At 41.0% G+C, this 144,179-nt stretch overlaps 1 pseudogene; it reads right to left on the bottom strand.

Annotated features, from left to right (window-relative positions):
• Positions 1-42,857: 42,857 nt before the first annotated feature.
• LOC120022142 lies at positions 42,858-141,909 on the bottom strand (annotated as a pseudogene).
• Positions 141,910-144,179: the final 2,270 nt, after the last annotated feature.

Raw genomic sequence — 144,179 nt, 5'->3', positions numbered from 1 at the left:
TCAAGCTAGACACCCCATTCCACCTTCCACTGCCTGTTGACATCTAGTGGAAGGCGTATGCAGTGCATGCATATCCATAAATATAAGGCAATTCAATAGGCAGGCCCTGGAACAGAGCATCGTTTTCAGATTTCTCACTTCCTGACTGGAAGTTTGCTGCAAAATGAGTTCTGTTTTACTCAAAGATATAATTCAAACAGTTTTAGAAACTTGAGAGTGTTTTCTATCCAATAGTAATAATAATATGCATATTGTACGATCTAGAATAGAGTACGAGGCAGTTTAATTTGGGCACAATTTTTTCCAAAGTGGAAACAGCGCCCCCATGTTGACAAGAAGTTAAAGAACATGATTAAAGACTCATGGTATATTGTAGCAACACACAGGAACTCAAGTCCTTTTGTTCACCTGACCGAGAATTCATCACAATCAAATGCCGACCGTATTATCTCCCAAGAGAATTCTCTTTGGTTATTGTCACAGCCGTGTATAACCCCCCCTCAAGCCGATACCACGATGGCCTTCAAGGAACTTCACTGGACTTTATGAAAACTGGAAACCATATATCCTGAGGCTGCATCTATTGTAGCTGGGGATTTTAACAAAGCAAATTTTAGAACAAGCTAAAACACTGGACCAGTTACTCTAACTTTCGTGATGCATACAAGACACTCCCATGCTTTCTTTTTTGGAAAATCTGACCATGACTCCATTTTGCTCCTCCCTTCCTATAAGCAGAAATTCAAACAGGAAGTACGTGTGCTAAGGACTATTCAATGCTGGTCTGACCAATCAGAATCAATGCTTCAAGATTGTTTTGATCACGTGGACTGGGATATGTTCCTGGTAGCCTCAGAGAATAATATTGATGTATACACTGATTCGTTGAGTCAGTTTATAAGGAAGTGTATAAGAGATGTTGTACCCACTGTGACTATTTAAACCTACCCTAACCAGAAACCGTGGATAGATGGTGGCATTCCCGCAAAACTGAAAGCGCGAACCACCACTTTTAACCATGGAAAGGTGACTGGGAATATGGCTGAATACAAACAGTGTAGTTATTCCCTCTGCAAGGCAATCAAAGAAGCAAAATGTAAGTATAGAGCCAAAGTGGAGTCGCAATTCAACGGCTCAGACACAAGACGTATGTGGCAGAGTCTATAGACAATCACGAACTACAAAAGGAAAACCAGCCACGTCACGGACACCGACGTCTTGCTTCCAGATTAACTAAATACATTTTTGCCGCTTTTAGCATAATACAGTGCCACCAACACGGACCGCTAACAAGGACTGTGGGCTCTCTTTCTCTGTGGCCGACGTGAGAAAGACATTTAAACGTGTTAACCCTCGCAAGGCTGCCGGCCAAGACGGCATCTCTAGCTGCGTCCTCAGAGCATGGGCAGACCAGCTGGCTGGTTTGTTTACGGACATATTCAATCTGTCCCTATCCCAGTCTGCTGTCCCCACATGCTTCAAGATGGCCAACATTGTTCCTGTACCCAAGAATGCAAAGGTAACTGAACTAAATGACTATCGCCCCGTAGCACTCACTTTTGTCATCATGAAGTGCTTTGAGAGACTAGTCAAGGATCATATCACCTGCACCTTACCTGTTATCCTAGACCCATTTCAATTTGCTTACCTCCCAAATAGGTCCACAGTCGATGCAATCGCCATCACACTGCAAACTGCCCTATCCCATCTGGACAAGAAGAATACCTATGTAAGAATGCTGTTACTTTACTATAGCTCAGCATTTAACACCAAAACCTCCAAGCTCATCATTAAGCTTGAGGCCCTGGGTCTTGTCGGTGTAGGTTCCTTGTCAATCATTGGCTTATTGGTGAAATCAGCAGTCAGACAATATCTTCTTTAAATACATCAATTAAACCTTTATTAACGCAATTGCAGACAGAAGTTGACAATGGAAACACAGCATGTATGTTTCAGAGTAAGTTCTGCAACCAACCAAAGGGCGCAGCTGATTATATACATGTGATCACTCCCTGGTGTTGTGATCACCTACGTCAATGTATATATGCAGCAATAAGCTGAGGTTACCTTAAAAGGTAACCTAGTACAGTAGCTTCTCTGAATTCATTAGCATCCACTGTCACACAAGATAAAAATGTCAAAACCAGACAGTGGCCATTTCTTTATCTAGTTTCGGTCTGACTCACACCTAGCCTGCAAGCACACTCTCGCAACAGCTAGTGCTTAACCGCAAAAACTAATATAGATAGCTTGTGCAAAGTATAGTGGCAGAGTTCAGACACATAGCAACAGAACAATAGTGAGACAAGCATATGAATCTTTAGGTCCTCTTAATCAATAATGCGGAGGGTCTTTGGGACCCTACCCCTTACAGTCTCAACCCCGCCCTTGCAATTGGGTCATGGACTTCCTGACGGGCCGCCCCCAGGTGGTGAATGTAGGAAACAACATCTCCACTTCGCTGATTCTCAACACTGTTGCTCAACCCCCTCAGGTAATCCCTGTTCACCCATGACTGCCCTCCAGGACACCTACAGCACCCGATGTCACAGGAAGGCCAAAAAGATCATCAAGGACAACAACCACCCGAGCCACTGCCTGTTCACCCACTATCATCCAGAAGATGAGGTTGATGCATCAAAGCTTGGACCGAGAGATAGAAGCTGTTTTTCAATCTCAAGGCCAGACTGAACTTCTTAACTTCTTAGCGCTAGGGGTCAGATTATTATTTTTATTTTTTTAAATAACGTGCCCAAAGTCAACGGACATTTTCTCTGGCCCAGATCGTAGAATATGCATATAATTTACAGATTAGGATAGAAAACACTCCAAAGTTTCCAAAACTGTCAAAATATTGTCTGTGAGTATAACAATACTTATTCTGCAAGCGAAAACCTGAGAAAATGTAACCCGGAAGTGATATTTAAAAAAATTGCCTGTCTAACCTCCATTTAAAGGGGTATCAACCAGATTTTCCAATGGCTTCCTCAGGCTGTGACCAGGCTTTAGACATAGTTTCAGGCTTTTATTTTGAAAAATTAGCGAGTTTTTTCAAAAGTAGTCAGGTGTCCTCTGAATATTTCCTGTGCGCGAAAGAGGGGCACCCCATTTTCCTTTTGTCTCTTAATGAATAGGTTATGGTCCGGGTGAAATATTATCGATTATGTTTGTTAAAAACAACCTGAGGATTGATTATAAAAAACATTTGACATGTTTCTACGACCATTACGGATACTTTTTGGAATTTGTCGAACGGAACACGGCTTTGGTTTTCTCAACATAATGCGCAACCCAAATCGCGTTTTTTTGTGATAAAAGTAATATTTATCGAACAAAAATAATATTTGTTGTGTAACTGGGAGTCTCGTGAGTGGAAACATCCGAAGATTATCAAAGGTAAGCGATTAATTTTATTGCTTTTCTGACTTTCGTGACCAAGCTAATATAAGGATAGCTGTTGTAGCATTGAAAGCTACACTCACAAAAGCTTGGATTTCTTTCGCTGTAAAATATATTTTCAAAATCTGACACGATAGGTGGATTAACAACAAGCTAAGCTGTGTTTTGGTATATTTCACTTGTGATTCCATGATTATAAATATTTTTTGTAATATTTATGCATTTGGCGCCTTCAATTCAGCGGTTGTTTAGGGAAATGATCCCGTAAAGGAATCCGTAGCGCAGAGAAGTTAACTTGTCAATATGGGGGCCCAAATTAAACTGCCTCGTACTCTATTCTAGATCGTACAATATGCATATTATTATTACTATTGGATAGAAAACTCTCAAGTTTCTAAAACCGTTTGAATTATATCTGTGAGTAAAACAGAACTCATTTTGCAGCAAACTTCCTGACAGGAAGTGAAAAATCTGAAATCGAGGCTCTGTTCCAGGGCTTTCCTATTCAATTGCCTGAAATCTATGGATATACATGCACTTTATACGCCTTCCACTAGATGTCAACAGGCAGTGGGAGGTGGAATGGGGTGTCTAGCTTGATCTGAGGTCGAACAAGAGCTCTTGGAATGACGTGTCTGGAAATTTCATTTTCTTCGAAGGCGCGAGAAGGAACCCCAGATTGCCTTCTGAAAAGCTTTCGGTATACACGGCTAATATCTCCGGCTTTGATTTTATTTGATACATGTGATAATATCATCGTAAAGTATGTTTTTTCAAACGAGTATAATCAGATTATTCAACGTTTATCGGGAGTTTTGCGTTGTTTGCGTCGAGAGAAGATGGACATGTTCGCGCCACTTGGCTAGCTATGGTTGCTAATTCGACAGGAGAAGAGGACATTCTAAAACCAAACAACGATGTATTCTGGACAAAGGACTCCTTGTACAATATTCTGATGGAAGCTCAGCAAAAGTAGGAACCATTTATGATGTTATTTCGTATTTCTGTGGAAAATGTTTAGTACTATTTTTTGCCCTTTATGCGGGCGCTGTCTCGCTATAACGTAAGCTGTTTGTTATGGTAAAGTTATTTTTTAAAATCTAACACGGCGATTGCATTAAGAACTAGTGTATCTTTCATTTGCTGTCCAACATGTATTTTTTAGTAAAGTTTATGATGAGTTCTTTGGTCAGATTAGGTGAGTGTCAGAAATATATCCGGACTTTCTGGGAAAAAGTTGCTACATTTTCACAATGTATAACCACGGTTTGCAGCTCTAAATAGGCACATTTTCGAACAAAACATAAGTGTATTGTATAACCTGATGTTATAAGACTGTCATCTGATGAAGTTGGTCAAGGTTAGTGATTTATTTAATATTTATTGCTGGTTTTTGCGAATGCTATCTTTGCGGTGAATAAATGCGGTTGTGTGTTTGGCTATTGTGGTAAGCTAATATAATGCTATATTGTGTTTTCGCTGTAAAACACTTAAAAAATCGGAAATATTGGCTGGATTCACAAGATGTTTATCTTTCATTTGCTGTACACCATGTATTTTTCATAAATGTTTTATGATGAGTATTTAGGTATTTCACGTTGCTCTCTGTAATTATTCTAGCTGCTTGGTGATATTTTTGATTGTAGCTGCAATGTAAAACTATGATTTATACCTCAAATATGCAAATTTTTTGAACACAACATAAATGTATTGTGTAACATGTTATAAGACTGTCATCTGATGAAGTTGTTTCTTGGTTAGTGACTAATTATATCTCTATTTGGTCGGTTTTGTGATAACTACCTATGCGGTAAAAAAATGGTGAAAATATGCAGTTGAGTCTTTTGCTATTGTGGTTAGCTAATAGAAATACATATTGTGTTTTCGCTGTAAAACATTTAAAAAATCGGAAATGATGGCTGGATTCACAAGATGTGTATCTTTCATTTGCTGTATTGGACTTGTGATTTCATGATATTTATATGCTAGTATTTACTTGTGGCACTATGCTAGGCTATGCTAGTCAGCTTTTTTACTGATGAGGATGCTCCCGGATCAGGGATGGTGATGAAGTAGAGGTTAAGGATCGGCGTTCCGTCAACGGGACAGTTGTAAATCATGCACCGCGTTATGTCAAGATCGCAGATTTTAGAGAAACAACACATGCCGGTACATATAAGGGTCTTATATCAGCTGAAAGCGTAAATTCTTGTTAATATAACTGCACTGTCCAATTTACAGTAGTTATTACTGCGAAAAAATGCCATGCTATTGTTTGATGAGAGCTCCTAACACCACAACACTTTTCAACGAGATAGGTTTGATAAATTCACATCTGAAGGTGAAATGTGTACTTACATTCTGAAATCTTGCTCTGATTTATGATCCAAAGGGTCCCAGAGATAACATAAAATCCTTTTTCATATCCTAAAAGGTCCATATAGCACGCACCATCGATTTTGTATTTCCACTCGTTCAATTTGCAAAGAAAGGAATCTGTGAAAATCTCACCCTAAACTTTGTTTGAACGAGTCAAATCACGTTCATATCTATTCCTCAGAGATCCTAGAAGGTAACAAGACTTCACTATTTCATTGGCGTAGTATATCCTATAGGACACCATATTTGGTCAGAGAGCGACGCCTTCATGGCACGCCGATGACGCGGGCGGCCTTCACTTGAACGGAAACCATGTACAGTATATGTCATAAAATGTAGGTACTAACCTTGTGCCTTTTCATTTTGGACAAAAATTCTAAAGATTTTCAGAGTTATGAAGTTATGAAAACTGGTTGTTTGGCAAATGTTGAACTTATAATATGCCTACCTATACTTGGAAAGCCAAATCAAAGTCCAAGTATACAGATTTGATGATATTCTTGCAGAACATTTTTATATGAATGGGAATGTCTCCTTCCCGATTTGCCCAAATGTCCTTGGGGACTTCACACTAAAAGTCTTGTAGGTCAGTCATTCTTACCGCTTATCCCCACGGTAAGCACGAGGAGATGGCTCAGGTCTCCAACCTGACTCAGCCAATCTCCTCGTGTGCCTCCCCTCCCCCAAAAATTTGGGGGCTGCCTCTCGGGCTTCCGTGCTAGCCGTGTTTCCTTGTAATGCTGGGCCCCTTTACTCGCTGCCTCCACCTTCCTCGATGCTTCCACCTGCTCCCACGGCAGGCAATCCTTTCCGGCCAGGATCTCCTCCCATGTCCAGGATCCTTTGCCGTCCAGGATGTCCTCCCATGTCCAGTCCTCCTGAAAACGCTGCTCCCCCTTACCACGCTGCTTGGTCCTTTGGTGGTGGGTAGTTCTGTCACGGCCGTCAAAAGAAGTGGACCAAAGTGCAGCGTGGTGAGCGTACATTTTCCTTTTATTAGAATGTCGCCAACAAAACAAGAAACGAAAGAACAACCGTGAAGCTTACAGGGCATAATGCCACTAACAAAGATAACTACCCACACTAAAAGGAGGGAAAAGGGCTACCTAAGTATGATTCCCAATCAGAGACAACGATAGACAGCTGTCCCTGATTGAGAACCATACCCGGCCAAAACATAGAAATAAAGACACATAGAAAACAAAGCATAGAATGCCCACCCCAAATCACACCCTGATCAAACCAAACTAGAGACATAAAAAAGCTCTCTAAGGTCAGGGCGTGACACTGCCCCTACCCTGTGTTGTGACTATCTTAGTGCGATGACGATAATTTTTTATCAAATCAATTAACTATGATGAATTATTATGATGATTCAATGAATCATGTAACAATTAAGTAATTTGAGATCTTGGGTCCCACCGAAAAAGTTTGTTTATTGAGTTACCGTTTCCCGAATTAACTCAAGAATATCAGAATATATCGTTACCATATTAGTGATCCATTAAAATGTATTACATCATATCAGTCATATTCTGAATGTTATTGACTTCAAAGCAGCACGAACCCTAGTCTGCATGATGATTCAGCGATACAGAAATTTGCTTAATTATTTATTTACTAACTCACTCAATAATCACACAGAATTACACGTTGATTACTAACATAATGCAATGCAAAGTCCCTAGTAGACTAACCCAATATGACGGCTTGGTACACAATGAAAAGGAAGGGGCATGTAAGGAGAGGGAGAGACAGAGAGAGTCTGCTCATGGGAATGTGAATACTTTGCAAATGAACAACTGCTTATTCGAAAAGAATTGCAATGTATATATATTTACGCTTGCATGTCTTTGTCGTCTCTCTCTGTTGAAATTGCCCGGTCCATCTATGGAGAGTCAGTTTGACAGAAGTCTCTCGTTGTCCACAAGAGGTCACCATGTCCTTTGTAGTCGTAGCTTCTTGGTCTCAGAGTGTCTGTTAGAACGGGTCCTCCAGAGGTGTACCACGCAGTGTTCAGATAAGCTTGATAGAATAGATCCTTTAGAGGTATCTATGGTGGTGAAAGGAAATTGTTCTTTATCTCTCGTCTTCAGTCGAGTTTCCTAGACTACATTATAGTCTTGCCTTCACATGCCAAGAGTCTGAGGGTCTTACCATTTTCTGGTCTTGTAGTTTTTAAACCATTTGTCACTTTCAGCTCGCGCTGTACGTTGGCTGGTCTCAATGGTTGATTATTCAGGGTACAGCAAGAACCACTCTACACACCAGTAGCAACCCGGCATGTTTTGGTCCCTATTTAAATGGAAAGCTTTTCAACGTGTAGCCACCGCTCCACATTTTCTTGTCTAATGTAAATTTCATTAAGAGTCCTTTTATAAGCACTCTGGGAAAAGGGGCGTTCCATCCTTTTGGCATGATTTCTGTGCTCACGTGGGCGTGGTTACTGACTGGGTAAAACTTTACATGAAAAACAATTATCTCATTTAGAAGGCTAAAATCACATTTAACCTTCTCAGAAATAGTTTCATATTTAATCATATACGTTTTACAACATGTAGATGTAACTCTGACATATACATTGGGAAAACTCTTAAAGTTACAATGTTTCCGTTATAACGTCTTTAATGATATCACCAAACAATAAATTATCTGACAATTCCCTCCCTCCCATTTCCCACATTCTTTGTGTTCAGAATATTGTTTCATTATCCACTTTTGTATGTTGTAGTTTTGGCGGGAAGAATATCCTTGAAACAATCGGGTTCTTTCCACTGAATACTGCCTGGCCAGGGAGAGACAGTTCCTGCAAGGTATTTACAACCGTCATAAAACTGGCCAACTCCCCCAGGAGAGGGGGGGTCTTGAAACCTTTGGTTAGCCGGCACCTTTGATCTCTATCCAGGAGGGCAAGCCATGACACCTGCATATGTGGGATAAAGTGGAAAGTCCTCACCATCCGGGACGCCAACTCACAACCTTCTGCACCATAACACAATGTACTCAAGAAGCACCATCAATACTACTAACCAAGGAATTTCTGAATTCGGGGTGAGATTACTTAGGTACAGTATAGGCCACAGGTGGCCGGTGGTACATTCATTGGGGAGGATGGGCTCTTAGTAAAGTCTGGAATGGAATCAATGGAATGGTATTGAACACATCAAACACATGGATTCCAAGTGTTTGATACGATTCCATTTACTCCATTCCAGCCATTATGATGAGCCCTCCTCCCCTCAACAACCTGTTGTGGTACAGGCAGTACAGGTGACAGTACTTCAGTATAGACAGTACAGCAAGGCAGTAGCAATGCATCCTCTACACATGAAATCTTCAATGTAGTCTACAACAGTAACTATAGTGCTCGCTAGGTCTCGTATTATAGACCCTGCTTGAATATATACTCCCACTTAGCCTCAATATCCATCTGACCACCGGCATACAGTATTATGAGGTTTAGCCATCAGTGGGTTGGACATCATTGGATTACAGTGCCCTGTTAAAGTCCATTTACCCCATCTGCTTCTGTTCTGTCTCTAGCCATTATTGATCCCCTTGTTGTTTGTCTTTTATAGCCAGGGAATGTATGTTGCTCCTGTCTGGTTCCCTGTACAAGCATGAGGGATTTGCACTGCCACTGATTCAGTGACGTGCGGTCAGGGTAGGCAGTGTACGCAGTGCCTACCCTGTGAAAATGAATGAAAATAAATACAATAATATCAATAATAATTGTGTTTTTTCTGCATGATCAAAATATAAGGGATGGAAGATCAACACCTGATCTTAGGGACCTACAGTTGAAGTCGGAAGTTTACATACACTTAGGTTGGAGTCATTAAAACTCAATTTTCAACCACTCCACAAATTTCTTTCAACCACTCCACAAACTATAGTTTTGCCAAGTCTGTTACGACATCTACTTTGTGCAAGACACAAGTAATTTATCCAACAATTGTTTACAGATAGAGTGAATTATACGTGAAATAATCTATCACAATTCCAGTGGGTCAGAAGTTTACATAGACTAAGTTGACTGTGCCTTTAAACAGCTTGGAAAATTCCAGAAAATTATGTCACGGTCTTAGAAGCTTCTGATAGGATAATTGACATCCTTTGAGTCAATTGGAGGTGTACCTATGAATGTATTTTAAGGCCTACCTTCAAACTCAATGCCTCTTTGCTTGACATCATGGGAAAATCAAAAGGAATCAGCCAAGACCTCCGAAAAAAATGGTAGACCTACACAAGTCTGGTTCATCCTTGGGAGCAATTTCCAAACGCCTGAAGGTTCATCTGTACAAACAATAGTACGCAAGTATAAACACCATGGGACCACAAAGCCATCATACCGCTCAGGAAGGAGGCGCGTTCTGTCTCCTAGAGATGAATGTACTTTGGTGCGAAAAGTGCAAATCAATCCCAGAACAACAGCAAAGGACCTTGTGAAGATGCTGGAGGAAACCGGTACAAAAGTATCTATATCCCCAGTAAAATGAGTCCTATATTGACATATCCTGAAAGGTCGCTCAGCAAGGAAGAAGCCACTGCTCCAAAACCGCCATAAAAAAAGCCAAACCATAGTTGCAACTGTACATGGGGACAAAGATAGTACTTTTGGGAGAAATGTCCTCTGGCCTGATGAAACAAAAATAGAACTGTTTGGTCATAATGACCATTGTTATGTTTGGAGGAAAAAGGGGGATGCTTGCAAACTGAAGAGCACCATCCCAACCCGTTAAGCACAGGGGTGGCAGCATCATGTTGTGGGGGTGCTTTGCTGCAGGAGGGACTGGTGCACTTCACAAAACAGATGGCATCATGACGAGGGAAAATTATGTGGAGATATTGAAGCAACATCTCAAGACATCAGTCAGGAAGTTAAAGCTTGGTTGCAAATGGGTCTTCCAAATGGACAATGACCACAAGCATACTTCCAAAGTTGTGGTAAAATGGCTTAAGGACAGCGAAGTCACAGTATTGGAGTGGCCATCACAAAGTCCTGACCTCAATCCCATAGAACATTTGTGGGCAGAACTGAAAAAGCATGTGTGTGCAAGAAGGCCTACAACCCTGACTCAGTTACACCAGCTCTGTCAGCAGGAATGGGCCAAAATTCACCCAACTTATTGTGGGAAGCTTGTGGAAAGCTACCCGAAATGTTTGACCCAAGTTAAACAGTTTAATGACAATGCTACCAAGTACTAATTGAGTGTATGTTAACTTATGACTGGGAATGTGATGAAAGAAATAAAAGCTGAAATAAATCATTCTCTCTTATTATTCTGACATTTCACATTCTTAAAATAAAGGGGTGATCCTAACTGACCTAAGAGAGGGGATTTTTACTTGGATTAAATGTCAGGAATTGTGAAAAACTGAGTTTAAATGTATTTGGCTAAGGTGTGTGTAAACTTCCAACTTCAACTGTACATCAAAGGAAGGGGCAAAAAAGTAACATTATATTTTCAATCTGAGTGGTATCAACAGAAAGTCTGGCTCTGTGGCTGCGCTGCTGGCAGCCAACTCTCATGCTCTCCCTGCCTGCTGTTCTCCACCAGCGACAGCGTGTGGACAAGAGCTGGTTACTGCGACTTGAGCAAATTGCCTACAGCACTCAACAAGCGTTAGAAATCTGTGTCTCACATCCAAAGCCAGATGGCTCTTAAGTCATTTGGCAGCTCACGGATAGATCTGCCATTGAATGAACAATGGAGATTGAACATCAGTATGTAAGCACAATGCAAAGGTAAAAGAGAATAATGATGTTTTGAAAAACCTTGCTCATTTTTGCTACATAATGCTACCTAGGTAAACAGGAGTTGGCATTTCGTGGCAACGATGAGTGCCAGATCATCAAACAGGCCCAGGGGTATCTATGTGAAACTATTACATGCATTTGCTGAAATTAACAGTTACAAAGCCATTTAGAGACCCGCGTGTTTGCTTTTTGCCCATGGCCTATGATGGAATTTTCAATGAAACTTACATGCTATTCCGTGATCTGCAGAACAAGGTGATGGATATGGACTTCTGTCATAGCGGTATCAGTGACACAATGAAAGCACTGGAACGGCAGTGACAAGACTGATAGTTTTTATGAGCAAATCGAGCAGAAATGCAGTGAACTGGGCCTGGCAGAAAGCGAAACTGGTAAACAGCCGATTGGGGGGGATGGGGGCTCAATAGAAAGTGCCAACCTGGCCTCAGACTTCCCCGCACGTCACTGCACTGTTTCAACACCTCACTGAGAATAATGGAATATTCAATAGACATTTTCTTAGTGAGCGTTTCTAATAACAGAATATTTAAAGATCTAGTAACAGCAAGAGAGGTGGCACTACGGTAAAGAAAGGTACTTTTACTTTTGGGATCACAGGAAATCTTAGTCATCTACGGATCATTGACATGTATTTAATTTCTTTGAAAAACAAAATATTGTTGAAATAAATTGGGATTCTGTAAAGACATTCTTTGGTGAATACATCCTTTTTTAAAAAATGTATATTTTTCTCATCTTTTCTTACTTTTTAACTCTGCGTTATTGGGAAAGGGCTTGTACTGTAAATAAGCATTTCACGGTAGTCTACACCTGTTCTATTTGGTGCATGTGACAAATACAATTTGATTTGATTTGATTTACTCTTATTTTGTTGTAAGATAGTATTCTTGCAAGGGTCTCTCCATTGTCTCTGCTGCTTTTACAGTTGTCCTTTGTGTGACTATATATATCAGGAATAATGTTTGAGTTGCTCCTTACTGCTTCCCTCTTTGCAGATGTACCTTTAGCATTTCTGACCGTGCTTTAGCTAAAGCCTTGGCCTTGTAACAGGAATCTAATACAAGTCTTTAGGCCACAGGCAATGTAACTCATCATGTAATCTCATGCACCAGACACTTCCTCCCAAAAATGGTTTTTGTTAATCTCATAGAAAGGTCAGGAGAAAGTCCCAAAACCAATAGAATTTTGGGGGGAAATCCAGATGGTCATTGGCTCAATCAATCATCTCTGACAAAACCTTCCCGTATTGTTAACCCGAACTCTGTTATTTAATGTAAAATGTAGCTAGCTGCTTGAGTCCATACTGTCATGTATTATATAAATTAGTTTTCCCCATAAGTGCAACACCGATTTGAATTTGTATAGCCAGCAGGGCTGTCTCTTACATTAACTGAAAGATAACTTCTAGATAGCTAACTATCATTTAGCCCCCCCGATTTGGGAAAGTTTTTCTAGCACACCACACGTGTCTGGTTCCCGAGCCATGCCTCTCAGTTGTGTGATTCCCTAAGATCAAATAATGACAAATACTTTACTTTTTTGTCTTTAGTGTTCTAGGTTTATATGCACCGTGGGCAATCAAAGCCTGGGGAAGATGTTACTAATCATAAATAAATCGTTGTTTCATCGAACCACGTCCGTTACACCAACCCGCTACATGATTTGATATGCTGGAGGGGGGGGGGGGGTATTTTTTTAACAAGAATCAATGGTTTATATGATGCGGCAAGGCTTATTCTCACCATTTCTCTTTCAACACTCTCTCTCTCCTTCTCTCACTTTAATTTGCAAGTTCTCTCCATCACCGCAAGAGGCTTTTTTTCCCTGTTCTCTCGAAAAGGGCACTTAGATACCAACGTGGTGGCAGAGAAGAGAGCGCTTCAGACTGTCCGTGCTGCAGCTGCTAGGACTGCTGCTCATAGGGGATCATATATTTTCGAAAAACACAAGTCGGATAAAGAGGAACAGTCTCTCCCAACTTGCTACCCGAGTCTGCTTTGACATTTTCCCACGTAGAAAGGTAGGAACATAATGTTTGGTCTACTTTTGCATTTATTTTGGACATTTATAAACCGGCTGTAAGAGCAACTTCAGTACGAGCTCTTTTCCTTCCTCAATGTCGGTAGTCAAGGGAAAAGAGGGGAACTAAAATTCTAAATTGGAGAGTTTCCTGTCCTGTCGACCGACCAGAGAACGCCTTGCCAGTTATCATTGATATCATCTCATTAGTTAAGCGCTATTAACGATGCAATTAAATCAAAGGTTGAACTTGTTGCTATTTGCTACACTGACGAAGGCGGATAAATATCTCAAGTGAAATATTGACCGTGCATAATGTTCTGTCTCCATTATCTAAATCATCGGTTTACAGTGAACTTGTTCGCTGCTTGTTTAAAACAGAATTCTGTCTGAAGATATTCTCAAATATGTATATGTCTAAATAAAAAAGAGTAATGTGTTGCGCAATATGTATAGGCTATTTGTTCTCGAGCTCAATGATTGCGCATGGATTTCTGGGGAATAAAAGTCAAATAGAAAATAGTTCAAATGCCACTTTACTTTGGGAAATGAGCTAGGGCATTGAGACAAAATCACTACTGCATAGTAGTCCTACGGTAGCTTATGCGATTACATTATTGTATAGATTGGTAGCCTCTCGACTTCAAACCCAATAGGATATGCACTGCAGCTTTTTATTTGCGCCAGGTAAGGGGAGAGAACGAAATTAAACACACTTTATGGAGCGACTGTTAGTTCACAGCATATGTGTTATTGTCTAGAAATGATTTTGAATTGGAATTGTTTGTGGGCGAATTTCTCACATCCTGAAAACGAGTGGAGTTGACACTTGATGCGCGGACTCCTGTGTGCATGGAAATTGGACGTGTGCATTAGGCTACCCGTTGCATGGCCACATACAGTATCAAGGCTACCCGTCAAAGCAGCATATTCACAACTTATTATTATTATTATTATTTTAGTAGTAGTGGTAGTAGTGAGTATACCTCCAGTTATAATGTGATGGAATATTTTATGTCTAAAACAACACATCTCGGTTATTTGCTATCTGCGTTTCTTTGTTTGAAATTTCACTCAAAACTGGGACAATTTTTATTAGTTAGACTATATCTTATGGTTTACCATGTGACTCTTCTATAGCGTACATCAGAGGATGTTTTATATAGACCTTCTCAGTCATACATTGTGAGTTTTATATACAATTCTTGCCAAGTGTATCCAACATATGCTGTATAACTCTGGATATTTAGAAATCAATCAAGAAAGCATTGACTGAATCCTGAATCCTTTCATAATCTGTAGGCCTACACCACAATTCCATTGTTCCATGAATGTGCTTACATATCCTTCAGAAAGGTACTGTGTTGTAAGGAGATGTATTGTATCAACCACTCAAGAGCTGGTCATTCAGACTCATAATGTTTAGGACCTAATTTGCAATGTTTTGCATTTTCCTTGGGGTAAATCTTGATTTGTCTCGGAATGTATCAACTGACTCTATCAACTAGTTTTCACAGACTCTTATTTCTGATGCAAGTCAAGTACTGGTTGCTTGGTGTGTGCAGCCCAATTATTTATTATCTTGCATTGTTCTTGACCAAACCATTTATTGTACAGCTTAACATTGATCGTGAATAGGCCCCTTTACCCTTACTCTCCCAATGAAATACAGCCTGCTTCCAATAAGGGGGACCAGCATAGAGGTATAAGAGTCTGATTTGTGATAGGAAGGGGGGGGGGGCTTGGAACGTTTTAAATCGGGTTATTAGTGTCTGACCTTGCTGGAGGTCAGAAGTGTCTGAGTTGAATCCTTGAGAGCTTTTGGGGGCTGCTAGTTCTCACTTTTAGGCTACCACTCAGCCAGAACTTTCTCTCACCATCCAATCAATGGCTGTATTAATACAATTAGATGGTGATCCACAACAATAATCAGCAGACTCTCAAAGGGCTTAGGGATCGCCCTTGAACCCATATTGACCTAGGTGGTGAATCGGTTTTAGCAGGGAGCGGGACATATATACAGTGCCTTCGGAAAGTATTCAGACCCCTTGACTTTTTCCCTATTTTGTTACATTACAGCCTTATTCTATTTTTTTTTTTAAATCATCAATCTACACACAATACCCCATAATCACAAAGCAAAAAAAAATTGGGGGAAAATGTTGAGAATGTATTAAAAATAAAAAACAGAAATACATTATTTACATAAGTATTCAGACCCTTTGCTATGAGACTCGAAATTGAGCTCAGGTGCATCCTGTTTCCATTGATCATCCTTGAGATGTTTCTACAACTTGATTGGAGTCCACCTGTGGTAAATTAATTTAATTGGACATGATTTGGAAAGGTACACACCTGTCTATATAAGGTCCCACAGTTGACAGTGCATATCAGAGCAAAAACCGAGCCATGAGGTCGAAGTAATTGTCCACAGAGCGCCGAGACAGGATTGTGTCGATGTACAGAAGGGTAACAAAATACTTCTGCATTGAGGACCCCAAGAACACAGTGGCCTTCATCATTCTTAAATGGAAGAAGTTTGGAACCACCAAGACTTTTCCTAAAGCTGGCCTCCCGGCCAAACTGAGCAATCGGGGGAGAAGGGCCTTGGTCAGGGAGGTGACCAAGAACCCGATGGTCACTCTGACAGAGCTCTAGAGTTCCTCTGTGGAGATGGGAGATCCTTTCAGAAGGACAACCATCTCTGCAGCACTCCACCAATCAGGCCATTATGGCAGAGTGACCAGACAGAAGCCGCTCCTCAGTAAAAGACACATGACAGCCCGCTTGGAGTTTGCCAAAAGGCACCTAAAGACTCTCAGACCACGAGAAACAAGATTCTCTGGTCTGATGAGACCAAGATTGAACTCTTTGGCCTGTATGCTAAGCATCACGTCTGGAGGAAACCTGGCAACATCCCTATGGTGAAGCATGGTGGTGGTAGCCTCATGCTGTGTGGATGTTTTTCAATGGCAGGGACTGCGGGACTAGTCAGGATCGAGGCAAAGATGAAGAGAGCAAAGTAAAAAGAGATCCTTGATGAAAACCTGCTCCAGATCGCTCAGTACCTCCGACTGGGGCGAAGGTTCACCTTCCAACAGGACAACAAGCACACAGCCAAGACAACTCAGGGACAAGTCTCTGAATGTCCTTGAGTGGCCTAGCCAGAGCCCAGACTTGAACCCGATCTAACATTTCTGGAGAGACCTGAAAATAGCTGTGCAGCAACGCTCCCCATCCAACCTAACAGAGTTTAAGATGATCTGCAGAGAAGAAGGGGAGAAACTCCCCAAATACAGTTTGTGCCAAGCTTGGCGTCATACCCAAGAAGACTCGAGGCTGTAATCGCTGCCGAAGGTTCTTCAACAAAGTACCGAGTAAAGGGTTTGAAGACTTATGTAAATGTTATATATTTTTTTTAAATCACAAAAATCTGCAAAAATGTCTAAAAAACTGTTTTTGCTTTATCATTATGGGATATTGTGTGTAGGTTGATGAGGGGAAAAAACGATTTAAACAGTTTTATAATAAGGCTGTAACGTAACAAAATTTGGAAAAAGTCAATGGGTCTGAATACTATATATATTTTTTAATCCAGTCGGATTAAATAACACTCCAAACTAGAGGTGGACCGATTATGATTTTTCAACGCCGATACCGATTATTGGAGGACCAAAAAATCCGGTACTGATTAATCGGCCGATTTTTACATATACATTTGTAATAATGACAATCACAACAATACTGAATGAACACTTTTATTTTAACTTAATATAATACATAAATAAAAATCTATTTAGTCTCAAATAAATAATGAAACATGTTCCATTTGGTTTAAATAATGCAAAAACCCAGTGTTGGAGAAGAAAGTAAAAGTGCAATATGTGGCATGTAAAAAAGCTAACTTTAAAGTTCCTTGCTCAGAACATGAGAACATATGAAAGCTGGTGGTTCCTTTTAACATGAGTCTTCAATATTCCCAGTTAAGAAATGTTAGGTTGTAGTTATTATAGGAGTTATAGGACTATTTCTCTCTATACCATTTGTATTCCATATACCTTTGACTATTGGATGTTCTTATAGGCACTATAGTATTGCCAGCCTAATCTCTGGAGTTGATAGGCTTGAAGTCATAAACAGAGCTGTGCTTCAAGCATTGCGAAGAGCTGCTGGCACACGCAGGAAAGTGCTGTTTCAATGAATGCTTACGAGCTTGCTGCTGCTTACCACCGCTCAGTCAGACTGCTCTATCAAATCATAGACTTAATTATAATATAATATACACACAGATTTACGAGCCTTAGGTCATTAATATGGTCAAATCCGGAAACTATTATTTCGAAAACAAAGCGTTTATTCTTTCAGTGAAAACGGAACCGTTACGTATTTTATCGAATGGGTGGCATACATAAGTCTAAATATTGCTGTTACATTGCAGAATCTTCAATGTTATGTCATAATTCTGTAAAATTCGGGCAAATTAATTACGGTCTTTGTTAGGAAGAAATGGTCTTCACACAGTTCGCAACGAGCCAGGCGGCCAAAATGCTGCATATACACTGAGTCTGCTTGCACAGAACGCAAGGGAAGTGACACATTTTCCCTAGTTAATATGGCTTGCTAACATGAATTTCTTTTAACTAAATATGCAGGTTTAAAAAAATATATACTTGTGAATTTTTTTAAAGAAAGGCATTGATGCTTATGGTTAGGTACATTGGTGCAACGACAGTGCTTTTTTTGAGAATGCGCTTGTTAACCTCTCTGGGATATTCGGGACGGTAGCGTCCCACCTCGCCAACAGCCAGTAAAATTGCAGGGCGCCAAATTCAAAACAACAGAAATCCCATAATTAAAATTCCTCAAACATACAAGTATTTTACACCATTTTAAAAATAAACTTGTTGTAAATCCAGCCACAGTGTCCGATTTCAAAAAGGCTTTACGACGAAAGCACACCAAACGATTATGTTAGGTCAGCACCCAGTCACAGAAAAACACATCCATTTTTCCAGCCAGAGGAGTCACAAAAAGCAGAAAGAGATCAAATTAATCACTAACCTTTGATGATCTTCATCAGATGACACTCATAGGACTTCATGTTACACAATACATGTATGTTTTGTTCGATAAAGTTCATATTTATATCCAAAAATCTCAATTTACATTGGCGCGTTATGTTCAGTAGTTCCAAAACATCCAGTGATTTTGCAGAGCCACATCAATTTACAGAAATACTCATAATAAACATTGCTAAAAGATACAATTGTTATGCATGGAATTATAGATACACTTCTCCTTAATGCAACCGCTGTGTCAGATTTCAAAAAGCACACCATTCAATAATCTGAGTTGGGCGCTCAGACACAAAAACAAGCCATACAGATACCCGCCATGTTGTGGAGTCAACAGAAGTCTGAAATAGCATTATAAATATTCACTTACCTTTGATGATCGTCATTAGAATGCACCTCCAGGAATCCCAGTTCCACAATAAATGTTTGTTTTGTTCGATAAAGTCCATAATTTATGTCCAAATACCTCCTTTTTGTTTGCGCGTTTAGTACACAAATCCAAACTCAGGAGGCGCGGGCAAGTCCAGGCGAAAGTTCAGACGAAAAGTCATATTACAGTTCGTAGATATATGTCAAACGAAGTATAGAATCAATCTTTAGGATGTTTTATCATGTTTCAACTGAAGAATTCCTTTGTCTTTAGAAATGCAATGGAGCAGCTAACTCAGCTAACTCTCACGGGAGCGCGCGAGACTGAGCTCGTGGCACTCTGCTGACCCCTGACTCAAACAGCTCTCATTCCCCCCTCCTTCACAGTAGAAGCATCAAACAAGGTTCTAAGGACTGTTGACATCTAGTGGAAGCCTTTGGAAGTGCAATATGACCACATAGACACTGTATATTCGATAGGCAATGACTTGAAAAACTAGAAACCTCAGATTTCCCACTTCCTGGTTGGATTTTTTTCTCAGGTTTTTTCCCACCATATGAGTTCTGTTATACTCACAGACATCCTTCAAACCGTTTTAGAAACTTCAGAGTGTTTTCTATCCAAATCTACTAATTATATGCATATTCTAGCTTTTAGGACTGAGTAGCAGGCAGTTTATTCTGGACACCTTTTTATCCAAGCTACTCAATACTGCCCTCCAGTCCCAAAGAAGTTAAATCCTCACCCGTTTGGCGAAGAAGGCTGTGATTCGATGATAAATTAACAGGCACCGCATTGATTATTTGCAATGCAGGACAAGCTAGTTAAACTAGTAATATCATCAACCATGTGTAGTTAACTGGTGATTATGTTAAGATTGATTGATTTTTATAAGATAAGTTTAATGCTAGATAGCACCTTACCTTGGCCCCTTGCTGCACTCGCGTAACAGGTGGTCAGCCTCCCACGCAGTCTCCTCGTGGAGTGCAATATAATCGGCCATAATCGGCGTCCAAAAATGTCGATTACCGATTGTTATGAAAACTTGAAATCGTCCCTAATTATTTGGCCATGCCGATTAATTGGTCAACCTCTACACCAAACAGCCTGCCCGACCGCTCGGAGAATTCCACATTGTCCTAAATCACATTGTTTCCTCGATTTGTATCACATTCCAATGATAAAGCTGGGGGGGACAATATATCATTTCAGAATGTTTGGGGGCGGGAGGGGCATGTGAATGTTGCGTGCCTGGGTTTTAGTAACTATAGGTAACACTTTACAACGAGGGTGCACGAAGGGGTGTTTTTTAAGAACGGCTCAATATTAAGAGGACATGAATATTGCTTCATTGTGTATGCATGTAGTGTCTTTTCACTTCAATGCATGTTTACCGCATGCTAATAACTCATGTTTACCTCATGGTAAACAATACATGTTTGTCCCAAATCTCAGTGTTGCGAAGTTTACTTCAAGCTGTGTCTGCTATTCAAAGCTATTAGTATTCCAAGCACATAGTTTTAGCCAAGATTCTTAATTGATAGAATCACATACCGGTAACTTGGGAAGTAGGAAGAATCAGTGGCGATTTTAGCATGTAAATCTTGGTGGGGCAAACTCCCCCCCAAATATTTTGATGCATGCCAGCATAGCCACTACACAGCACAACACAACACTAAGCAATATATTAATTGCACTGTAACGGTGCCCACAAACTGTTGTGGTTTGTATAAAGCTGTCACAACAGCAGAGCTTTCTTTTTAGCACCATGGAGTGAATCTGTACCACTGCTACACCTGGCTACCAGTGGAGCCTTTTCTGGCATGTATAACAGTTAATTCAGCCTCATTTTCTTCCTTTAAAAAAAACAAGTCAGCTGATATGGCTGACTTGCTTAAACAAATGTGGTTTCTACTGACAATTGAGCTGTACAAACTATGTCACAAGGGGACGACGAACGGACAAGAGTCAATCTGTAATTTTTATTAAGACATTAATGAGTGAGCTAGGGCAGACTTAGTCAATATAACTATTTGTTCAGCAATTCAGAACATGTGCCGTTCTTACAGTATTCGCCATGTACCCCAAGTCTGAACCGTAGGATAAATAAAGGGGGCTTATAAGCAGACAATGAGAGCTCTTACAATATTCAATGATTACATTTCTCTTAAACAGGTGTCATGACGTTGGCCTGTTGGGGGAGGTTTATGACCCCCATAAATACCTTTCCCCTTTTCTCTCTCTCTACTCTACAGAGGGACTCTGGAAAGCCTTTGTTAACATAGAGAGTCTGGTAACATCAAAAGGTGGGAAACGGAACCATATTTCGGTAATCCAACCAGTTGAAAATATGCGTTGGTACTTAATGAATAGGATGTTAGATCCGTTGTTGTTTGAGACATTATAACTGATGATAGGATGACAAACTGTATCTTGGAAAGTCTACACATTCTAGTTATCAGATTCACATGGAATTGTCGTGCAATTTAAATGTTTAAATATGAAACTATTTGTGAAAAGATTAAATGTAATTTTAGCTTCTAAATGAGAGAAGTGGTTTTCATGAGTGAACTATGCTCAACTCAGTGGCCCCGCCCATGTGCACAGACATTGGTTGTATACTATGAAACACGCCTTCTCTCCCAACCCTATATAAGCCCCTTTACGAAAGCGTAACTTTCTGTTCCAAGGACGTGAGGACTTGCGGTCCCTGCGTTAAAAGGACAAGATCACCAACAGAACTAAGCCAACCTCAGCGTGAGCTCTGGTTGAACGACAAGAACCTAACGAAATTAGCATCGAATTTCACCGTGAAGATGACGATCAACACGCCGAAAGGATGAATTTCGACTATACCAGCCAGAATATAGCATGAGCTTAAAGTATGGCAACTTGGTATGAACTTTGAACTCTTATTCACTAAAGAAGTGATACCACCTAGCCGTTGCGTTAGCAACAGCAGCAGTAAACATGGGCTTGGAGAGGATGGACAGAGTATCCATTCTACCACGCTCCAGTTCACCACTAGACATTCTTCAGAGGACAAGAGATCCATGCTGGACAACCCGGCCTTCTATCTACGACCAATCTACCGAAGCGCAGCTCAGAGTAAATATTTATTGCATTTTCCTTTTTCAAATGGGCAGTTATTTAGAATGCATAAGATACTGTATTTACAATAGCATAGCTTCTCCCTTTGTTACTCAGTCTTCCCGCTCTTTCACTCAAACCAAACCCCCTTTCTTTGTGTAACCAGCCGTCATATATGTTCCGTCCACTAGGGACGTTTTCCTTTATGACAATTAGTATTCAATGTATGATCCATTCTGTGTAGATGAAATTCTGTGTGATTATTTAGGTATTTAGTAAATAAACAATTAAACCAAATTTTGTATTGCTGATTCAACTTGTTAGCCAGTGTTCGTGAAGATAACCAAGAATTTACAACTTTCAGATGAGACTGAATAAGGTGACGATTAAATATTGACTGCTAATGAGGTAAAAGATTACCAGGTCTTTAACCCTTTCACACGTACCATCACACGGGTGTGATCGTTCTACAGTGGTCCCTGAAGCGTACGATCACACCCGTGTGATTAGAACACTCATTTAGAACGCTCGTTTAGAACGGCCAGTTTCGAATGACGCAACAATCAGCGTTTGAGTTGGCCACACTTTTTTCAGAAACTATTTACACAAACACAGTCCTTACAAAGTTATGTCCAGAATGTGAGCAGTTTATTTTTGGATTCAATGTTCAGATATTCACAGAAGAATATATAGCATAACACAATCATCCTAACCGGAAAAATGTAGGCTACATTTGTCCTAGCGCTAACTGAGGAAAGATTGACCCAACACACGCAGTCATATTTTCTAACTCTCGGCTGACAAACTACAATATGAATTAGCTAATAGCAATTACTATGTATAATTAATCACATCACGGGTGAGCTCACCATTGATCGAAATAATTAGGTAAAGCACTTTTTAGAAATCGAAAGTAATCCGACGATTAGTTTCAGCGCGCACCCATGCATTTTTTCCTCACAGAAACCGAAGACAATAAGAGAAGACAAGATGAGTTTGGTCTGTTTATAGTATGCATGTTGAAGGGGTGTGTCATCTACCGTCGTTCACATCCCACCATTCATTTCCGGAAGTCCTCAAAAAATGAGTGAACTCTTACTCACCTCATTTTGTTATAACATCTTTGGTCAAACAGACGATTACGTGAACCCAGAATGCATTGAATGTCAACAAACATGGCTACACAGCTGGAATTAGCTTAGCTCATCATAATCAGTACAACCTTCAAAAAAGTATTTTACACACATAATATGTGCCCATTACAATCTGTGCAAGAATCGGAATGCATGATTTGTCACCTAGATTTGAAAACATGTGAATGAAACCGTAAATACACAAATAATTGCCACACAAAACATTTTCTGATAGTGATTTATTGATACAAGTGGCGCGTGCCGGCAGTCAACCACGTACCCTCTCACTGTAAACCATTCAGTGTTGTTGTTTATGTAGGTAGCTAGTGAGCTAAGCTGAAGCATTAGCAATGTCTTTCAAAAGGAGACAACAAACAAATGTGGAAATTCTGGAGATTTTTTTAAAATTCTGACAATGAGTCAGAGTATGAAAGTCAGGAATCAGATTCTGACAGTGAGGGAGGAGCTGCCCCCCAACCTTGTAGCCATTGAGAACCCTGAATCTGAATTTCCCTTGTCCACTGACGAAGTCCCAGGTCCCTTTGAAGATGCTGGTGGTGATGGAGGCATACCAACAGTGGATGAAGTACAGGAGTTCTGTGGTAGCTGGAAGGCCACCAGTCATTTCACCCCTCCTGGCCCTGCTGTTTGCTTTGGCGAGTCCCAGTCTGGAGTGCAACGCCCCTTGCCATTTCCAACTGAGGCAGAGTGCTTCAAGTTGTTTCTGACAGAGGAGCTGGTGGGAGACATAGTGGAGACCAATCGCTATGCCTTGGAGCTACAGGATAAGAGAGAGCCAGGAGTGGGGGACAACCACAATTAGTGAAATGTATACATTCCTGGTGACAGTAAAGACTGCTTTCTAGTTCTGCTGCTATGACTGCATTTCATCAACGCTACTACCATCCTAAATGACCCGTTATACAAAATAAGAAATGTTAACAGCTGGCAGTAAAGTGGCATGACAAACGAGACGTCCATGTCCTCTCCACTGTCCATACAGCAACCATGTCGGCCACAGGGAAGGTGGACCACCTGACGGGAGAGAGAAACAAACGTCCATGTCCTCTCCACTGTCCATACAGCAACCATGTCGGCCACAGGGAAGGTGGACCACCTGACGGGAGAGAGAAACAAACCAGACAGAGAAACATCAAACCAGACTGCGTGCTTGACTATTACCTCAAAATGGGGGCAGTGGATAAGGCTGACATGATAAACAGCTTTGTGGAATGCACTCAGAAAACGACCAAGTGGTATAAGATATTTTTCCAGGGTAGCGTCAAAATACAACATGCCAATACTTCTGACGCATTTAGCATTGTTTTACAGAACTAATAGAATAATGTAACTAGCTACATAAGCACGATTGAATATAACACCATAAAAGGTGAGTAACATGAGTAACGTTACCTAGCGTGTCCGCGGTTATAAGGAATATACACAAATATATTATGCTCCATTCACACAGTGAGCTACAGTAGAAACGGTATAACACGACACAATAACGTAATTAGGCACTTACTTTGATAGAAACGCAGTCTTGATTTGAAGATGGGTCTCTGTAGTGACGCTTCTAGCACTGAGACGCTGTGCCACTTGGGAGTCATAAGGCCAGGGTAGCTTTGAAATACAACACATGCTAATACTTCCCTGACGCAATTAGCATTGTTTTCCAGAGCTAATAGGAGAATGTAGCTAGATACCTAAGCATTGAGTATAACACCATAAATGTTATGAAATGAGTAACGTTACATCGCGTGTCCGCGGTTATAAGGAATATACACAAAAACATGATGTTACAGTAGAAACGACATAACACGACATGCAGAAACTATTATAACGTATTAAGGCACTTTGATAGAAACGCACACATTTCCAAAGGTATTATTGGTAACGAAAACAACTTTGATTTCGATGCAGGCGACAGGTGGAAAATATGAACACGTGTATGCAGGACGGCAGATGAGTAAATGTCCTGCACAAACAATTGAGAAGTGTTTGGGGAATTTTGTCCGGGTCAGAAATATTAATTGGTCCGCAAAAGTAAAAATGACTACTTTTATGTGAATGAATGAGGCGGAACACACCTCATTTCAAACTGTTATTAGAAAATAAAAAACTTGTTAGAAAATAATTTAAAATTGACAAATAAAACAGGCTGCGTGCTTTGGTTTGAGGGCAGCGCCGTATTAAATGTACTGTTACATAACAATCACATTCTTGAATGGAGAGAACGTTCTAACATCACGTGCATAAAAAAACTCACGCTGGGGCGACCGTTAGAAATATTTGGAACTCACGCATGAAAGGGTTAAGAGTTATTCGGAAGATAACAGCTCTATAAACATTCTTTCTTGGTGCCCCGACTTTCTAGTTAATTACATTTACATGATTGGCTTAATCAGGTAATATTAATTACAGAGAAATTATTTTATAGAATAGCATGTCATATTTCTTAATCCGGCATAGCCAAAGACACGACACAGGCTATAGGCTACATGTGCACCACCAAGTCAGAACAGTAGGCTAAATTATGAGGAGGAAAGGGACAACATTTTTAAGGTGAGGCACATGGGCTACTAACAGCTTACTACTCAACATACACTTAGTTTTACTTTTTTGGCTACAGTATACACATCTCTTTATTCCAACTTGTGTCATGTTTATGTCCAATGGCCGATAATTTATCTTCGTAAGACAAGGATTGAAAAGGATTTGCCAGTAGATTGTCGACTAGATTCATGATAACTGCTAGCTTGCTAGCTAAGATTTTGAAAGTATGATGTTGACAATCAAAGATACGGTAGATAGATCAGATAGATCAGTCCAATCAAAGATACGGTAGATATAATGAGTTGAATGCGTTTTATCTGTGGCCAATGACCTTGAGCCTTCTTGGGTGGGCACTTCTAATGTAACTCTATGGCAGCACCCAAGGGGCTCTACCCGTCGATTTTCGAGCTCTATCCGCAGATTTTGCGGTGATGTAGTGTCCCCATTAGTGACAGAACACTAGGCCAATTACAGAACATTACCAACCCCTGCGCTCCGTATTTTCCGCTGGCTGCCCCATCACCACAGAAAGCACTGAGCTAGGCTGAAACACCTGCATTTTGGAGCTGCCTTACTCAATTAAACAAAAAAGAGGACATGTTTGTATAAGGCTTTATTAACAAAATTTTTTTACACTGTTTGCAAACTGATATGTGACACGTATTAATGCCAAAATAACATGCAAAACAGGCAACAAGCTAAACAGATGGGGCTCTCACCTGCCCTGAATTCCGGGTTGCCACTGGGAAGAATGTATACAGCTCACTTGTCATGGTATTATCTAGATATTAAATTAGATTCTTTCCAATATCAGTAGTGACTGTACGAGGATAAAACAGGTGACATCATAATGTGGTGTATAAGGTGCGTATAATGCGATACAGTATGTGCGTGCAATGGGCTCCCAAGTCGAGACAAATTGATGTTTTCTATTACATCTGACACTATCATATTCTATTATAGCTTAGGACTGCTGTAAGCAGTATGTACATTTCAAGGGTCAAAATGAAACCGTTATTGATTTATTGTTATTTATGTACCTCCCCTGAATGCATATCTGGCTTCTCTGGGGGCAGCCTCCTAGCCGATCGTAGACACCCCCCCAACCCTGGGATAAATTGTTGCGATGAAGCAGTCCACCATTGTGGGACATTGATTACCATTTACCAATCATGGGTATAAACCTCGGCCAGTGGAGGAGGGAGGTGGGGAGATGAAAGGAAGGAAAGGGGGGAGGGGGCTGATTGATGTAGCCGCTGGGGTTGTAAAGATGACAGACGGGTTACAAACGAGAGAATCTTTATGACTCCCGGAGTGGAGACTATTAGGTTGTTCAGTTGATCTGGGCTCCGTGCATTGGTTAGTTCATCTTCAGTACTCCACACTGCTCCACACCTGCTCCAGTGTCTCTGGACCGGGACCAGTGGGTGGTTGGCTCGTATACTTCACGCTCTCTGGGTTATAGCCTTACGCCTCAATCACACTGATAGTGTCATTGCATTTTGGTACACCAGAAGTACATTCATTTCCAGTGGGATGCTGCGTTTGTCTTGCAGCATTGCATTGCAAGGGCAGTTGCGTTGTAGAACGTATGAGTCAAACTGTAGGCGTAGACGGATTGACAGAAATGGTAGCAGAAAATGAACGTTGAACTTTTGTTACACACATATCCAGATGATGCTGCGGACCATTATGCTCAATAACACTATCGGTGTGATCGAGGCGTTAGGAACCAGGCTCGTCTGCCAGGAAGTTATGGTGGCTTTCGCTTCCGGGTTGTTTAGAGGAATCTGACACAGATGGGGTGTGACTAAAGGAGCACGACTGACATGCCATCCCATAACCCTGACATTTACTGTAACCTTAACCTTTTAACACAACCCCTATAGTCCCCCAGTTCCCTAGGCACTTGTTGATCTGGAAGGATTAGATAGGCAAAACAATATGCCTATCACAGGTAAAGGTGGAGCTGCAGTATTACCAGCTTGCTTGTATCTATCCAATACGTTCAAAGATTTTATATCATTTGTGGGGTGATTCCTCAAATGTGCATGTTTTGAAATCAACATTTTGACGTCCATTTTGTTGTCGTTTATCCTATTGACATATAACCAAATAAAACACATACTGGTCATATTACATTTACATTGCTAGCCCCAGTCGTTTAGTAAGATGTGCTGAATTTTCATAGTCAGAACATAATTGTAATGAAGGAATGTAATGGCGCAAACGGGCAACTTTGCATCTTGGTAATAGCAGCACTTAGACCCACCTGATTCTCTCTGAAGTGCTCATAAGTGCTAGAATGATGCTGAAAGCATAAACAAAATAACATGATTTTGCCATTGTGTTTATTCTGATCGTTTCAATAGGATGTCGTGTGAATTTTCTATGATTATCACCAAGCTGGGTGTTTCCAGAGCAATTTAGCTTTTGTGGAGGACATTTGGCATTTGTCAGAGAGAGCAGCAGACTGAAAATTGACGCTTTGCTTCTCTCACTTTGCTAGTATTTTCATCTGCAACTGTTTATGATAAAGAAGGCTTAGGACAAAAGTGTTCCAGTGTCTAAGTGTCATAAAAAGTGGTATCTGTTTGATATGATTATCTGATTTCAGGGTGAGTTAATAAATCAAAGGCCTGTTAGCTTTACTTAGGAAAGCAATTACAAATTGCAGTGATTCGTTTGCGTCCCAATGTCTGAATTCAGGCACATGAAAATCAAGTACCATAGTTTCATAAGATCGAAAAGCCTCGCCCCCCCCCCGTAAGCCCCCCTGGTACAAAACTGCAGAAAGTTTCACATTTTAAGTTTATGAATTATGCATTGGTGGCACATTCTGGGATGGTCATACATTCGATTTCAACAGTAGTGGTGGGTTCATAGGACCCCCAGGTATGCACAGATTCACACATTCTGAGGTGGTCATACAGTCCATTCAGCCTGGGGTTTGCCTATCCACAGATAGTGGAAAGATAAAGGAGAAGGCTTGCTGTTAGGCTGAGACCCTCCTCTGGTACTAAGGCCAGAGCCTTGGGCCTATGCTAGCCTAGTGCTGTGCCACTAGAGCGAGAGTCACGCCTGCTCTGGCCTCTGGTTGCCTATGTAGACTGTCTGGGTAGCTGCTGGTCAAATCGCATCCATCTCCAACTCCAGTCCTCTCTGGCCTGACCACTGAAGCACTGCTTGCGCCGCGAATACAGCAGGAAGTCTCTTTTAGAATGACCATTTTTCAGAGTTTTCATCACAGACCAGAGAGACAACGGCTAGGATGCATGGTGTGTTTTGAAGAAGATGGAGATAGAAACTTCTCGGGAGATATGTTTGGAGCATCTCAGCCTAGAACGCTACAAACCAGAACCTAGCTCTCACGGTGTTTTTTTTGTCTAACTTGGCTTGGAACCTTTCTTCAGCAAGGCAATGCATTTCTGTTTCTATGTCTATAGTATTATTTGCCGAGCTGATTGTTGCTGCTCGCTCTAAGGGCATGATACATGATCAATGGCTCTTATCACAGATTACAGACAAGAATCAATCAATGCCGTACTAACAGACTTGATCACACCACCTAAAGTTGCCAAGTCCCCCACTCAGTGGGGTAATGGATAGTATAGAATTATTACACAATTGATTGCACAGTACAATGTTGTTATTTATAAAGGCAATGTTGAAGTCCAGTGCGGTTGACCAGCTCGACAGATACAGTGATGTTTCAGCTTTCAGGCTAGAACTTGTCTCTCTCATAGAGCTTTACTGTATATCAGATCTTTATACAGCCCCCGTGGTCCTCATACCTCTAGCACTCTCTCGCTCTCTTTGTCTCTCTCTTTTCTTCTATCACTTTCTCTTTCCCCTGTCTCCCTCTCTTTCTGTCTCTGAAAGAGAGTTATTTTTGTCTCCTGTAACAACCGGCAACATTTGCCCTGCCCAGGGTCTGCCCAGCTCCGACCATCGTTTTTCTACCTAATGACCGTTAAGGTGTCATATTGAGTCATGGTCATGACATATGGAGGTTTAGACAAAAGCACAATTTGTGAGGAGTTTTGCTCTGGCCCTACACAAATGCATTGCTTTCCCCCATTCAATCTCAGAAGTCTATTCAAAAAGAAAGCCCCACAGCACATTGAGTTGCAATTTTTTGATGATGGTTGTGTTGTGATACTTTGGCCAATGTTTTTGCATGTCTCTCAGCAGCCATTCAGTGCTAGCTCAAGGTCTTACAACCCGATAACACAAATCTCTCAGGCAAAACTTCATATTTTTTTTATTTCCTATCAAAACATGCTTAGCGTATGCACATACAGTATCAATGAAGATTTGATTAAACGTGATATTGGACGTGACTATTGGATTTCCCCTGTATGTGTTGTGATGTGCTACAAGTTATGCCAATCCACAGGAGAGAATGAGAGCCTGCCATTTAAATTATATTTCAATACAGATTGCTATGTCTCTAATCAAGATGGGCAACACAGGAGTTGGATCACCTCAACATTAGATGGCTACAGGTTTTATATTTACAGTAGTGCATGCACTAGTATGAAAAACCAGTGAGTGTGTGTGTGAGAGATAAGGATAGAAAGAGAATCAAAGAGAGAGAGTGTGCGTGCGAGAGATAGAAATGGAGAGCGAGAGACAGAGACAAAGGGAGAGACTTGGAGTGTGTGCGTGTGTGTTTTTCTGTCCCCACCCACTGTGGCGGAGGTGTGGGAGAGAGAGGAGAGAAAGAGAGACTGGGCCCTGCTGCGTGGGACCTAGCGCAGAATGCTTCTGTTCAGCTCCAGAACTCTGGGAGGCAAATAAACTAGAGCATCTGAGTAGCACAGTGAACAAGGTTAGGAAGCTGCTCAGTGCAACATGGCTTTGAAAAGGAATGCCTCTGGTGGGCTGCGGATGTTCTCTCCAAACTGAGTGTTGACTAGAGTCATATGGGCCCTAGTCGAAAGTACTGCACAATATGGGGAATAGTCTGCGAATTTGGGACGCACCCTAGGTGGGAATGAGGGAGAGTGCGGACAAATTTCCAAAATTTTAACAGAAGTTTACTTTTACATATACAGTATATATTATTTTTTATTGAACCTTTATTTAACTAGGCAAGTCAGTTAAGAACAAATTCTTATTTACAATGACAGCCTACCAGAAGGTAAAAGGACTTCCTTGCTTCCTGTCTGCATCTACAAATTTTTTTACTGCGATTTGTGTGATTTGTACTCTGTCATGACCAAGATGAAATTGACTTATCATGGGGTATAACTGTGTGTTGTAGTGAAAGTCAGGGTTCTAATTTGCGACCCTTTGACTTGGCAGTGCAACACCATTTTTTTTATTGGTCACTAGGGTGCCAGTGATTTTTTGTTGTTGTTGCCAGTGACATTAGTTCAGTGTTGCATGTTATACTGAAACTTCAGTCGTTTTTCGATAATAGAACATGAAAAACAGTTCGGTACTAAAAATGTTGGTACTTTCAGTACATCTGTCAAATGTGTCTTGCGTCGTCTACCGTGCCTGCTCCATGCCTGCTCCATGCCTGCTCCATGCCTGCTCCACTTACTCATTGCTAGCTCTAGCCTTTCCCGAGGAAATACTGCACTCACTGGGATTCTGGGCCGCATCATTTTAGCTCCCCAATCACTCATGCCGCACAGAAGTTAAAAACACTTGAATAATGCAAAACGACATGTAGAAATGTTGCAACCGTGTAACCGACGGTTATGGATGAAGGCCGTGAATAAAATAAAATAACCGTTCGAATGCATTTTTATTGTATTTTTTTCTCAATATACCCAATAGTAGTAGTGTCAATTTACGATCAAATTAAATAGCTGTTTTCTACCTTAATCCGTCAAACTGTCTCCATCTCCTCCCTCCAATGTGTGCTCTCTCCTGGTACGGCAATTGCAACGTCCACAACCGCAGCGCTCCCCAGAGGGTGGTGTGGCCAGCCCTACGCATCACCGGGAGCTCACTGTTTGCCTTCCAGGACATCTACAGCACCATGTGGCACAGGAAGGGCAAGATGATCGTCAAGGACCTCAGCCACCCGAGCCACTCCATACAGAAAAGCAATATATGATCATATATTTCAAACCAATATACAGTGCATTCGGAAAGTATCCAGATCCCTTGACTTTTTCCTCATATTGTTACATTACAGCCTTATTCTAAAATTGATTATATCGTTTTTTCCCTTCATCAATCTACACACAATACCCCATATTGATAAAGGAAAAACATTTTTTTTGAAAATGTCGCTAATTTCTAAAAAACTGAAAAATCACAAGTATTCGGGCCCTTTACTCAGCACTTTTGGCAGCATTGCAGCCTCGAGGCTTCTTGGGTATGACGCTACAAGCTTGGCACCGTAGGGATGGTGCCAGGTTTCCTCCAGACGTGTCGCTTGACATTCAGGCCAAAGATTTCAATCTTGGTTTCATCAGACCAGAGAATCTTGTTTCTCATGGTCTGAGTCCTTTAGGTGCCTTTTAGCAAACTCCAAGCGGGCTGTCATGTGCCTTTTACTGAGGAATGGCTTCTGTCTAGCCACTCTACCATAAAGGTACTGCAGAGGTAGTTGTCCTTCTGGAAGGTTTTCCCATCTCCACAGAGGAACTCTGAAGCTCTGTCAGAGTGACCATCGGGTTTTTGGTCACCTCCCTGACCAAGGCCCTTCTCCCCTGGTTGCTTAGTTTGGCCGGGTGGCCAGCTCTAGGAAGAGTCTTGGTGATTCCAAACTTCTTCCATTTAAGAATGATGGAGTCCACTGTGTTCTTGGGGACCTTCAATGCTGCAGAAATGTTTCAGTACCCTTCCGCAGATTTGTGCCTTGACACAATCCTGTCTCAGAGCTCTACTGACAATTCCTTCAATCTCATGGCTTGGTTTTTGCTCTGACATGCACTGTCAACTGTGGGACCTTATATAGACAGGTGTGTGCCTTTTCAAATCATGTCCAATCAATTGAATTTACCACAGGTGGACTCCAATCAAGTTGTCGAAACATCTCAAGGATGATCAATGGAAACAGGCTGCACCTGAGCTCAATTTCGAGTCTCATAGGAAAGCGAATTGTAAACAATTAATTTCTGTTTTTAACTTTTAATCCATTTGCAAAAAATATAGAAACCTGGCACCATCCCTATGGTGAAGCATGGTGGTGGCAGCATCATTCTGTGGGGATGTTTTTCAGCAGCAGGGACTGGGAGACTAGTCAGGATCGAGGGAAAGATACAGAGAGATCCTTGATGAAGATCTGCTCCAGAGCTCTTAGGACCCCCGACTGGGGCGAAGGTTCACCTTCCATCAGGACAACGACCCTAAGCACACAGCCAAGAGAACGCAGGAGTGGCTTCGGGACAAGTCTCTGAATGTCCTTGAGTGGCCTAGCCAAAGCCCGGACTTGAACCTGATCCAACATCTCTGGAGAGACCTGAAAATAGCTGTGCAGAAACGCTCCCATCCAACCTGACAGAGCTTGAGAGGATCTTCAGTGAAGAATGGGAAAAACTCCCCAAACACAGGTGTGCCAAGCGTCATACCCAAGAAGACTCAATGCTGTAATCGCTGCCAAAGGTACTTCAACAAAGTGCTGAGCAAAGGGGCTGAATACTTATGTAAATGTCATATTTCCATTTTTTTATGTTTTATAATTTAGCAATCATTTCTAAAAAACAGTTTTTGTTTTTCATTATTGTGTGTAGAATTATGAGGAAATAAAACAATGTAATACATTTTAGAATAAAGCTTTAACATAACAAAATTTGAAAAAAGTAAAGGGGTCTGAATATTTTCTGAAGGTAATGCATGTATTGTGTGTAGTGTTGTACAGCTAAGCCAGATTCATTCTCTTTAGACCACACTCACATTTAAATGTCTGGCTGTGTAGGCTCGGGCCCAATTGATGAGCTCTCTGACACCTGGAGTTGCATGGCAAATGGTCCAGGAGCACAAGGAGACAATGGACAATGTCCTAGGACTAGTCAGCCCTCCCCCTCTGAGGGGACAAAATGTATCTCTGTTACTGTATCCAGATGACTGACTGTTGAATGAGTAATAATAATAAATGATACAATATGATATAGTATCCATCTGAAACTTGTTCACTGAGGATAACTCTGATGCTAACTATACCTATGTATGATCTCTGTGGTTACTTGTATCTGTATAGGGTGACCTCTGAATTACTGTGGTCCTCTCAGGAATTATGTCTTATTTACGCTGGTCTCATCCCCCTCACAAGCATTTAAATGGGCCTTGGTGGTTAGGTTGCACTGTAAACTTGGTATCGTTTGATTGGTCAATGATGGTTGGTCTTGGGTTGAAAGGTACATCTTCAGATGTTATGAATGGAATTAAATGCCTTTGTTCTCTCTCTTATCCTGTATCCAGTTCATGGAGGAAGGTAGTATGACCAATTCCCATTTCCTAGGCTTCTAGACCTCTGGCCTAATAAGCATCTCTTTGTTCATGCTTTATATTGTAAGTTAACCTTAGAGTCTACATGCCTAGAAAAATGCTTCGTTAATATCGGTATTGCCCCGTTCATTTTACAAAGTTATTAAATAATACTTGCTTTGATATTCACTTCTCATGACCATTCTTTGATCCTAGTCAGCTAAACGCATAATTCTTGATTGCACATAGTTCAACTGTAGTCTCTTGCATATTGCTCATTATCTTTATGGAGTCAGATAAACATTTAATAGGCAAATTGCTTAGTCTTATTACGAGTCCCATGTGAGGTACAATATTTATAATATCATATATACTCTATTACTGCCCATTACAGCTGTGTCGTTACGACTTTGGAGAATTATTTATGACACATTGAACTTATTTAATTTGAACAATTCTCCGTGGCAAGGCTAAAAGGCGAGAATACGGGGAGAAAAAACTGACTGCAAAAACTGGTGTGTAGGTTATGTGCATTGACTGCAAATAGCATTTGACAGTGTGCAGGTATCATCATGATATTGTTTTAAAAATAATTAAGCAGTAAGGCCCGAGGGTGTGGTATATGGCCAATATACCACTGCTAAGGGCTGTTCTTATGCACGACACATCGCGGAGTGCCTGGATACAGCCGTTAGTCGTGGTATATTGGCCATATACCACAAACCCCTGAGGTGCCTTATTGGTATTATAAACTGGTTACTAAAGTAATTAGACCAGTAAAAACACATGTTTTGTCATACCCATTGTATACGCTCTCATATACCATGGTTGTCAGCCAATCAGCATTCAGGGCTGGAACCACCCAGTTTATAATATGACTTATACACTGAGTATACTAAACATTAGGAAAACCATCCTAATATTGAGTTGCACCCCCTCCAAGGTGTTGAAAACGTTCCACTGGGATGCTGGCCCATGTTGACTCCAATACTTCCCACAGTTCTGCCAAGTTGGCTGGATGCCCTTTGGGTGGTGTACCATTCTTGATACAAGGCTTTAAAATCCTTCTTTAACCTGTCTCCTCCCCTTCATTTACACTGATTGAAGTGGATTTAACAAGTGACATCAATAAGGGATCATAGCTTTCACCTGGATTCACCATGTCAGTCTGTCATGGAATGAGCAGGTGTTCTTAATGTTTTGTATACTCAGTGTAAATGACTCATGGCAGAAAGAATGGTGAATATTATTCCAGACACTGACATGGCTTGAAGGGATTCTGTGAGATTTTGAGATTTTACCCACAGTCATACAAACTCATGGAAACCGTGTTATGTCTCTGCGTGCAGTTAGGAGACTAGTGAAGTTAGCGTATTGTTAGTTTAGCACAATTACTGGAAGTCTCCCACAGTAGCCAGCTCCTCTCAAAAACATGGAAATAGACCTAACTACTCCAAAGATGGGTGGTTGGTCATTTATAGTCTTACAAAACTATACGTAGTAATCAATATTTATTTTATATATTCGTTCATTTGACTGATAATCATAAGAAACGAGATTCTATCCACTTCCTCATTCTCTGTCCTGTTGGCCAAAGAGATGTATAGAGATCCCAATATTGTATCTGTCTCGTTATGGCGTTGATGTAACTCCTTGTGTATTCCAATGGTGGCTCCTTGCAGGGAGACAGCATTGTGGAGTTGGTCTGAGTCTGCTGGGTCAGCCATGGCCAGTTCGTACTATCACGTTTCAGGGAAGACCCAGATGCAGACAATGTCGAAGTAACAAAAGTTTATTACTAGAACAGGGGGAGGCAAAACGACAGGTCAAGGGCAGGCAGAGGTCGGTAATCCAGATCAGAGTCCAAAAGGTACAGAATGGCAGGCAGTCTCAGGGTCAGGGCAGGCAGAGGTCAATAATCCAGGGTGGTGTGACAAGGTACAGAAATGGCAGGCAGGCTCAGGGTCAGGGCAGGCAGAATGGTCAAAACCCGGGAAAACTAGTAAACAGGAACAAGAAACAGAGAGGAGCAAGGGGAAAAACGCTGGTAGGCTTAACGAACAAAACAAACTGACAACAGAGAACACAGGTATAAATACACTGTGGATAATGGAGGGGGGTGGAGACAAGCACAAAGACAGGTGAAACAGATCAGGGTGTGACACACAATAAGTAGGGGTGTGGATCAGAAAACCAGTCAGTATCTGGTGTGGCCACCGTTTTCCTCAAGCAGCGCAACACATCTTCATAGCATAGAGTTGATCAGGCTGTTGATTGTGGCCTGTGGAATGTTGACCCACTCCTCTTCAATGGCTGTGCCAAGTTGCTGGATATTGGCGGGAACTGGAACACGCTGTCATACACAAAGTTATTCAGAGCATCCCAAACATGCTCAATGGGTGACATGTCTGGTGAGTATGCAGGCCATTGAAGAACTGGGACATTTTCAGCTTCCAGGAATTGTGTACAGGTCCTTGAGACATGGGTCTGTGCATTATCATGCTGAAACATGAGGTGAAGGTGGCGGATGAAGGGCACTACAATGGACCTCAGGATCTCGTTATGATATCTCTGTGCAATCAAATTGCTTTTGATAAAATGCAATTGTGTTCGTTGTCCGTAGCTTATGCCTGCCCATACCATAGCCCCAAAGCCACCATAGGGCACTATGTTCACAACGTTGACATCAGTAAACCACTTTCCCACACGACACCATGCATGCTGTCTGCCATCTACCCGGTAAAGTTGAAACTGGGATTCATCCGTGAAGCGCACACTTCTCCAGCTTGCCAGTGGCCATCGAAGGTGAGCATTTGCCCACTGAACTACGGTCATGTCAAGACCCTGGTGATGACGACGACAGTTTGTGCAAAAAATATTATGTTGTGCAATCCCAAAGTTTCATCAGCTGTCCGGGTGGCTGGTCTCAGACAATCCAGCAGATGAAAAAGCCAGATGTGGAGGTCACAGGAGGCTGCTGAGGGGAAATGGAAGGGAAACATATTTTTCATGAAACAAGCTCAATAACTCAATGCATGCACACATTTCTATTGAATATGCATTCACCTGTATTGTAAATAGGCCTAGGCTACATCTTGATTCACCAAGTTTATCAAGAGAGATTTGGCATTCAAATAAACAATTACCATTATGTTCTAATGTAGTTAGGTAAAAATGAAGTGAAATTGATTGTATAACAGATGCTATAAACGGACACAGGTCAGGTCATGATCTGTATATGCGACCAAATCGTGCTGGTGCCATCAACAGAAACATTTGGTAGCACCAGTGCCACCAGTGGAAAAGGTTAGTCTAGAACCCTGGAAAGTGATTGTGTGGTTGTGCATGATCATTGATATTGTTGATATAATTTTTAGCTTTTGTATTATACATGCATGATAATATGTGGGTGTGTTTGAGTTTGTGCTTAAGCACCCTTGTGCTATTGTGCACATGCATTTATATGCATCCAGGGTTTTTTATGTGTGTGTGCCAGCATGGTTGTTTACCGCTGAATCCGCCCAGTATGTGTAAAGAAGTTATGATATGACAATGGCACATTTGACCGTGGCATTTGTTTTTAATGGTGCACAGCTGCATGCTCACATTAATTTAATCCTGGGACACGTTGGGATTTGTACTGATGATGCATATCTTTGGGAGATTAAGCCCTCTGCCTGGATGTGCAAAGTTTTCTGTCATTCTGCGTGCACTTCCCTTTGTTTCTGCACCATAATGGGCTTTGTAAGTTAATACCCACGAGATACAACAATGCTTCTGAGCCGGGATTGCGAAACTGTCCCAGTTCGAAGCCGCTTTGACTCTGATTGGAACAGAGAGAACAGGTGGATTTTTCAGAGAGCGACATTAATCGTCGCAGCCCTCCTTTCTTTTATGCTTTTCGTCTCCTCTTTTCGAGTTTTCAATCAATTGAGAGTGATGTAATTCTGATTTGGGCCAATTTCACTACTTGGGTTTCTAGTGATGAAGTTCTAGATTACTGACGATGAAGTCGAAAAGTCCGACGGTTGTGCATTACTAGGCTATGTCCCAAATAGCACCCTATTTACTATGTTGTGCGCTACTTTTCACCAGGACCCATAGGGCTCTCGTCAAAAGTGGTGCACTATATAGGAAAAAGAGTGCCATTTGAGACGTAGCATGAGTGTCCTAGTATCCACAGAGTATGGGACTTAATCTCAAGTGATTAAGTCCCATGACCTTAAACAGAGAGGGAAGGATGTCACACGTAATAGTAAACAGCTGTTTCATCAGCAGAATTAACATTAAAGGTAACATGAAAAGTAACATTTGCCTTATAAGGGTAAGGAAAATATAAGATGTTATGACAAATAGGGGGAAAAAAGGGGTTTCAGGAAACCCACTGCCTCTTTTTCAATACTTGATTCAGTCTTTCTCAATGCTTGCGGTACAGTAATGTGAAGTGTGCAGTCATGTCCTCAAGTAACCCTGTAGTGAATATAAAAGGGTTAGACAAATCACAATGACGAATCACAGCTGAGGGATTTTTTGTCCCCTTGATTCTGAAAATACCCCCCCTTAGCTAAGACTGTCTGAGTGGTCTGAGTGGGTATGAAAGGGTTAGACAAATCACAATGACGAAACACAAAGATCATCAAGGACAGCAACCACCCGAGCCACTGCCTGTTCACCCCGCTATCATCCAGAAGGCGAGGTCAGTACAGGTGCATCAAAGCTGGGACCGAGAGACTGAAAAACAGCTTCTATCTCAAGGCCATCAGACAGTTAAACAGCCATCACTAGCACATTAGAGACTGCTGCCTATGTACATAGACTCAAAATCACTGGCCACTTTAATAAATCGAACTCTAGTCGCTTTAAGAATATTTACATATCTTGCATTACTCATCTCATATGTATATACTGTATTCTATACTATACTACTGTATCTTAGTCTATGCCGCTCTGACATTGCTCCTCCAAATATTTATATATCCTTAATTCCATTCCTTTACTTAGATTTGTGTGTATTGGGTATGTGTTGTGAATTGTTAGATGTTACTTGTTAGATATTACTGCACTGTCGGAGCTAGAAACCCAAGCATTTCGCTACACCCGCAATAACATCTGCTAAACACGTGTATGTGACCAATCACATTTGATTTGATTTGATTTGGGAAGAGGAGGGCATCTGAACTGATAATTAGCTGTTATTGGCAGAGAGGTTTTTAGCTCTCTTTGTTATTGGACTATTAACTTATTTACCACTTGGTGATGTCAACAGGCAAGCCGAAAACCTGTGCAGACCAACAGCTATCAATAACACTGATCAAATTTGTCACACTTTTCAAGTGTTAGTTTCATTAGCTATTGTACAATATGACACAAAACACAGGAAAACAGACTGCACTGGGCCTTTAAGTTTCCCTACTAACTCGATATTCTGATTTAATTATTACCTTTTGCACTGCAATCAACTCAAACAACTTGAACTAGCAAAGGAAATGAGACTCATCTGGCTCTACCCATAATTGGTTGTGGTGCTACTTTTACAATGCGATGAAATAGAAGAACATCATTCTACTTGTGAAGATAAGAACTGGAGCTTCATTAGGAGTTCATCTTACAAGGCGCAGTGTAACAGTGGAGTAGCAGTTCGTTTACGACGACTGATTTATTTCCCAAGATGGTCTGTAATACGCCGATAAAGAGATCATTATACTCAAGGTCCCAACAGCTCGTATTGATAAGGACGCCTGACAGTTACATTTAAACTGTCTGGCCTTTGTTCTTATGTCAGGTTCACCATAGGTTTACCCGTGGGAGAGTCCGCATGGAACCCTTCATCTCTGTAGCCGACGCATCCCCTTTCAGATGGAGCAGATACTGTGTCTCTTTAGAGTTTAGTATTTGAAGCTATCCATTTGGTAACACTTTATTTTGAATATCAGTAACATTTCAACTAACTATCTACTAACCCTAACCCTAGCCCTAATCCTAACCTTAACCCTTATCCTACACCTAACACCTAACCCTAACCGTAACCTTTGCAAGCAGTTGCTTTTCAACAAATCGTTTGTTGATAGTATGACCATCTGTAAAGCATCTACAGATGGACTAACCATGTAAAGTTTGACCATCCTTTTTGGCTCTCCAAGTTCTCATTGTAACAGTCAGGGCTATAGTCAGTTTTTGTAGGTGCAGGATGCTTGTGGATATATCACCCCCAGCTAAATCCAGTCGAAACAAGCAAACATTTTCAATGCTTAGCAGGACAGGAAAGTGGTTCAATTCACTCACTTATCAAGAGAACATCCCTGGTCGTCCCTACTGCCTCTGATCTGGAGGACTCACTAAACACAAATGCTTCGCTTGTAAATGATGTCTGCGTGTTGTAGTGTGCCCCTGGCTATCCGTAAATACATTTTTTTTTAAAACAAGATCACTGTGCCGTCTGATCTTATTTGAAATTATTTACACTTTTACATTGGATACTTAATTATATTTACTTTTGATACTTGAGTATATTTAAAACCAAATACTTTTAGACTTTTACTCAAGTAGTATTTTTCTGGGTGACTGACTTTTACTTGAGTCATTTTCTATGAAGGTATCTTTACTTTTTACTCAAGTATGACAATTGGGTACTTTTTCCACCGCTGGGCATTAGAATGGGCTTACTGAAGAGCTCAGTGACTTTCAACGTGGCACCGTCATAGGATGTGAAATTTCTGCCCTACTAGAGCTGCCCCGGTCAACTGTAAGTGTGGTTATTGTGAAGTGGAAATGTCTTGGAGCAATAACGGCTCAGCCACGAAGTTGTAGGCCACACAAGCTGAAAGCATGTAGCGCATAAAAATTGTATGTCCTTGGTTGCAACACTCACGACCGAGTTCCAAACTGCATCTGCAAGCAACGTCAGCACAATAACTGTTCATCAGGAGCTTCAGGAAATGGGTTTCCATGGCCGAGCAGCCACACACAAGTCTAAGATTACGATCTGCAATGTCAAGCGTCGGCTGGAGTGTTGTAAAGCTCGCCACCATTGGACTCTGGAGCAGTGGAAACGCGTTCTCTGGAGTGATGAATCACGCTTCACCATCTGGCAGTCCGACGGACGAATCTGTGTTTGGCGGATACCAGGAGAACGCTACCTTCCCCAAAGCATAGTGCAAAATGTAAAGTTTGGGATGAATTGGCACGCTGACTGCGAGCCAGGCCTAATCGCCCAACTTCAGTGCCCGATCTCACTAATGCTATTGTGTCTGAATGGAAGCAAGTCCCTGCAGCAATGTTCCCACATCGAGTGGAAAACCTTCCCAGAAGAGTGGAGGCTGTTGTAGCAGCAAAGGTGGAACCAACTCCATATTAATGCCCATCATTTTAGAATGAGATGTTTGACGAGCAGGTGTCCACATACTTTTGGTCATGTAGTGTATATTTAGTAGGGACAGACGCAATAAAACGTTTATTTGAGTAGGGATAAATGCAATAATATGTTTATTTGAGGAGGGACAGATGCAATAACACATGGACACATAGCAATTTACAACAGTAAGATGCATGGCACCATAATGTGCTTCCAACTGTTCGGCACAGCAGCTCGGCCCATTCAAATCTGCTGTCTTGAAATTTGAAATATAGATGCTGTAATCTCCCATAAAAGAGCACAAAAGGCGACGGAAATGGCGATTGATGTTTCAGGTCTCTTATGGTCTTGTTTCAAAATGGCAGGAGGATGGTAGGTGGTGAGACGTGAGATGGAGCAGGAGGGAGAGGTTTACCCTCCAATAACCATACCAAAGCCGAGAGTGCATGGTATGTAGTATTTTTTAGGCAGTGTTAGTCTAATCAATATAACATTTCATTTCAGGATCAAGAACATGAGAGATAAAAGTTTGTTTCAGTAGCGTGTCAGTAGCGGAATAGATGCTCTACTAACCTTGATGTATTATATTGCTGTCTGGGACTTTGAAGTGTTTTTGTTGGCAATTGCCAAAATTGTCATTGATTTAATTATTTTAACTGAGGTTGTACTGTGGTCCCTTGCAAATATATTATTAAAGCTATTAATATGTATTTCACTTCAATGACTGTTTTGAAATGCATGTATTTCATAGTAACAACCAGAACTGTTCAGCTAGGCCAGTGTTACTCACTATTTTTTAATAAGGGGGCCACTTTGGGTTGAGACGATCATTCAGAGCGCCGCACAGTTCTTTAACTTGTACTTTTTCTTCCAATATTATCAATTGAGAGCAAATTCAGAGCAATTAAGCACATGCAATTTATTTGACTTGCAGCACATCACAAATATATACATACACACATCAAATAGGCTACATCACATGTATAAGACCCATAATAAGGGTTACCACAGTAGTTGGATGAGCGAAAATGTCCCTTCTGCTCCTTGACTGGATTCATTCTAAATGTATAGTCTGTTGTTGCTACTCTCCTTGTGAGGCAATCCAGGTGTGCATTGGTCAGTCTGTTTCTCTGTTTTTGTTTCACAATGTTCATTGTTCAAAAATGTTGCTTCACATGTATAAGTGCTGACAAAAAAAGATTTCACCTTTAACCACACTGCGTCAGAAGTGGATATTCCAGAAATGGGTAACACCTGATCTTAGTTTACCTTACAATGTGTCATTTGCCTGCAGCTCCACTATCTCACTCTATATTCCAGCACTGTCAGGACAGAAGGCTGTGATGACTGGGGTCAGAGATGACACCGCCACATGGAAGGGGTTCTTAATGAAGTTGAAAAACTCCTTGTACTCCATGATATCCTTGAATCTCGACTCAAACTTCAACTTTTCCAACGCACAAATGCATCACAGCTAAAATGTTGCAGTATGTCTGGGTTGGATCTGGTGACTGCTCTGAGTTTTGGGAAATGAACAAACTGTCTGTCAGGTATGAACAGTGTGGTGATTTTATTTTGAAATGCTGTGACCACACGCAGCATTTTGCCCAGAGTTCTAGCTTTCCCTTGGAGATTCACTGTGGCCAGGTGATGTCAGTTAAAAAAGGCAGCTTTAATATCCACTGTGGATCATTCAGCTCTAGCTCCTCTCTCTCCTTGCTTGCAACAAGTTCACGGATTTGAGGGAGGAGAGAGAGAAATCTTTCCAAAACTCTGCCACGAGACAGCCATCTCACCTCATTGTGGAATATCATGTCGCAGTATTCTATCAGGTATTTCTCCAGCAACTCGCAGAATTGCCGGTGATTCAGTGCCCAAGCAAAAATAATGTTCACCATGCGCACGACTTGCTGCATCACATTCTGTAAGTCACAGTCTTTGAGTTTAGCCACAAGTGCTTCCTGATGAATGATACAATGAAACGTAACAAATTTGGGAATATATTCTCTCTTTCAGGCCTATGAGTCTCTTCTCCTTCCCTCGCATGTTTGGGGCTCCGTTAGTGCACACAGATGCCAGATTTGACCAGTCAATATTATTATCAGCAAAACATTTAACGAGGGCTTTCAGAATATCCTCTCCTCGTTTTTGTCCCTGAAGGGGTAGTAAACATAAAAGTTCCTCTCTGAACGACTCATTTTGATGGAAGCGAACCCAAACACATAATTGGGCAATGTCACTTACATCAGTGCTTTCGTCAAACGCAATACTAAAACACGGTGCCACAGATATGTCAGTAGTCAGATATTTACCGATGTCCTCGCCGATGTTTTCTATGTGTCTTGTTATGGTCTAGTCTGAGAGTTGCATTCCCTTCATTTGCTTTAAAATAGCTTCCTTGTTTTTGAAATCAGCATACAGTATTTCGGCTGAGGCCAAAAAACTTTCTTTGACAATCTCCGCATCTGTGAAGGCCTTCATGTTTCCTAGCAATCTCATGTTGCCTCTGTCGTTTTCTCTGCAAAAGTGCTAGACCTGTCCATCATTTGTTGTTGTCCTTTGAGCTGTCCTTTGAGTTGCCCTATTTTGTTGTTTCTGAGGTTGTTTTGTGGCGGATATATTTGTCAAAGTGGGCATGGTGTGACTGGAAATGTCACTCTAAATGTGCTCGTTTAAAGCAACTGACTGCCTTCTGGCAAATAAGACAAAATGAGCTAGTCCCATCATGCAGTACATGGACAGACAAATACTTGAAGTGAAGTGATTCAGGCCTGCATTAAACACATGGAATTGAAATTGGATCATTGTTATGTATTATGAATGGAAAATAGGAAAATCACCGCAAGCCGCAAATTAAGGGCTCGGACCGCGCAATGAGTACCACTGAGCTAGGTTAAAATTACAGTACCAGTCAATAGTTTGGACACACCTACTCATTCAAGTTATTATTTTTTTAAATATGTTTTCTACATTATAGAATAGTGAAGACATCACAACTACTTAAAAGTAGCCACCCTTTGCCTTGATGTAAGCTTTGCACACTCTTGGAATTCTCTCAACCAGCTTCACCTGGAATGCTTTTCCAACAGTCTTGAAGGAGTTGCCACATATGCTGACACTTGTTGGCTGCTTTTCCTTCACCCTGCGGTCCAACTTATCCCAATTTTCTGGATTGACTGACCTTTATGTCTTAAAGTAATGATGGACTAATGCTTCTCTTTGCTTATTTGAGCTGTTCTTGCTATAATATGGACTTGGTCTTTTACCTAATAAGGCTATGTTCTGTATTCCACCCCATACCTTGTCACAATACAACTGATTGGCTCAAACGGATTAAGAAGGAAAGAAATTCCACAAATTACTTTTAACTAGGCACACCTGCTAATTGAAATGCATTCCAGGTGACTACCTCATGAAGCTGGTTGAGAGAATGCCAAGAGTGTGCAAAGCTGTCATCAAGGCAAAAGGTGGATATTTTGAAGAATCTCAAATATAAAATATATTTGGATTTGTTTAACACTTTTTTTGGTTACTACATGATTCCATATGCGTTAGTTCATCGTTGTGATGTCTCCACTATTATTCACCAATGTAGAAAATAGTAAAAATAAGTGTGTCCAAACTTTTGACTGGTACTGTACATGTAAAATGTTGCCCGGCAGCTTTTAAAGATAGATTTTATTATTGTATTATTGAACTGTACAGCAGGAGGCTTAATATAATGTAATGGTGATGCCGGTTCTTTTTTTAACAGCTGAAAGTATGTTTTAAAATCACAATATATTTCAAGATAAATCATAAGAAAAATCTAAATGAGTTTAATGTCAGGTTATTGTTGTGCAGCTTAAAATATTTTCTAAAATGTCACGCGTATCTAGCCGGGCAAAACTGCTTGCTATGATGTCAATATGATGTCATTACAACCAGTTTGACATAATTCGTACCATATTTGCCCACTGGGTAACCTGCTGAAGCTAATAAATAAATACCTGAGCATTTACGGTATTTCACAGAATAATCACATGCAGTCTCTGAGAATGAAAAAGTACCATGACGTCAAAAGTGATGATAACAAGCACGTTGAATGCTCTAGTTGTAAATTCATGCCCCCCTTTCATAGTGGTATTACTATAGTTGCGAAAGGAAGGTATATTACTGAAAAATGTCTAAGCTTACCAGTAAACTACCAGAAATGTGTTACCTTTCAAGGATGTTATGTAATTTATCACAAGACATCTAGTGGTCCTTTTGGGTACTTCAGATTATCACAGGTATTTGCAATTATCAATGGCCCTCTGTGTGGCCTTATCACATGTACAATTTATAACATTATCAAATAACAGTATCTGATAAGAAGATTCTCGGAATCAAGAGGGAATAATCAGGAAATCAGGAATCCTCCGACCAGGATTTCTGTAAAACCTGGGAATTTGGGAAAAGTTACAGGAATTTTGCAACCCTAACTCCATAGAACAGAGTGGGGCAGGTACAATTAACAAGGTCAATGTGTCTTCAATAAAGATAATATATTAATGTACACTTTGGACTAGTGAAACCAAGAGACTAGTTGAATCAAGTGGTTTGTCAAATTGGATAGAGAGAATTAATGTTGCCTGAAACCAATCATATAATCATATTTTCCAGATTATTTCAAAGGACATAGGCCTGGTACTTATAAAAGTAAAAAAGCTACAAAACTAAATATGTATCAATAATAATTGTCATATTTGTGGTACTCTATGAAGGCAGATGAAATCAAGAGGTTTGTCTTGTTATTCAAAGTAAAACTTTATTTATAAACTCAGCACAGACATTGCAGGCAGGCATTTGGGACCTGCAATCCACTATACTATAATTAAGCATTAAGGCCTGAGGAGGTTTGGTATATGGCCAATGAACTATGGCTAAGGGCTGTTCTTAAGCACAACACAACGCGGAGTGCCTCGATATAGCCCTTGATGTGGTATATTGGCCGAATACCATAAACCCCTGAGGTGCCTTATTGATATTATAAACTGGTTACCAACATAATTAGACCAGTCATGTTTTTGTTGTACCCATGGTATACCAAGATCTCAGCGATCACTGCCTCATTGCCTGCATCCCTAATGGGTCAGCGGTCAAATGACCTCCACTCATCACTGTCAAACGCTCCCTGAAACACTTCGACGAGCAGGCCTTTCTAATCGACCTGGCCAGGGTATCCTGGAAGGATACTGACCTCATCCCGTCAGTAGAGGATGCCTGGTTATTTTTTTTAAATGCCTTTCTCACCATCTTAAATAAGCATGCCCCATTCAAGAAATGTAGAACCAGGAACAGATATAGCCCTTGGTTCTCTCCAGACCTGACTGCCCTTAACCAACACAAAAACATCCTGTGGCGTTCTGCATTAGCATCGAACAGCCCCCGTGATATGCAACTTTTCAGGGAAGTTAGAAACCAATATACACAGGCAGTTCAAAAAAGTTCTGGGACACTGTAAAGTCCATGGAGAATAAGAACACTTCCTCCCTGCCCACTGACCTGAGGATAGGAAACTCCACCGATAAATCCACTATAATTGAGAATTTCAATAAGCATTTTTCTATGGCTGGCCATGCTTTCCACCTGGCTACCCCTACCCCGGTCAACAGCACTGCACCCCCCACAGCAACTCGCCCAAGCTTTCCCCATTTCTCCTTCTCCCAAATCCAGTCAGCTGATGTTCTGAAAGAGCTGCAAAATCTGGACCCCTACAAATCAGCCGGGCTAGACAATCTGGATCCTTCCTTTCTAAAATGATCTGCCGAAATTGTTGCAACCCCTATTACTAGCCTGTTCAACCTCTCTTTCGTGTCGTCTGAGATTCCCAAAGATTGGAAAGCAGCTGCGGTCATCCCCCTCTGTCCCCCCCTTTGAACTCTTGACCCAAACTGCTACAGACCTATATCTATCCTAGCCTGCCTATCTAAGGTCTTCGAAAGCCAAGTCAACAAACAGATTACCGACCATTTCGAATCCCACCGCACCTTCTCCGCTATGCAATCTGGTTTCAGAGCTGGTCATGGGTGCACCTCAGCCACGCTCAAGGTCCTAAATGATATCATAACTGCCATCGATAAGAAACAATACCGAGCAGCCGTATTCATTGACCTGGCCAAGGCTTTCGACTCTGTCAATCACCACATCCTCATCGGCAGACTCAATAGCCTTGGTTTCTCAAATGATTGCCTCTCCTGGTTCACCAACTACTTCTCTGATAGAGTTCAGTGTGTCAAATCAGAGGGCCTGTTGTCCGGGCCTCTGGCAGTCTCTATGGGGGTGCCACAGGGTTCAATTCTTGGGCCGACTCTCTTCTCTGTATACATCAATGATGTCGCTCTTGCTGCTGGTGAGTCTCTGATCCACCTCTATGCAGATGACACCCTTCTGTATACTTCTGGCCCTTCTTTGGACACTGTGTTAACAACCCTCCAGACTAGCTTCAATGCCATACAACTCTCCTTCCGTGGCCTCCAACTGCTCTTAAATACAAATTAAACTAAATGCATGCTCTTCAACCGATCGCTGCCTGCACCTGCCCGCCCGTCCAGCATCACTACTCTGGACGGTTCTGACTTAGAATATGTGGACAACTACAAATACCGAGGTGTCTGGTTAGACTGTAAACTCTCCTTCCAGACTCACATCAAACATCTCCAATCCAAAGTTAAATCTAGAATTGGCATCCTATTTCGCAACAAAGCATTCTTCACTCATGCTGCAAAACATACCCTCGTAAAACTGACATTATTTCTATCTCTACTTTGCACATTCTTCCACTGCAAATCTACCATTCCAGTGTTTTACTTGCTATATTGTATTTACTTCACCACCATGGCCTTTTTTGCCTTTACCTCCCTTATCTCACCTCATTTGCTCACATTGTATACAGACTTATTTTTCCACTGTATTATTGACTGTATATTTGTTTTACTCCATGTGTAACTCTGTGTTGTTGTGTCGAACTGGTTTGCTTTATCTTGGCCAGGTCGCAATTGTAAATGAGAACTTGTTCTCAAACTGCCTACCTGGTTAAATAAAGGTGAAATAAAAAAAATACGGTCTGAAATAACACAGCTTTCAGCCAATCAGCATTCAACGCTCGAACCACCCGGTTTATATTCAATATTCTCTTTTACCAAACATCTCTTTCCACCCCAAAACACCCAGAATAAAAACCCAATAAAACTTCTAAATAAAGCACTTGGTAAGGGGTGTTCTATATTTGTACACAACCAACCACTAATTAACTAATTCCAGTTCCTGTTGGAGATGGCGGCGCAATGAATCAATGGCTGTTAATGGGGCATTGATAATTCCAGTCACAGTGAGGGCTGTGGGTCCCACGGGGGCCCGGGCCATTGGCAGATCCATTATTCATGGTTCAACCTGTGCTTGTAGAGAACACTGTCACCTGATCTGCCAAAATCAAACAGGGCCCAGTAAGTGTGATGCGACCCCCTCTCATGACCCAGGTGATACGGTGGGGGGTGAGGGGTGAGGGATGAGGTGGGGCTGTTGGAGGTTTCTTGCCTTACTCCGCTACCTTACGCTGGAAGTTGTCATAACAGTGATGATTCCTCATCTTCTATGTATTCTTTCCCCCTGCTAATGACCGACCACAGTAATGAGACCGACAGCAAACAATATTGCTGCTGTTGAATTTGCCAGTAGGATGCTTTTAGTGGCTTATTTTCATTTAGTTTGGTCTTAGATGGCATGTTTAGAGCCTTTTTATACCGCCACCCTGATATTCATTTTCTTATATAATGGCATATTGATAATGCAATAGAAACTGCAGTGGAATCTCATTGGTGTTTGAAAAGTATGTGTGATCATTCTCTTTCGGCCCATTTAAGGTATTTAGGCTGGAGTGAAGTGCAGTGATTAGATTGTAATGCAGCTTTGCAGTCATTGGGCCGTGATCAGAGCGAGGGGATTTTGCACATTGTGAAGTGGTTTATACAAAAGGTAGTTATGCATGGCTAGTGCACATACACACTTTAAGAGTTTATATTCTCTAGAGGAGATTTCACTGGGAAAAATAATGTTTATCAAATCTTAGATGCAGGTGATGATGATTTCCTCAGGAAAAGGTCAAGTGCCAAAGCACTTTTCCATTTTACAGGGCTGTCAATTATTTAAGCAATGTTAATTTACCCGATTTTTGGACCTGAGATTAAGTTGTGAGACGGGGACCACTTCCATTTCTTACTTTCATCAGAAGGCTTTAATAGAGCATAAATTGTTTGAGCGATGGTTTAATCATTAGCCACTGAATTATATTTTTTAAATGTAGATGTTGTGGAATCATGTAGCAAACAAATGGCACACAATATATTTATCTCGGAATAGGCTGAAGCAACAAGCTGAACACATATATTTAAATTTCAATCAAACCTTATTTTCTTGTAACAAAGGACTCTTACGCTCTGACGTGGGTTGACGGTAGACTGTGGGATGCCTGAGACACGGGGAGACAATTGTAGGGTTGAGTTTCTTTGGACATATTTTCCTTTTTTCTCCTTAGAGTGGTAATTTTCACTCATTAATGTGAGTTATTCAAAAAAATGTTCCTTCACATTTTCAAACAGTCTATTTATATTTTCCAACGGGGCTATACATTTGGGTGAGGTTTTTTTCTCGCCTGAGTAGTCTTGTTTCACTGCCAAAAATAAAATTAAACCATCTAGTGTTCAGTGAAATAACAATGCAATGTCATATACAGGTAGCCTAGTCAAATAATTAACCTCCAATCACATTAACCATTACTCTCTTGCTGGAATTCCACTAACGGTCCGTATGTAGCCATATGTAGCTACTGCTCATGTTGGTATCTTTACTGATGACGCAAAAGCCATGACCGGGAGACAGTGGAGTGGTAATGCACGTGCAAGCAGTTGCTCCCGACGTCACTTGGGTACACTGCAGCATCCACCGAGAGGCTCCTGCTGCCAAGGGAATGCCTGACAGCTTGAAAGACGTTTTGGACACTACAGTGAAAAAAATTGTTAAAGCAAGGGCCATGAACTCTCGTGTATTTTCTGCACTATGCAACGATATGGGCAGCGACCATGTAACGCTTTTATAACATAACAGAAGTGTGCTGGTTATCAAGGGGCAAATTATTGACACGTTTTTTTAAATTGAGAGACGAGCTTACAGTTTTCTTTACTGACCATCATTTTCACTTGTCTGATCGCTTGCATGATGATGAGTTTCTCACACGACTGGACTTTCTGAGTGATGTTTTTTTTCCGTCTGAATTATCTGAATCTAGGATTACAGGGACTCTCCACAACTATATTCAATGTGTGGGACAAAATTGAGGCTATGATTAAGAAGTTGGAGCTCTTCTCTGTCTGCATTAACAAATACAACACACAAGTCTTTCCATCATTGTATGATTTTTTGTGTGCAAATTAACTCAAGTTTACGGACAATGTCAAATGTGATATAGCGAAGCACCTGAGTGAGTTGGGTGCGCAATTACGCAGGTACTTTCCCGAAACGGATGACACAAACAACTGTATTCGTTATCCCTTTCATGCACTGCCTCCAGTACACTTACCGATATCTGAACAAGAGAGCCTCATCAAAATTGCAACAAGCGGTTCTGTGAAAATGTAATTTAATCTGAAGCCACTGCCAGATTTCTGGATTGGGCTGCGCTCAGAGTATCCTGTCTTGGCAAATCGCGCTGTTAAGACACTGACGCCCTTTGCAAACACGTACCTATGTGAGAGTGGATTCTTGGCCCTCACTAACATAACTAAATACAGGCACAGATTGTGTGTGGAAAATGATTTAAGACTGAGACTCTCTCCAATACAACCCAACATTGCAGAGTTATGTGCATCCTTTCAAGCACACCCTTCTCATTAACCTGTGGTGAGTTATTCACAAATTTCGATGAACAAATACAGTTTTATATGTAAGATGGCTAAGTAAAGAGAAAAAATATTGATTATTATTATATTATTATTTGTCCCCTGGTACTGTACGAGCTCTTTGTCACTTCCCACGAGCCGAGTTGTCACTTCACACTCATTCTCATGTTCAATAAATGTATCACTGTCACGCCCTGACCTTAGAGATCCTGTATTCTCTATTTTGGGTTAGGTCGGGGTGTGACTAGGGTGGGCATTCTAGTTTCTTTATTTCTAGGTTGGCCTGGTATGGTTCCCAATCAGAGGCAGCTGTCTATCATTGTCTCTGATTGGGGATCATACTTAGGCAGCCTACTATACGAGCACTCCATAACTTCACGTTTTGTTTGTTCTGCATTGTTTTGGTGAGTTTGCCTTGGTCTGTTTATTCAACAAACGATCGTGATAATCGTATAGTGTGTGTGTGTGGCAGGCTTACAATGGTGGCAAAAAAACCAAACATTTTAGAGTGAGCTGACCTTGGTGCTAGAGGGGGTACACAGCTGGAGGTTGAATGTTTGAAGGAGTACGTGACTATAAAACGTTTGGGAACCAATGCTCTCGACCAAGGTGGTCGTCCCTGGTGGTTTTATTTTCTGAACAAAAATATACACTACCGTTCAAAAGTTTGGGCCATTAACATAACATCAAATTGATTAAAAATACTGAGTAGACATGTAATGTTAATGTTGTAAATGACTATTGTAGCTGGAAACGGCAGATTTCTTTTATGGAATATCTACATAGGCGTACAGAGGCCCATTATCAGCAACCGTCACTCCTGTGTTCCAATGGCACGTTGTTTTAGCTAATCCAAGTTTATAATTTTAAAAGGCTAATTGATTGTTAGAAAACCCTTTTGCAATTATGTTAGCACAGCTGAAAACTGTTGTGCTGATTAAAGAAGCAATACAACTGACTTTCTTTAGACTAGCTGAGTATCTGGAGTACCAGCATTTGTGGGTTCGATTACAGGCTCAAAATGGCCAGAAACAAATAACTTTCTTCTGAAACTCGTCAGTCTATTCTTGTTCTGAGAAATGAAGGCTATTCCATACGAGAAATTGCCAAGAAACTGAAGATCTCGTACAATGCTGTGTACTGCTCCCTTCACAGAACAGCGCAAACTGGCTCTAACCAGAATGGGAGTGGGAGGCCCCGGTGCACAACTGAGCAAGAGGACAAGTACATTAGAGTGTCTAGTTTGAGAAACAGACGCCTCACAGTAGCGAGGCTATACAACAGTAGCGAGGCTATATACAGGCACCGGTTAGTCGGGCTGATTGAGGTAGTATGTACATGTAGATATGGTTAAAGTGACTATGCATTTATGATTAACAGAGAGTAGCAGTAGCGTAAAAGAGGGGTTGGCGGGTGGTGGGTGGCGGGACACAATGCAGATAGCCCGGTTAGCCAATGTGTGGGGGCACTGGTTGGTCTGGCCAATTGAGATAGTATGTACATGAATGTATAGTTAGTGACTATGCATATACACTGCTCAAAAAAATAAAGGGAACACTAAAATAACACATCCTAGATCTGAATTAATGAAATATTCTTATTAAATACTTTTTTCTTTACATAGTTGAATGTGCTGACAACAAAATCACACAAAAATTATCAATGTAAATCAAATTTAGCAACCCATGGAGGTCTGGATTTGGAGTCACACTCAAAATTAAAGTGGAAAACCACACTACAGGCTGATCCAACTTTGATGTAATGTCCTTAAAACAAGTCAAAATGAGGCTCAGTAGTCTGTGTGGCCTCCACGTGCCTGTATGACCTCCCTACAACGCCTGGGCATGCTCCTGATGAGGTGGCGGGGGATCTCCTCCCAGACCTGGACTAAAGCATCCGCCAACTCCTGGACAGTCTGTGGTGCAACGTGGCGTTGGTGGATGGAGCGAGACATGATGTCCCAGATGTGCTCAATTGGATTCAGGTCTGGAGAACGGGCGGGCCAGTCCATAGCATCAATGCCTTCCTCTTGCAGGAACTGCTGACACACTCCAGCCACATGAGGTCTAGCATTGTCTTGCATTAGGAGGAACCCAGGGCCAACCGCACCAGCATATGGTCTCACAAGGGGTCTGAGGATCTCATCTCGGTACCTAATGGCAGTCAGGCTACCTCTGGCGAGCACATGGAGGGCTGTGCGGCCCCCCAAAGAAATGCCACCCCACACCATGACTGACCCACCGCCAAACCGGTCATGCTGGAGGAGGTTGCAGGCAGCAGAACGTTCTCCACGGCGTCTCCAGACTCTGTCACGTCTGTCACATGTGCTCATGTGCTCAGTGTGAACCTGCTTTCATCTGTGAAGAGCACAGGGCGCCAGTGGCGAATTTGCCAATCTTGGTGTTCTCTGGCAAATGCCAAACGTCCTGCACGGTGTTGGGCTGTAAGCACAACCCCCACCTGTGGACGTCGGGCCCTCATACCACCCTCATGGAGTCTGTTTCTGACCGTTTGAGCAGACACGTGCACATTTGTGGCCTGCTGGAGGTCATTTTGCAGGGCTCTGGCAGTGCTCCACCTGCTCCTCCTTGCACAAAGGTGGAGGTAGCGGTCCTGCTGCTGGGTTGTTGCCCTCCTACGGCCTCCTCCACGTCTCCTGATGTACTGTCTCCTGGTAGCGCCTCCATGCTCTGGACACTACGCTGACAGACACAGCAAACCTTCTTGCCACAGCTCGCATTGATGTGCCATCCTGGATGAGCTGCACTACCTGAGCCACTTGTGTGGTTTGTAGACTCCGTCTCATGCTACCACTAGAGTGAAAGCACCGCCAGCATTCAAAAGTGACCAAAACATCAGCCAGGAAGCATAGGAACTGAGAAGTGGTCTGTGGTCACCACCTGCAGAACCACTCCTTTATTGGGGGTGTCTTGTTAATTGCCTATAATTTCCACCTTTTGTCTATTCCATTTGCACAACAGCTTGTGAAATGTATTGTCAATCAGTGTTGCTTCCTAAGTGGACAGTTTGATTTCACAGAAGTGTGATTGACTTGGAGTTACATTGTGTTGTTTAAGTGTTCCCTTTATTTTTTTGAGCAGTGTATGATAAACAGAGAGTAGCAGCAGCATAAAAGAGGGGTTGGGGGCACACAATGCAAATAGTAGCCATTTGATTACCTGTTCAGGAGTCTTATTGCTTGGGGGTAAAAACTGTTGAGAAGCCTTTTTGTCCTAGACTTGGCACTCCGGTACCGCTTGCCATGTGGTAGTAGAGAGAACAGTCTATGACTGGGGTGGCTGGGGTCTTTGACAATTTTTAGGGCCTTGCTCTGACACTGCCTGGTATAGAGGTCCTGGATGGCAGGCAGCTTAGCCCCATGTACTGGGCCGTACGCACTACCCTCTGTAGTGCCTTGCGGTCTGAGGCTGAGCAATTGCCATACCAGGCAGTGATTCAACCAGTCAGGATGCTCTCGATGTTGCAGCTGTAGAACGTTTTGAGGATCTGAGGACCCATGCCAAATCTTTTTAGTTTCCTGAGGGGGAATAGGCTTTGTCGTGCCCTCTTCAGGACTGTCTTGGTGTGTTTGGACCATTCTAGAACTTGAAGCTCTCAACCTGCTCCACTACAGCCCCGTCGATGAGAATGGCCACTAGGAGCGCTGCCTCTGGGTGAGCTGTTTCCTGTTTGCTTATTTCCTTATACAGATGACTGAGTGCAGTCTTAGTGCCAGTATCCGTCTGTGCTGGTAAATAAACAGCCACAAAAAGTATAGCTGAAAATTCTCGAAGCAAATAGTGTGGTCTGCATTTATACTCTACTTCAGGCGAGCAAAATCTAGAGACTTCCTTCGATTTCGTGCACCCGCTGTTGTTTACAAATATGCACAGACGGCCCCCCCTCGTCTTACCAGAGTGTGCTGTTCTGTCTTGCCGGTGCAGCGTGTATCACGCTAGCTGAATATCCATGACATCATACAGCCACAATTCCGTGAAACATAAGATATTACAGTTTTTGATGTCCCTTTGAGAGGGTATTCATGATCGTACCTCGTCTGATTTATTGTCCAAAAATTGCACGTTGGCGAGGACTATTGACGGTAACGGCAGCTTTCCCACTCGCCTTCTGCGGATCCTTACGAGGCACCCCGCTCTGTGTCCTCTGTACCTGCGTCTCTTCCTCTTGCAAATAACTGGGATGTTTGCCTTGTCGGGTGTTCGGAGAATGTCCTGCGTCCTGCTTGTTGAAGAAAAAATCTTTGTCAAGTCCGAGGTGAGTGATCGCTGTCCTGAAATCCAGAAGCTCTTTTTTTGCTGTAAGATACGGTTGCAGAAACATTATGTACAAAATAAGTTACAAATAACGCGAAAAAAACACATAATAGCACAATTGGTTATGCACTTGTAAAACTGCTGCCATTTCTTCCAGCGCCATTTTAGGCTTCACATACTTAGTCAAGTATTATATGTGCTTGGGATTCTTGCAGTCAATTTGCAGTCTACAAATTATTTTCAATTATGTTATGGCCCCTCCCAAAAAATCTACTGAATCTAGATCCCTGCTCTAGACAGATCACTTACATGCTCTATCGACATGTGACATCTGTACATTTATCCAACCTCAATTTTTCTGAGAAATGGCGTCAAAGATGCGAAATGACAAAGAGGCAAAGGTTGAGTGATAGTTAGAGGCTAACAATGTCTCCCAGGTAATTAACGTTTTCAAAGGGCAACATTCAGTGGAAACATCATTGAAAGTCCAATGATTCACTTGGTGAATCATTAGAGAACTGGGCTGTGTGTCTCCGGCTGGCAATGACTCAACGTGCTTCTTCTTTCAATGTGCTATGCCAGACACACTCTGTTGTGCTGTTTTTAGACATCTTAATTCTTACGGCTGAGATCCTGTTAACGGGATCGACTTGACAACAGCCAGTGAAAGTGCAGGGCGCCAAATTCAAACAACAGAAATCTCATAATAAAAATTCCTCAAACATACAAGTATTTTACACCATTTTAAAGATAAACTTGTTGTTAATCCCACCACATTGTCCGATTTCAAAAAGGCTTTACAACGAAAGCACACCATCTGATTGTTAGGTCAGTACCTAGTCACAGAAAAACACAGCCATTTTTCCAGCCAAAGAGAGGAGTCACAAAAGCAGAAATAGAGATAAAATGAATCACTAACCTTTGATGATCTTCATCAGATGACACTCATAGGACTTCATGTTACACAATACATGTATGTTTTGTTCGATAAAGTTCATATTTATATCCAAAAATCTTAGTTTACATTGGCGCGTTATGTTCAGTAATGTTTTGCCTCCAAAACATCCGGTGATTTTGCAGAGAGCCACATCAATTTACAGAAATACTCATAATAAACATTGATAAAAGATACAAGTGTTTTACATGGAACTTTAGATAAACTTCTCCTTAATGCAACCGCTGTGTCAGATTTCAAAAAAACTTTACGGAAAAAGCACACCATGCAATAATCTGAGTACGGCGCTCAGACAAAAAAACAAGCCATACTCCATGTTGTGGAGTCAACAGAAGTCAGAAATAGCATTATAAATATTCACTTACCTTTGATCTTCATCAGAATGCACTCCCAGGAATCCCAGTTCCACAAATGTTTGTTTTGTTCGAAAACGTCCATAATTTGTCCAAATACCTCCTTTTTGTTCGCGTTTAGTTAAAAAAATCCAAATTCATGACGCGCAGGCCAGACAAAGTCAAAATATTCCATTACAGTTCGTAGAAACATGTCAAACAATGTATAGAATCAATCTTTAGGAGGTTTTTAACATAAATCTTCAATAATGTTTCAACCGGAGAATTCCTTTGTCTGTAGAAATGCAATGGAACGCAGCTAACTCTCACGGGGGCGCGCCTGAGTGAGCTCGTGGCACTCTGCCAGACCCCTGACTCAATCAGCTCTCATTCCCTCATCCTTCACAGTAGAACCATCAAACAAGGTTCTAAAGACTGTTGACATCTAGTGGAAGCCTTAGGAAGTGCAATATGACCCCACAGACACTGTATATTGGATAGGCAAACCTACAAACCTCAGATTTCCCACTTCCTGGTTGGATTTTTTCTCTGGTTTTTGCCTTCCATATGAGTTCTGTTATACTCACAGACATCCTTCAAACCGTTTTAGAAACTTCAGAGTGTTTTCTATCCAAATCTACTAATAATTTGCATATCTTACCTTCTGGGACTGAGTAGCAGGCAGTTTACTCTGAGCACCTTATTCATCCAAGCTACTCAATACTGCCCCAAGCCATAAGACGCTAAAGCTGGAATTCTTAATGGTGAAACTGCCGCGTCCGTTTGCGATATTACAACATCAAAGAAGTTACTGCAAACAAGTTTTTTTTTCTCCTTCAGACATTATTGCACGTGCAGTAGAACAGAGGAATATGTACTGCAATTTTCTTTCCACATTGGGCGACGCTCCTCACCTCCACTTCATCAACAAAAACAATAATAACAGCCGTGGGGCAGAAAGTACCGCTGTTCCCCTACTGCAGATTCCATCTTTGAGACAAAAAAGTTGTTCATGTGATGAATACAAGACAACGTGATATTAGAAAAAATACTTAATTGACTGTCTATCAAATGTGTTGGACATATTTTACTAGATTGATTTCGATAACTAAAACGGGCCGGAAGTTACACCTGCGTAGAAGTATGTTTTTTGATAACCACTTATTTCAGCTTGAACTATGGTAGAAGTCATATATTGAATAATTCATGTTTTATTAATGCATCCCTTGGCCAGGTAGAATATAAAAAGGTTGAACAAATCAATAACAGGATATGTGATGGCAATGTGATAATAGTGTAGAGGTGCTGGGCAAGTCCCATAGTATGGCCTGTACTGAGTTCTCTGAATTGTCTGCCCACGACTTCTCAAACACTGGCCAAAAGAGAAAAGCAAAGGACTGTGAAGAGAGTTCAGCATGCATCTCCTGCAATTTCAAATTAGAACAATCAAATGTAGGCTAACTCTTTTGTGTGAGCCCTTTGGTAATTGCGGATTTGTACTGTATGATCACAAAAGGTGCTCAACAATTAAGCTATCAACAAGGCTACATGATTTTGCAATTAAAACCTAATCCCTTTAAGTACCATTGAAACCAGAAACCAACCAAATACCCCTTTGTTTCATGTTTTTGTGACAAATTGGGAATGCTGAATTTGATCACAAAAGTTAAACAGCTGTGCAAATTGGATATAGACATGGTGGTGTACATTGCTAAATCGCGGCGTGAATAGGGTGCCACATTAATTTATACCCACCAGATTAACCTTGCATCATGAGAGGAAATTTGCCTAACTGTGTACTGCTCCGCTGCTGTCACGATAAGACAAGATGGCTTCTGGAGCGGCATGCCATACAAAGCTATTAGCGTCAGAACACTTAAAATGTTAGTTTAGGCTGCCTTATGGGAAAGCGGCAAAGATAATCCTTCAAAAATCACATGTGCATAATTGCACCATTTATTCCACCAGATCTCATAGCATTTAAGGATCTTCCTCTGAATTTCAATGTGTTTAAAAGTCATTTTGATAAATTAGGGAGGACAAGAGCCTTTTACAGAGAGGAAATTAGCATTTAACACTAGTCAATCTCTTGCTGCTTTTTCTCTGCCCATGGTGATTCATTTGATTGTTGGTGTCGCCTGAGAAATAAATCCTGTCCAGATTGTAATTTCACTAGGGAACGGAACAAAAGGCATTTTTGTGTTGTGGACTTTTGGTTTGACTGTTTTTGAAGATACAAGCCACAACTTATTCTGTTCTTGCTCTGGAAGTCTACTTCCCTTCTTTTTAGACATTGTCTGTGAGGCCTCAGCTCAGTATAATCTAAAGAAATCATTTTGCATTAAAGAGTAATTGGCAATACACCCTGTTAACAAGGTCAACAGTCATTCAGAGGCTTTGAACCACTGCCCTGCTAATCCCCTTCCTACTTTACAATACAGTTGCTGTGTACAAAATGTGTACGCCACATGAGTGTCTGACCGATAATGCTTTTATAGAATATAAAAGCTAAACAAAATTAGCACAGTTCTGTGTTGCTGAGTATTGGAGTCTCACAAATTCCACAGATATAAAAAGCAACACCTAAACCAAACATTGTGCTACAGCTTTTGAGCAAAACAAAACCTTTTTATATCCAATGAGAAAGGGCTTGAACATCATTTGATATTCAATATTCCTTTCCTCAGTGAAGCTAGGAAACTGAGAACTCCAGTATTTCTGACAATAGAGTATGATTAGAACGATGATTCAAGTTCTCAAAGACAGCCAGAATGAATAACCTTTGAGAATCCACTATTGTTTGTTATTGAAAGCCAGTCTTGTATCTGAGATGTGCTTGCAGAATAGTTGTCCCAGGGAACTTTAGAAATAGAAAATGCCTCACAAAACAGCTAGAGAGAAATGGAAGAATGACAACGGCAAGTATGAGACTGTTAAATCCTGCTTGCCAGTCTTAATGCTCCTCTTATCGATGTTATTGATTTCTTATTCGAGCAGTGACCCCGTGGCCCTGAAGCAAAAATAGTTTCAAGGTCCAGTGGTCAATCTGAATGAACTCCCTCCCTGAAACATGCCCCAAAGAACAGGCCTGGAAGCCCAGAGCCCCTAGCACTCAAGTTTCAACTTTCTTTGAGATGCTTTTTTAGTAGGTTGACATTTATTGTCATGAGTCTTGTCCTGGAGGCAGAACTGAGCAATTTCCCCTTAGATAGGCAAGCTGCAAAGTCAAAATTGGCTATATTATTTTTTTAAAAGGTCTTAATTTAATGTTAACATTTAGGGTTAACGTTAGTAGTGTGGTTAGGTTTTGATGACTTTGTGGCTGTGCCAGCTAGTGAGCACTTTGCAGAGCTGCTTCCAGAACAGAATTCATGACGAAAAACACTAACCTGCGTTTTATTTTAGGTATCCCGAGAGAACTGCCTGTCGGGTTGCCCTCAGAGTTCCAATTCAGTTTCACTTACTTTTCGATCACTGTCACAGGGTCTGATCTTAAGTTAATGTTCTTGAGATGCCTCGGCACTCGGAGTAAACTTTCCCCAAAAGACTGCCACTTCTTCATCGACATCATTACCCCATTACCCAGTGGCGTCTATGGCCTCACTCCCTCACTTTTCTCCCTGCTTCTTCTCTCCATTACGTGGCACTCTCTTTCTCATTGACCTGATAAGCGCAAGCTCTCAATTGGCTCTCTGTTTTGCCTTGTAAAGGGATGAGTGAGTGAGAAAGAGAAACTAAATTGTTGCAGCAAAGGAAGAAGGGAGCTGAGACTGGGATGCAGATCATTTTACATTTTAGTAATTTAGCAGACGTTCTTATCCAGAGTGACTTACAGTTAGTTCATTCATCTTAAGATAGTTAGCTGGGACAATCACATATCACAGGCATAGTAAGTACACCTTTTCTCAATAAGGTAGCTGTCAGCAAAGTCAGATCTAGAAGCGAGGGGGTCAAGTGCAAGTGTTGGTTCAGTAATTATTTTTTATATTATTATTCAAGGTGAGGGTTTCAGGTGCTTTCAGAAGATGGGCAGGGACTCTGCTGTCCTAGCTTCAGGGAGAAGTTGGTTCCACAATTGGGGTGCCAGGACATAGAAGAGCTTGGACTGGGCTGAGCGGGAGCTACCCTCCCCTAGTGGTGAGAGGACCAGGGGAGGCAGAACAGTGCTCGGGTTGGGGTGTAGGGTTTGAGCATAGCCTGAAGGTAGGGAGGGGCAGTTCCTTTTGCTGCTCTGTAGGCAAGCACCATGGTCTTGTAGTGGATGCAAGCTTCGACTGGAAGCCAGTGGAGTGTGCGGAGGAGAGGGGTGACACGGGAGAACTTGGGAAGGATGAAAACCAGGCGGGCTGCGGCATTCTGGATAAATTGCAGGGGTTTGACACAAGTGGGGAGCCCAGCCAACAGCGAGTTGCAGTAGTCCAGAAAGGAGATGATTAGTACCTACGCTTCCTGTGTGAGGTACATGCAAAATTATTCCAAAAGTGGAAGGGTGGAAAGGGTTCTACATGGAACCCAAAATGGCCCTACTTGTAACCAGAAAGGGTTCTTCAAATGGTTATCCTATGGGGACAGCCAAATAACCTTTTTAGGTTCTAGATAGCACCTTTTTTCTAAGAGTATATGGTCGTACTCTACGGCTGTTATAGAGCATGAACCTGCAGGAGCGAGTCACTTCTTTGATGTTTGTAGAGAACGACAGGGTGTTGTCCATGATCACGCCAAGGTTCTTTGTCGCCCTCCCAGAGTGCGCTGTGGAGTTGTCAACCGTGATGGAGAGGTTTATGAGTGGGCATGCCTTCCCCGGGAGGAAGAGCAGCTCAATCTCGTTGAGCTTGAGGTAGTGGGCCGACATCCACGCTAAGATATCTGCCAGGCAAGCAGAGATTTGTGTTGCCACCTGGGTGTCAGAAGGGGTAAAGAGAAAAGTAGTTGAGTGTGATCCGCATAGCATTGATAGGAAAGACCATGTGAGGATATGACGGAGCCGAGTGACTTGGTTGTGTCAAGGCTGTGTCTATACTTGACAGTTCATGCAGCTTTTGTATTCTGATAACGGAGTTCTGAGCATGTCATGTGTCTATATTTACAGTTGAAGTCGGAAGTTAACATACACCTTAGCCAAATACATTTAAACTTAGGTTTTCACAATTCCTGATATTTAGTCCTAATAAAAAATCCCTGTCTAAGGTCAGTTAGGATCACTACTTTATTTTAAGAAGGTAAAATGTCAGAATAATAGTAGAGTGATTTATTTCAGCTTTTATTTCTTTCATCACATTCAGTGGGTCAGAAGTTTACATACACTCAATTAGTATTTGGTAGCATTGCCTTTAAATTGTTTAACTTGGGTCAAACGTTTCGGGTAGCATTCCACAAGCGTCCCACAATAAATTGAGTGAATTTTGGCCCATTCCTCCTGACAGAGCTGCTGTAACTGAGTCAGATTTGTAGGCCTCCTTGCTCCACACGCTTTTTCAGTTCTGCCCACAAATTTTCTATGGGATTCAGGTCATGGTTTTGTGATGGCCACTCTAATACCTTGACTTTGTTGTTCTTAAGCCATTTTGCCACAACTTTGGAAGTATGCTTGGGGTCATTGTCCATTTGGAAGACCCATTTGAGACCAAGCTTTATACTTCCTGACTGATGTCTTGAGATGTTGCTTCTATATATCCACATAATTTTCCTACCTCATGATGCCATCTATTTTGTGAAGTGCACCTATCCCTCCTGCAGCAAAGCACCCCCACAACATGATGCTGCCTCCCCTGTGCTTCACGGTTGGGATGGTGTTCTTCGGCTTGCAAGCATCCCCCTTTTTCCTCCAAACATAACGATGGTAATTAAGACCAAACAGTTCTATTTTTGTTTCATCAGATCAGAGGACACATGTCCCCATGTGCAGTTGCAAACCGTAGTCTGGCTTTTTTATGGTGGTTTTGGATCAGTGGCTTTTTCCTTGCTGAGTGGCCTTTCAGGTTATGTCGATATAGGACTCGTTTTACTGTGGATATAGATACTTTTGTGCCTGTTTCCTCCAGTATCTTCACAAGGTCCTTTGCTGTTGCTCTGGGGCGAAAAGTGCAAATCACTCCCAAAGTATGTTCATCTCTAGGAGACCGAACGCGCCTCCTTCCTGAGCGGTATGACGGCTGCGCGGTCCTACGGTGTTTATACTTACGTACTATTGTTGGTACAGATGAACGTGGTACCTTCAGGCATTTGGAAATTGCTCCCAAGGATGAACCAGACTTGTGGAGGTCTACAATTTTTTGTTTTCTTGGCTGATTTCTTTTAATTTTCCCATGATGTCAAGCAAAGAGGCACTGAGTTTGAAGGTCGGCCTTGAAATACATCCACAGGTACACTTCCAATTGACTCAAATGGTGACAGTTAGACTATCAGGAACTTCTAAAGCCATGACATTTTCTTTAATTTCCCAAGCTGTTTAGGCACAGTCAACTTAGTGTATGTAGACTTCTGACCCACTGGAATTGTGATACAGTGAATTGTACGTGAAATAATCTGTCTGTAAACAATTTTTGGAAAAATTCTTGTCATGCACAAAGTAGATGTCCTAACCGACTTGCCAAAACTATAGTTTGTTAACAAGACATTTGTAGAGTGGTTGAAAAATTAGTTTTAATGATACCAAACTAAGTGTATGTAAACATCCGACTTCAACTGTACATTTAAATATGTCCACCATGTCCACATTGTGTCAGTTCCCCCGCTATATTCTAATGCCAGTATGCATTCTACAAATGGTGTAATAGGCAACTGTACTACTGTAGATAAGTAGCCAGCTAACCTCTGTAGCCAGCCAGTAAAATAACAAGCAACGCTAAAGGGATTGGAAAAAAAGGTAGAACAACTCTAGCCAGAAAAATTATATAATTCTAAATATTAGCTACCTGACTAGCAGTTACTAGGCCAGCAACACATTCCCCACACAGTACATGACCAAAAGTAAGTCAAGTTCTTCCACACCGATTTCAACAAACCCTTTCTGTATGAACCTTTCTTTGTACACGGGGGCACTGTCATACTGAAACAGGAAAGGGCCTACCCCAAACAGCACAGAATCGTATAGAATGTCATGGTATGCTGTAGCGTTAAGATTTCCCTTCCCTGGAAATAAGGGGCCTAGCCCGAACCATGAAAAACAGCCCCAGACCGTTATTCCTCCTCACCAAACTTTACAGTTGGCACTATGCACTGAGGCAGGTAGCGTTCTTCTAGCATCCACCAAATCCAGATTCGTCCGTCGGACTGCCTGATGGTGAAGCGAGGTTCATCACTCCAGAGAACAGGTTTCCACTGCACCAGTCCCATGGCAGTGAGCTTTACACCACTCCAGCCGATGCTTGCCATTGTACATGGTGATCTCAGGCTTGTGTGCGGCTGTCGGTCATGGAAACTCTTTTCATTAAGCTCCCGACGAACAGTTCTTGTGCTGACGTTGCTTCCAGAAGCAAGTTTGGATCTCGGTAGTGAGTATTTTGCAAACGAGGACAGACGATTTTACGTGTTACGCGCTTCAGCACTCGGCGGTCCCGTTATGGGAGCTTGTGTGGCCGACCCCTTCATGGTTGAGCCGTTGTTGCTCCTAGACGTTTCCACTTAAGTGATAATGCCTGAGGCTGGTGTTTGGAGTATATATTGGCACAGATGTTGTTAGTCCCGGGACGAAGTTGAAGGCCGGCAAACCGTGCCAATATATTCTCCAAAATATCACTTTCATTCAACAGGTTACCAACATATTCAAATAATGATTGACATATTTTCATTAAACTTTATTTTTATTAATTTATTCATACTATTTCATTCTTCCACAAGATATAGTCCTGACACAAATCTAGGGTAGCTACCCAAGCCGGCTGGTCGTTTGTTCTATCGGTTCGGTTGCCAGAGACGCGACCCAGTCATTCAATCTTTTTCTTCTGTTTGTATGGACGTGACCCAGTCATTCGTTCTAATTGTTCCATTGCCATACTGGCTGTCAACATTCTTATCCCTTGCTTGCTAGCTAGCCAACTACGGCTAACTTACAGTCATGTCAAACAGTACAGCCAGAATAACAACAAAGTAGCTGCTCATACATTTGTTTAAACTGTTTTCTAGTGACATTTATTAGGATACATCCATAACAATGAGCTAATGATGCGCAATTTTGCCTGACCTAGAACATGTGTTCTCTCGTCTAGAAGGGATACAGGGCTGTAGTTTTTGATGTCAGATGAGTCGAGTATTCGTTTCTTGAGGAGGGGAGCGACTCGGGCCATTTTTAAGTCAGAGGGTACGCAGCCAGCGGTCAGGGATGAGTTGATGAGGGAAGTGAGGAATGGGAGAAGGTCTCCAGAGATGATCTGGAGGAGGGGATGGGGGTAGGCAGGTTGTCGGGCAGCCAGACCTCACCAGTCGTAGGATTTCATTTGGAGAGAGGGGAGAAAGAGGTCAAGGCGTAGGGCAGTTATGTGTGAGTGGAACCAGTGGACTCAACAGGCTGAGTGAATGAGGATGTCATCAACCCTCTTTTCAAAGTGGTTGACAATGTCGACGGCAGAGAGGGCGGAGGAGTGGGAGGAGACGGTGGAAAAGAGTTTCCTATGGTTAGAAGCTTGAAATTTAGAATGACAGAAAGTGGCTTTAGAAGCGGATACAGAGGAATAGAAGGTTGAGAGGATGGAGTGAAAGTATTATAGGTCCTCCGGAAGTTTAGTTTAGTTTCCTCCATTTTTGCTCAGCTACCCGCAGCCCTGTTCTGTAAGCTGGCATTGAGTCACTCAGCCACGGAGCAGTAGGGGAGGGTCGAGCTAGCCGGGAGGAAAGGAGAAAGTGTGAGTCATAGGATGCAGAAAGGGAGGAGAGTAGGGTCAAAGAGGCAAAATCAGGAGATAGAAGGGAGAAGGATTTAGCAGAAGGGAGAGATGATAGGATAGGAGAGAGAGAGCGACGATTGTGGCGGCGCATGACCATCTAGGTAGGGGCTGAGTGGCTAGGGTTGGAGGAAAGGGAGACAGAAAAGGAAACAAAGTAGTGATCAGAGACCTGAAGGGGGGTTTGCGGTGAGATTAGCAGGCGACCAGCCTCTACTAAAGATGAGGTCAAGCGTATTGCCTGCCTTGTGAGTTGGAGGTGATTGGGAAAGGGTGAGGTCAAGAGGCAAGGAGGGGAAAGAGAGTTGGAAAGAAATTACTAGAAGGCAGATCTTGAAGTCCAAGTACGAAGAGCGATGAGCCATCTTCAGGAAATGAGCTTATCAATGTGTCAAGCTCAATGAGGAATTCCAAGGGCACCTGGTGGGCAATAGATGACAATAATGTTAAGCTTGAGTGGACAAGTGACAGTGACATTCAATGAATGAATTCAAATGAGGAGATGGACAGGTGAGAGAGGGAGAAAAGAGAAAATATCCAGTTAGGAGAAATGAGTAGCCCTGTGCCACCACCGTGACGACGACCAGATGCTCTTGGACTATGAGAGAAAACGTAGTCAGATGAAAAAGAGAGCAGCTGGAGTAGCAGTGTTCTCTGGGGTGATCCATGTCTCCGCCAGGGCCAAAAAGTCAAGGGACGGTAGGGCTGCATAGGCTGACATGAACTCTGCGTTCTTGACCACAGATCGGCAGTTCTAAACGCTGTCAAAGACCCGGAATTCCACATGAGTTGTGCGCCCAGGGTACACTAAATTAGAAGGGTTGCAGCCAAGGGGTGGGGAGCGTCTGTAAGCCTACAAGGAGAGGAGCAAACAGGTATAGTAAACACACACTTAGTTGCCAAAGCTACAAAAGAGCAAAATTAGATTATCAGAAAATAACTAGGTAAGATACTCAAGTGAGAGTGGTATGGAGCTTTCCTCTCTTTCCTTCCTCAAAGAACTCAGCAAAACAACTCGGCAGAACCGTCTTTGTTTTGGCGACGGACCAGGAGAGACTGAAGTACTAACACTAAATGCTAATTTCCTAGCAGAGGTGAAGACAGATCCGACAGAGATATTGGCCAAGGAATTAGGAAATGGCATTGCCGTTTATGAGTCATGTCACAAGAGATTTTACAACGAGGGACAGTAACAGAAACACAAGCACTGTGAAAATGTTTTGTTCGTTAGAAATTATGTTAATTTAAAAAAAGACCAATGTTTTCTTTTGCTGAAGAGCTATATATGTGGCATGTTATTACATGAAGAAATTAGATGATATCACAGAAGACAATGATTAGATAGTAGAAGTGAAGAAATTATGGAAACATTTGGCATAACACAATTGTATCATGGACACATAAATAGATATTGCGGCACTATATTTCTATATTACCATAATCGCATGGAAAGCCATGAGTGCATTCCCCTTTTGCTCCATTTTCACATTAGTTTCAACAGAAACAGCAGTTAGAGAAATTAATATCAAAATCAGCTGCCTGATGTGCTTAGAACTTGTAATCATAGCCTGCTATAAAGCAGAATGCACTCGGCTATCCTAGCCATAGCCAGAAAAAAAGACGCACAGTCTCTTCTCTGTCTAAGCACACACTGCCACAAAGCCACAAAGTAAAAGACAAAGAGCGTCATCAAGATATGTTCCAATTGCATCTGACAAGCCTTTATGGTCTGTGTCTTAGGATCTCGATGATATGAAAGGTATCTGTTTTTCTTGCTTGAGGAGAACAACGGTCTGAATGTCTAAGGTTCGAACCTCATCGACTGAAGGCAACAGGCCCCTTGCTGTGGGAAATAGAGCAATGCACTGCACATGGAGGATATATATATATATATATATATATTTAGCCTTTAGAGTTCTCTTGCCTGTTCGATCGCGTTCAACAAAGCAACATCTTTTACCAAGCCTCAGCCATTAGAGGAGACGGACATGACTGCAGAATCTATAAAACAAGGGACCGAAGATGTTAACTGGACAAGGCCCATTTAGCCGGGCCCCATTGTTAGCAACATGTTGAATCTAGCTGCCACAGAGCGGAGATTGAGCACCACCTGCTTTACAAGATCTCTTGTTCTAAGGTGCACCTTCAGCAGGAAAGGCAAGAGAGCAGTAATCTTTAGCGATGCTCAAGATTACTGGTAGTATACTGACCAAAACAAGTGCTAACTGCTTTTTTAGTGTGTGTTTGACTAATATCCGAAGTTCCAGTGTTCTCATTTTAATGTTCAGAACACAGAGTTGTTCTTACCCTTTAGAGAGGGTGATACATCACCTATTCTCCCTTCTGCATAAGAACTACAGGAGCCCCGAAAAAAAGAACAGAGCCATACTGACCTTTTGTCATGTAAAAACGTTTACTGTAGCTGTTATAGCCCCAAAGTCAGGATGAAAATGAATACAAATTCCATGGAACGGCTTAAACGGATACAAATCACATGCACTAAGTCGTTTTTGTTTTGGAGTTAAAGGTCAGAGCAGACCCAGCTAACATATGTTGGTTCCAAGAACGTTGTGTCAAAGTTATTTTTCCAAATAGCCAAAGGAGAACCTTTAGGGAATGTTAGGGGAACATTCCTTGTTAGCTGGGGATTCCCCTATTAGCATACCTAATTTGGAACTTTTCAATGACAGTACAGAATAGTACAGGGAAGACATACTAATACATTTCAACTAGGCCTTCTTTATTAACACATTTGGCAATATGTGACTGTTCACTAGTATGGTTCAAATGAGCTGTCAATCAAAATATATATCATGACTTACTTGACTTTTAGAAACAACACATCAAAATCAATCCTTAAACCCCCAGTTTTGGCTGCTGTGCAGAAACCTCTCTCCAAAGAGTGTCCATTTCTCCTGGGAGGTGACCGGTTTTGGCTGTGAGTTCTCCCCTTTACCCTACCTACACACCATCTTCACCTGTCAGACCAAAAGCTGCATCCCAAATGGTATTTAGTGCACTACTTTTGACCAGAGCCTTATACGCCCTGGTGAAAAGTAAGGCACTAAATATGGAATAGAGTGCCATTTGGGAAGCAGCCACAGTCTGAAGCCTAGGCAGCAACATTTCAGCAGCTGTCAACACCACAAAGTCATCCAAAAGGAACCTTTACCTTCAGCATTCCATCCTCCTTCTCACACACACAATGATGACACATACTGTAATAGAGAAAACACACACATCGTACAAAATTGCAAAATTGTCCAACTGGTATCACTTGTGGGCTGAAGCCTTTTGACTTAGCTTCGCCGGTCATTCCTGAATAATTAACCATGCAGAACCATGGCCGCACATTCATTAAGGAGAATCTGGCTGCAGCTATTCCAGGGCAGCCGCTTCTATTCAGCTCCAGGTTATTTACACAGAGTTGAGCACTCAAACATTCGATCAGGGGTAGAAAATTGCATGTTCCTTATCTGGCAAACCTAGTCAAGAGTTAATATCGGAGACCTTTGCCTACACCTCTTTTTCATGCATCAGTCATAATCTCCAGTGCAATTTGCTTCGCCTCTAATTACAGGTGAGATTGATGTTTGCCACTCCGGCAGCCACTCTAGGCGAGGCAGCTTCACTGAGATATGATTAAGAAGTCAGCTGCTATGTTTGTGCGAACACTAGTAAGGCAGTGGGAGTAGGAGTTACTGAGAGGTGTAGTTTCAGTTTAATGGACTGTGCGTCGATATGATGTGACAAGGACGGTGACCATGTTTGTTTGAACACTAAAGGCTGTGGTCACATTTGTGGTATTTTGTGTCATACAACTTTGGATGGGGGCAAATGCTTTTTCAATGGTAGTCATTATCCGTTGCCAGATGAATGAAAACGGAGTTGAAAGAAATCGTCCGTCTTTTGACGGATGCAACTCGTCTGAAAAATAGTTGACTCGAGTTGTGCTTTTGATGGACAAAAACAGTACGTCTTATACGATTTCATGCGTGTTCATGGGTCTCAGTGAGGCTGTACAGTACCAGCGGAAGCTGGTGGTTGGAGCTATAGGAGGACAGGCTCATTGTGAAGACTGGAATGGAATATTTGGAATGGTATCAAAAACATCAAACATATGGACTTTGTTCCATTTATTCCATTCCAGCCATTACAATGAGCCCATCCTCCTATAGCTCCTCCCACCAGGATCCTCTGGGCTGTACCCTAAGGCAGGGGAGTAGATGTTACTGAGCCCCTGTTACTGTAGCCCCTACGCATTGCCCAGTAACATCTAAGCCAGATGTTACTGAGAAGAGGTGCAGTTGCAGTTTAATGGACTATGTCTTTCAGTGCATCAATTCGGATTACTGATGGGAGCAAATGGGAATTCTCTAACTAATGGCATGCTTTGTAATTAGGGGAAAGCACAGCAAGGAGGCACTGTTATAAAAAAAAATATATATATTATTTAACTAGGCAAGTCAGTTAAGAACAAATTCTTATTTACAATGACAGCCTACCAGGAAACAGTGGGTTAACTGCCTTGTTCAGGGGCAGAACATCAGATTTTTACCTTGTCAGCTCGGATATTCAAACCAGCAACCTTTTGGTTACAGGCCCAACGCTCTATCCACTAGGCTACCTGCCACCCATATTCAACAATTATCTTCCTTAGCTTTCAGCTTGGATGTTAATTAGCTACATAGACTTGGACACTATAATTGCACGAAACCCTGAAAACAGCAACTTTTTTTCTTTCATGTTATTGCGAATTTGAGCATCGAAGCCATTCAATTGGGACAACTCAAAGACAACTTAAAAGTAATGATAGCTCTTGATTGTCATTATTTTTGAAAACCTAGATAAAGTAGCTTGAGTTACCGTATCCAAGATGTGTTGACAAAGAAGTCAACATCCCAGCCTGTTTGTGTGGTCAGGAAGGAACAATTTGGGTAAATGACCTTCAATCCAAACAGCATTCTCCAGTTCATTCAGAGAAATTACAAGAAATTGAGCAAAAGCGTGTGCGTTATGTACACTCTAGGGCTGAATGTTAAGCTTGCGCAGACGGACACACACACAAACACAAGGACACACACGCAAGGGAAGGATGAGACCCAGTGTTGTGTAGGAGTGACTGGAACACAGCCTCTTTGTCAGACTGCCACTGTAAGCTGGATCATCATGTCATTTGCTGATTAGGCCATTGTCGACAAAGTGGGGGCCAATGCCAGCTGATCCGTAGTGTAGCCCCTACGTGTTGCCCAGCCAGGCCCAAGCCTCTCTTCCCTTTTCAGTTGCGGCCAATACGGCATTTGGAGAGTACTCTCTATAACAATGTACCGCCATCCCTGCTTGCTGCTGCCTTGCAGATCTGAAGATATGTAATTTTCTCCAAACAAGGGCTCCCATGATAGCCCTCTGCTTTGAGTAGCAATTAATGCCTTTTCTTGCTCAGTGGTTTGACAAACACATTCATCTGCGGCTAGGCGATTGAGGGAAGGGAAGAGAGGGGGGAGAGGGAAAGGAGAGAGGGAAAGGAGAGAGGGGAGGAAGACAGGGCATTCTTTGACCACGGGTCACTCTGCATCAGTTTGGTTTTTATTTGCTGTCAGCTTGCCCGCTCTTCACCAAGGCTCATGGCTCTCTGTGGCCAACACTGACCCCTAATCACAACTGGAGTTGGTCTAAAATGACTTCCTCTGTACAGAATCATTTCTAACAAAAATAGCCAATTTGTACAATCCTATATTGGAAGGCAAAGGGCAACTTAAGACTTTTTTTCGAGGGGCCAAACTAAATATAGCTGCAAAATATCATTAATTGGCTGCCAATGGCTATTCTTAGTGTGTTCTCTGTTAAGCCTCTTGTTAACCCAGCCAACGATGTTAGAATTGGATGTCTTACTTCTAAATCAACATTTGTGTTCAGAGACTGCTGCTTGTTGAAACAACGCCTTGTTTTACATTGAATACAGAGCATTTGGTTCCAACTTCAAAACTTCAAAATTGTTGTCATATATTATGCATGGATACAGTAATACTTTGAGCATTTTGAGTATGTGAAGGGTCTTGCTCCAATCCATCTTAGTATGCAAAGAATTCACACACATCTCATACACAAAATCAATGTCAAGTTTTTACTGAAACTATTAAAAAAAACGATTTGACACGTTTAAGAATAACTTTAAAAGATGAAACACTCAAAAGTGAATGGTATGTATGAAGAAAAATATAGACCTATCCATGAATGCAATTCAGCAAATGCATCAAATATCATAAGTTAACAATAGTGGTGCACAACCTACAGTTATTTTATAGATTTTTTTTATTTAACTAGGCAAGTCAGTTAAGAACAAATCCTTATTTACAATGACGGCCTAACCCGGCCAAATCCGGACGACACTGGGCCAATTGTGCGCCGCCCGTGGGACTCCCAATCACGGCCGGATGTGATACAGCCTGTGTTTCCCTTAAAGGTAATTCAAAACATGACAAGACATTGTTGTTATTGTAATACCAAGAGCGCAACTTAAGAGATGTGGTATTGAATAGCATAGGTTTGAATTCAAGAAACTCTGGCATGCTAGGGATATTGACTTCAGAATTTGCCTAATATATGTGGAATTAATAGCTAATGCTTAACTAATTAAACTATCTGGAGACTTAAATGAACCATACCCAGTGATCAAAGAACCCATATTCACTCCTTGAGAGTTATGAGTAGTAACAAGAATAGGCTATCTCCCTCTGGGGAAATGGGGAGTTGAGGTAAAAATGTCTGCCTTTTGGCTGTCTAAATTGATAATTGTGAGGGGAAACTCAATCTTTGCTTTAGGAAATGAGTTCCGTGTCATCCTGTGATAACGTACGGCCTTGCTTTGCTTTCCATGGCGCCCAAATAATAATTACTACTCAACGCATTACATGCAGAAACAAGATTTGTGTTGGGCAAAAGCCACCCAGGAAGATTTATCTCAAGGGTGTTGCTGAGAGTCTTCCAACCCTGTGACACAGAGCAGAAAATTAATTCAAGGTGACGGCCTTTCATATGATTTTCTTTTTTTTTTGTGTCCCTGGGAATCTTATTAAGATGACATCTTCATTGTACTTCAAATGTGGCATATATGGAAACTCCTTTATATTATCGAAATGTTATATAAGGTATTATTGCTTGTTTATAACAACATATTTTGTGATTTTACTACTCCATGCTTGAATATGTGAGCCCTTTTTGGGCAGTTGGCTATTGGCTTAGCTAAAATGCCACTTTCTGGCATGGGAATGAATGGAGACTGGTCATTTCCTGCTGTTCAATGACATGAGCACTAACGTCTTTTGATTTAGCATGCACCATTTCAGCTCTCAAATGGCACCTAGGTCTATGGCTGGCGTTAGTCTCTAGAGAATGAGAGTGGCAGTTGTTTGTTTGCTGAGGAATATACACTATCGTTCAAAAGTTTGGGGTCACTTAGAAATGTCCTTGTTTTTGAAAGGAAAGCACAATTTTTTTGTCCATTAAAATAAAATCAAATGATTAGAAATATAGTGTCTCAATGTCAACAGAGGTGACTCCGGGATGCTGGCCTTCTAGGCATAGTTCCTCTGTCCAGTGTCTGTGTTCTTTTGCCCATCTTAATATTTTATTTTTATTGGCCAATTTGAGATATGGCTTTTTCTTTGCAAGGCCAGCATCCCGGAGTCGCCTCTTCACTATTGACATTGAGACTGGTGTTTTGCGGGTACAATTTAATGAAGCTGCCAGTTGAGGACTTGTGAGGCGTCTGTTTCTCAAACTAGACACTCTAATGTATTTGTCCTCTTGCTCAATTGTGCACCGGGGCCTCCCACCCCTCTTTCTATTCTGGTTAGAGCCAGTTTGCGCTGTTTTGTGAAGGGAGTAGTACACAGCGCATGGAATAGCCTTCATTTCTCAGAACAAGAATAGACTGATGAGTTTTAGAAGAAATTTCTATTTCTGGCCATTTTGAGCCTGTAACCGAACCCACAAATGTTGATGCTCCAGATACTCAACTAGTCTAAGAAGGCCCGTTTTTATTGCTTCTTTAATCAGAACAACAGTTTTCAGCTGTGCTAACATAATTGCAAAAGGGTTTTCTAATGATCAATTAGCCTTTAAAATTATAAACTTGGATTAGCTACAACAACGTACAATTGGAACACAGGAGTGATGGTTGCTGATAATGGGCCTCTTAACGCTGTGGTCGTACATTTCTTTACTGTCAAATGAGGAGAGACAAACTTATCACACAAGTCAGAGTTATACTTAACCTAAATCTTTAATAATGAGAGCTTTGCAATAGGAATGGCATTTCGACGAATCACCGTTTCTGATGATCCGTTGAAAAAGCCCCAAGACAAAAGTACAAAGGTCTTTTATAGCCAAGATACACCCCTTTCACACCTACTTGATGAACAACAGATATATAGAATGGGTCACAAGGTGAGACTTTTTAAATGAGAAAGGAGTATCCCGTAGCCAGATAGCATTCACTATAAATTATATTTCAGTTTGGTCCCTAAGACGAGGTTCCGATCTCGTCCCTGGTACTCATAGCACAAAAACATCAACTCGACCAATGGCATAAATCAATTGTCAACTCCAGACACTACCACACACATCCCCCAAGGCCAAAGGAGGGAGTGACTGGCGCACAGACATTGTGGAAACCAGTAATTGGTTCCCCATTAATCACACCATCCCTTCACATGGTTTAAGAATAGGTAAAGACACATTCACATAAGAAGACAATGCTCCCTCCTGTCCTCTTCCCTTTCTGATATTCTGCATAGCACCAGAGACATGTGAAAGACAAGTCTGACTTCTACCCTCTGGGCCCCAGGTGACTGAGCCCCAGCTGAGGGAGGAAGTGCAACTGCCAACACCAGAGTCTGAAGGGATACATTCTAATAACAAGTATATCACATAAGCATATTATGCAGATAAAACATCTTAATTATCTATGTTACCCAACTAATTCTGATTCATCCGCCACAACGCCTATGCAGATATTTCATTCAAAATCAGCCGTTTCCAGCTGCAATAGTCATTTACTACGTTAACAATGTCTACACTGTATTTCTGATCAATTTGATGTTATTTTAATGGACAAGAAATGTGATTTTCGTTCAAAAACAAGGACATTTCTAAGTGACCCCAAACTTTTGAACGGTAGTGTATATTGATCACCTACACTGTTACGACTTATCTAATATTGGATGTCATAGTGAATTATCTGTTAGCATATTTGAAGTAGTCATTAATAGTGTCTATTAGCTTATTTTTAAGAGTGATGTGGAGGGGAAGTGTGTGTATTTTCCCTGTCTCTCTTTTTGGCCATTTTTTTTAAGCATAATTGGACCCAGGTACATGTCGACATAATGTAGATTATAATTGCTCTAACGTAGCATGTCAGAGTGGATGTGCTGTTAGTTAAAAAAGCAAAATCAGTGTGGGCATGAGATGATTTTTCCCGTATACGCAGGGAGTCAGGAAGCAGGTGGAGAAGGAGAATTCAATTGTCACGATCGTCTTGAGGATAATGAGTGGACCAAGGCGCAGCGTGTGAAAAATACATTCTCTTTTATTTAGAGACGAGAGAAACACGAAACGAACACTTATAACAAAACGAAACAAAACAACAAACGACCGTGAAGCTACAAACGTAAGTGCAATACAAAAGCTACAAACGTTCTACATAGACAATTACCCACAAACGCATAATGCCTATGGCTGCCTTAAATATGGCTCCCAATCAGAGACAAATGAAAGGCAGCTGTCTCTGATTGAGAACCACTCAGGCAACCATAGACATACCTAGACACATTTACTAAACACAACCCCATACACTAAACCCAACACCCCCTTTACCATATAACCACCCAAGACAAGACAAAAACACAAACATTCCCCATGTCACACCCTAACCTAACTAAAATAATAAAGAAAACAAAGAATACTAAGGCCAGGGCGTGACATCAATAACAAACATGCAAGGCAAATTAACAAAACAGGAGATGCGTACTGAACATGAAAACAAACCAATACTGCCTGATTACTGAGGCTACTGAGGGCTAAATGAAAGGAAGGTAATCAAGGTGATGATGAAGTCCAGGTGTGTGTAATAAAGGGGAGCAGGTGTGCGTAATAATGGTTGCCAGGGCTGGTGGTTAGTAGACCGGCGATGTCGAGCGCTGGAGAGATGGAGCTGGAGTAGAAGTGACATGATTGCTCAACAAAATAGCCAGGTTTCCATCCAACCTTTTTATGCGACTAAAGTACACCAGATAGAAATGTCATGACAGAACTGATGGAAAAAGTAAATGTGGCGCTAAACTTTCCAAAGGTCGACAAAACACACTAGACAAGGTGGGAACTTTTTATGTCTAAAATTAATTTATGCAAGAAATGGTGGTGGAAATCGTCTTTATGCGTAAGTATTGATATAATAACCATCATATTGAAAACTTGGAGTCACGCGATAATATGTTGTGTGGTCCTTTCACTACGACTCGGGAAAGCATGCAGTTTATTAGGCTACATATGAAATAAATTACGATGAACTTCACAGGTTGGTGAAAGTACACGGTGACAAGCTTGATGCTTCTTTCCAATAAATACTGAGGGTCTTAATCTGGTGACATGATGACCGATGCTTGGCTGCCGTTTCACAGATACAAATAATTTAGCTCTTTTATCCATCGTAATCTCATCATGTAGGCTAGCCTACCTGCACTGTATAGTGTATCTGCGAGCTGTTGGCCAAAGTGCACGTGTCAAGACGAAAGTGGGCACATTTGCTATATAGCAACAACAAAAAATTGGACAAAACCACCAGTAAAACATTGCGATGGAACCCCATTTAACTTGTATATTTTCTTTGGTACAAGGGATTTAACCGCAGAAGTTATTTTTATGTGTACTACGTCATCACGCACAGACTTTTATCCGCCACAAGTCAATTTAATGGAAAGACATCTCTGATGGGAAAAGGCGCATATTGTTTTTATGCATATTTTTTTATATTGAAATCTGTCGCCAATTGGAAGGAAACCTAGCTGTTGTTGGAATTGAAGTTTATGCTGAGAATTTATTTTGCCTAAATGTCATCCATTGTTGCATAGTAAAAAGCAGAATGAGAAAAGGACATGTAATTGTCGAGCTCTCGTGATTCAAACATTTTGGATTTCAGTGGGTCTTTTTTGAAGTGTCTAACTTTAGATCCTATTGTACAGCAGACTGTCAGAAGTGCCTTTTGTCTTTTATGAAAATGCTTTTAGGCTGCAGATCAATCAATAGCTAACTTATTCTCATTTATTAATGTAGTTTAGCCTACTGCTCTGTGCTATCAGCAGAATAGCTAAATCACTGACTGGAGGAAATTATGGCTGTAGATTATATTGTAGAGCAGACATACAGTATTAACTTTTTTAGAATGTGTTTGTGCCCACATGCACGCACATGCATACAGGCACACAGAACTCCTAAATCAGATACAACTCTAAAACAAGAGTAGGATAAAGTATATATCTTTTCTTCCCCTCGCTCCCTTAGCACGCTAATGTGAAGCATTATTCTCTCTGTACGAGATACTGTCATGCCGTACTACCCATGTTTTATTTCTGTGTCCGTATCCTGGTGAGATCTCGGCGTGCTATTTGAAAAGGCAAGGGAATTTTTCTTTCTCTTCCCGGCTCTCTTTCTTGTGGTAAATAATGCTTTTTCATCCTTTCTTTCCGTTAGCCTGTGTGTTGAAAGCGTTCGATGAAAATCAGGAGATGTTTGAAGTTCAGAACTTTCAAATCTCTTGGCCTTTTATGTCAGTTTTTTCCTTTCTCTTTGATATGCGCAGTACATCTACTGCTGATTGAATTTTCAGGAGTTTATTATTTTTTGGAATTTGAGTTCATAAATTATATTGATATCACTGAACGCGTTTCTCTTTGGTTGGTGCCTACTCTTACACTGTACAAAATTATAGTAGTTTCAACTAATTATTATTAAGTAACTGGTTCCACAGCCTCTTTTAGTTTACTAAACTTTTCGATCAAAGTGTTAACTGAACTTACACTTTTTAGTTAGCCTAATCTTAGCTCCAAAATGAGAACTTAGGCAACATTTCAGTCAACTTAAATGATCTGTTTGCTCAACTTGTGTCATATGTTCTTCCAACTAGAAATTATTATTTGGACATCTTAACTAAAAAAAAGCCTGTGGAACTCATTATACACACACAAACAATGCTTTTGACATACAATGATTTCAACTTACATATTTAACACACATTGACATACATGATTACATTGTGCATGTTCGTTTATACAGTAATTATTATTCAAGATGACCTAACCTGGGATTTGAACTCACAACCTCTTGGTCCACGGCATACTGATCTTCCTGTTATGCCACCGTGTCTGCGTCAATGACATTTGCACTTCAAAGTAAATCTCAGCTCTGTTAAAATACACTCAACTAAAACAAATGTATTTGTCATAGTGATTAAGGAGTAATATTAAAAGAGTAATATGCCCCATCAACATAAGAATACTATATAGAAAACCTGAAAATTGCTGAATATCTAATCAATGATGAGAGAATCATGTATGTCAATGTGTCAAATATGTAAGTTGAAAACGTTGTATGTTAAAATAACTTTGTCTGTGTAACCAGTTGCACTGACCTTTTTTGTTAAAATGACAAAATAATCATTTATAGTTGAATAAACATAAAGAGCAAGCAATAAAGGCATTTCACTGTACTAGTGCACGTGACAAAAACTTGAACCATTTGAGACAAGTTGAGCAAATACATCATTTTAAGTTGACAGATTTTTTTTGTGTGTAAGTTTTCTGAAATCGGAGCTCAGTTTAGGCCAACTAAAAATGTTAAATTCAGGTAACACTTTGATCAAAAAGTCAAGTAAACTTTAAAAAAAAATTGAAACTATTTTATATTTTTTACAGTGTATCTGGCAATGCCTTGTGTGACCTCGTAAAGTGTTCTCACACAGTGCTATACATGCAAGCATGTTGAATGAAAGGCTTGATTGACTGAGATGTGTGTGTGAAGTGCTATTCATTGGGGATAGGTGTGCGTTTTGGTCTGAAAGCTTTGCTCAGACACTTCAGGCCATGGGCTTACCGGGGCTAAAGTCCCTAGGCCCAGGCTCGAGGGGGGCCCAAGAGGATGCAAAAAAAAGATCATATAAATAATTTTTTATCTAACCACAGCTGTCAATGTTGAAAATACACCAGAGAGCATAATTTAACCACAGAGGATAAGTAGTTTATGAAAAAATAACTGTGGATTAAGTTTTATCACAAGCACATACAGGTATCTGCCATAATAAAGCAAACACCAACATAAAGTGTCATAAAAGGGTGTTGGGCCACCACGAGCTGCCAGAACAGCTTCAATGCGCCTTGGCATAGATTCTACAAGTGGACCTAAACCATGCCAGGAAAATGTACCCCACACCATGATTAAGTATATACTTTGTATCCCTCGTTAACTCAAGCGTTTCCTTTATTTTGGCAGTTACCAGTATGCCTACAGTCGGGAAGGCCACAGTTTGAGTAGCATGTGCTCCAAATATAGGCCTACAGCTTGTTGCATTGTGGCAATAGACATACAGTATAATCCAAAGAATTGCAATCTATGGATTTTATTTCTATGGTTGTTTGCAGCTGTATTTTGCAGATACGTTTTCCCCAACAACTCCTAATTTTTTGCTAACAGCAGCACAGTTATTCAAAGTAGCTCATCTTGAGATAGGCTTTTAGCATGACGAGTGCACCAGCCATCACTGTGTAGCCTATGGCTTCATCTTCATCATTAGGTAAGTCGGTGTGCCAGTGGGAAAAAAAAACAAAAAAACAAAGCCTGGCACTGTGTGAGGCGTCTTCCCTGCTGTTCTCTTTCTCAAAGCTTCTACTGTAGACCAATTTTCAAACAGTTTTTTAACCGCTCTCCAAATCTCTAACTCCCTACATATCAATGGAATGCACTGTCAAGTCTATCCACTGCACCAAATACCCTCGTTTCAGACTACTAATTATCCTTACACCTCTGAAGACTCTAGCCACTTCCATGCCAGTTGGAATAACATAATTTTTCAGTGTTCAAAAGTCAAATTATAAAACATCTCTAATAAAATAAAAATATATAAAAAGTGTCCAAGATAAGTCAAGACATAAGTAAACAAAATATTATCATACCCCCTTCCAAAAAAGTAATGAAATAAGTCAAATTGCATTTAAAAAAATTACAATTGTACTATATTGCCCCCCACCCTACCAAAAAGAACAAGTGTTCAAAAGTCAAACACATTATTAAATACATTTCTAATTAAATAAAATAATGATACAAATCAAATAACCAAAAATTGCAAGCTCAATGTATGAAGAAATACACAATATCAAGAGATTTATAAAAAAAACCTATAAGTATTAAACAGTAGAGGGTAATGTTCTGTGCGTGTATGTATATAATGGTGGGTGAGCGAGTGGCAGTTGCTGAAAAAAGCCTCTTGAGAAGCAGGTGTGAAGAGTCAGTGAAAATAATCTCTAAATTGCTGTGGTTGATTGTCTGTGGTCGACTGCACGATCAGATGTTCTGGACAGGGCTGTGGTGGATGTGGCCAGTTGCTCTGGTTTTCATTCTGACATGGCTTTTTCTCCCCATGGCCATTCCTTCTCCAGTCTGCTGACACAATCAGGTCCACAAACTCAGGGGAGTGCCAGGGTGAGGAGGTTATTAAAAATGCATCCAGGTCCTCGGGGTTTGTCTCCACATCAGACATGTCTTCAGTTGCCCCCGCAAATCTCTGTTTCTCTTCAGCAGTTCAGAGTTCTTTTGACCGACTGGCCAGAGCCTGTGAAATTACAGGAGAGGATAAGTTATTCTGTCCAATATACACACGGTTTTGAACACTGGATTCTCAAAGTTAAAAAAGCACACAATAAAATCTGTGGAAAAAGACTAAACTTTTCAAACTCAGTACTGTATTTAAAATGTATGGATTGGTTTACATTTATGAACTTTCCTGTCTCTGGCGACGCCGCCTTTCGATCTATTATGTCCCATTTCTTTGCTCTGTCTGGGGTGTCCGACAACTTATGCCTCTCTTTCAGTCCAAGAACGCAAAGGTAACCTGTCTAAATGACGATCGCCCCGTAGCCCTCAGATCTGTAGCCATGAAATGCTTTGAAAGGCTGGTTATGGTTCACATCAACACCATCATCCCAGACACCCTGAACCCACTCCAATTTGCATACCGCCCAACAAATCCACAGATGATGCAATCTCTATCACACTACACACTGCCCTTTTCCACCTGGACAAAAGGAACACCTACGTGAGAATGCTGTTCATTGACTACAGCTCAGCGTTCAACACCATAGTGCCCTCCAAGCTCATCATTAAACTGAGGACCTTGGGACTGAACACCTCCCTCTGCAACTGGATACGGGACTTCCTGGTGGCCGCCCCCAGGTGGTGAGGGTAGGCAACAACACATCCGTTACACTGACCCTCAACATGGGGGCCCCTCAGGGGTGCGTGCCTAGCGCACAATTTCAACACATCATTAAGTTTGCTGATGACACAACGGTTGTAGGCCTGATCACCGACGATGATGATGAGACCTATAGGTAGGAAATCAGAGACCTGGCAGTGTAGTGCCAGAACAACAACCTCTCCATCAATGTCAGCAAAACAAAGGAGCTGATCGTGGACTACAGGAAATGAAGGGCCAAGCACGCCTCCATTCACATCGATAGGGCTGTATTGGAGCAGGTTACAAGCTTCAACATTTAATCAAATGTCTACCCCATCTATTTGCATTAATCCCCTTTTTATTTGCACTTACTCTCTTGCACTGGCTCTATGCACACTCACTGGATCCACACATACTACACTGACACACCAACACACACACACACGCGCATGCACACACACACAAAACATGCACACGCATATTGATGCCACAGACACACCCACACTTTCCCACTCTTCACATACGCTGCTGCTACTCTGTTTATTATCTATCCTGATTGCCTAGTCACTTTTACCCTTACCAACATGTACATATTACGTCAACGTCCGGTACTTCTTGTATGTAGACTCATTGTTGTTTTATTGTGTTAATATTTCCTTTCTTACTGTTTAACTCTGCATTGTTGGAAAAGGGCTCGTAAGTAAGCATTTCATGGTAAAGTGTACAGCTGTTGTGTTTTTGATACTGATATGATACTGCATCTGAGGAATCAGTGTGGTATAGGGTGCCTTCGGAAAGTATTTAGACCCCGTTACTTTTTCCACATTTTGTTACAGCCTTATTCTAAAATGTATTAAATGTTCCCTCATCAATCTACACACAGTACCCCATAATGACAAAGCAAAAACTGGTTTTTAGAAATGTTAGCTAATTTATAAAAAATAAATAATAATATTACATAACTATTCAGAGCTTCTACTCAGTACTTTGTTGAAGCAGCTTTGGCAGCGATTACATCATCAATTCTTCTTGGGTATGACACTACAAGCTTGGCACACCTGTATTTGGGGAGTTTCTCACATTCTTCTCTGCAGATCCTCTCAAGCGCTGTCAGGTTGGATGAGGAGCATTGCTGCACAGCTATTTTCAGGTCCCTCCAGAGATGTTTGATCAGGTTCAAGTCCGGGCTCTGGCTGGGCCACTCAAGGACATAGAGACTTGTCCCGAAGCCACTCCTGCATTGTCTTGGCTGTGTGCTTAGGGTCGTTGTCCTGTTGGAAGGTGAACCTTCGCTCCAGTCTGAGGACCTGAGTGCTCTGGAGCAGGTTTTCATCAAGGATCTCTGTACTTTGCTCAGTTCATCTTTGCCTCGATCCTGACGAGTCTCCCAGTCCCTGCCACTGAAAAACATCCCCACAGCATGATGCTACCACCATGCGTCACTATAGGGATGGTGCCAGGTTTCCTCTAGACGTGACACTTAGCATTCAGGCCAAAGAGTTCAATCTTGGTTTCATCAGACCAAAGAATCTTGTTTCTCATGGTCTGAGTTGGCTTTTGGCTAACTCCAAGCAGGCTGTCATGTGCTTTTTACTGAAGAGTGGCTAACATGGTGGTTCCAAACTTCTTCCATTTAAGAATGATGGAGGCCACTGTGTTCTTGGGGACCTTCAATGCTCCAGAAATGTTTTGGTACCCTTCTCCAGATCTGTCCCTGCCACAATGCTGTCTCGGACCTCTACGCACAATTCCTTCGACCTCATGGCTTGGATTTTGCTCTGATATGCACTGTCAACTGTGAGACCTTATATAGGCAGGTGTGTGCCTTCCTAAATCATGTCCAATCAATTGAATTTACCACAAGTGGACTCAAAGTTGTACAAACATCTCAAGGATGATCAATGGTAACAGGATGTACCTGAGCTCAATTTCAAACCTCATAGCAAAGGGTCTGAAAGCTTACGTAAATAAGGCACTTTTTAATTTTTTTAGACATTTGCTAAAAATCTGTTTTTTCGCTTTGTGATTATGGGCTATTGTGTGTAGATTTCAAATATGTTTCTATTTAATACATTTTTGAATAAGGATGTAACGTTACAAAATGTGGAAAAAGTCAAGGGGTCTGAATTTTTTCCGAAGGCACTGTATTAGCAATGGTTATATGCATCAAAAGCCTTGAGAAAATTGTAACGTTAGTTAGTCCCTGTCTTTGGGTCTACTCACCTTCAAACTCTTCCGTGTTCCACTCTCCAGCTGTGTACCTTAATTTCAGATGACTGACCAAATCATGGGCAGTACACGGGTGTTGTGCAGAATGTTTTTCCTGACAAAGAATAACATGAAATTAATCTTATGCATGATATTTGCACCACTTTCATATAACATATTTGTGAATGCTAATATAACCATCATACAACAATTTACCCTAATTACTTGGTTGGACTTCAAAAAATGAAAAATAAATGAGTTCTAATATATATATATATATATATATATATATATATATATATATATATATATATACACACACACACATATACAGTTGATGTCGGAAGTTTACATACACCTTAGCCAAATACATTTAAAACAATTTTCACACAATTCCTGACATTTAATCCAAGTAAAAATTCCCTGTCTTAAGTCAGTTAGGATCACTACTTTATTTTAAGAATGTGAAATATCAGAATGATTTTTCAGCTTTTATTTCGTTCATCACATTCCCAGTGGGTCAGAAGTTAACATACACTCAATTAGTATTTGGTAGCATTGCCTTTAAATTGTTTAACTTGGGTCAAACGTTTTGGGTAGCCTTCCACAAGCTTCCCACAATAAGTTGGGTGAATTTTGGCCCATTCCTCCTGACAGAGCTGCTGTAATTGAGTCAGGTTTGTAGGCCTCCTTGCTCGCACACACTTTTTCAGTTATGCCCACAAATGTTCTATAGGATTGAGGTCAGAGCTTTGCGATGGCCACTCCAATACCTTGACTTTGTTGTCCTTAAGCCATTTTCCCACAACTTTAGAAGTATGCTTGGGGTCATTGTCCATTTGGAAGACCCATTTGCGACCAAGCTTGAACTTCCTTACTGATGTCTGAGAAGTTTCTTCAATATATTCACATAATTTTCCTACCTCATGATGCCATCTATTTTGTGAAGTGCACCTATCCCTCCTGCAGCAAAGCACCCCAAAAACATGATGCTACCACCCCTGTGCTTCACGGTTGGGATGGTGCTCTTCGGCTTGCAAGCCACCCCCTTTTTCCTCCAATCATAAGGATGGTCATTATGGCCAAACAGTTCTATTTTTATTTCATCAGACCAGAGAACATGATCTTTGTCCCCATGTGCAGTTGCAAACCGTAGTCTGGCTTTTTTATGGCGGTTTTGGAGCAGTGGCTTCTTCCTTGCTGAAGCTATATGTCAATATAGGACTTGTTTTACTATGGATATAGATACTTTTGCACCTGTTTCCTCCAGCATCTTCACAAGATCCTTTGCTGTTGTTCTGGGATTGTTTTGCACTTTTCTCACCAAAGTACGTTCATATCTAGGAGACAGAACGCATCTCCTTCCTGTGGTATGACGGCTGTGTGGTCCCATGGTGTTTATACTTGCGTACTATTGTTTATATAGATGAACGTGGTACCTTCAGGCATTTGGAAATTTCTCCCAAGGATGAACCAGACTTGTGGAGGTCTACAATTATTTTTCTGAGGTCTTGGCTGATTTCTTTTGATTTTCAAGCAAAGAGGCGAGTGTGATGTTTATATGTATGTAGCCTACTTGGGATTTCACCACCGGCTTTTTAATCTGTTCAACAATACAGATCCAGGTCAATCTCACACAGGCCGCGACGAATTCCTACAGACATTTCCATGGACACGTGGTGAAAAAGCAGACTACTCAGTCATCTGCACTGGACGGACAACCATGTCCTGCAACGTTGGAACGAAGTTCACAAAATGCAAGGGAGTGTGTGGAGACAGGCGAAGACCAAGGCAGAGAGGAAAACAAAAGAGACTGAAACTGGGGCCAGATTCTCTGAGCTATTTACATTTTCATCATTTCATACCCATAGGCATGTCTGTATTGGACCCTATGCATTATCTTTTTGGGGATAGTAAAACACATTTTTACTATCAGGAAGCATTTTAGTGTGCTGGATGATGGAATACTAAGAAATATTCAGATTAAAGTTGATGCACTGAAAGCACCTGCAGACATAGGCCAGCTACCCGCTAAAATCTCATCAGGGTTTTCTCATTTCAATGCACAAGAATGGAAATACGTTTACTCCTTATTTGCTCTTAAGGGACTTGTTGAGGATGGCCATTTGGATTTCTGAACCCATTTTGTGAAATCCTTTACCATCTAATGTACAAGATGTATCACAATGGAACGAGAGAGAGGCTCATCGCCACTTGCAGCAGATCTGTGAGAGCTTTGCAAGGTCGTATGGAAAACAGCATTACACACTAAATATGCACCTCCATAGTCACTTTAAGAAATGGGTTTTGGGCTACGGTCCAGTTTATGGTTTCTGGTAGTTTCCATTTGAGCGAGCACAATGTTGACATTTAACGGTTTCATAGGTACACAGAAGACCAACAATCACAGCATCTCAGTTCAGTTAATGAGAAGTTTTAACTGTCCAAAGGTTTAAAAGCAGGTTCTGGCCAACTGACTGATAAAAGGAGAAACTTGTCATGAGAGAGATCAAATACAGTACATGTAGGTCCTGATAGTACCAAGTACTTACATCATTGAGAATAAGGATCTGCGAGAATAAGGATTTGCCTGCCCCCTAAACAGCTGTTTATCGTAGCAAGTGAAGATAGGAATGATCTGTATAGTGTCTTCACATTCATGTATCTAAACAAGGATTTCACCGGTGTACAGCTGACAGAACAAAATGATAAGGTAGGGATGCTGTGAGAGGTTACATGCACTGATCAAAGTAAATGTGTTCGCTCATCATGTGTACTTGCAAAGTGGTTCGCCACTGATAGACAGATGGGCCCTACTACGCATTCAACCAGATGCAGAGCTGACACCAGGCATGGTAACATATTTGTTTTCTTGTGATGTGCTTGTTGGTCCAGCACATGAAAACACAGGCATTTCTCATGTCATAGCTGATGTAAATTGGTTGCAGAAACATCTGAATCAATATAATTTCAAGCCCCCTGTTAAGGTTTGGGGCAAGGCATTGAAGGCACAGTTTATTCCAGTTCATTGAATTATAAAGCGCTGTGCATATTGCCTGTATAAAGTGGGGTTTACCCGTTTCAAGCAGGGCTGCTTTTTAGGCATTAGGCTACTTGGAGGTGAAACTATGAGAAATCAAGGAGCCTACCTTTGGGAATTTGAGAGAAAAGCTAATGTTTATTTCTTGTAGCGATAAAAAAAGTTTGATTATTTATCATTGTTTGTGTTTATTTCATAAAGTGTATCATACTTTTTATACATTTTATTATACGTTTTTTTATATGGAACTTTGCATTGTACTGTGAAACTGATTAAGGTGTTAGAATGCCATTTGTCAATCAGCATTTTTAGCTTGGCCTTTAATCAATGACGGCTTTGTGTTCTTTGATAACATTTGATCTCTTTTATTGCCGTGCTTGTTTTTTAATTGTATTTTAAGTGAGTTGCTATTTCAAATGCACTTCAAGTAAAGTTTGAATTGAAGTTTGATTTGATATTGGATCTTTAATTGATGATTGTATGAATATAGACTCCATTAACTTTATAGTCTATCATTCTTATTAAGATGTTTTCCAAATGTATGAACTAGGTTATAGCAGTGGAGGCTGCTGAGGAGAGGACGGCTCATAATAATGGCTGGAACGAAGTGAATGGAATGGCATCAAACACATGAAAACCATGTGTTTGATGTACTGTATTTGATACCATTCCACTAATGGCGCTCCAGCCATTACCACGAGCCTGTGCTCCCCAATTAAGGTGCCACCAACCTCCTGTGGGTTGTAGGGCTACTAAATACATGTTTGGAGTAGATTGCCTGCTGAGCTGAATTGGGGCGTTATATGAGTACAACAGACAAGGTGTTAGGGGCTAATAGCATGTGTAAAGATCCATGACCTTCCAGAGCCGACTAATCAAGATGGTCCAGCTCTGCTTTTAGTCTGACTTCTCAGTACGGAGTTTCTACTTCTTATTATCAAATATATTCTGACTTACATGTACACACCATTTTATGCAGTGATCAGAACTGTGATGTCTGTTTTACATTAGAAGACTTTGAGGTTACATACCTATCAATATCTTTCAAAGTAGGAACAAAACACATATCATTTCTCGGTAATAATTCGATACCTTAGTGTGAATGTTTTCAATGAAAATGGTCAAAAATCATCAAATAGCTTCTTAGTAAAGAGCAATTTCTCAAACAAGAAGTTTGCTAGGACTGGAGTGGTCTGAGTAGGGAAGGAAAAACTGAAAATTAGCTGTTATTGGCAGAGGTTTGGAACTCTTTCTTATTGGTCTATTAACTCATTTAACGCCTAGGGATTTCACCAGGCAGGCCAAAACTCGATCCCACCAAAACAGGCTGAAATTTCAGGCGGCTTTTTCAAACTGCTCTTACACTAAATTGACTTTATTATAATTTTCACAATTTCTCACTAATATTCCAACACCATAGTGTGGAAATATACACTATATAAACCACAGGAAATCACATTTTTGACTACACTGGGCCTTTAAGTCTCTCTCCTTTCCCTCTCTCTCTCTCTTGTCTACACAGACATTACAGTGTAGGTGACAACATCTGCTCCTTCCTGTTTATCATACAAATATGTCCCAGCCAGTGGAGCAGATGGGCCTTGTGTTGTTTGCACTTGAATGGGCAAACAATTCTGGTAACTAATAAAATATGATGGACCATCTTGACTGTGTTGTATGGTGAGTAGACTGTACAGAGTATGAAAAAAGAAAATATGGTGGGGTTCAGCGACGCAATGACCATCCTTTTTGTAAATAGTTGAAACACACATTGAGCTTAGCATCGACACCAGACAGACAACAGCATAACTTCACAAAGGAAGAGAAGATGCAGAAGCAAAGGAAAAATAAGAAGAATCTGCCTCAGCTATACCGTATAGCCCCACTTCCATCTCCTTAGTGCCAGCTAGGGTAGGATGGCCATTAGCATCTTTCCCTGCCTGGGAGTCTAGCGAGAGGAAAAGCGGGAAGGAGGGAAGAGAAAGTGTGGGGAGTGGGGCTGAGGAAGTCCTAGGATCGGGGGGATTGTGGTTAGGCCGAGTGCGTTTATCCAGCTCTGCAGCAGGCTTCTGAACCAGCACCTCAGGAAGACGCATTAAAGCGGTTGGCTGCTGTTCCACACTGATCTGTCTAATACCCCCATGTTCATAGGGCTTCGCTGAGGACACAGGAGGGGTTTGATCATATCGTTTCGGCGCAGACAATCCTAGCCACCAGCCATGTAGTTACTTCTGTGATTTACAGATTGGATGGGCCATCATCTGCCCTTGTCGGATGTTGTCACCTAAAGGTAGCACTCGGGTAGACATGGAAAAGGCATCCTTGTTAAGTATAGTTGAGCTGTTAAACAGGATGATTGTTGATTAGTTGTAGGATGCTATCAACTGAGTTGATGGCGCCGACAGAGATGGTCGCCTCACTGAGTTCTTAGGAAACTATGCAGTATTAGTTTTTTAAATGTATTATTTCTTACATTGTTACCCCAGGAAATCTTAAGTCTTATTACATACAGCTGGGAAGAACTATTGGATATAAGAGCAACGTCAACTTACCAACATTACAACCAGGAATCGACTTTCCCGAAAGCGGATCCTTTGTTCGGACCACCACCCAGGACAATGGATCTAATTCCAGTAGCAGAAGGGGCAGGCGAAGCGGCCACCTGGTCAGACTCCGTAGACGTGTACATTACCCACCGCTCATGAGTATACTACTAGCCAATGTTCAGTCTCTTGACAACAAGTTAAAAGAAATTCGAGCAAGGTTTGCCTTCCAGAGAGACATCATAACATAACATTCTCTGTTTCATGGAAACATGGCTCTCTCGGGATATCCTCTCTGGCACCAGTAGGACGGTAGCGTCCCACCTCGACAACAGCAAGTGAAATTGCAGGGCGCCAAATTCAAAACAACAGAAATCCCATAATTAAAATTCCTCAGACATACAAGTATTATACAGCATTTTAAAGATAAACTTCTTGTAAATCCAACCACAGTGTCCGATTTCAAAAAGGCTTTACGGCAAAAGCACACCACGCAATTATGTTAGGTCAGCACCTAGTCACAGAAAACCATACAGCCATTTTCCAGCCAAGGAGAGGGCTCACAAAAGTCAGAAATAGCGATTAAATTAATCACTAACCTTTGATCTTCATCAGATGGCACTCACAGGACTTCATGTTACACAATAAATGTGTGTTTTGTTCGATAATGTCCCTCTTTATGTCCAAAAACCTCAGTTTTGTTGGTGCATTAGTTCAGTAATCCAAAGGCACAATGAGCGTTCTCGACATCCAGACGAAAAGTTTTTAAAGTACAATAAAAATTCTTCGAAACATGTCAAACGATGTTTAAAATCAATCCTCCCGGTTGTTTTTGTCATAAATAATCAATAATATTTCAACCGGACAAAAGCTTTGTCAATAGAAAAGGAGAAACAAGAAAGGCGCGTTCCTGATCACGCGCTGAACTCATGGCTGGAAATTTCCACTGTCCACTCATTGAAAGTGCTGTATCTCCCTCATTTTTCAGAGTAAAAGCCTAAAACAATGTCTAAAGACTGGCCACATGTAGAGGAAGCCATAGAGATTGAACTGGGTCCTAAGTCTTTGTATGGTGGATGGCCTTTCAATGGAAAAACAGCCTTTCAAAATAATAGTACTTCCTGGATGGATTTTCTTCAGGTTTTCGCCTGCCATATCAGTTCTGTTATACTCACAGACATTATTTTAACAGTTTTGGAAACTTTAGAGTGTTTTCTATCCAAATCTACTAATTATATGCATATCTTAGGTTCTAGGCCTGAGTAGCAGGCAGTTTAATTTGGGGATGCTTTTCATCCAACATTCCGAATGCAGCCCCCTACCATAGAGAAGATATGTTGTCGGAATCGGTTCAGCCACTGGACTTCTCCATGCATCGCGCCGTCAGAGATAAACACCTCTCTGGGAAGAGGAAGGGCGGGGGTGTACGCTTCATGATTAACGACTCATGGTGTAATCATAACAACATACATGAACTCAAGTCCTTCTGCTCACCCGACCTAGAATTCCTTACAATCAAATGCCAGCCATTTTACCAACCAAGAGAATTCTCGTCAGTTATAGTCACAGCTGTCTACATTCTCCCTCAAGCAGACACCAAGACGGCTATCAAGGAACTTCACTGGACTATATGCAAACTGTAAACCATATATCCTGAGGCTGCATTTATTGTAGCTGGGGATGTTAATAAAGCACATTTGAGAACAAGGCTACCTAAATTCTACCAGCATTTTGATTGCGCTATGCGCATGGGCAATACCTTCGCCCACTGTTACTCTAACTTCCGATGCATACAAAGCCCTCCCCAGCCCTCCCTTCGGCAAATCCGACCGCGACGCTATCTTGCTCCTACCGTCTTATAGGCAGAAACTAAAACAGGATGTACCCGTGTTGAGAACCATTCAACGCTGGTCCGACCAATCGGAGCCACACTTCAAGATTGTTTTGATCACGCGGACTGGAATATGTTCCGGTCAGCCTCAGAGAACAACATCGACCTATACGCTGAGTGTGTTTATAAAGAAGTGCATTGGAGATGTTGTACCCACTGTGACTATTAAAACCTACCCTAACCAGAAACCGTGGATGGATGACAGCATTCTGCAAAACTGAAAGCGCAATCCACCGCATTAAACCATGGAAAGAGGTCTGGGAATATGACTGAATATAAACAGTGTAGTTATTCCCTCCGCAAGGCAATCAAACAAGCGAAATGCCAGTACAGGCACAAGGTGGAGTCGCATTTCAACGGCTCAGACACGAGACGTACTGTATGTGGCAGGGTCTACAGGAAATCATGGACTTCAAAAAGAAAACCAGCCACGTCAAGAATACCAGATGTCAGGCTACCAAACAAACTAAACACCTTATTTGCCTGCTTTGAGGATAATAGTGCCACCGTTGCGGCCCACTAACAAGTACTGCACCGCCCCTCCTTCTCTGTGGCTGACATGAGTAAAACATTTCAACGTGTTAACCCTCGCAAGGCTGTTGGCCCAGATGGCATCCCTCAGAGCTTGCGCAGACCAGCTGGCTGGTGTGTTCACGGACATATTCAATCGCTTCCTATCCCAATCTGTTGTCCCCACATGCTTCAAGATGGCTACCATTGTTCCTGTACCCAAGAAGGCAAAGATAACTGAACTAAATTACTACCACCCCCGCAGCACTCACTTCTGTCATCATGAAGTGCTTTGTGAGACTAGTCAAGGATCATATCACCTCCACCTTACCGGCCACCCTAGATCCACTTCAGTTTGCATACCGCTCCAACAGGTCCACAGACGACGCAATCGACATCACACTGCACACTGCCCTATCCCATCTGGATAAAAGGAATACCTATGTAAGAATGCTGTTCATTGACTACAGCTCAGCATTCAACACCATAGTACCTTCCAAGCTCTTAACCCAGCCCTTTACAATTGGGTCCTGGACTTTGACGGGCCGCCCCCAGGTGGTGAAGGTAGGAAACAACATCTCCACTTCGCTGACCCTCAACACTGGGGCCCCACAAGAGTGCGTTCTCAGCCCTCTCCTGTACTCTGTTCACCCACAACTGCGTGGCCATGCACGCCTCCAACTCAATCATCAAGTTTACAGATGACACAACAGTAGTGGGCTTAATTACCAACAACGTCTTGACAGCCTACAGGGAGGAGGTGAGGGCCCTTGGAGTGTGGTGTCAGGAAAACAACCTCTCACTCAACGTCAACAAAACAAAGGAGATTACCGTGGACTTAAGGAAACAGCAGAGGGAGCACCCCCCTATCCACATCGAAGGGACAGCAGTGGAGAAGGTGGAAAGTTTTAAGTTCCTCGGCGTACACATCACAGACAAACTGCAATGGTCCACCCACACAGACAGTGTGGTGAAGAAGGCGCAACAGCACCTCTTCAACCTCAGGAGGCTGAAGAAATTTGGCTTGTCACCCAAAACCCTGACAAACTTTTACAGATGCACAATCGAGTGCATACTGTCGGGCTGTATCACAGCCTGGTACGGCAACTGTACCGCCCTCAACCGCAAGGCTCTCCAGAGGGTGGTGCGGTCTGCACAACTTATCACCGGGGGCAAACTACCTGCTCTCTGTGACACCTACAGCACCCAATGTCACAGAAAGGGCAAAAAGATCATCAAGGACATCAACCACCCGAGCCACTGCTTGTTCACACCGCTACCATCCAGAAGGCAAGGTCAGTACAGGTGCATCAAAGCTAGGACCGAGAGACTGAAAAACAACTTCTATCTCAAGGCCATCAGACTACTAAACAGCAATCACTAGCCCAGAAAGGCTGCTGCCTACATTGAGACCCAATCACTGGCCACTTTAATAAGCGGATCACTAGCCATTTTATACAATGCCATATTTGAACTTCTTGCCACTAGGGGGGTGCCATTTCGACATAGCACAAATGTGTACCCAATGTAAACGGCCTCGTACTCAATTCTTGCTCGTACAATATGCATATTATTTTTACTATTGGATAGAAAACACTCTCTAGTTTCTAAAACCGTTGGAATTATGTCTGTGGGTGAAACAGAACTCTCTCTGCAGCGAAATCCATGACAGGAACTGCGAAGGTCTGAAAACTAGGCTCTGCTCTCGGATCAGTTTAAAGCTCTGTATGTATCCTATGGGTCGACATGAACTGCACCCGCCTTCCCCTGGATGTCAGTAACCAATGAGAAGTGGAATGGACTTTCTGCGTAGTTCCCAGAGTTTATAAAAGGCCAAGGAGCGAGAGGACCTATCTTTTCAACGCTCGCCATTACGCAAAGCAAGACCTCAGGATGGCATTTTGGAACGCTCAGTTATCGACCTTAGATATATCCGTCTGTAATTTAATTCGTTATAGGTGTTAGAAACATCATAACGAAGTTATTTTAAACCGAGTTATATCAGTTTATGCGAGTATATTGCTATTTTCGGAATTTCCTTAGTATTGAGTATAAAGTTTTGGGCATGCTGTGGCCTCATAGCTACTTGTTAGCTGCTACTTCCGAATTTGAACACGACGTTTTACAACCAAGCAACAATTCTTTTGGACAAAGGACCACTTCGCCAAGATTCTGATGGAAGCTCGTCCAAAAGTAAGAGCTATTTATGATGTTATTCCGTATTTATGTGGAAAAATGTAAACGTATTTGTCCGCCATTATTGCGGCACTAGTCTGGCTGTAACGCACACTGTATGTCTAATAACGTTAATTTTAAAAATCTAACTCAGCGATTGCATTAAGAACTAATTTGTCTTTCAATTGCTGTCCAACCTGTATTTTTTTAGTCAAGTTTATGAATAGCTTTCGATAAGAATAGGTGCCTTTCCAAGATGGCGCAGGACAGATTGCTTGATTGTTTGCCCACTAATCACGTTGTGTAACCACGAATTGTGCGGCTAAATATGCACATTTTCGAACCAACTCTATATGAATTGTGTAATATGATGTTACAGGACTGTCATCTGAAGAATTCTGAGAAGGTTAGTGAAAAAATTAATAGCGTTTGGTGGTTTATAACGTTATTGCTATTTTTGCCTTGAATCAATGCTGCTGTGTGACTGACTATTGTAGTAAGCTAAGATAACGCTATATTGTGTTTTCGCTGTAAAACACTTAGAAAATCTGAAATATTGGCTATATTCACAAGATCTGTGTCTTTCATCTGCTGTACGCTGTGTATTTTTAAGAAATGTTTTATGATGAGTAATTAGCTAATACACGATGGTCTCTGTAGTTATTCTAGTCATTTTAGTGAGAGTTGTGATGGGGGCTGCAATTGTAAACTATGATTTATACCTGAAATATGCACATTTTTCTAACAAAACCTATGCTATACAATAAATATGTTATCAGACTGTCATCTGATGAGGTTGTTTCTTGGTTAGTGGCTATTTATATCTTTATTTGGTCGAATTTGTGATAGCTACTGATGCAGTAAGAAAATGGTGGAGTAAGAAAAGTGTTGTCTTTTGCTAACGTGGTTAGCTAATAGATTTACATATTGTGTCTTCCCTGTAAAACATTTTAAAAATCAGAGATGATGGCTTGAATCACAAGATCTGTATCTTTCATTTGGTGTCTTGGACTTGTGATTTCATGAACATTTTATTTAATGATATCCCTGTAACTTTAGGCTAGGCTATGCTAGTCAGCTTTTGTGATGGGGGTGCTCCCGGATCCGGGTTTGTGAGGCGTTAGAGGTTAAATAATGCCACTTTAATTATGTTTACATATCTTACATTACTCATATCACATGTGTATACTGTATTTTATACCATCTATTGCACCTTGACTATGCCTCTCGGCCACCGCTCATCCATATTCTTGCATGTACATATTCTCATTCACCCCTTTAGATTTGTGTGTATTAGGTAGTTGTTGGGGACTTGTTAGATTAATTGTTATTTATTACTGCACTGTCATAACCTGAAGCACAAACATTTTCCTACACTCACATTAACATCTGCTAGCCATGTGTATGTGACAAATACAATTTTATGTAATTTTATTTGAACTGTTATTTTCGGGTTTGGCGTGGAATGGGTCCACTGAGAGATGGAGAAAATTCAGATTTCTGTTTGTTAATGGTGAACTGTCATATGCAGTGCTTCCCCTATATTCATGCTAAATCATTGCCACCACTCCAAAAAATATGATAAAATAAATAGATGTTATAATGTTTGAGCCACTCCAACAACGCTTTCATGTATCTTTCCGGCACACATTTAATTGTTTTGACTTATGTGCTCGATCAAGTTCTTATGGTACAATTGTTCCACAATTAACTTATTCTCAAAAAATGTATCCAATTGTCTTCATACTGTACACGGCAAAGTCAACTCCAGGTGAAAAACAATTTTCTAACCTGTCAAAACTAAACGAAAGTGTCCTACACCTCAGTCTGCGTGTTTCTTAACACAACACCATTGTGCTACTTATTTGTTTGTACTTTGAATTTGTGTGAAACCTCATTAACACTTGACTTGACACCTAGTGTCATAACACATTAAGACACAGTCATAACCATGTCATAATATGTCATAACAGCTGACATAACTTGTCCTAACCTGTCATAACACTGTTATGACCCATATATTTACACCTGTCGTGACATAGATTGAGGTATTTTATGGCTGGTTATGATACCTACAAAAGAGTGTCAAAACCCACATTTATTCAAATCATTTTTTCCCTGCCAAGAAGTAAGTTTATTAAAAAAAAAATCTTAAATCCTTTGTTGTTGTTGTAATGATTTCTTTACATGTTTTTTTATGACACTTATGACACTGTCATGAGGCATTATGACCGTCCTGTGTCACTTTACTTGGACTAAGAAAATACTCTTTATGACACCTTAAAGAAGCATTATTACCATCATAATCATATAAGCCAGATAGGCCTATCACGTACATGCCCTTATATCAGTCATCAGTCAAAAAGAGGGTGTCTTGTCCTGCTCCTGAAATCTACTCCTGCATTCATCCCAGTCCTCAGCAACAGAGCATTGGTATGCGCGCACTGGTATGCGCATTTACAATTATAATGTAATTTGGTAGGCATTGTGGGTTTTGACACTCTTATGTAGGTGTCATAACCAGCCATAAAATAACTCAATATATATATATATATATCACAACAGGTCTAAATATATGTGTCATGACAGTGTTATGACATGGTTATGACGTGTCATAAAGTGTTATGACACTGGGTATCAAGTAAAGTGCTACTGAAACCTCGGAGGCCACAGGTGTGTTGTCTTTCACTGAACAAACATTATACCCTCACAAACAGACAGAGATAAATGAAAACAGTGTGAAAGGGTTGTCATTCCTACCCCAGGAATGGGTTGGGGTGGTGTATTTAGACCGCCATTACGTGGTGGATCTGTTTCAGCACAACAGGAGCTAAGCAGGGAACTGTCAGAGGCCTGAGGAGACAAGCTCTCCGTATACTGAAGTGTTTGAGCAGATGAGCTGCACTCAATCTCCTCAAGGTCTTGTGTTAGTGCTCCACAACACTTGTCTTGTGGATTTCCTTTGTTTACGTCAAGTACACAAGGTCTCACTGTTGGACTTTCCATTATGTCGAAGTAGAAGTGTCACTAACTCGGTAGTGTTGTTTTTTTGATTCAGTGCGTATGTATACAAACACTTTGTGCTGTATGCCGTACGAGTAGTATTTGTTTTCGTGTGAGCGGCAAGTATTTTTTTACGGTAGCTGTAACCGACTGCATATCGCTTTCTGAAAAGGTAAAAGAACGAGAGGAAACATATTGTTGCTTTGCAATACATTTGATTGCCTTTTGGAATGATCTCTTGTGTATTATCGCATTCACCTATACGCACAGATCAATTCTGGTTCAAATGTGCGTTGCCAGGTAAATTGAGAGAAATCACGCTCGTTTCAATGTGGTTCTTCTTTGACCAAGCCACTTATCCACTTCAAGCTCACCAGGGCTCTCAAGCAGCACAACAGGCAGGATATTAGCACGGGGCTAACCTCACACCCAACCCGTAATGACAGAGTTAATAACACTTGTCCCAGGAAACTGGGGGGCAGATGCAGGATGTATCTCTTTGTAAGTATGTTGTCAGTAACACAGTTTGTGTGATTAGACGGGAGTTAAAGTGTAATTAAAGAGTTTAAGTAGACATAGCACCATCTCAAGGGATCATGTAGCCTGTACCCAACCTTCGGGGGGGGAAGCGAGGAGGAGGTTAATTAAATAAATGTCTCTGGGTTATTGAATGTGCTCTCGCCCGAGCAAAGTGGTGCCTTCTCCCAACCTGAGAGTAGAGGAAGACAGTTAATGACTCTGTTTTATAAAACCACTCTAGCTCTTACCTATGTCCCTGACAGTGTGAGGCAATTCTCTCTTTTCGTCCGCAAGGGAGATGGTCCCACCATTTTTCTCCCGTCCATTAGCAAATTACCTGCCCCTCCCCTCCCCTCTCTCTGCCATTAGATTAATTAATCTTCACTTGGAAAACAATGAAGCACTCCTATTCCTCCATTGTTGCAGGGCTGCGGGGAGATGGAGAGTGAAATTAGGGGTGACATGAAGAGGACCGGAAGATCTGAAGAGTATAATTCTCTGTAAAGAAACCAGCAAGGTCAGGTGATAAACTTATGAACACCTAATTTACATAATTAATTCGTGTTTATAACCACTTTTAAACCATTATCAAATACTTTATTAACCATTAGTAAAATGTTCCTGCATGTACGTTTACATGTACAAATACTTTATTAACCATTAGTAAAATGTTATAAATATTCCTGCATGTACGTTTACATGTACAAATACTTTATTAACCATTAGTAAAATGTTATAAATATTCCTGCATGTACGTTTACATGTACAAATACTTTATTAACCATTAGTAAAAATGTTATAAATATTCCTGCATGTACATTTACATGTACAGTGCCTTGACGCTCACACGAAAACAAATACTACTCGTACAGCATACAGCACAAAGTGTTTGTATACATACGCACTGAATCAAAAAACAACACAACCGAGTTAGTAACACTTCTACTTCGACATAATGGAAAGTCCAACAGTGAGACCTTGTGTACTTGACGTTTTCATACCCCTTGACTTATTACACATTTTGTTGTGTTACAGCCTAGATTTTTCTCTCTCATCAATCTACACACAAAACATCAAAGTGAAAACATGTTTTTAGACATTTTTGAAAATGTATTGATAATACAGAAAGATCTAATTTACATACAGTACCAGTCAAAAGTTTGGACACACCTACTTATTCAAGGGTTTTTCTTTATTTGTACTATTTCTACATTGTAGAATAATAGTGAAGACATCAAAACTATGAAATAACACCAACAATATGTTTTCCCCTATTTTCTAAATGTAGTAACCAAAAAAGTCTAAAACAAATCAAAGTGTATTTTATATTTGAGCAGTGGTGAACAAGCAATCTTCAAGTCTTCCCACATATTTTCAATGGGATTCAAGTCTGGGCTTTGGCTGGGCCACTCAAGGACTTTCACATTCTTGTTATGATGCTATTCCAGCATTGCTTGGCTGTATGTTTGGGGTCAACGTCCAGTTTCAATGTCCTGTTGGAACGTATATCTTCACCCCATTCTAAGGTCGTTTGAACTTTGAAGCAGGTTCTCATCAATGATTTGCCTATATTTGGCTCCATTCATTGTTCCCTCTATCCTTACTAGTCTCCCAGTCCCTGCATTGTAGTTGCAGTGACATCTCACAGATTATCAAAGGACATTGGATGCGCCTGAGCTCTTGGAGTGTCATAGCAAAGGGGTGTGAAAACTTATGCAAATTAGATATTTATATTTCAGAGTGAACCTGCTTCAGAGTCGAAACAATCTTAGACTGGGGTGAAGATTTACGTTCCAACAGGACAATGGCACCAAGTATATAACCAAAGCAACACTGGAATGGCTTCAGAACAAAAATGTGAAAGTCCTTGAGTGGCTCAGCCAAAGACCAGACTTGAATCCCATTGAAAATATGTGGAAAGACTTGAATATTGCTGTTCAACACCACTCCCCTTCTAACTTAACACTGCTTGAGAAAATCTGCAAGGAAGAATGGGAGAAAATCCCCAAATCAACATGTGCAAAGCTGATACAGACATATCCAAGATGAAAGTTGTAATCACCGCCAAAGGTGCTTCTATGAAGAATTGACTCATGGGTGTGAATACTTATGTAAATGAGATGTTTCTGTATTTCATTTTCAATATTTTTGCAATAATTTCTAAACACATGTTTTAATATATTGTAGCCCCTTCATATATTCACATGCCCTTAATTGAGAAATCAGCAAAAACAATTAAGAGACATATCGGTCATGAGTGACCAAGACAAGAGATAAAGTTGCAGGTTTGCGTTTTTTATCATGAATCTTGTTTTGGATGCAGCTCTGCAGAGTGGTTTAAACCTAACCCTAACCTTAACCGCACTGCTAACCCTAATGGCTAACCCTAACCTTACATTAAGACCACATTTTTGTTTTCAGAACTTTTGAAAATATAGCCATTTTTTACTTTGCAGCTGGTCTATCTAAGGGGAAATCACTCAGTTCTGCCTCCAGGACAAGACTCATGACATTAAATATCAACCTATCACTGGCATGCCATATACATAACATCCACCGCTGTGTCAATGCAAACACATGGAGATGGTAAACACATAACAAGACCTAATTCATACATCGATGTGGAAGAGATTTAGGGTGAGAAGTCCGTACGACACACAACAGCCATGTCCATCCGATTATTGTATACATGAAATTACAGAAAAGGCAGATGGTGTAAACAAATTCACACACTAATCTGGAGAGATTGGATTCTTTAGTTGGGCATTACCCCTGATATCAAAGACACTGACACAGACAGATACATATTAAATTGGGGAGGTCCATAAGGTCTATAATCCTGTGAGTCAGCAGATTTTGGTTGCGTGTTAATCTGGAGCATTGGGAACACACAAGGGCAGAATTGCTTAACTGAGAAGAGTAGGAATTGTTCTTCCTAATCTATCCCCCCCTCATATGTCTCATCAATGTATTTATTTATCCCAAACACACTGGTTGAACATTCCGATCACTCAAAGACTGTGTGCTTACTTTGTTTTCTGATGCACCTTAGAGGAAATTTAAATAATAATATACATTTCTATGTACACTGCTTCGTACTTGTATAGTTGTAAATTGGGGATCTATTGCAAATGCAAATGTACAATAAACATTTGCATTCCAGCACACAGTTGGTTGAGAAGGTTTGAATCATAAGCATCATGGCCAGTGGTTTGCTTGAAGCAAAGTAAACCAACAAAACTACAGCAGCTATCTAAGATCAATGTGCTGGAATAACTTGATAGTGAATAGGTCATGTATTTTGGTTGTGGTACTCATGTGAACTGAGTCTTTTTAGCTTTTGTCAACCCCAAAACATGTTTTTGGTATGTACTACGTACAGCGCATTCAGAAAGAATTTATACCCCTTGACTTATTCCACATTTTGCAGTTACAGCCTGAATTCAAAATTACTTAAAAAAAAAAAAATTCAACCATCTACACGCAATACCCCAAAATAACAAAGTTAACCCTTTCACACTACCATCACATGGGTGTGATCATTCTACAGTGGTCCCTGAAGTGTATGATCACACCAGTGTGATTAGAACGCTTATTTAGAACGGCCAGTTTCGAATGACGCAACAATCAGCATTTGAGCTGGCCATACTTTTTTTCAGAAACGATTAACACAAAGACAGCCCTTATAAAGTTATGTCCAGAATGTGATCAGCTTATTTTTGGATGCAATGTTCAGATATTCACAGAAGTATCTATAGCATAACACAATCATCCAAACCGGAAAAATGTAGGCTACATTTGTCCTAGCACTGAGGAAAGATTGACGCAACACAAGCGGTCATATTTGTATAACTCTCGGCTGACAAACTACAATATGAATTAGCTAATAGCAATTACTATTTATAATTAATCACATCATAGGTGAGCTCACCATTGATTGAAATAATTGAGGAAAACACTTTCTAGAAATCAAAAGTAATCCGACGATTAGTTTCAGCAGAAACCAAAGATAATAAGAGAAGACAAGATGAGTTTGGTCTGTTTATAGTATGCATTTTGAAGGGGAGTGTCGTCTACCATCGTTCATATCCCACCATTCACTTCCTGAAGTTCTCAAAAAATTAGTGAACCCTTACTCACCTCATTTTGTTATAGCATCTTTGGTCCGAGAGACGATTACGTGAAACCCAGAATTCATTGTATGTCAACAAACATGGCTCCACACACATAGCTGGAATTAGCTTAGCTCATCATAATCAGTATAACCTTCAAAAAAGTATTTTACACACATATGTGCCCATTACAATCTATGCAAGAATCGGAATGCATGATTCATCACCGTTACTTGAAAACGTGAATAAAACAGTAAATATATCAATAATTACCACCCAAAACATATTCTGATAGTGAATTATTGATACAAATGGCGTGTGCCGGCAGTCAATCACGTAACCTCTCACTCCCACTCTGAGCCATTCAGTGTTGTTTATGTATGTAGCTAGTGAGCTAAACTGTAGCATTAGCAATGTCTTTCAAAAAGGAGACAACTAACAAACGCGGAAATTCTGGATATTTTTTACAATTCTGACAATGAGTCTGAGTATGAAAGTCAGGAATCAGATTCTGACAGTGACAGTGAGGAGCTGTCCCCCAGCCATTGAGAACCCTGAATCTGAGGACCCCTTGTCCACTGACAAAGTCCTAGTTCCTTTTGAAGAGGCTGGTGATGATGGAGGCAGACCGACAGTGGATGAAGTACAGGAGTTCTGTGGTAGCTGGAAGGCTGACAGCCATTTCACCCCTCCTGGCCCTGCTGTTTGCTTTGATGAGTCCCAGTCTGCAGTGCAACGCCCCATAGTAGAGACCAATCGCTATGCCTTGGAGCTACAGGTGAAGAGAGAGCCAGGAGTGGGGGTACAATCACAATCATTGAAATGTATACCTTCCTGGTGACAGTCCTCATGGGGATAGTAAAGAAGAACTCCCTAAGAGAATACTGGAGCACAGATCCTATGTTTGCAACTTCCTTCTTTGCCACCCTCTTTTCCCAAGACCGCTTCCTAGTTCTGCTGCTATGACTGCATTTCATCAACAATGCTACTGCCATCCTAAATGACCCGTTATACAACATAAGAAATGTCAACAGCTGGCAGTAAAGTGGCAAACGAGACATCCATGTCCTCTCCACTGTCCATACAGCAACCATGTCGACCACAGGGAAGGAGGACCACCTGAGGGGAGAGAGAAAAATCAAACCAGACTGCGTGCTTGACTATAACCTCACAATGAGGGCAGTGGATAAGGCGGACATGATTATTAACAGCTTCGTGGAATGCACTCAGAAAACGACCAAGTGGTACAAGAAGATATTTTTCCAGGGTAGCTTCAAATTACAACAAGCCAAAAATTCTGATGTAATTAGCATTGTTTTACAGAGCTAATAGAAGAATGTAGCTAGCTACATAAGTATGATTGAATATAGCACCATAAAGGTTATGAAATTAGTAATGTTACCTCACGTGTCTGCGGTTATAAGGAATATACACAAAAATATTATGCTACAGTAGAAACGACATACAGAAACTATTATAACGTAATAAGGCACTTACTTTGATAGAAATGCACACATTTCCAAAGTTATTATTGGTAACGAAAACAACTATGACTGCAATGCAGGCAAGAGACGGAAATGTGAACACGTGTGTGCAGGACGGGAGATGAGCAAATGTCTGCAGACTTGAACTGCAGAAGCAATTGGGAAGTGTTTGGGGAATTTTGTCCGGGTGTCTAAAAAATGTATTGGTCCGCAAAAGTAAAATGACTACTTTTATGTGAATGAATGAGGCAGAACACACCTCAAATCAAACTGTTCTTAGAAGAAAAGAAGAAAATAAAAAACTTGGCAGAAAATATTTTGAAATTGACAACAGCCTATAAATATAAACAAGCTGCGTGCCTTGGTTTGAGGGCAGTGCAGATTAAATGTACTGTTGTGTAACAATCACATTCTGGAATGGAGAACGTTCTAACATCACGTGCATAAAAAAACTCACGCTGGGGCGACCTTTAGAGATATTTGGAACTCACGCATGAAAGGGTTAATATGTTAGGAGTTAACAAAAAAAATAAGAATTCTCTCATGTGCTTCTTTTCTTTACTACTCCAGTACTAAGATTTTATAACAACTACTAGTGTTTATACCTTATCTGGTGTAATACTTTCTACAATGAGAACATATTTTATAGTGTATCATGTCTTATTTTTGTCTTGTGCTATCACTGGTGCTCATTGATATCACAGTGAGGGAACGCCATTTTCATAACGGCATACAGTACTACTGCAGTTTGTTTTTCAGAAAGGGGGATGTTACATCATGTACATAGTTTTTTCCCCCATTGTATACAGTAGACTTGTGAATAGTGTGTCACTGGTTTCAATACAGGATAAGGCATTACCCATAAATCCTTAAGCATTGAACTGTACCAGCAGCCTTACCACAGTTGAGGGTAAGCGGTGTTCTAGCAGTGGCTGTTTTTTCCAATGGATGGTTATATGCTGTACTTTAGCTTAAAGCTCCCATTTGAAAATACGAAGGTGCAGTAGCTGTATATCTCATGTCTGACGCAGAGACATGTTTAAAATACTCTGAAATCGCAAATTCTTAAAAGTTAAATGTAATACTTTCATTTTGTGCAGTTGTTATTTATTAGGGTCCATTGAAATAGTTATTTACCATAATTTATCTTAAATTCATTTAATATGCATTCAAAATCAGTGCAGTAAGTGTAAATCTTATATCTGACTTACTTTAGAGAGAGGGCCATTTGGTTACCTGTTCAGGAGTCGTATGGCTTGGGGGTAAAAACTGTTGAAGCCTTTTTGTCCTAGACTTGGCACTCCGGTACCGCTTGCCATGCGGTAGTAGAGAGAACAGTCTATGACTGGGGTGGCTGGGGTCTTTGACAATTTTTAAGGCCTTCCTCTGACACTGCCTGGTATAGAGGTCCTGGATGGCAGGCAGCTTTGCCCCAGTGATGTACTGGGCCGTACGCACTACCCTCTGAAGTGGCAACATTCATAGTCCCTTAACATTATGTACAAAATAATTTACAAATATTGCAACAAAAAAACACATAATAGCACAATTGGTTAGGAGACCGTAAAACGGCGGCCATCTCCTCCGGCGCCATATTTGTTGCAACTTCAAAGTGGTAGGCATGTTGTGTAAATCAAATGATACAAAAATCTATTTACGGAAGAGTGGCCAGAAAAAAATAAGCAAATATGTTTGGTGTTCGCCAAAAGGCATGTGGGAGACTCCCCAAATATGGAAGAAGGTACTCAGGTCAGATGAGACTAAAATTGAGCTTTTTGGCCATCAAGGAAAACGCTATGTCTGGCGCAAACCCAACACCTCACATCACCCCGAGAACACCATCTCCACAGTGAAGCATAGTGGTGGCAGCATCATGCTGTGGGGATGTTTTTCATAGGCAGGGACTGGGAAACTGGTCAGAATTGAAGGAATGATGGGTGGCGCTAAATACAGGGAAATTCTTGAGGGAAACCTGTTTCAGTCTTCCATAGATTTGAGACTGGAACGGAGGTTCACCTTCCAGTAGGACAATGACCCTAAGCATGCTGCTAAAGCAACACTCGAGTGGTTTAAGGGAAAGCATTTAAATGTCTTGGAATGGACTAGTCAAAGGCCAGATCTCAGTCCAATTGAGAATCTGTGGTATGACTTAAAGATTGCTGTACATCAGCGGAACCCATCCAACTTGAAGGAGCTGGAGCAGTTTTGCCTTGAAGAATGGGAAAAAATCTCGGTGGCTAGATGTGCCAAGCTTAAAGAGACATACCCCAACTGACCTGCAGCTGTAATTGCTGAAAAGAGTGGCTTTACAAAGTATTGACTTTGGTGGGGTGAAAACTTGAGCGTGCATAACTATTCTTGTTTGTTTACCAATAAAACATATTTTGCAACTTCAAAGTGGTAGGCATGTCATGTAAATCAAATGATACAAAAATGTATTTTAATTCCAGGTTGTAAGGCAACAAAATAGGAAAAATGCCATGGGGGGAAATACTTTCGCAAGCCACTGTATGCTACATTAATCTGTCTAGGAGAAAAAACTGAGTTTAGCATTGAATGCACTGTGTAAAAATTACCTCAGATTACAAAGCAGTTTAGATATGCGTCCCAATTGGCGCCCTATTCCATCCCAAATGGTGCCCTATTCCCTATAAAGTGCACTACTTTAGACCATGACCCATAGGGCTCTGGTCTAAAGTAGTGTTCTATATAGGGAGTATGCTTCCATTTTGTACACACTTTCAAGGCTTTGCAGCCTTCCATTTCCAGGAATGCTGATTTGAGATTGGTTACTGTACATATGCAATATACTATTATACAGTACTAGGCAATACAAAGCTTATTTTTAGACTGTGCCCAGAATATGAGAAAAGTACTGAAAGCAGTAGAATTAGATTTTACACTAGTTTATGAGATGAGAGTGAATGCAAAACTGCAGACTGCTTAGAGAATCATCAAATAGCACATATGGGAATCCAATTGACAAACTGCCTGGGGTGGAATATGTTTTAAATTGGTTTTTAAAAATTGGGCCCTTTTTCGCAAATAAAAAAAAGATGAAGTTTGCGTTTCAAATTGATTATTTTCCGTTAATGGTCCACAGTTTAAGTGGAATGTTTTCCATTGTGCAACTTTGATCACAGACAATAATGGATTGAGTAGTAGATATGAGAATGGATAGAACGCCACAATATAGCAGCTGGTTGCCGAATCATCTCTATAAGGAGTTCTTATAGAGATGTATTTAATATTTGCATTCAGACTGTCCAAGTGGCAATGCCTGCAAACCCGAGGGGAAAGGGAAATGCGGATGCATCGATAAGAGCTGTTATGGAGAAATTGTGATAATGAGAATATAAATAATTGTTAATTGTATGTTGTGGTGCAATTGTATGTGGATATACTGTACATTATCAGCACATGGTAAATAAGATAATAGGGATTGAGGCCACTCGGTACGTCTGAGGCACAAAGGAAGCGTGTTATAAAAAATGTATTATTACATTCATATTCTGTTTAAATTTTACAGTTTTGCAGACAGTCAAATGCACACTATGGATGTGGAAAGACAAAGACTGATGTGGAAAGACAAAGACTTTTCTGCAACAGAAATCAATTTAAAAACAGTGCAGTCAGCATGTAGGGATCACATCCGTGCAGGACAATTGGTTGATTACTATAACTACATTCAATTTGGGTAGTGTACAACGCTGTATATCAACAATTGTTTATTCCAATGGAAAATAAATAATAAATATAGCTGCGAGCAGCAATGAACAGGGTTCACAGGATGACAGAAAGGACACAAGATCAGTTGCATAACAAAGCAAGCACTCTATCATGTAGGAATTATCTTCCTTTACAATCAGTGAAAGCATTACCATGTTTATCTCTCAATCAGATTTTTTGAAAATAACATTGATGCATTCAAAGATGGCCACGCTATACCAGTAGATGCATATTAGCACATGCTAAAAATACTTCAGAAATCTTCTTCTCATGAACCATAGGACCAAATGTGGAATGTAGGCCCATGGTACATTTCTTAACATAGTTTGAGAAAAGCTAAGGTAGTGACCGGGCTAACACGGTTAATATTAATAAACTGCAATTACCTTTGCAAGTTTAAACCACGTAAACCTTCTCACAAGAGAATATAAAGTCCGGATTGATCATGGTTGTGTTGTGCAATATGTTTAATCGGCGCATGTTATCTGTTGCTTTTACTGATTTTCTATCTGTAAAGACGATTACAGAGAAGTATTTTGTTTTTGCATCTTTAGACACTGATGGTGTGTAGCACTATCAGTGCAGTTTCTTGGAGAAAGATGAAGATGTGTTATGTAGAATGTGGACCCTTCCAATATTCCACTTTATTTTGTCATGTTAAGCAAGCAAGGTTAACCAAACCCACTCTACTTCTCTTGTGGCGATGCATTCAATCTAAAAAGTTCCCTCAAGCCCCTTCCTCTTTCAACTGAGCTCCAGCAAGCTTTCATTTTCCCTCTTTCTTTCTCTCTTTGACTTCTGCTCGTATCTTTCCTCAGAGGAAAAAAACACTCAAAAACATGAAACCCAAATGCAAATTCTGCCAGGTGCAACCGCTCCATACCATGATAGAACTTTGTAAGGGGATCTTTGAGGAAGCAAAGGGACTTTTAATTAACAAGCCCTTTATTGATCTGTGGACAAAACAGACGTTAATTATGTGAGCGCAGGCATTTAATTGAGGGAGTGAACCGGGGTCCCTGCTCGCTAGGCTAATACTTGCTCAAGAATGAGGAGAATTTGATTGAGTTCAGTGCTGCCGGGTTGAAGCCGGTGTACAAATTATCCTTCAACCAATGGGCTGGATGTTCCTCATTTCTCTCTCTCTCTCTCTCTCTCTCTCTCTGTGTTTCGTTTTCATTCTCTCTTTCTCTTACACACTCACTCTTGTTCTTGCTCACTCGAAAAGGAAGTTACATTGCTCTCCTTCTGTTTTTCAACTGCCAATGTACAGCCTATGTGTATATTTTTGCCATTTCTGGTATTGCTTTACTGGCATATTTTATGACATCACATGTACATGTAGGCTACAACTGACAGACACTGACTAACTAACTAGGAGTGAGTCTGGCAGAACATACAGTTGAAGTCAGAGGTTTACATACACCTTAGCCAAATACATTTAAACTCAGTTTTCACAATTCCTGACATTTAATCCTAGTAAAAATCCCCTGTTTTAGGTCAGTTAAGATCACCATTTTATTTTAAGAATGTGAAATGTCAGAATAATAGTAGAGTGATTCAGGTTTGTAGGCCTTGCTCGCACACGCTTTTTTCAATTCTGCCCACAAATTGTATAAGGGATTGAGGTCAGGGCTTTGTGATGGCCACTCCAATACCTTGACTTTGTTGTCCTTAAGCCATTTTGCCACAACTTCGGAAGTATGCTTGGGGTCATTGTCCATTTCGAAGACCCATTTGCGACCAAGCTTTAACTTCCTGACTGATGTCTTGAGATGTTGCTTCAATATATCCACATAATTTTCCTACCTCATGATGCTATCTATTTTGTGAAGTGCACCAGTCCCTCCTGCAGCAAAGCACCCCCACAATATGATGCTGCCTCCCCCGTGCTTCACGGTTGGGATGGTGTTCTTCGGCTTGCAAGCCTCCCCCTTTTTCCTCCAAACATAACGATGGTAATTATGGCCAAACAGTTCTATTTTTGTTTCATCAGACCAGAGAACATGATCTTTGTCCCCATGTGCAGTTGCAAACCGTAGTCTGGCTTTTTTATGGCGGTTTTGGAGCAGTGGCTTCTTCCTTGCTGAGCGGCCTTTCAGGTTATGTCGATATATGACTCATTTTACTGTGGATATAGATAACTTTGTGCCTGTTTCCTCCAGCATCTTCACAAGGTCCTTTGCTGTTGTTCTGGGATTGATTTGTACTTTTCACACAAGTTTGTTAATCTCTACGAGACCGAGCGCGTCTCATTCCTGAGAGGTATGACGGCTGCATGGTCCCATGGTGTTTGTACTTGCGTACTATTGTTTGTACAGATGAACGTGGTACCTTCAGGCGTTTGGAAATTGCTCCCAAGGATGAACCAGACTTGTGGAGGTCTCCAATTCTTTTTCTGAGGTCTTGACTGATTTCTTTTGATTTTCCCATGATGTCAAGCAAAGAGACACTGAGTTTGAAGGTAGGCCTTGAAATACATCCACAGGTACACCTTTTTGACCAATGTACTCAAATGATGTCAAATAGGCTATCAGAAGCTTCTAAAGCCATGACATCATTTTCTGGAATTTTCCAAGCTGTTTACAGGCACTGTCAACTTAGTGTATGTAAACTTCTGACCCACTGGAATTGTGATACAGTAAATTATAAGTTAAATAATATATCTGTAAACAATTGTTGCAAAAAGTACTTGTGTCATGAACAAAGAAGATGTCTTAACCGACTTGCCAAAACTATAGTTTGTTGACAAGAAATTTGTGGAGTGCTTGAATAACTAGTTTTAATGACTCCAACCTACTGTATGTGCATGTAAACATCCGACTTTAACAGTATAATTGACTGGAGCAGTAGGTGCTTAGTTGCGTGTGGAGTAACCAGTCTAGGGCTGCTGAGGAAGTGGAGGTGATTTGTGCTATCTTGTGTTTCTCTTTCATTTGTTGTGGTCAGTCATCAGTCTGTGACACAGTGCTCTTCTCCACTTGGCTCACACAAGCTGCACGTACCTCTCATGGTTTCTCTATTTACAGTACATTATTTGCCTACCATAGAGGTCTCCAAACATGGATTCCCTGTTAAAGATATACTCTAATTAGCAAATACAGTTATGGAAATGACTATAGGAGGGTGTGGAGACTGAAATGACTGTCGTAGCAACTGGGAACTGAAATTAATGTATGAAGACGTGGGGACTGAAATGACTGTAGGAACAAGTGGGGACTGAAATTACTTTTGATTTATAGCTGACAAACCGTGCATTCATAAAGTATTCAGACCCCTTGACTTTTTCCACATTTTGTAAGGCAACAGCCTTATTTTAAAATGTATTACATGTTTTTCCCTTATCAATCAACACACAATGCGCCATAATGACAACGTGAAAACAGGTTTTTAGATATGTTTGCAAATGTATTAAGAATAAAAACAGAAATACCTTATTTACATAAGTATTCAGACCCTTTGCTATGAAATTCAAAATTGAGCTCAGGTGCATGCTGTTTCCATTGATCATCCTTGAGATGTTTCTACAACTTGATTGGAGTCCACCTGTGGTAAATTCAATTGATTGTACATGGTTTGGAAAGGCACACACCTGTCTGTATAACATCCCACAGGTGACAGTGCATGTCAGAGCAAAAACCAAGCCACGAAGTTGAAGGAATTGTCCGTAGAGCTTGGAGACAGGATTATGTCGAGGCACAGCTCAGGGGAAGGGTACCAAATGTCTGCAGCATTGAAGGTCCCCAAGGACACACTGGCCTCCATCATTCTTAAAAACTTCTTGCCACTATAGGGGGTGCTGTTTCGCATTAGCATAATTTGCTCTACAGATTAAACGGCTTCCTACTCAATTCTTGCTCGTACAATATGCATATTATTATTATTATTGGATAGAAAACACTCTCTAGTTTCTATAGCCGTTGGAATTTTGTCTCTGAGTGAAACAGAACTCAATCTACAGCACTTTTCATGATAGGGAGTCAGATTTCAGACATCTTGGCCCCTGATCTGGAGTCAGTTTAAAGGTCCGTGTAAATGCTATGGAGAAACAGACACTTCTTACGTCTTCCCCTGGATGTCAGTACGTGATGACGCTTTGAATGGAGTCGATTGCGCAATCAGGGGCTGTATAAAACAGCAAATACCGGAAGTAGCTTCCCTTTGCTGCCTGCGCCTGGCGCACGAAGGACGTCGGACTCGCCTCCTTCCAAGCTTTTGTTTAGCCAGTAATATTTCTCTGGTCATGTTTTTACTCGTTAGAGGTGTTAAAAACATCATAAGGTAGTTAATTTAAACCGTTTTATAGCAATTTATATCCGTTTAGATTTTGAGGCATTTATTTCTGAGACACTTTGAACCGCTGGGCACGTTTCCAGTTCATGCCGAACGTTAGTGGGCATTTCCACATGGCAAGAGGACAGCTTTCGACCAAAAGACGATTAGACCCAAGAAAGGATTCTTTGCCCAAGATTCTGATGGAAGAACAGCTCACAGTAAGAACAATTTATGATGATAAATCGTGTTTCTGTCGAAAAATGTTAAACGCTTATGCCGCCATTTTGTTTTGTATAGCTTCGCTTGGCGCAACCTGTATTGAAAAGTAAGGATAATTTAAAAAATGTAAATCAGCGATTGCATTAAGAACTAATTTGTCTTTCGATTCCTGTCAACCCTGTATTTTTTAGTCAAGTATATGATTAGCTTTTGATTAAACTAGATCACTCAAAGATGGCGACCGACATTTCCAGGCTTGTTTTGCTACTATTTTCATTGTATAACCACGGTTTTTTATGGCTAAATATGCACATTTTCGAACAAACTCTATACGTATGTTGTAATATGATGTTACAGGAGTGTCATCGGAAGAATTCTGAGAAGGTTAGTGAAAAAATTAATATATTTTGGCGATGATAACGATATCGCTCTCTTTGGCTTGAATTCATGCTGGGGTAACGTTTGCATATGTGGTATGCTAATATAACGATTTATTGTGTTTTCGCCGTAAAACACTTAGAAAATCTGAAATGTTGTCTGAATTCACAAGATCTGTGTCTTTCCATTGCTATGTGCTGTGTATTTTTAAGAAATGTTTTATGATGAGTAAATTGGTAATACAAGTTGCTCTCTGTAGTAATTCTAGTCGCTTTGGTGAGATTTGTGATGGTGGCTGCAATGGCAAACTATGATTTATACCTGAAATATGCACATTTTTCTAACAAAACCTATCCTATACCATAAATATGTTATCAGACTGTCATCTGATGAGGTTTTTTCTTGGTTAGTGGCTATCAATATCTTAGTTTAGCCGAATTGGTGATAGCTACTGGTGGAGAGAAAAAATGGTGGACAAAGAAAAATGGTGTCTTTTGCTAACGTGTTTAGCTAATAGATTTACATATTGTGTCTTCCCTGTAAAACATTTTAAAAATCTGAAATGGTGGCTTTATTCACAAGATCTGTATCTTTCATTAGGTGTCTTGGACTTGTGATTTAATGATATTTAGATGCTACTATTTAATTGTGACGCTATGCTAGCGATGCTAATCAGTGTGGGGGGGGGTGGGGGGTGATCCCGGATCCGGGGTTGAGGCTCGTTAGAGGTTAAATGGAAGATGTTTGGAACCACCAATACTCTTCTTAGAGCTGGCTGCCCGGCCAAACTGAGCAATCGGGGAGAAGGGCCTTTGTCAGGGAGGTGACCAAGAACGTGATGGTCACTCTGAAAGAGCTCCAGAGCTCCTCTGTGGAGATTGGAGAACCTTCCAGAAGGACAACCATCTTTGCAGCACTCCACCAATCAGGCTTTTATGGTAGAGTGACCAGAGTGACTCCTCAGTAAAAGGCACATGACATCCCACTTGGAGTTTGCCAAAAGGTACCTAAAGACTCTCAGACCATGAGAAACAAGATTCTCTGGTCTGATGAAACAAAGACTGAACTCTTTGGCCTGAATGCCAAGCGTCAAATCTAGAGGAAAACTGGCACCATCCCTATGGTGGTGGCAGCATCATGCTGTGTGGATGTTTTTCAACGTCAGGGACTGGGAGACTAGTCAGGATAGAGGGAAAGAGAGATCCTTGATGAAAACCTGCTCCAGAGCGCCTAGGATGTCAGACTGGGGCAAATGTTCACCTTCTTACATGACACAACCAAAACAACACAGGAGTGGCTTCAAGACAAGTCTCTGATTGTCCTTGAGTGGCCCAGTCTGAGCCCGGAGTTGAACCCAATTGAACATCTCTGGAGAGACCTGAAAATAGCTGTGCAGCACCACTGCACATCCAACCTGACTGATCTTGAGAGGATATGCAGAGAAGAATGGGAGAAACTCCCCAAATACAGGTGTGCCAAGCTTGCAGCATCATACCCAAGAAGACTAGAGGCTTTAATCGCTGCCAAATCGCCTTCAACAATGTACTGAGTAAAGGGTCTGAATACATATGTAAATGTAATATTTCTGTTTTTATTTTTAATACATTTGCAAACACTTACCTATTTTTGGGATATTGTGTGTAGATGATGCAAGATGGCGCCGACAGAGATGGTCACCTCACTTGACGTCCTTAGGAAATTATGCCGTAATTTGTTTTTTTTATGTACTATTTCTTACAATGTTAGCCCAGAATATCTTAAGTGTTATTACATTCAGCTGGGAAGAACTATTGCATATAAGTGCGACGTCAATTTACCAACTTTACGACCTTCCCGAAGCGGATCCTTTGTTCGGACCTCCACCCTGGACATTGGTTCTAATCCCAGGGGCCGACCTAAAAGAACGTTGTCGCCGCAGGAGAGGCAGACAGAGCTGCCTCCTGGTCAGACTTAGAAGGTAAGCACACCATCCACCGCTTCCGAGCATATTACTCACCAATGTCCAGTCTCTAGATAACAAGGTGGACGAAGTTAGGGCACGAGTTGCCTTCCAGAGAGACATCAGAGATTGTAACATTCTCTGTTTCACGGAAACATGACTCATTCGGGATATGTTGTCAGAGTCGGTACAGCCACCATGTTTCTTGTGTCGCGCCGACAGAAACAAACATCTCTCTGGTAAGAAGAAGGGTGGCGGTGTATGCCTTATGATTAACGACTCATGGTGTAATCGTAACAGCATACAGGAACTCAAGTCCTTTTGTTCACCTGACCTAGAATTCCTTACATTCAAATGCCCTCCGCATTATCTTCCAAGATAATTATCTTCGATTATAGTCACAGCCTTGTATAACCCCTCCAAGCAGATACCTCGACGGGCCTGAAAGAACTTCATTTGACTCTATATAAACTGGAAACCATATATCCTGAGGCTGCATTTATTGTAGCTGTGGATTTTAACAAAGCTAATTTAATAACAAGTTTACCTAAATTCAACCAGCACAATGATTGTTGTACCCGCTCGAGCAAAACATTAGACCACTGCTACTCTAACTTCCGCGATGCATACAAGGCCCTCCCCCGCCCATCTTGTTGCTCCCTTCCTATAGGCAGAAACTAAAACAGGTTTTGCCCGTGCTTAGGTCTATTCAATGCTGGTCTGACCAATCAGATGACCAACATGACCGAATACAAACAGTGTAGCTATTCCCTCCGCAAGGCAATCAAACAAGCAAAGCGTCAGTTTAGACACAATGTAGAGTTGCAATCCCCTATGTGTGCTGTCCCCACATGCTACAAGATGGCCACCATTGTTCCTGTTCCCAAGAAAGCTAAGGTAACTGAACTAAATGACTATCGCCCCGTAGCACTCACTTCTGTCATCATGAAGTGCTTAGAGAGACTAGTCAAGGATCATATCACCTCCACGCTACCTGATACTCTAGACCCACTCCAATTTGCTTACAGTCCCAATAAGTCCACAGACGATGTAATCGCCATCACACTGCACACTGCCCTATCCCATCTGAACAAGAGGAATACCTACAGTATGTAAGAATGCTGTTCATTGACTACAGTTCAGCATTCAACACCATAGTACTTTCCAAACTCATTATTAAAACCCTGGGTCTCGACCCCGCCATGTGCAACTGGGTCCTGGACATTCTGCCGGGCCGTCCCCAGGTGGTGAAGGTAGGAAACAACATCTCCTTCCTGCTGATCCTCAACACTGGGGCCCCACAAGGGTGCGTTCTCAGCCCTCTCCTGTACTCCCTGTTCACCCATGACTGCATGGCCATGCACGCCTCCAACTCAATCATCAAGTTTGCAGACAACACTACAGTGGTAGGCTTGATTACCAACAACGATGAGACAGCCTACAGGGAGGAGGTGAGGGCCCTCGGAGTGTGGTGTCAGGAAAATAACCTCTCACTCAACGTTAACAAAACAAAGGAGATGATCGTGGACTTCAGGAAACAGCAGAGGGAGCATCCCCCGTCCACATTGACGGGACAGTAGTGGAGAAAGTTTTAAGTTCCTCGGCGGTACACATCACGGACACACTGAAATGGTCCACCCACACAGACAGCGTGGTGAAGAAAGCGCAACATCGCCTCTTCAACCTCAGGAGGCTGAAGAAATTTGGCTTGTCACCTAAAACATTGTGAGTATCCTGTCGGGCTGTTTCACCGCCTGGTACTAGAACTGTACCGCCCACAACGGCAAGGCTCTCCAGAGGGTAGTGCAGTCTGCACAACCCTCTGGCAAACTACCTGCTCTCCAGGACACCTACAGCACCCGATGTCACAGGAAGGCCAAAAAGATCATCAAGGATAACAACCACCCGAGCCACTGCCTGTTCACCTCGCTATCATCCAGAAGGTGAGGTCAGTACAGATGCATCAAAGCTGGAACTGAGAGACTGAAAAACAGCTTCTATCAAGGCCATCAGACTGTTAAACACTCATCACCAACATAGAGAGGTTGCTGCCAACATACAGACTCAAATCACTGGCCACTTTAATAAATGGATTGAATAATGTTATCACTAATCACTTTAAATAATGTCACTTTAATAATGTTTACATATCCTACATTACTCATCTCATACAGTTGAAGTCGGAAGTTTACATACACAGGTTGGAGTCATTAAAACTCGTTTTTCAACCACTCCACAAATGTCTTGTTAACACACTATAGTTTTGGCAAGTCGGTTAGGACATCTACTTTGTGCATGACACAAGTCATTTTTCCAACTATTGTTTACAGACAGATAATTTAACTTAGAATTCTCTGTATCACAATTCCAGTGGGTCAGAAGTTTACATACACTAAGTTGACTGTGCCTTTTAAACAGCTTGGAAAATTCCAGAAAATTATGTCATGGCTTTAGAAGCTTCTGATAGGCTAATTGACGTCATTTGAGTCAATTGGAGGTGTACCTGTGGATGTATTTCAAGGCCTACCTTCAAACTCAGTGCCTCTTTGCTTGACATCATGGGAAAATTTTTAAAAATCAGCCAAGACCTCAGAAAAAATGTCTGGTTCATCCTTGGGAGCAATTTCCAAACGTCTGAAGGTACCACGTTCATCTGTACAAGTAATAGTACGCAAGTATAAACACCTTGGGACCACGCAGCCGTCATACCACTCAGGAACGAGACGCGTTCTGTCTCCTAGAGATGAACATACTTTGGTGCGAAAAGTGCAAATAAATCCTAGAACAACAGCAAAGGACCTTGTGAAGATGCTGGAGGAAACAGGTACAAAAGTATCTATATCCACAGTAAAACGAGTCCTATATCGACATAACCTGAAAGGCCGCTCAGCAAGAAAGAATCCAAATGGACGATGACCCTAAGCATACTTCCAAAGTTGTGGCAAAATGGCTTAAGAACAAGAAAGTCAAGGTATTAGAGTTGCCATCACAAAGCCCTGACCTCAATCCTATAGAACATGTGTGGGCAGAACTGAAAAAGTGTGTGCGAGCAAGGAGGCCTACAAACCTAACTCAGTTACACCAGCTCTGTCAGGAGGAATGGGCAAAAATTCACACAAATTATTGTGGGAAGCTTGTGGAAGGCTACCCAAAATATTTGACCCAAGTTAAACAATTTAAAGGCAATGCTACCAAATACTAATTGAGTGTATGTAAACTTCTGACCCACTGGGAATGTGATGAAAGAAATAAAAGCTGAAATAAATCATTCTCTCTACTATTATTCTGACATTTCACAATGTTAAAATAAATGGTTGATCCCAAATGACCTAAGACAGGGAATTTTTACTTTGATTAAATGTCAGGAATTGTGAAAAACTGAGTTTAAATGTATTTGGCTAAAGTGTATGTAAACTTCCGACTTGTATTGGTCAACTGTATGTGACCAATACAATTTGATTTGATTGATGAGGGGGAAAAAACTATTTAATCCATTTTAGAATAAGGCTGTAACATAACAAAGTGTGGAAAATGTCAATGGGTCTGAATACTTTCCGAATGCACTGTATGGGTGAACCTACATGCCAATTTGGCCTCCGCTACACTTTACACATAATCATAGAGGTCACATCAATGCATAGCAATCCTCCCGTTTTAAATCTTTAATCCAAAAATGTTCTGTAGTTTAACATAGGCAGCAGTATAGCGGAGATAGTCTAGATAGTTATTCTTCTATTATTAAGTTAAGGACATGCTATTCATGGGTTGAACATTGCGTTTTGAACGTTCTTTTGAAGACTAATGCCCGACTGAAAGTTTTAACGTTAAACACAATGACATTTAAAAAGGAGGCATATATAGGAAAACCTTTTTACATTTACATTTAAGTCATTTAGCAGACGCTCTTATCCAGAGCGACTTACAAATTGGTGCATTCACCTTATGATATCATCGTTATGATGTTGCCAGATTGACTTTAGATGAGGTATAACTTTATCTAGCTAGCTAAAATGATGGGGACTACACTGAATTTTAGCCAGCTAACATTAGCATTGCTAACTTGGCTAGCTAATGACAACATTGTCATCTCTATATTAATTTTACAACATCATAATGATGTGATAGTTTTTTCCTACTTTTTATTTGCCTGCTTTAGCAATGTCAGTGTATTTCCAGGTTATTATAGTGTAATTTACACAAAACAGTCATAGTCACTAGCTATGTTTTAGCAGCAGCAGCCTCAACTTATCAATATTGAATGGGGGACTTCTCAACCCTCTTGTACAGCCAAATCTTGTTGGTTCATCTTCCCCAATCTTTCCAATTTACTAAATAACTATTTGTATGTCACCACATTCTGTTAGTCAAAAGGTGTTGTGTAAGAGGGCAGTGAATATGTTAAAGGTGTCTAGCAAATAATGGTATGGATATGAAATTGCTTTAGATGTATTGCATCTCATATTTTGTTTGTCTGTCCATTATCTTTCTGCAGACAAGGCACCAAATCCACACTCAAGGTTACTGTGTTTGGCCTCTGAGATGCAGAGGCGTATAGTTTGCCCTGCAGATAATCATTGCATTTTGCCATGAATAGATGGAAGACAGGGCATAGGCCAGGATGGTCCACCATGCAAATAAACTGTTCTGGAACCAGTCTGCATCTTCTGGTGACCTATTGAAAACATTACAACAATAGCAAATTAATAAGATGAATGAATATTAAAAAGAATAAAAAGACTGCATGGGTGCTTTAAGACCTAGAGACAGTAATCGTTCAGAGATTACTTATGTGTATTGGTACTTAAATACATGTAAACTTAATGTCACTCGGGTTCTCATTAAAAGAGGCTTATATTTACCTTTGTACATCCCAAAGAAACCAAGTTGGTTGTCTTGAAGTGCCGCGGCAGTAGCAATTACCATACCTAATAATTGGTTTTATAATTCTTACTTTGGGGAGGCTGTTAAATTTATTCTGGTTGCTTTTCATAAGGTGTCCAAAGTGGAAAAAATATATTTTTTAAAATCCTTCAATTATACTTCTTTAATATATTAAGTATACCCGTGATAAATATACTTTAGAATATTTTAAATAATCTAAATTGGAACAATTTTAAATACATTTAATGTAAACTTTATTGGTGTTTTATTTGCATTTAGGTATATTAAATACATTTAACATTATCTAAATGGCGAAACTTGTCTTACTTAAGTACGTTCTTAGTATTTTAAATAAATAGCAAAACAAATATACTTTGAATACATTTTATCATAACTTATGTATCAGTGTATTATTAGTATATTAGCATGTTCGATTAAATGGAATTTTAATTCCTGTATTTTCTTTTACAAATAAAGTGTTTATAAGCGTTCAATGATGGTGTCTGATGTGGTGTCAGTCAGCTTATCGAGCTCCCAGTAGTCCGAGTAATAATCAACCATGATAAGGTAGTTGCTTTTGTTGACTGTGAGTAAGTCCATCCCGATCTTGGACCATGGAAGGGGAGGGATTTGGTGGGGGATGAGTGTCTCCTTTTGTTGTCTCTTCTGGATGGAGTTGCAGGTTGCAGATTTGCTGTAAAGATCTTTACGTCCTCCGTAATCCTTGGCCAGAAAACAGCATCATGTGCCTTTCTGAGACTGGCCTCTATGCCTGAGTGGCCAGAGTGTATTTTGTGTAGAAATTCAGCGCATAACATGTCAGGGATGAAGACCCTGTTTCCTTTAAATATCAGTCCAATTTCAGTGATGAGCTCCTCTTTGTACGTGCAGAAATCATTAATTGTGTGACTCATAGCCTGTTTGGTTCAAGGCCAGCCATTGTTGATTTGTGCTTACAGAGCCTGAAGCAGTGGGTCCTAGGAACAGTGTGCTTTGGTTGACTCCATTGTCTTAGTTGAGATGTTGACATCACTGGTGTGATCCACCTGTTCCAGGTCAGTTGTGGCCAGGCCCATAGCGTAGAACGTGGCTGGTGTTTGCATTTGTCTGTGCTCTGTGGTTGATTGAGCTGTTCTGGACAGGAAGTCAGCTACATGTGGTTCTTTGCCTTGTTTGTATTGCACATGGAGTTGGTATCTTTGTAGCCTTAGTAACATTCTCTACAGTCGCTTGGGTGCTGTGAGTAGGGATTTCTTGAAGATCGTCTCAAGCGGTTTGTGGTCGCTGTGTATTGTGATGAACTCTCTGCCATGCAGATACTGGTCAAACTTGTCACATGCAAAAACAATGGAAAGACATTCTTTCTCAATCTGTGCATATCTTTGTTCTGTCTGAGTCAATGTTCTGGAGGCAAATGCAACAGGTTGTCCATTCTGTAGTTTGTCTCAAACCTGTCTCAGTGACTTCATCATTCAGGTCGTAGTATTTGAGCACTGGGTGTTGTGTGACTAACTGCTTGATAGTCTCCACTGCTGCGTCATACTGTGGTAGCCATGTCCATTCAATGTTCTTGTCAGTCAGTTGTCTGAGCGGCTCACACACATCAGATAGTGATGTGTGTGATGAATTTTGCAAGTTAGTTCACAAACCCCAACAGCCGCTGTAGTGACTTGACGTCGGTCGTTGTACCCATGTTCTGAATGGCTGTTATTTTCTCTGGGTCAGGGCGAAGGCCCTCTGTGGTGAGAAGATGACCCATATACGTCACACTAGGTAGCTTTAACCGGAGTTTATTTTTGTTTCCGTTTCAGGTTGTCATCTCTTGCTCTCTGCAGGAGAGCTGTAAGGTTTCTGTCATGATCTGCCATCGCCACTTCGTGTGTGTCACCATATCCATAGAGTAGAATGTAGTCTGCGATCACATTCACTCCTTTTAGTCCCTGTAGTGCTTCACACTTTCTGCGCTGGTATTCTTCAGTTGCTGGCTTGATTCCAAATGGCATTCTCAGCCATCTATACCTGCCTACAGGTGTCCAGAAAGTTGTTCGATAGCTGCTCACTTTATCAAGTTTTACTTGCCAATATCCATCTTTGGCATTGAGTACTTAGAATACCTTTGCGTTGCATATCTCTGGTATAATCTCTTCTATTGTGGCCATCTGGAAGTGCGATCTCAGTAAGGTTTTGTTGAATGAATTGGGGTCCATGCATATTCGTAGTTTATCATGTTTTTAAATGACAGTCATGTTGCTGATCGACGGAATTGGCTCGGTGACTTTCTGCATTGTCCACTGAATGTATGACCATTGTGATCCTTTCCTTCAGTGGAATAGGTATCCATCTCATTAGCTGCTGCACAGGCCGGACTGCATTGTCTACATCTAAGTGTAGCTCTCCAGGAAGGCAGCCAAGCCCATCCAACATGTCCTTGTACTTGTAGATGATCTCCTCAGTTGTCATGATGACCTCCGTGGATGTGGTGCTTGGGGTGTCAACGTGATGTAACACATGGCTGTGGTTCACATGTAGTAGGCTGAGTCTTTCACACGTGTCAGCTGACAGCAGAGGAAGCTGGGATGTCTCCATGACCTGAAATTTGATATGAAACATTTTTCCATCATGATCTGCTTTGAGATTGCATTCTCCTGATGGCTTTATCAGTGTGCTTGAGTGTTGCTTCACTGTGTAGTAGAATTGGATTTCCAACTTGCAAGACTCGCTGTAGGTCCCCATAGCTTGACATTGACATTCACTGTTGATCCTGTGTCTAGTTGACATTTAATTGTGTGGCTGGGGTCATATGTCAATGGCTCATCACTGAGTCTAGCTAGCTTAAGGTTAATTATTTAATATTTTTTGCCTTGTCTTCCACATAATTAACCTGTGAGATGTACCACATTGTATCTGTTGTTTGGTCATCTGACTTATTATCTTCCTCTAATAGATTGAGTTGAGCTTTGTGTTGTGCTTGTTTACACCTCTGGCAAAATGGTTTTGTTTGCCACATTCTTTACAGGTGAAACCATATGCTGGGTATTTGGCTTTGGCATGTACTGAATCACAGTAATGACAGAGTAAGTCGTTTGGCATTCTATGTTTGTTCTTATCCCCTGTAAACGCTGTCTGTTTACGACCATATGTTTGGTGTTTTGATTCTGAACGTAGCTCACGGGAGGTATAATGTACAGTCTTTGGTTCACCTCCAACAATTTTCCTGATTTGCATTTGTGCTCGTTCACTTGAACGACACGTCAATGGCTTTGTTCAGTGTGAGGTTCGGTTCTCTATATCTTTAGTTCCTGTCATAAGCCTGTCTAGTTCCACTCGTAATGCGCCAAATTCACGTGTCTGCTAGCTTCCTCAGATTTGCAATGTACTGCTCTGATGTTTCACATTGACTTTGTTGACAAAACATTCTACTTGTACCTTTCGTATATCACGTTATTGATGTTGGTGTTGATTAGAAATTCTTTACTTCAACATCACTGTGTTGCATGCAAACAGCTCCATCAATGCATAGTAAGTAATGCCTAACATGGCTCACTCGTACTATATAGTATCACACTCAGATACACATAACAGCGGCGCCATCTATTGGCTTGGAGACATCTCGTAACAACCGTAATAAATAAAAATCACGACAGCTGTGTTGGAAACAGGAAGTTTCGGTACAATTTTATAAATACCGACAGATCATTTGCTCATTCGACATGGTGCTATTTAATCCAACAGTTTTTGTGACAAAACTATCGGTAGAGTTGAGCATGTGATGGAAACACATTGAACTTCAGATGTTTATTCTGTAGATGAAATTTAAGCTGATTTTTATCCGCAACAAATTCGTTAGGTGGAAACACACCACTGGTGGGAAAATGCACATACAGTATTTGTTTAATGCAGACTTTAGAGTATTGAAATGAAAAATCTGTCGTCATCTTAATGGAAACATACATAGTGTCAACTTTCTCTTTCTCTGCACTCTTCTGGATGGGAATTCAGAAAGTACTTAAAACTCATTATTGGCACTGAAACGTGATCACTCACAAGCAGAGTTTCATAACAAAAATCAATGCTTCAACTTAAAAACAACTCTGTGTATTTTCAATGAATTACAATTAAAGCGTATGAAATTGAAGTACAATTTGAATAAGTGTGTTTAAGTGTAATAATAGTGAACATATGGTATACTTAAAATATACTAGAAAAGTACATCTTGTATAAGAAGCATATTATATTAATTTGTACTATATTTAAGTATACTTCAGTATTAAAATTTAAATATAGACTTATTTAAAACCAACTTTTTTTCTCTTGGGGTGACTGAAGATAGATGCGCTTTACTTACGACTAAGGCATGGCATGGAATATGGGTCTGAAAGAGACGCTTCATGAAGACTTGAAAATGTGGTTCTATTTGTGCACAAACATGGAAGCGTTTTGATAACAGTAGTTGTAGTTTTTAACTCTTCTCATTCTGTGTATTGTCGTTCATGAAACTAGCAGATATAAAATCACTAACTGTAATATTTGCTACCGTTTTGGGAATTATAGTGTGTGACATTAAATCCCAAATGTGTTTGAAACCCCTAGAAATATGGAATGTCCAGCTACTCTATCCATTCTGGTACTATCCCAGTTGGAAATTTAAGTGTTTTGCAAACTGTGCAACATACTTCATTAGTGACCTCTGCTATGAGCTTTAGAACTCCTAGTGTTCTAAAGCATCTCAGAGTAGGAGTACTGATCTAGGATCGAGTCCCCCATGTCTATGTAATCTTATTCGTTGTGATCTAAAACACAAAACTGATTCTAGATCAGCACTCATATATGTTTTATAAATACAGGTCCTGGTTTAAAGGCACAGTTCATTTCTAGCTCTTGACTCTTTTAGAGAGGTATTGATGGGACTATTTCTTATAAAAATTATCTCTCTGGGGTCTGTAATTTATTATGTTATTGAATACTTTGTGATTTAACCTTAAAATTTGTCTAAACATTACTTGATTTGTGGCATTTTCAAACTCCTACACACACAATCAGATTGGTAATCTGGAAATAGCCAACTAGCTATGTCAGGGATGGGCAATTTTGATGGGGGTGGGGGAACCCACATCCATACACACACATGCAGTCAGAGCCGGTTGTAGCCTTTTGATGGGGAGCCCTCCCTTGACAGTAGATACATTTTATTTTTAGTTTAGTGTTAATTTCTTGCAATTCTACCAATTTACCATGGGGGGAGAGAAGATTTTGCAATTTTTTACAATTCATACAAAAAACGTATTATCTATTATACATTAGTATAATATTGTCAAAAAAGTCTCCCTAGGATGCTTTTTACCTGCACTGTCACACCCTGATCTGTTTCACCTGTCCTTGTGATTGTCTCCACCCCCTCCAGGTGTCCCTTATTTTCCCCAGTGTATTTATCCCTGTGTTTCCTGTCTCTCTGTGCCAGTTCATCTTGTCTGTTTCAAGTCAACCAGCTTGTTTTTCCCGTGCTCCTGCTTTTGCTATTCTCTCTTTTGCTAGTTCTCCGGGTTTTGACCCTTGCCCTGCCTGCCTTGACCTCGAGCCTCTCTGTACTTCCTGGACTCTGATCTGGTTTTGACCTTTTGCCTGTCCACGACTATTCTCTTGCCTACCCCTTTTGGAACTAATAAATATCAAACACTCAAACCACCTGTCTCCCGTGTCTGCATCTGCGTCTGGCCCTGAGCCCTTATAGCACATTGCACTGTTATCCATCGCCATTGGAATTATGCAGCTAACGTCCTCACCTATGGGCATCGTGTTAAAATGAAATCCTTGACTGATATAATATGTGACTGCCCATAATGTCTTTCCTCTGTAAAACAACAGTGTGCCGTTGCTTGCCTTAGTAGCTCAACAGGGTGTCATTATGAGCCTAGCAGCGTGCCTGTTTGTTTTACAGTATTAGCCCAGGGTCCAAAGCCCCCATTGCTTTATAATGAATGTACAGGGTGCAGCGGTGCCTGTGTCTGCTTGTACTAATATGAACGTTTCGTCTACCTGTGGGCACTGTGTTTTCAGACACATCATTACAGATATGGATGTATTGATTTTCTTTATTTTGCTGTCTAAAATTTGGCATCTTGCTGTGTTGGTTTTACAAATAACTGCGCACTCACGTGCATCATCAACATATACCAGGGTTTCCATTGGGTGCATTACCCATTAGGGCGTTCACCCAATGGTGCTCAGAATGACAGAAATCCCATTATGATTATGGTAATGCATCTTAACAGAACATTCAACTCGTAATGAAGCAGACAATGAAACTTCATTTTCAAATATTTGCCAAAATGCAATTAGCTGGAAAACAGCATTCTACACAGCGGACCTGATAGCGCTTCCATATGTGATAGAGATTAAAATCTCCTTTAGAAATTTAGAAAGAGAGGGAATCTAAAGATGCAAGAACTAGTTGCTAATATGACTAGGATTGTGCCTTTGGCTTCTGGACAACGAAAGAAAGTTGATATGAAAAACAAAAGAACAAGAGAGAAATGGCATAGTGGTGGGTCAAATAGGGATGTAAATCGAAATACATTTGCCAAAATTACATAATTACTTCAAAATACTTCACCAGAAAGCATGACTTAATAACAGAGGAAACGATTATCATTATCATTCTTTTAAAAAATAGCTGTGGATTGTTTCAAACCACAAGCTTGTAGGCCTATGCCTATTTGGGAAGCCTGCAATTTGGGCAGTGTGCATTAGGGTTGAATGGTGGGAAACCGGTTACCGGGATTTACCACCTAAAACCACTCCCTTTTCCTGTGATAAATAACTGCGAGAAACCGGTAAAATATAATTAATTATTTATATGAACAGCATGGATTGTAATGGAACTGTTAAATGATATGGCGATGTCTAAATCTGGCTTCTCTACGGCCTCTGCATGATGAATCATCAACGCTCAGGGTGGGGACAAACAGCCCATCCGTATGTTCACAATGCATGTAGACCTATCATCTAATCATGGTAAAAAAAAACTATTGTGACAGGTAGGCCTGCATTTGCTGCAGCATAGACCTATGCTACAATAATATAAAGACCGAATGCGAGTCTAATTTACCCATCTCCATCTGGCTTTCCGGGGTCACCTTATTTGAAATATATATATATACATTAATTGCAGTTGCAGAGTTTTAAAACAGCCTACCACTCGAATATCGTTGCTTTAAAACAGTGCATATGTGTAACGGCTGATTTCCTCCTCTTCGTCTGAAGACGCAGAGTGGTAAGTGTCCATGTTTTAATATAATCCACTGAACACGACAAAAAAGACAAAATAACAAAGTAACCTAACCGAAACAGTCCCGTGTGGCATGAACACAGACACAGGAAACCAAACACCCACAAACCAACAGTGAAAACAGGCAACCTAAATATGGTTCCCAATTGACAAACCTAAACATAGAAACACATAACATAGACTGCCCACCCCAACTCACGCCCTGACCATACTAACTAAAGACAAAACAAAGGAAAATAAAGGTCAGAACGTGACCATATGTGAGCACTCTGTCTTTCTCCATCCAAAATAGGTAATCCTGTTCTAAATTGATATGTGTTTTGTCATATATTTATTCCTAGTCCCTGTCCCCGCAGGTGGCTTTTTGCCTTTTGGTAGGCCGTCATTGTAAATAAGACTTTGTTCTTAACTGACTTGCCTAGTTAAAGGTTAAATAAAAAAATAAAAAAATATCCTATATATAGATGTCCTAGCCTACCTCTTTCAGGTAATACATTCAATGCGGTATTATCCTTATATTTTGCTATTTAATGATGGGTTATGTATAATAAGCTTCTAACTTATAACCTCTGTCTCTTGCGCAATATGCATGCACCTGATCTCCACTGGCCTCTCTCCTTAAAAAATGCTCCTTAGCTCTTGGCGTCCTGTGCAGGAAAAGCTAGACTAGAATAGCTTGCTGTACATTATTTTTTTAGACTATTTGAAGAGGGACACAAGCTCTTGTTTGCTGAATGTTAAGTACAGCATTTTGAAAGATGAGTGAACGCGCAATGGTGGTAGCAGTTATTTATTCAGTCTTCATGGAGAAGTGAAAGCCTTCTGTATCTAATTCTAGTCCTATATTATTCAAGGAAGTAATTGGAATGATGAAGATAAGAACAACAAAACTTATTTCATTTAACTGTTGAAAGCGAGGAAGGAATGAAGCAACAATAGAGAAAGGAGGTACGCTAATAACATTAGGGGAAATATTATGAAAGGTATATATGCGTCAGCCAACTTATTATACAAATAGACCCTATTATTTTTCAAAATTAAAATCAAATTCGCTAGCCTAAACTTTGTAGGCCGGATGTGCTGCACCAGAATCGCATGTTCTCTCAACTGCTTTATCATGGTTTGAACGATGTGCGTAATTCCAATCCAAATAATACAGTATAATACAATACAGAACAGTAATACAGTTCACACTCAAAAATATTAGCCTATTGGAGCTAGTTTCATGTATTTACCCAAGAGAGCATATAGTTAGCTACATATATGGGCTTTTATGTTTTTCTGTCATGCGCAATGTGCAGTAGCCTATATCATATACTGTATGTATTGGTAACAGCACAATAATTTGGGCTTTTTTGGTCTTGGGCTCATGAAATGTTTCTAATGTAGGGCTCATCAGGCTTGCATTTTTGATTACATCTCGAATCAAATCCAAACATAGGCTTATTTGTATGGTCTATAATGCTTTTGAATGACACTTCCGGTTTTGGTAGGAAATACCAGGTTACCCGGGAGAAAAGTGATTTATTCTCAGGATGGAACATTTGTAAAATACCTGGCGTGGCAATAGGCATAGCTGACTATTGAGTTAAGGCTGTCAGTGAAAAGCATCTAAAATATGTGTGGAGATAATGTGTCTTGAATATTGTTTATGTATTGAGACAAAAAGAAGAGGGGTGTGTGGGGAAGATATCATGCAGTCTCTCTCCAGAATGGCTCAGCTGTCTCCCGCCAATTCTTGCGCAATCATAGTTTCATTGTCTGACATGTTTGCACTTCGATTTATGTATCGTTAATCCCTTTTCATTTGGTTACATACATTTCTGTTAATGCATGTTTTAATTACAGTCATTTACCGTTCTCATTCTCCGAGTGGAAACAGAGTTCACAACCTGCTACACTTGTGAGAAACACGTTTTGTTTTATTTCATAACCATCATTTATTAGATTTGTAAAGTTTTTCATTGTCTTTTATTTTGTCTAGAATGTCTCCTCCTTTGCAGAGGGGGATCTCAGACGATACGAAAGAGGTTGAACAGGCTAGTAATAGGGGTTGCAACAATTTATGTGGATAATTTTAGAAAGAGAGGGTCCAGATTGCCTAGCCCAGCTGATTTGTAGGGGTCCAGATTTTGCAGCTCTTTCAGAACATCAGCTATCTGGATTTGGGTGAAAGAGAAATGGGGGAAGCTTGAGCAAGTTGCTGTGGGTGGTGCAGGGTTGTTGACCGGGGTAGGGGTAGCCAGGTGGAAAGCAAGGCCGGCCAGCCGTAGAAAAATGCTTATTGAAATGTTCAATTATCATGGATTTATCGGTGGTGACAGTGTTTCCTAGCCTCAGTGCAGTGGGCAGCTGGGAGGAGGTGCTCTTATTCTCCATGGACTTTACAGTGTCCCAGAACCTTTTGGAGTTTGTGCTACAGGATGCAAATTTCTCTTTGAAAAAGCTAGCCTTTGCTTTCCTAACTGCTCTCCTAAAAATAGTAGCCCTTTTTAATCGTGCACCAAAACTGTTTTAACAGGTTGTTGCATTTAGAATTGTTGCGCAATGAATGGGCTTATAAAAGCAGGAGCAACCAACTGAGGAGCTGCAAGAGAAATCCCTCTCAAAATAGGCTCTGTATGTTATGCTCCTGTGATAGATACATAAGATGCATGATGACTCACGAAAATGAACACAGGCCAATTTAATTCCACTCAATTATGCAAATGTTTCTATAGACCGATAAGCATGACGGTCAAATGTATTTTATTAGATTGGTATTTCTGTCAATGAATTAAAAACACATTTTTTGCAATGAGATTTTTTTTCTCTGGGACATTTTGCCCGGCAACAGTTTTATTTAATCGTATTTGCATTTTTTTTAATCATCCAAAAGCCGACAATTGCCGGCTAACGGAAACACTAACATATACATGTGTCTATGTACGGTCTCCATATGAGGACACCCTCAGCAGGAATTGTTTGAGACTGAGGATAAGGCTGTCCTATTATGGACACCATACATTTGTATAACTGTATGTCTGTTCTTGATTGCTGAGGAACAGTGAAGCAAATGCAGAAACTCATGAGGAACAACAGTAAGAAACTTATTTCTTTCAAATTTTGTGCACAAATTTGTTTACAACCATGTTAGTGAGCATTTCTCCTTTGCCAAGATAATCCATCCACCTAACAGGTGTGGCATATCAAGAAGCTGATTAAACAGCATGATCATTACACAGGTGCACCTTGTGCTGGGGACAATAAAAGGCCACTCTAAAATGTGCAGTTTTGTCACAAAACACAATGCCACAGATGTCTCTGAGGAAGCGTGCAATTGGCATGCTGACTGCAGGAATGTCCACCAGAGCTGTTTCCAGATAATTTCATGCTCATTTCTCTACCATAAGCCACCTCCACAGTTGTTTTAGAGAATTTGGCACTAGGTCTGACAACCACAGACCATGTGTATGGCGTCGTGTGAGCGAGCAGTTTGCTGATGTCAACATTGTAAACAGAGTGCCCCATGGTGGCGGTAGGGTTATGGTATGGGCAGGCATAAGCTATAGACAACGAACACAATTGCATTTTGTTGATAGCAATTTTATTGCACAGAGATACCGTGACGAGATCCTGAGGCCCATTGTCGTGCCATTCATCTGCCGCCATCACCTCATGTTTCAGCATGATAATGCACGGCCTCATGTCACAAGGATCTGTACACAATTCCTAGAAGCTGAAAATGTCCAAGTTCTTCCGTGACCTGCATACTCACCAGACATGTCACCGATTGAGCGTGTTTGGGATGTTCTGGATCGACATGTATGACAGCGTGTTCCAGTTGCCGCCAATATCTAGCAACTTCGCACAGCCATTGAAGAGGAGTGGGACAACGTTCCACCAGCCACAATCAACAGCCTGATCAACTCTATGCAAAGGAGATGTGTCGCACTGCATGAGGCAAATGGTGATCACACAAGACACTGACAGTTGTTTGGATTTGGCTGATGCCCTTATATGAACTGTAACTCAGTTGTCATGATTGACAATGAATGTCATGAATGACATTGAAAGTAACAGAAAGCACAACAGTGGCAGTAACTCTAAAGTGTGTCATACCTAGTGCTATGTTGGTCAACTCACAGTTGTGAAGCATTCAGGCATTATGTTCAATTTGATTGCATAGGAACCTGTTACAAAAGGTTGCTTGATTTGTCTCACAATTTTAACAATTGTTTAATTGTTACATACACTGGATAGGTGCAGTTAAATGTGTTATTTTCCAGGGTCAGCCATATTAGTACGGTGCCCCTGGAGCAAATTAGGATTAAGTGCACATCGAAATATCTTGCTACTTGTCGGCTCGGGTATTCAAACCAGTGATCTTTTGGTTACTGGCTCAACACTCTAACCACTAATCTACCTGCCGCCCAACTAGTTTAATCCTCTAACGTTAGCCCACTAACCTTGCGCCAGTTAATAATGGCTCAATAGTTGATGTTAGGGGGAAATCAAGATGGATTTCCAAAAGAATACTTTAACAAAAAAGAGTAACGCCTTTTCATCCCGGTTTCGATTTTACCAGTTGTATTTCAATCTATATTTTCCTTCAACTGGTAAGCACCCAGCCCTCAACAAAAGTTAGCAAAACCAGCATCTCGTCAGTATGTGTGCGTGCTTTAATGTGTGTGTGTGTGTGTGTGTGTGTGGGTACGGGTGTGGGCTTATTTGTTCATATGTATGTGTACATGTCAGACCTGGGTTAAAATAGTATGTGTTCTTTGAAATATTTTACCTGTGTTTGATTAAGCTTGCATTGTGCAAAGGAACCAATGGAATAGTCCCAAAAGTGCAACGCTGCCTATCTTGCACTCCAGGCAGGCTCAAACAAACTCTCAAAGAAAGAAAGAAAACAAAATACTATTTGAAACCAGGTGTTGTATGTGTGTGTGGTGAAGCTCTCCCCAGCGTTGTCAGTCATTCATTGATTGTGATACCTCTCTTCTCTGACCCCTTTGTTTGGGTTGTGGGAAAGGCTTGTCTCGATCCAGAGAGCTACCAGCCGCCTTCAATAAAAAGTCAACAAACACTCCGCCACGCTCCCAATTGAATTCCCCCCAGGATTTGAGTTACTTGCACTGACGACGCCTGCCTGAAAAACAATGAATGGTCCATTTTCAGATAGTGACTGTTCCTGGAGAAAACACTAAATTCTAGATTGACAAAATCATCTAGTACAGTACCATCAAGACGAGATGTTACTATCCATGAAGAACAGGGCACTAACTTTTTACCTAACTGTTAGGCCTGGTTATAACAGTACCCTGTTCGAAATTGTATTCTTGTAATCCAGATAAGGTTCCACTCTGCACTGTGAGGTATCTTTTAGATCTCCTCTAAAATGAATCACACAGAAATGCTGGTGATCTGGACTCGACTGTAGTAGACTTGACTTTAATTTTTATAAATACATTTTTGTTCAAGAGCACATAAAGAACATGTACCATACATACACAACTTATCTTTGCTGTCTTTACAAAGAAGCGTATTTATATTAACATGTTAAGGGTACATTTTGGCTGCACAGAGCAAATATTTCAAGAGTCTGAATAAGAATACAATTTGGATTAAATCATAAAACAACAGAAACAAACAAAAAGCCCATAAATGACAGAATAAGACTTGTACGATATGTCAGGAACTCTGACCAGACGCCATCATACCTACGCTGTCTATGTTGCAAGATTGATGTAATTCTCTCCATGTGAGCAAGTTCCCTGCATAGACCTAACCAAATATCTTTTGAGGGTGCATGTTCATTTTTCCAGCATTTTGTTACACATTTCCTTGCTGATGCGAAAAGATAATCTATCAATTTAAGTGGAGAGGATTGGAGTGTATCCACATTTTCAACCTCTCCCTGACTGAGTCTCTAATACCTACATGTTTCAAGCAGACCACCATAGCCCCTGTGCCCAAGGAAGCGAAGGTAACCTGCCTAAATGATTACCGCCCCGTAGCACTCACGTCGGTAGCCATGAAGTGCTTTCAAAGGCTGGTCATGGCTCACATCAACAGCATCCTCCCGGATACCCTAGACGCACTCCAATTCACATACCACCCCAACAGATCCACAGATGACACAATCGCACTCCACACTGCCCTTTCCCACCTGGACAAAAGGAACACCTATGTGAGAATGCTGTTCATTGACCACAGCTCAGGGTTCAACACTGTAGTGCCCACGAAGCTCATCACTAAGCTAAGGACCTGGTACTAAACATCTCCCTCTTCAACTGGATCCTGGACTTCCTGACGGGCCACCCCAAAGTGGTAAGGGTAGGCAACAACACGTCTGCCGCGCTGATCCTCAATACTGGGGCCCATCAGGGGTATGTACTTAGTACTTAGTACTTAGTATGTACCTCCTGTACTCTCTGTTCACCCACGACTGCATCACCATCATTACGTTTTCTGACGATACAACAGTGGTAGGCCTGATCACCGACAACGATGAGACAGCCTATAGGGAGGAGGTCAGATAACTGGCAGTGTGGTGCCCGGACAACAACCTCTCCCTCAATGTGAGCAAGACAAAGGAGCTGATGGTGGACTACAGGAAAATGCGGGCTGAACAGGCCCCCATTAACATCAACGTGGCTGTAGTGGAGCGTGTCGAGAGTTTCAAGTTCCTTGGTGTCCACATTACCAACGATCTATCATGTTCCAAACACACCAAGACAGTCGTGAAGAGGGCACGACAAAGCCTTTTCCCCCTCAGGATACTGAAAAGATTTGGCATGGGTCCCCAGATCCTCAAAAAGTTCTACAGCTGCACCATCGAGAGCATCCTGACCGGTTGCATCACCTCCTGGTATGGCAACTGCTCGGCATCTGACCGTAAAGTGCCACAGAGGGTAGTGCGAACGGCCCAGTATATCACTGGGGCCAATTTTCCTGCAATCCAGGACCTACAGTTGAAGTCGGAAGTTTACATACACTTAGGTTGGAGTCATTAAAACCCATTTTTCAACCACCACACATTTCTTGTTAAAACCTCTCTGGGATATATGGGACGCTAGCGTCCCTCCTCGCCAACAGCCAGTGAAATTGCAGGGCACCAAATTCAAAACAACAGAAATCCCATAATTAAAATTCCTCAAACATACAAGTATTATACACCATTTTAAAGATACACTTCTTGTAAATCCAGCCACAGTGTCCGATTTCAAATAGGCTTTATGGCGAAAGCACACCAAACGATTATGTTAGGTCAGCACCTAGTCAGAAAACCATACAGCCATTTTCCAGCCAAGGAGAGGGCTCACAAAAGTCAGAAATAGCGATTAAATTAATCACTAACCTTTGATGATCTTCATCAGATGGCACTCACAGGACTTCATGTTACACAAATGTGTGTTTTGTTCGATAAAGTTAATCTTTATGTCCAAAAACCTCATTTGAAATTGGTGTGTTATGTTCAGAAATGCATTGTCTCAAACAAACACCCGGTGAAAGCGCAGAGAGCCACATCAAATTACAGAAATACTCATAATAAACATTGACAAAAGTTACAAGTATCATGCATGGAATTATAGATAAACTTCTCATTAATGCAACCGCTGTCAGATTTCAAAAAGGCTTTACGACGAAAGCACACCTTGCGATTGTTAGGTCAGCACCTAATCACCTAATCACAGAAAAACATACAGCCATTTTCCAAAGAAGGAGAGGTGTCACAAAAGTCAGAAATAGTGTTATAAATATTCACTTACCTTTGATGATCTTCATCGGAATGCACTCCCAGGAATCCCAGTTCCAAAATAAATGTTTGTTTTGTTCAATAAAGTTCATCATTTATGTCCAAATACCTCCTTTTTGTTCGCGCGTTTAGCCCAGTAATCCAAATGCTCAATGCGCGATCGCTTAGTTCAGACGAAAAGTCAAAAAAGTTATACAACAGTTCGTAGAAACATGTCAAACGATGTATAGAATCAATCTTTAGGATGTTTTTATCATAAATCTTCAATAATGTTTCAACCGGACAATTCCTTTGTCTTTAGAAAGGAAAAGGAACGCAGCTAACTCTCACCGGCGTGCGCCTGACTGAGCTCATGGCATTTTGCCAGACACCTGACTCAAACAGCTCTTATTCTCTCCCCCTTCACAGTAGAAGCCTGAAACAAGGTTCTAACGACTCTTGACATCTAGTGGGAGCCTTAGGAAGTGCAATATGACCCCATAGACACTGTATATTCGATAGGCAATTACTTGAAAAACTACAAACCTCAGGTTTTTGCCTGCCATATGAGTTCTGTTATATTCACAGGCATCATTCAAACAGTTTTAGGAACTTCAGAGTGTTTTCCATCCTAATCTACTACTTATATGCATATTCTAGCTTTTGGGCCTGAGTAGCAGGCAGTTTACGATGGGCACGCAATTTATCCAAAAGTGAAAATGCTGCCCCCTATATCAAAGAAGTTAACAGCTTCTACCCCCAAGCCATAAGACTGCTGAACAATTAATCAATTGGCCACCGGACTAGTACATTGACCACGCCCTCCATTTTTTGTACACTGCTGCTACTCACTGTTTATTATCTATGCATAGTCACTTCACCCCTACAATTTACCTCTAACCTGTACCCCCGCACACTGACTCGGTACCCCCTGTATATAGCCTCGTTATTGTTATGTTATTGTGTTACTTTTTCAAATGTTTTACTTTAGTTTATCTTCTAATTCCTCCCAATCCCGGATCCGGGAGCACCCCCATCAGTAAAAAAGCTGACTAGCATAGCCTAGCATAGCGTCACAAGTAAATACTAGCATCTAAATATCATTAAATCACAAGTCCAAGACACCAGATGAAAGATACACATCTTGTGAATCCAGCCATCATTTCTGATTTTTAAAATGTTTTACAGGGAAGACACAATATGTAAATCTATTAGCTAACCACGTTAGCAAAAGGCACCACTTTTTTTACTCCACCATTTTTTTCCTGCATAGGTAGCTATCACAAATTCGACCAAATAAAGATATAAATAGCCACTAACCAAGAAACAACTTCATCAGATGACAGTCTGATAACATATTTATTGTATAGCATATGTTTTGTTAGAAAAATGTGCATATTTCAGGTATAAATCATAGTTTACCATTGCAGCCACCATCACAACTCTCACCAAAGTGACTAGAATAACTACAGAGAGCAACGTGAATTACCTAAATACTCATCATAAAACATTTCTGAAAAATACACAGCGTACAGCAAATGAAAGACAAAGATCTTGTGAATCCAGCCAATATTTCAGATTTTTTAAGTGTTTTACAGCGAAAACACAATATAGCATTATATTAGCTTACCACAATAGCAAACCACACAACAGCATTGATTCAAGCCAAAAATAGCGATAACGTATAACCCAGCAAAAGATATACATTTTTTCACTGACCTGCTCAGAATTCTTCAGATGACAGTCCTATAACATCATATTACACAATACATATAGAGTTTGTTCGAAAATGTGCATATTTAGCGGCACAAATCGTGGTTATACAATGAGAAAAGTAGCCAAGCTGCCAACAAAATGTCGGGAGAAAATCTTGGGAGAGGCACCTATTCTAATCGATAACTAATCATAAACTTGACAAAAAAATACAGGTTGGACAGCAAATGAAAGATACATTAGTTCTTAATGCAATCGCTGTCACATTTTTTTAATTAACGTTACTACGACATACAGCGTGCGTTAAAGCGAGACCGCACGGAAATTAATGGCGGATTATGCATTTTACATTTTTCAACAGAACAACGAATTAACAGCATAAATAGTTCTTACTTTTTGATGTGCTTCCATCAGAATCTTGGGAAAGTTGTCCTTTGTCCAAAAGAATCGTTGCTCGGTTGTAGAATGTAGTCTTCAACGTTGCAATTAGCAGTAAACATTAGCCATGTGGGCCAGACATCACCAACTCCCTAGAACGCAACACTAATAAATATCCGAAAATCGCAATATACTGACATAAACTGATATAACTCGGTTTAAAATAACAACATTATGATGTCTTTAACCTGTTTTGGCTGCAGGGGCAGTATTGAGTAGCTCTGATAAAAGGTGCCCATTTCAAATGGCCTCGTACTCAATTCTTGCTCGTACAATATGCATATTATTATTAGTATTGGATAGAAAACACTCTCTAGTTTCTAAAACCGTTTGAATTATGTCTTATGCTTAGCATTCTCTAAGAAACATTTATTAATAAATTGTGGGGAAACATAATTTGGTGCATACAAATTAGCAAAAGTAAAATCTATGCCAAATAGTAGGCACTGAACAATAACAAACCTACCCCCTGAATCAGTTACCCGATTTTTCAATGTAAAGACTTATTAACCAGTATACAAACACCATTTCTTGTTGCGGAAGAGTGAGAGGAGAAAAAAAGTCTGACCTACCCATTCCCGTTTAAGCTTTTTGTGCTCCTCGTCTGATAAGTGGGTCTCCTGGAGGAGGGCAATGTCACAATCCGTTTGTTTAAGCTGTGTCAATATTTTCTTCCGTTTATTCACATGGTTTAAGCCCTTCACGTTATAAATCAAAATGTTAAGTGACTTCATTGTCAGTATAAAGTGTCTATATAAAACACTACAGACCTTGATTTGAATTGCCCTTTTCCTTGTACCCATAATTGCAGACAGAAATTCTCCCTTGTTTTTCATTTCAATACAAAACACAGAGAAACAACAAGAACAGCAACACAAAAACAAGTGTCTCCACTAGAGCGCAGTGATATTAAAAGTCGAACACATAAGACTGCCACGTTCCTGGGTATTTATCACTAGACAATTTCACTTCAGCGACCTGTAATTTAAAGAGTAGCCTGGATTCAAAAATAAATGTATTAAATAAGAAACAAAAAAAGGGGAGGAGCCCATAAACGGACCCGTTATAAACTATGAAATATAGCCCCGTAGCCTATTAAATGTTTTCCCAACTCAAATAAAATTAGGCTATAAGAAAACAGAACACAAAAAAAAAAAAGAGTTAAGAAATGATACAAGCATATGCGGGCATGCTAACTGTCTCTCCTTCCAAAGCAGGCTGTCCAAAACGGTAAGGGTTACATGCTGGAAATTAAATGTAATCCAAAAGCATTGTATAAATAATATAGGATCAGCACATTTTAGACAAATATTTTGACTAATCTACACTTGGGTAGCCTATATGTAATTGCCATAAAACAATGTAAAACATTGATAATCTTTACTCTATAGCCTACTAAAAGAGAAAGTGGGAATGAGTAAAGCAGGCTATTCTGTTTTTTCCAGATTGAGTAATTACCTTATCATCCCAACAAACTGTAGGTCAAAGCCTAGTGGGCGGCAGGTAGCCTAGTGGTTAGAACGTCAGACTACTAACCGAAAGGTTGCAAGATTGAAGCCCCGAGCTGACAAGGTAAAAATCTGGCATTCTGCCCCTGAACAAGGCAGTTAACCCCCTGTTCCTAGGCCGTCATTGAAAATAAGAATTTGTTCTTAACTGACTTGCCTAGTTAAATAAAGGTAAAATAAAAAAATATATAAAAAAAGATTGATGAATTAGTCCAGCAATAATATCCCAACTATGGGCATACATCCAGGTAGTTTCAAGTCCATATGAAGAAGGGGTCGCTTCAGTAGTCAATGTGGACTGCACAATGTTCCGCGGTAGATTTAGGCTACTTCCTAGGCCTTGGTTCCTTCAGTCTCTCACTCCTTTTGGGCTAACAATTTGCCACATAGTTGGCATATTTGTTCGGACCCTGTCCTCAGGTCTGGAAGGTGGTGTAATCCCAATGGAGCGCAGGAAGGACTCGGCATTAGGTACAGAATTCAAAGATGTGGGTCTTGCTCTCATGGGTGACGCACAGCTTAGCAGGGAACATAAGAAAGTATGTGATGTTTTTGTCTGCCAATTCTCTCTTGATCCCGTCGTAATCTTTTCTCCTTTCCACAACAGCTCTGCAGACTAGTCATTGAAGATAGATATGCCTTTGTCCTTGTAGAATACTTTTCCCTTGGTTCTCGACAGCTGCATTATATCCTGTTTCGTTTTGCAGTTGAGAAGGTGCACAATGATAGCACTGAGCCTCTGTGTGCCCTTCACTCCGGGCCTGCTCTGGGCTGCAGGTGCGGTTCTGTGGGCCCTCTCTATGACCAAAGGTTTCCAACACCTCCCTCAGCATCTTGTCCTCAAATGTAGACATTTTCTGCCCCCTTTCTGCATTGGTTTCGACCCCAAAACGTATAATATTATTATGATGCGAAAAGTTTTCCAACAAGTCTCCCTTCTTTTGCAATTCCTCTACCTGGCCCATCAGGTAGCTAATAGCCTGGTCTTGTTGTATTAACGCTTTGTCAATTTCCTCATTTTTCTTCTCAATGTGGGTCATCCGTTTATCATTTTTCTCTAGACTAGCCTTCAAGCCATCGATAGAGATTTGCATTTTGCCGAGTGAAGTGGCTGTTTCTCGTTGAAATAATTTCGGTTCTGCCATGAGAGATGAACCTCCGCCATCTCTGTTTCGGCTGTGTACTATGTACTTTTAACGTGAAGTTTAATTTAGGCCAAAATTGTCACAGAGCTTGATCAGCACACAACCTTTCCCCAGAATACCATGCAGGATTCCGACTGTTGATTTTAAAATGTATTGTAAAGCGAACAACGTTATTGTCAGGACCAGCACATGTAAAACTGTTGTAAAACTAATGGAAAATAAGTGATTTTCTGTAGCATGTTGAGAGGATAAATCATTTTTGTCAGGTAACATTTATGTACACATCTCCGACATGTAATTTAGATAAATACTGAATCCAGCGAATAGGTTTGTCAGAAAATATTGGAAAGAAAATAATTTCACAAAATTTATGGAAGGGATTCAACCAAGTATAGATATGTGGATTTCCAGATAGTACTTTAAGATGGGCATTTCATTTCCACTGTTTTGCACAGCCTCATGACTTGACACTTGATATAAAAATAGCCTGTCTGGTTGTGTACTCTGAATGACTTCTCAGCCAGGTTTGTGGTCAGAACTGAACAGGTCATGCCATGGGATTTCCACTTTCTAAATCAGGTGTCAACTCCCTCCATCCAGGATAAGCTTCTGTGCAAATCAAAAACACTTCTGAAAGTGTTATCTGGAAGGCCACTATCTGCAATTGTTTGATTATGGGAAGTAAAAAATGGGGGGAAATGTAATATACTGTACACTGTAATATTGGGGAAAAGCTTTCATGAATTTCAGACCGAAGCTAAAGCATCTTCTAATGTAGGTACCTACAATCCACCATTTTGGTACCACCAATACAGGACTAATTTATTAATGATCCAAAGCTAGTCTGCTCTCACAAATCAATGTGTTTTATTGCCTTCCGCAATGTGAAAAGAGACTTTTCCATTTCCAGTCCGTGCTACACTAACAACCTGGCCTCGCTAGGGAAATAAAATCATTACGATTCATGAGAACAACAAGCCAGAAAGTAAGCTGGGCCGATAAGAGTAATGGCAAATGCATAGTCTTGTCCTCTTGCATTAAGTCAGCATCATACAACGTTTATGAAATTTCCCAGAACCGTTCTTATTTGATGTCGACGTACAGGTGGTGGATCACCACCTGCTAATGCCTTATTTTGGCATCCCTGCACGACAAACTTAGCGGAAAATTTCAGCCCATGGTGATTGCTGCATTCAGATGTGCAGGATGAGATGGGAGATTGAGGTGCAAAGGTGGCCACCATTAATTCTGACTGCACGCAATTTCACTGACGGACCCGACTGCTATGCGTCGCACTTCGGAATTAAATTTGTTTCCGGCAAAATCTTTAGACATGCTTATTACCAGGCTGGTATTGTTGTAATGTGACTGACCTTAACCTAGGAAGGATTAATATAACCAGACGGGCCTGCACTGCATGCTACAGCAGTGCACAGAGACTGATGTGTATGTACTAATCAGAGTGGGATTGGTAGATAACAAACAAAGCTAAGGCTAGTTGCATCCCAAATGGCACCATATTCCCTATATAGTGAACTACACTATATAGGGCCTATAATGCGGCTCTGGTCAAAAGTAGTGCACTACTGTATATAGGGGATACGGTGGAATTTCTGATGCAGCCTGGGACGGTAGCTAGTGGATTAATGGGTGGACCACTAGCTCAGTTCAGGAATGTGTACAGTACCAGTCAAAAGTTTGGACACACCTACTCATTCCAGAGTTTTCCTTTATTTTTCCTATTTTCTACATTGTAGAATAATAGTGAAGACAACAACACTATGAAATAACACATATGGAATCATGTAGTAACCAAAAAAGTGTTAAACAAATCAAAATATATTTAATATTTGAGATTATTCAAAGTAGCCACCCTTTGCCTTGATGACAGCTTTGCACACTCTTGGCATTCTCTCAACCAGCTTCATGAGGTAGTCTTCTGGAATGCAATGGACATTAGACCTGTGGAAATCTGTCCTTTGGTCTTACTAGTCCAAATTTGAGAATTTTGGTTCCAACTGCCGTCTTTGTGAGACGCAGAGTAGGTGAACGGATTATCTCCGCATGTGTGGTTCCCACCATGAAGCATGGAGGAGGAGGTGTGATGGTGCTTTGCTGGTGACACTGTCTCTGATTTATTTAGAATTGAAGGTACACTTAACCAGCATGGCTACCACAACATTCTGCAGCGATATGCCATCCCATCTAGTTTGCGCTTAGTGGGACTATCATTTGTATTTCAACAGAACAATGACCCAACACACCTCCAGGCTTTGTAAGGGCTATTTGATCAAGAAGGAGAGTGATGGAGTGCTGCATCAGATGACCTGGCCTCCACAAACACCCGACCTCAACCCAATTGAGATGGTTTGAGATGAGTTGGACCGCAGAGTGAAGGAAAAGCAGCCAACAAGTGCTCAGCAAATGTGGGAACTTCTTCAAGACTGTTGGAAAAGCATTCCTGGTGAAGCTGCTTGAGAGAATGCCAAGAGTGTGCAAAGCTGTCATCAAGGCAAAGGGTGGCTACTTTGAAGAAACTAAAATAAAATATATTTTGATTTGTTTAACACTTTTTTGGGTACTACATTTCGAAAATATTAAAAAGAAAGAAAAACCCTTGAATGTCATATTTTGACTGGTACTGTATGTACATGTATCACGACTCATCATATGACTCAGATGCAGACACGGGAGCCGGATAGTACAGTTCTCAGATTATTTATTAGAAACACAGGAGCATGCAAAGGGCAGGTCGAGGGCAGGCAGAGGTTCGTGATCAGGTCAGAGTCAGGCAGGCTAAGGGGTCAGGGCAGGCAGAAAGGACAGAACCGGGAAAAACTAGGAAACAGAACTAGAGAAACAGGAAGGAGGGAAAGAACGCTGGTAAGACCTGACAAGACAAGACGAACTGGCAACAGACAAACAGAGAACACGGGTATAAATACACAAGGGGTAATGGGGAAGATGGGCTACACCTGGTGGGGGATGAAGACAAGCACAAAGACAGGTGAAATTGATCAGGGTGTGACACATGTAGGCCTAAATCTGGGTGTTTCATTTTATATTTTAGTAATTTAGCAGACACTTATCCAGAGCGACTTACAATTAGTGCATTCATCTATAGATAGCTAGGTGAAACAACACATGACAGTCGTATCAAGTACATCTTCTCTTTAAGTTTTTATCAGCGAAGTCAGTGCTAGTAGGAAAAGACAAGTGCCTTTTTGGGGGGTGCTGTGAGAGTTTAGAAAATACTCTTAAAAGGGTTTTGACGTTTTCGGAAGATGGGCAGGGACTCTGCTTTCCTGACTTTAGGGAAAAGCTTGTTCCACCATTGGGGTGCCAGTATAGAGAAAAGCTTTGACTGGGCTGAGTGGGAGCTGCCCTCCCATAGGTGTGGGAGGGCCAAGAGACCAGATGTGGCAGAACGGAGTGCTCGGGTTGGGATGTAGGGTTTGAGCATAGCCTGATGGTAAGGATGGTCAGTTCCCCTTGCTGCTCCGTAGGCAAGCACCAGGGACTTGAAGATGATGCAAGCTTCTACTGGAAGCCGGTGGAGTGTGAGGAGGAGCGTGGTGACGTGGGAGAACTTAGGAAGGTTGAACACCAGGTGGACTGTGGCATTCTGAATAAGTTGCAGGGGTTTGATGGCACAAATGGGGGAGCCCAGGATGTTGAAGAGCATAAACATGCAGGAGTGAGCCACTGCTTTAATGTTTGCAGAGAATGAAAGGGTGTTGTCCAAGGTCATGCCAAGGTTCTTTGCACTCTGGGAGGGGGACACCATGGTGTTCCTCCTCCAGAGCAGGCCTTCCCCGGGAGGAAGAGCAGCTCTGTTTTGTCGAGATTGAACTTGAGGTGGTGGGCCAACATCCTGCTGAGATGTCTGCCATCACGCAGAGATGTGTGTTTCTACATGTGTGTCAGAATGGGGAAGGAGAAATGTCATCCGCATAGCAATGATAGCAGAGTCCATGTGAGGATATGACAGAGCCGAGTGATTTGTTGTAAGGAGAAAAGAGTGTAGGGCCTAGAACCGAGCCCTGGGGGACAACAACAATACCAGCACGTAGTGCTGACACAGATCTTCTCCACGTCACCTGGTAAGAGCAACCTGCCAGGAATTATGTAAACCAGGAGTGTGCAGAGCCTGAAATGCCCAACATTTGGAATGCCCAACCAGGTTGGAATTGGAGGATCTGATGATTCACAGTGTCAAAGGCAGTGGACACTAGGAGGATGAGAACAGAGGAAAGAGAGTCAGCTTTGGAAGAGCGGAAAGCCTCTGTGACACAGAGGAGAGTGGTCTCAGTTGAGTGAGCCGCCTTGAAGTCTGACTTGTTAGGGTCAAGAAGATCGTTCTGAGATAGATGAACTAATGTTTTCATAGGAATGTTCCCGCGACCATTCCCTTAACCTTTCTAGGACACAAGTTGTAGCGGAATGTTGTAGCGGAACCCCCCCACAACATTCCGCTGAAAAGGCAGCGCGGGAAATTCAAAAATATTTTTTAGAAATATGTAACTTTCACACATTAACAAGTCCAATACAGCAAATGAAAGACAGACATCTTGTTAATCTACACATCGTGTCCGATTTAAAAAATGCTTTACAGCGAAAACACAACATATGATTATGTTAGATCACCACCAAGTTCAAAAAACACACAGCCATTTTGCCAGCCAAAGAGAGGAGTCACAAAAACAGAAATAGAGATAAAATTAATCACTAACCTTTGATGATCTTCATCAGATGACACTCATAGGACATCATGTTACACAATACATGTATTTTTTGTTCGATAATGTGCATATTTATATCCAAAAATCTTAGTTTACATTGGCGCCATGTTCAGAAATGCCTCCAAAATATCCGGAGAAATTGCAGAGGGCCTTGTCAAATAACAAAAATACTCATCATACACTTTGATGAAAGATACACGTTTTACATATAATTAAAGATACACTTGTTCTTAATGCAACCGCTGTGTCAGATTTCAAAAAAACTTTACGGAAAAAGCACACCATGCAATAATCTGAGACGGCGCTCAAATATAAATAACATTTCTCCGCCATGTTGGAGTCAACAGAAATACGAAATTACATCATACATATTCCCTTACCTTTGATTATCTTCATCAGAATGCATTTCCAGGAATCCTAGATAAATTGTTGTTTTGTTCGATAATGTCAATTATTTATGTCCAAATAGCTACTTTGCTAGCGTGTTTAGTACACATATCCAGACGCTCGTGCAAGCCACGCATTACGTCGGACGAAAACTTCAAAAAGTTATATCACAGGTCGAATAAACAAACTAAGTAGATAATCATATATATCCAATAACGTTCCAACTGGAGCATTCCTTCGTGTCTGTAAAAGTTATGGAACACAAGGCGATATCATGAGGAAAGTGCGTGACCAGGAACTGGCAATCTGCCAGACCACTGACTGAAACACCTCCCATCCGACATCACAGTATAAACGTCATGCAACGGTCTACCGACTGTTGACATCTAGTGGAAGGCGTAGGAAGTGCAAACAAATCCATATCTTCCTGGGATTTGAATAGGCGATGAGTAGAAAAAACACCAGCCTCAGAATTTCCACTTCCTGTTTGGAAGTTTGCCTGCCATATGAGTTATGTTATACTCACAGACATAATTCAAACAGTTTTAGAAACTTCAGAGTGTTTTCTATCCAATAGTAATAATAATATGCATATATTAGCATCTGGGACAGAGTGAGTGAAAATGCTGCCCCCTATCCCTAAAAAGTTCATGTCAAATAGAACTTACCCAGAACATGGTTACCACTTAAGATGTTATTGTTCTAGACACGTTTCATGGGAACATTGCAAGAACATTCATGTGTCCAGTTTTCTGTGGGTTAAGAGAATATTCCATCAACGTCCCACCAAACATACACAGATTATGGTTGCCATGTTCTCAGAATATAATATATTAACTTCTTCTGGCTGCAAGCCCGAAGCCGGGCACAATATGACAACAGCCACTTCAAGTGCAGGGCGCGAAATTCCAAATATATTTTTTAGAAA

The sequence above is a fragment of the Salvelinus namaycush genome, chromosome 2, assembly GCF_016432855.1.
Source record: "Salvelinus namaycush isolate Seneca chromosome 2, SaNama_1.0, whole genome shotgun sequence".
Lineage (NCBI taxonomy): Eukaryota > Metazoa > Chordata > Actinopteri > Salmoniformes > Salmonidae > Salvelinus > Salvelinus namaycush.
The sequence above is the reverse complement of the archived record's forward strand: the minus strand, read 5'-3'. Positions and strand labels throughout refer to the sequence as shown.